Genomic DNA, 144179 nt, shown 5'->3' with positions numbered 1-144179 from the left:
GTTGGGGGGGGATCTTTCCTCTTCTGACCCTTTTCTTGTCCCTGACTTACAAAAGTATTTGAGAAATGAGGACAGGAAAAAATTTCATATGCAATTGTGAAATAATATATAATATAACGCTAAATAAAGGGCCTCTATTGATACTGCCAGTGCAGAGGCACATATTAGCTAGAGGCAGTAACTCAACAGGGATGTGTGATTTCCCACCGTTGACCACCAAAGGGGAAGGGCAAACATTTTGTGAAGCTTCGTTCTGCTGTAGATAAATCCAGCATTAGACACGTGTGCAATAGCCCGCTGTGTCTCACAGACCATCTGCCAACATATCTTATGGACTTTCATGCATCCATGTCAAACTCCTACTTAAGACTGCCCCAGGGCTCATGCACTTCCCAAGACTACCGGCAGCTTGATATGGCTTTGTAGGCTCTGAATCTCTGCTCTGGAAACTGCAGCTTTAGGTACTTCAGAACTGGCTATAAGCTGCATTAAGTCAGGTGCAATGTCAATGAGCTTCATATATTATGTTTGCAGTCAAGGGCAGCGTGGTGGACACAATCCAATGATCTAGGGCTTGTATTGCATGCTCCCAAGCTAACATTCAAATTGAAGTCCTAAACTTGGCCCTTTGTTGTTTTTTTGGTTGGTAGGTTATATTAATTGTAAAGAGGACGTCTTTTCTAGTCCTAAGCAGCAAGTGTAATTACAATCTTTGGTCATCATAAATGCTTAAACTGGCTAGAAAGCAGGATGTCTAAGCTATGGATTTTTTTTTTAATGTTGACTTTGACCCAAAACCAGATCAAATTCAGGAATATTAGCACTTTTCCACAATCTATGGAATTGCAAGAAAGTTTAATTTGAAAACAACAGTCCCAAAGTCTGCCCAGCAGCTCACAGTCCTATGAGATGAAATGAAAAACTGCAGGCACCAAGGGTTTTCAGAGAGCTTAGGAGAATCCCAGCTCAGCCGGACCACCAGAGGTGCGAATGCCTGCAGCTGTGGTCCAGGTGGTACTGAAGATGTTATGATTTTCCTGGTACTTGTTGTGGATTTCCAGGCTGCAAGCCCACAAGGACGCCAGCTCTAGGGCAATGTACCGTGAATCTAACCCAGGTTCTTCCCCGTGTCCTGTGCACTGGGCTGGATAATAAGCTCACTGAAGCTGCTTGTTTTGGACAAAATGTTCCTTATTCAGTGAGTTGGCAACATCAGACTGTTTCCATTCCGAACTCGTGCTGTTAAGCTGGAAAGCTCAGTGCATCTGCACAGGTTGGGAGAGGCCAATGTGACAGACAGCTCTGAAGATGGTGCAGAAGGGAAAAAGCATGAAAATAAAGAGGGATGGGAGTTCAGGGAAAGTGCCAAGTCGAACAAGCAACTGATCTGACAGAATCCATGTAGCGGTTGACTTGCACGTAGTCTGAAGTGACACTGGAAGAAATACTGACATTTTTCTTCTGCTAGCACTGTTCTGGTCTATTCATCACCTTCAGCTTTTGGTCTGAGTGCTCAACACACGTTGTCTCCTTTGCTGCTGAAAGCAGGACTCTGTGCAGCCTTGGAAATGCAGTAGCACTTCTGAGGCAGCATGCTCAAGGGCCTCTGCTTCTAGACTTTCTAGCTGATGATAAATGGGGGTGAACCACACTGGAAGCAGTTTCTAATAAGGAGTTGCTATTAATTAGCAACATATTTTTCATATGAGATACAGTGATCGTAGAGAAGCTTCAGAAAGTCTGAGACTCCTTAGACTTACTCCGGAAACGGATCAGGGCTATAATGGTATCTAGGTTCATAACTGGAGGCAGGTTTTTATTTTTAAACTCATTGCAAGTTCTTTCAAAAGCTTCTGGAGAAGAAATAATCCCATCTATTGGATCATCCAGAGCGGGTGAATAAATGAATGATGAGCTTCACAGCCTTCTTCACAATAGTTCTATGTTTTGAAGCCTTGACTGTAAAGTTCTCCATTGATGGTCTTGACTGGCTAGAGGTTACAAATGCATCCTTAGGAGTTGCTTTTCATTAAATAGCATGCCTTGTAGCAGATAGCCATTTATAGAGCATCAAATGCTGTGGGTTATTACTGTCCCTGAATACCCTTCATTTATGGGACATTTGAGTAATTTTTGCAGTGGCAAGAGCAATGGGTCTAGCATGAACATCAGAAGCAAAGCACACACTGTAAATGTGAAAGTTGACTGCTTCTTTGCCAAAAAACTTTCCCAGAATTTTGTTGACATCACAAAATTTTATACGTGCACACACATATGTTGACGTCTATATAGGAGTGTGTGCATGCGTGTGTGCATATATGCCTCTATTGCTGCAATCCTATGCCTAATAAATCACTATGGCCCTATAAAACCCCAATTACTAATGTGTTTAAAATAAAATATTAATGTATATTTATAACGATGTGTAATATTTTATATAACACTCAAGAACAGATGTCCAGGGAGCAGCAAAATTTTAATTAAGGTTTTTCATTGCTTTTCCTAAGAAGTCAAATCAAAGTCCCACTGAAAGACAGGAGTGAGACATTAAAAAAAACCCCACACAGTGACAAATGTTTACATGTTATTTTATAACTACTCTGTAAAGGACATCTGTGGTTCATCTAGTGTAAAAAAGCCAAGACTATCTGGTATGAGGCTTTTTTCTATGTATGTTTCTGTAATGATCATGCCATGACTAGTGTGAAAAAACCTTCAGTGTCCTGAATTTCTCTTACGGCTTGTCACATGATTTATCAGCACTTTATAAAAAGGTATTTTAGAGCAGAGAAAGCTCCCTCAGACAGCACCAGCAAGCTGTGCGTTGCTGAAGCCACCAGTGCTGGGCTAGCGTCCCAGGCTAACGCCATCTGGAAGGGTAAGGCCACACTCCAGGTAGAGGTGCAACAACTGCCTATAAAGACAGAACCAAACGAGCTTTAAAGTAGCTTGGTGCTGGTAAGAGTGTGGCTGTGACACCATGGAGCGCAGCATGGCTTGGACAGCTGGGCAGTTGCCCAGTGCTATAGGCAGGATTTGCAGTGATGCCGTTTCTAACACTTTAGTGGAAGCAGGGATAGTTGGTTTAAAGCAGACTAGAAAAACATGGACATAACTGCAGAAATTTGTTTGACCTCTGGGTTGACATTTTTAAGTGTATCTCTCAGCAACTATAACTCTGCTGGCTGAGGACCTCACAAGTTTTATTGAATTTAAACCCACCTTTGGAAACAAGAAAGTCTCATACCTGGTTTACAAAGAGGTACCCAAAGCAAAAAAGATTCAGGTAGTTGCCCGCCACCCCAGAGGATGTCCCCCAGCACACTGGGCATAGGCTAGTGCCTTCATCACAGTCTCAGCCTCTTGCCCCCGTGACCTCACCTGTCAGAGCAGAGGTGGGAGACAGTGGACTCCTCTTGCACATGAAAAGGGAGATTTTCCTGAGTTTAAAGGAATTACCGAGCTGCTCTTAGAGGCTGGAATCGTGGTGTTTCCCAGAGATCAAACCTTGCCAGCACATGGTGCAAGAGGACATGCTTGGGGTCCTTTCTGCATATTAGGACAACTCCCCTATCACTCTTGCTTGAAAATATGTGATGGGGAGGTTATCTCCAGACCCTTGGCACCTTGTCCCCCACCCCATACTCAGAGTCTGGGAGCTCTCCTGGTTTCATGTGGCTGGGGAAGCCCTGTGGGACTGACACCCGAGACAGGACACAGCAAAAGATGAACAACCAGACTGTTTTGGCGTGCCTTTTCCTTGTATATGGAAGCAGATCCAGACTGCCTCTGAGCCAGGCTCCCCAAGAGAGTCATCAGCCTGCTCAGAATGGAGTGGTATAGCACAGGAATAATTTGTTTGCTGTCCTCCTAGTGCGATGTCTACTGCATGCTATCAGGAAACCATGCACTAGGTGATGTAAGTGCCTTCCCGTGCCGGATCTGTTTCTTCGCAGCCTGTCTCCTCTTGGGCTGAACAGCGCTGAGGTGGGTCAGACACCACCGAGCTGGGCTGGCTCTGCAACTTCTCAGCCCTGATGGAAATGCATATAGTAGATAACCTGGCAGGCATCCCCAGCTAATCTGCCCCAGTGGAAAAAAGATAATATTTTTCACTCTGCTGCATTCACTTGAAGGCTTTTTTTATGTAAACATTGATTTCGCCTGGCTAATGTAAGTAGCCTAATTAGAGCCTGTTTCTGAATAGGTTTAGAATTGCTGGTCATTCTAGGCTACTCAAAAAGCAGCACTGTGTTAAAATATTCTGCTTGATTCTTTTCATTCAGTACCTCAAAGGAAACTTCACAGAAAAAAATGCTGTGAAATCAGTAGTAAGATGTTCAGTCTTGATTCTAATTACTCTCCATGGTTATATTTAAGCATTATTAGATATGATTAAGTGCACGATCAGTAGACAGACCTGTTTTTATACATTGCACTTAATATTCAGAGAAGGCTGCTGTGATGCGTACCGCACAACGTGAGTAATGTGATGGAAATCAATTAACAGGTGAAGAAACACGTTGGTACATGAAACACTATCTGAAAAGGGCACTCAGTTCTTCCTTGGGATCTTACTCATTAAACAACAAAAGGAAACCCACACAGATGAAGGCTGAACCATTCCTTTGGAAGTTTTTAATTTCTTCCCCAGGGGAAGCTAAAGAATATTTTTAAAGTATATACTATCTACAGTGTTATAATTCCCTCTTTTTTGGCCTAAAACATTTGTTTCTATAGTACATCCGATATGCTAAATGCTGTGCAGATAGGCGCTTACTAATGCGAGGGAAGTTAACCTCACAGAACTTGTCTGGGACAGGGAAGGTTGTTACAGGTAGGAACCCTGTTGGACAAAGAAGTTGAAGACTTCACTCAAGGTCGTGCTGGAAATCTGTAGTGCAGGCAGGAGCAGAGCACCGGTTCCCAAAGCGGAGATCCAGCAAAGCTGGAGCAGAGCACTGGTTCCCAAAGCGGAGATCCAGTGGAAGTTTAAAGTGCAAACCACATAGTTCAGAAGCATGAGCCAGGAAAACACTGACAGATCTGCTAAGATGTCTGAGGCACCATAGGATTATGAAGGTGTGCTGTGGGACATATACTCTTCAAGGCTTTGGCTGCCTCTGGCCTGTCTCCAGGTCCCTGAAAACCAGCAAACTGCCACCTTTAAGCACACCACAGTGCCCTGAGGATATGGTCAGCATCCACTTCCAACACAACCAGTGCTGCAGCTGCGGTTTCCAGGATGGCTGCACCTCAGCAGCTCCCTCGTGGGGCTCAGAGAGGGCATCCATGGTGTGGCCCTTTTCAGTGAGATGAGAAAATACGGGCCCAGAGAATAAAGGAAACAGGACAGTCCTGTCACCGCACTGGAGCCAAGGTCTTGAATGCAGAGATCATCATCTGCATAGTTCTGGGCAAAGCAATCTTTTCCACAAACTATGGTTTTTAAGTGGGACCTAAAATCTTTCTTTTTTTGTTTTCCCTTTTTTAACTTCTGCAGTGTTTACACCTCTTCTATGAAATGGGCTGCTTTATGAAATGGGCATCTTCCAGGCTTGTGCACAACTGGCTTCTTTTCCAAACTCCCCTCCACTACTTTTCCTCTTTCCTAACCTGGCAAGTAAAGTTTCTGAGACAAGAGTGCATCAAACTCATCACACTGCCAAGCGAGCCTTTTTCTTAACTACTAACAAGTTGACCAACACCTCCTGCCATGCTATAGGTGTCGTCCCTTCCAGACCACTTTCTTCTTTTCATAATTTTCTTATTGGTCCTTCTTTTCTTTAGTACATGTTCTGCTCTGAGCGCTGCAGTCATTCCTGGTTGGTGCTGTTTGTGTACTTGGCAATCAGCTCTACAACATGTTTGCAACCAGTCTATCGCTTCCAAGATGCGTGTGATAGACTGGGCACGCGTTGTAGTCAATTCGAACGTGAACTATGGCGTTTTGTCTGGATTTCCCAGACATTTGGCATCTCGGCAGGTTATCTGTGAAAATGATTGTCTTTCAGGCAGAGTTATTAGATCTGACAATGTACCAAAAATGAGTGACATCAGACATCATGAGGACTGTGAGAGACACAGTAACACCACATCCATGGTGACCAGATGTGTCTGCAAGAAATATGTATGGCCTTGCCTGGATATCACCTCAGGCTTTGAAGAAATCATTGGTGCTGACGTGTTTGATGCTTGTAGAGAGAGAGGCTTATAATTTCTCTGGCAGAAACAGGCCACGTTCATTCAGTGGGAAAAAAAGTAGCATTTTCCCATGCCTAGAAATGCGAATGCTTGGGAAAAAGTGCATTTAACTGGACCTGCACACAAGCCAGCATCCATCGACTGTCATCTTGGGGGGAAACACTAGACGATCTATGGCAAAATCCCTGCTTCCCCATTCGGATGCTCTGTGCACTCATTTCTGCGTCTTTTCCTCTGAGCCTTGCTGCTAGTTCCTCTCACCACGCAAGCAATGACTCCAAGACATACGTTCCGTATTTGCATGGCTACAACTTCTCAAGTGCATGACACTTAACAAAGCGAGGGTAAAAAAAAAAAAAATGGACGGCAGATGGTCTAATAGGACAAAGCTGAATTTGAGGATTAACCAGACCATAATAAAAGCCGTCATTACAGGTTGTCATCATTGGAGAGTTATTTATTAGCTCTAAACAAACAGTGTTCCCTTCAGATACCAAATGTCAAATGTTTTAATATGTAGAAACCAAGTCTTCCTCTTCCAGCTGCTCCCATTTCGTCCTGCCAGCTGTACTGTCTCATCTTCTAAGACCTGCCAAAGAGCCTAACATTAACATACCTTATTATGCACATTAATTTGCCAAAAGAGGCCAGATGAGGCCAAATCATTCTGATAATAAGCCCTGCTGTCATTAAATACTATTATGCATGCTACTGTTGATCATAAAACCTTTGTGGAATATTAATGAGGGCATCCTTGGCATTTGCTGCAAGTATTCTGGAGTTAATGAGTTTGGCACTTACTAGATATGTCCACAGTCCAAAGGGATCTGTTACTATATTGGTCACTTCTGTAACTCAGGAAAAAAAAAATGAGGTGGCTGGTATGCAAAAGATTACCAATTCTGGGAAGATTTCTTTCTCCTTTAAAAACCATACAGCTAAAGGAATTATGGTTTGGATCCCTAGCAGTAAAGAAAGGGAGGACGAAGGAGGGAATTGCCTGAGGATGATCCAAATGTTTCATCACTTCTTTGAAAACCTTTTTTAAGGTCAATTTGAAACGAAAATGTCATTGTGAAATGAGAAGCTGAAAATGCCATTGCGAAAATAGAAGCTGAAACATTTTAAAATCTCTGAATGCTTTTTTCCCTCTTTTTTATTAACTGAAACAATGTATGATAGTTTGACCTGAAGTTGTGAATAGCTTTGGTCAACCTAGAACTACATTTTTCTGTAATTTTATTGCTTGGAAAAAAATAGTCACTTGCTCTAAGTGTTCTAACTTTTTGGGGAGAGTACTTGACGTTTATCTCAATGTTTTAAAGTTCCTTTGACCCAAGGTTTCAGCTATTATTGGAATCTTTTGATTTGTTTTCTTAAGTTATTTATACTTTAAAAATCAATTGGTTTTCCTTTTCCTGTCCATTTTCTACAAGTCTTTTGACAGCTTTTGTATAGCATGGTTTCAACATGGCAGTAACACTCAAAAATGGTGGGAAAAAGTGCCATAAGCTCTCTATTGTAACGTGACCATAAATTCAAGCCTTGTATCTGCTACGGGTGGCCCCTTCTCAGATATCTAAAGGTTAAAGCCTCACTTGCTGTGATTAACTAGTCAGAATCTCAGCCAGCTGCACACCCTTTACCAGGGACCAGCAAAAGCAGAGGCAGAAAGTTATTGCGGTCATTTTTTTTACTGTGCCACAAAGAGAGAGTGAAAAAGAACACCCAAAAGGGAAATATTTTCGACTCACAACATCTGGCTGGGATGAGATTACACGTCTGTTGGAAAGACAGTTTCTGCCCCTGGAGGTGCAAAATCTTATTGTTTTAAGGATGTAGTGTTTGCTTTTTCTCCCCACGGTTAAGTCTAAAAAATATGCGGGAAAGAAAGATAGAGGGTCCGTACACCTGGGCCCTTTGTCTCCCAGGCATCAGAGGGTTTTGCTCTGACCCTGCAGTGACCTGGGAGCTGCATTGCAGGTGACAGGCTGCCCTTCCAGGCTGCAAGGACGGCGAGAGCTTTGCAGGGAAGCTTGCCGGGGCACGGCATGCTGCTGCGTGGCGTTCCCGACATGTCCGTGTGCAGCTGGTCCATGGCTCGTCACTTGGGGTAGCTCATGCAATCCGATAGCACTGGGCAGGGACCTTGAAGGAAAGCATGGGCTGGGAGCAAACAATATGACTTGACAGACTGGGGTGAATTTCTGTGCCTCGTCTGGCGTGCAACCACGCAAAGTTCAGCTCAAACACCAAGAAAAGAGACCCTGAGCAACATACCTATTCCTCTTACCTGCACTCTTTTTTTTTTTTTTTTTTGACAGCAGCTGGTTTTGGTGTATTTGGTTCCGATTTCTCGGCTTTCAGTACTTGAGCAGCCCGTACTATGGAAACTAATTTAACATATTTTCCCTGACCCTTTTGTCAAGCTGTCACTTTAAGTAATTTATTTCAGTTCATGCAGAGACTGCCCACGCCAGAAGCTATGCCTGGGGCTGTTTCTGGACTATAATATTGACCTAATGTGCAGGATTGGGCAAGTCACATTATCTCTCTGCATTTCATGATCTCCTATATATTCAAGGGCACTGTGAATGGGAGAAAACTCCCAGGGATATAGGATCGAGCCACAAAGGGCCTTTTAAGAGTCTCAGTGACCATGCAGCTCCCTCCTGCCATGATACTGGAGTACCAAATGGCCCTGCGAAACATCTGCTTGCCATTGCTCTGCTTTGGCAATGCTGAGGATCTTAATCATACTTTACTGCAAGTCTTTCCACATGTGTGCTTATATGCTTAGTATAAGTGTGGTTATTCATATATTTTTGTGGCAGAAAAAGTAAAATCTAGTGGTTTTCTTTTCTCCTTTAAATGTCTCTGCAGTCTGGCCTCCATTCAGAGCTCGGGGCCTGCTTCGACAGAAGGTAGCGCTTTTTAATCAAGTTTTTACTGCATTTATTTCACCATCGCTTGCATCACCTGGGAAAGCTGTGATGCCTCCCCGAAGCATGCGGCTGCAGCAGTTGAAGGCGATGGGAGGGTGGAGGGGTGGAGAGGGAGTTTAATGAGCTGAGCGTGTGGGAGGCCCACGCTGGTGGGAGAAGGAGCTTTCCAAGCACAATACCCACGGGTGACAATGGGAGAGGGACAAGTGACCCGCTCTTCCCCCCTGCGAGACCCTGGCTACTCCAGGGACATGTGGCTGCAGTGTGCGGGAGGGTGGGTACGGCCTGTGGACAGGGCAGGCTGCGGGGCCACACGAGGCAGAGCTGACACTGTACCTAACACCCCCAGCATATCCCTCCTCTGGCAGACCCCCAGATGTGAAGCTTAGCCCAGCTGAGGCTCATCTGCTTTTTAGCTCCTTTGCGGCCCCTTGCTGCCACAGATGGGCTTCTCCAGCACCTAGAGGAGCTTGGCTGCAGGTAGCTCAGGTGGACGTGCAATAGCTGTACAGCAGTATTGGTGCAGCTCTTGTTTTGGAAGGGCTGTGACCTCCCGGCTGCTCTGTGGGGCAAGGAGATGTGGTGAAACCTCTGACTTGCAGGAGGTGCTGCGGGAGCCACGCACGGGGGTGTACCACGCAGTCCCTGCAAGGCTGGGGCTGCCGGTGCGGCTAAGGAGCTATGACTAGGTGAGCAGCCTGGCGTCCTGGTGTTCGCTACCGTTGTCCCCATAGGGAGCAGCTTTCACCCAGAGCCTCCAGGATCATCCTGCTGGTGCCCTCCTGGGCAGCCCAGAAAATCAGACCTGAGCCACTGTGTCTCCCCCCTCATCCCTGGGAAGGATGTGACACTACTTTGCAGGTAGTCGCTGTCTCTTCAAGCTTCGAAGCACATCATTGGTGATGCAGCAGCTCTCTGTGCAGGTGTACCATAAGTACCTGGGTGCATATATTCAGTCGGGCTCTCCCACACCTGGGTAGCTTTGCAGACTATCCAAATGGAGACAAACACATCTGTCAGAGCAGCAGTTTCTTCCCCAGCTGCTGGTGGGCCCGGAAGAGGCTGAGAAAACAGCCAGGGAGAAGGCGGCGGAAGAAGGGAAGCGGGAGGCAGATGCCAGGACTGCAGAGCTAACTCTGAAGGGAACTGTTTTGGAGGAGCTCCTTTATTAGTGCAGTAGTGTCTGGGCTTGGGAAATGGACCCGAAAGGTCAGAAGAGAGAAGTGTTGGGTGTCCAGGGTGACCACAGCAGCTGGAGTGAGAAAGCTGCTTTCCTAGAGCTCACTCCCAAAAGGCAGGGGCAGGGGCAGAGCACCCATAGGAGAGCCCCCATTCCCTTAAAGAAACACTGAAGGTGCTTTAGGAAAATGATGTGGCAGTATATTAAGTGCGCTGTGAAAATCCCCTGAAGATCAATGTTTTGCAAGAGTGAGAACGAGCACCTGAATTTAAGGCTATAAGAGAAAAGAATGAGTCGTGCTATCTCCTATTCTTGTCACGCTGTTGTCCATTCACTAGTTAATATTTTTAAATTTTATTTTAATTGCATTCATCTTTCATAACATCTTGGATTGTGATGTAGGTATTATTACAGCCATACCATGAGATGCTTACTTTATATGCACAAAAAAATGAGCTGTTGTTCATATAATACACAAAATTTGCTGTTTAGGTCTAAAAAATTAATTTCAATCAACAATTTCAGCTGAAAAGGTTGAAAATACAATCTTGTTTCCAATCAGCTATAAAGCTTATAAAAACTTGAAAGTGACTCACCATTTTGGTTGACATTTGGAGTTTTGGTTAAAAAGACAGCATTTTCATGACCATGTTTGGGAAAAAATACATTTTTCAATTATTTTGTTTTTATATGCCAGTGTGACTGGCAGGTCATTTCTTTCTTTCTCAGTAGTTAATAAGACTGAAAGGAGTAATAAAAACTTATAAAAAGTTGCTTTCTGCTTCTGTGTTTCTAATAATGACAATCAATCAATTTACTGAAAACTTTTCAGCTTGCATTCTTTGGATTCCTTGATCTTTGATATATTTTTATGATCCAGGCCTCAAAACAAAGTCATCCAGAGGAAGCTGGAGAATTCCTCTTGACTTATTTCAAAGTTAGCCAGAAAGATCAGATCAGAGCATCCCTCAGAGATGGCAGTGTTGCACATCCACAGACGTCAGTATGGTGTAAAGCAGCATTCTTTTTATTAATCCAGTCCTTCTGCTCAAAGAGAAAATTTGGGTGTGAGCACTTTAGGGACCATTTTGCAGAAGCTGAGCTGATGGCATTAGAATTGTGTGACAAGTTGGAAAAAATAAGGATAAGAATTTTGCTTCAGCTCTTTAGCTAGCCTGCAGTCTAAAAAAATCCCGCCATAAACCAGGCACCTGCATTTTTTCAACAGACAAATGGCTATAGATTATAACATACCTTACCAATACACAGGACGTGCTATTCCTCAGCTGTTGTAAAATCTATGCCCCAGCTTTCAGAAACAGATTTGTGAAAAGCCCATGTTAAAATAAAACCAACAACTTCTTAGGTAATGTTTTCTGTCACCAAAAAGAAATAAACACAGAGCACATGCCTAAAATCAGAGTCAGAAAAAAGAGCCAAAGTATTTTTAGATTGTCTGGGTTCCCAGCCTAAGTAAGGGAATGACTTTAATTAAATTTAGCCAAGCCTCAGCCATTCTTTCTGTGGTTGACTTCAGTTGTACATCTCACATCTTTGAACAGCTCTTCTCAATTGCACACAGGCAGCTTTGTTTATAAGCGTAGGGAAGGATCAAATGGTTTCCATTTGGGGGGGAAGGGAGAGCAAAGGAAGGCATTTTCTTCTTAGTGATCCTTGCCTACAGAGGAAGCTTTATAACTTCACAAGTGAGGCTACAATATGCTCAGCATATGTCAGTCTTCCCTCCCAGTAAGAGAGATGAATCACCTGTTTTCTCTAGAAGTTTAAATCCTCTCTGTTCATTAGGAATAGGGAGCAGCTTTCTTCTTGTAATGCACATCAGTAATAATGCCAGCAAGAATAGTAGCATACGCAGTTGGTCACTGATGGTGGCAGAAGGGATCTTGAGGAAAGGCCTGTTTCTCATGAATAATGCAAGGTACAGTGTTTGCAGTTCCAGTGATTCAAGGCCCAGGGTAGGAAGCCTGGTTCATTCTGCATGGGGTCACACTTCCTCCCCGAGGGCACTAACCATGTGGCTGGCAGCTCACTGCAGACTCTGGGAGAGGAACTGTGTCACCTCAGAGAAACAGTTTGGCTCAAAAGTGCATGAAATTAAGGCCTGGAGAGGAGTAAGACAGGCAACACATCTTCCAGGGAAGTGGGCTTTAAAAAACACCTACAGCAAAATATGTATGTGTGGACCTCAGTCCACCCCTGTTCATGAAGGCATTTCAATACAGTGTAATAGCAACAATTCATGGGCTTAAGTCCTCACGAAAAGCCAAGTTTCTGTCAGAAACTCCCCAGAATAAGTGTGGTTTGCAAACCAGGCTGCAGAGTGAAGGGAAACAGAGCTGTGTAACCTCAAGAAGGACTACGGAGGCTCCACTGTAAATCTGATATTTGCAATTATTTCTGTGATGAAAACACCCATCAGCCTTAGCTGGGACCTATTTGTGCTGGGGACACTGCAAACAAAGGGTAAGAAGATGCTCCTTGCTCCAGAGAATTTGCAAGATGAGTATAAGACAAACCAGTGAAGGGCAGATAGAGCCCAAGGAAACCATGATATCGTGTCAACTAGAAATTATTTGTCTGGTGGATGGTTTGATTCCTTAGGAAATTTGTTAATTCTAACAAACTGCAAATACTTCAGAAGGCTACATACATCACTCTGTGATAGAGTCGGGAATTCCTCTAAGCTCATTTTACTGTTTGCTTTGAACCAACTTCTTTTAAAATTGTCATATAAAGGGGAACATAATTCTTCTCTTGCTTGGCAAGAGCAGAAAGAAGTACCACTTCGAAAAGGCCAAATGGTTTAAACTGTTTTTGCAATCAGCCTTTCTTGGTGTATGAATTGATCAGTCACGTGGGGGCAAATGTCCCGCTTGTGCAGGCAGTCATGCTTGCACTGAGGCGAAGGGGCACACATTACCCAAGGTGGGTCAGGCCCCTCAGAGCACAGGTTTGTCATTCATTTTTGTGTGAACAAGAAATCAAAACTAGCTGAAAAGCACCCTGTGTACTCAATATCTCAGTTTGCTTCTGATCGTGGGGCAGGGCAAGAAATGGGGAGTTGAGTGCAAAAGAGAAATTGTTGCTCTAAACTCAGATTGAACTGAAATAGTTCAACAAATGAAAATTAGTAAAGTATCCTGGGAATTAAAGTATGGAAGGATTTATCTGGGAAGCAAGTAGTTAGAGCAAACTTTAAAGAAAGACCCTTGACACTAGATTTGTGATTTAAAATACCTCTTATTGTCTCTAACCCTCTGGTCCCTGGAAGTATAGAGGGTTTGCTGGGGAAGGAGCATATTTTACCAACCCTGTTCTGTGTATGCCTTCCCTAAACACCTGTGAATAGCCACTCCTGGCAAGGTGAGCTAGCGGAGGGCTTGTACGTATGGATGTACAGCTGCCCTTCTGCCCCATCCCAGAAACATGAGTGTGGTGGGTGTTGGGATAGTTCTCCTGTCACACTACTTTCATGTATTAAAAGTCTATATACTTGCCCTGATAGCTTTTCTCTTGCTCATTTAATGGTCGATTGTTCAATGCCTAAGTGTTAGATTAGACTGAAAACCTTCCTCAACTCTCAAAGTATTTCACTGTGCTTAGGGAAAAAGGAAGACAGACACCATTGGTCAATGAGATCTTTAGAATCGAGCTCCTACTGATGCATTTATAACCATCTGTAGCACATACTGTTCATGTCAGCAACTTCTTATAATATCTACTAATCATTTTAATCCTTTGTAAAATATGCAAGGGAGTATCATGTACATAATGTATGACCTAGATTGTTAAAGTGTTAGGAACTGTGTTTCAATAGCTCTAAGATCTTAGGAAATCCATTTCCTACAAGCAGAAGAAAATAAATCTTTCCCCTGACTAACTCCATCGTCTACCTCTGCCTGTCACTGAAACACTCCCCGGCTGCCTTGTAGGGGGTAAATTTCTTGCAGCACCTTGAATCATGTTTAAGGTTCTTCAGCGGGTATAGAAATGTTCCTTATTGATTTATGCAAAGTAAATATACTAGCTTGTGTCAGAATAATTCAGAGGATTATTCTCATTTTAAAAATATTTCTTTTCAAAGTTGAAAAGTTTAATTGTAGCCCCAAGCACAACAGTTGTGGAAAAGCCTGAGGCTGAAACTGTAGTGCCTTTGGATCTTTGATAGTGTATTTTATACACATGATGTTTTCCTTTCGCCAAGCTGGAGAGTTAAGGTTATGCAAGTCTATTTTGGAATTAAATAAAACATTTTGCTTTTACAGCTTGACAGTTTATGGGCATTTAGGTAAATGCATAGGCAGCACTTCAGATTAATACCTTTATTATCAACCCGAATATTTTACCTTTGAAAAGTAATCTGGCTGAAAGAGTAGGAAGAGTCTCTGGTGAGGTCTCTCTGGTCACTGACTAGAAAGTATTTAAAGAAGTTGTGGAGTTTTTTCAGTGAGGACAGGATAACCTCACCCCTCTGACCTGTATTTATTCCCTCCATAAAACAGACCCTAATGTTCAGGGCTTGAACACTGCTAAGCACATAATGGCTCCTCTGTTTGCCTACAAATTCACCGCTCTCTGCACTTCCAATTTGCGCTTTACAAAGTGCCGCAGCACAGCAACTCATAAAACCCAGTTTTAGTGAAATTTGGGGTGGGAGGGGGGTAAGCCTCAAGCACCATCAAGCTATTGCGCTTGGGCCATGCCCTGGGGTTCGTGGCAGGGAAGGTGCTCCCCAGCAGAGGCGAGGACACCCGACGGGCCCTGGGCACTGGGGCCGGTGGCACGCCAGGCTGGGGTGGGAAGCCTGGGTGTCTGCACAGTTGGTTGCCCCGCTTGCTGTTTTGTGGGCGATCAGACATCATCTGTAGTCAGTGGTTTCTCCACTGGGGTGCCTTTGTGGAGAGGGTATCTATGGGGGGATTTGGTCCTTTGTGCTGCCACCCCTGCCACAGCTGCTGCTGCAGCCCTCCCCTGTTATGGCGGCTGGGATGGCCTGAAGAGGCCTCCACTGCTGCGCTGTAGCACCTGAGCCCGGCTCCCTCCCCACCAGCCTCCCATCACTGCTGGCTCCATCCGAGCCGAACGTGCTGCCTTGAAACCAACATGACTTTTTTGTCCTCATCTGCAGGAAAACCCAGCTTCGCCCCTAGGGCGGGCAATCTTCCACAGGGGCTGTCCGCCCCACGCAGCCCCAGAGCCAAACCAGCTTACCAGCCCCGTGTGGGATGCCCACGGCCCCACTGCCACCCCAGGCAGCTCCGAGCCCACGGTGGGCAAGCAGTGCCCACTGTGTGGGGAGGAGCGGGGAAAGCCCCCCTGGGCATTCCCTCTCCTCCGCCCTCCTCACTGTTGGGGTAACCCCCTGGCACCTGGGGCTGGGGATGGCATGGGCGCCTGACCAGCCTTCTCCTGAGCACCCCATGGGGCGAAAGATGCGGGGCCAGCAAAGCCACTGGGGCCAGTCTGCCATTGCCTGTCACAGCGGAGGTCACCCACCAGCTACATTCAGGGAGTGGGACCAGGCTCACGGGCCTGCCCCTTTCTTTCCCCATGGCACTCAGCCCCACAGTCTTGGGGGCAGGCACAGGGAGCGGCAGCGCAGGGGCAAGGCCATCAAAAGATGGCGCCTTGCTGGGTGGGTTCGTTGTGTGCTGCCTGCCTGCAGATTTTCTACCTCCCTGAGCTGGAGTCAAGGTACCACCAGCCAGAGTGGCTGGAGAGGCAGCTCCATGGCAGCTCCACGGCAGCTCCACAGAGTTGTGCAGCTGCCCGGCCCCCACAGGGTCGTGATGAGCTCATTTCGACCCAGGCAGGGGCACACAACTCGCACAGTCACTTCAAAGGTGCGTGCCCAGTGAGCTGGAGGCATCGTTACACACTGCATCGTGCCCCCGAAAGACCTAATAACAGCAACTGGCAATTACATAGCTTCCTTGGGTCTACGTAATTGGGTTTGAAATGAAAATGTTGGCTTATGCTAGCTGGATTCTTAATCAATTTACTTTTTTGTTTAATGAAGCATTTGCGTCTCCCCTGGCAGGGCTCTGGAGCCTGGTCCAGAACAAGCCCCCGTGTCGGGCTCCCGCTCCCCGGGGAAGCCCCTTCCCGGCCGCCCGCAGGGGCACAGCGGCAGGCAGGCTGCTGCAGCACCACGCCATGCATGGCTGGCGTCGCTGAGCAGGCAGAAAACAGCTGGAGGGTCAAGCAGAATGTGACAATTCTTGGAAATGCTCCGCTGAAGCTGTCGCTGTTTTCCAGGCACTGAACTCATGGGCGAAAGGCCAGGAGCAGATCACTGCCATGCCTGTGCCACAGTCAAAGGTGGCCTGTGTCTGACCTGCAACGAAAGCAAAGCCAGAGCCAATTTTACACTAACCTGCCAGTCAACTGGCCTTTCCATTTCACAGGAAACCCTGAAATTTAAAAATGAGTTTTCATTCCAGATCAATAGTCAACTTCGAGTTTCATAACTGCCAGGGAATTTAGGTTGCTTAAAGATCTTTTTCAAGATTAATTTTAAGTCCATCTATGTAGCACAGTCAACATGGTTTCTATCTTTTTTACCAGGAGGAATCTCAGATGTATTCATTTAATGCTGGGCTGTTTGTTTAAAAAGTCACAGTTTGACTTTTTTAGAATTCTTTGATCACATTTCCTCTTCATGCAAAATTCATGGCATAGTATTTTAAAACTCTGCATTGTACTCAGGTGTGTGATTCTCTGCAAACGAGAGCTCATGCGTTTCAATGTATGGGTAGTATTTTTGTGTATGGAAAATCAATTGAATTCCCTACAGAAAGTTTCCAGATTTAACATCTATACTTACTGTTTGTGGAGATAATACATAGGGAACAGAATGTTCTGTAATGCATTACAGGGATGCGGTCTTAAGTCCTTACTCAGACAGAACTGCCGCTGATTGCAGACTCCGGCTTTAGGCAAGCAAAGAGTATAATACACAGAAACCACATTCTCAAAAATGTGCAAGCAGTGCTACGGGAATTATCAGGATTTACTACATGCATTTGCTCAAGCTGATAAAGGGCTACATTTTCAAACCCGACTTTAAGTGCCAAAATCTTTTGTGTCTACTAATTCACTTTGTATGTACACACCAACATTTTATAGTGCTGTAGTTTCTCCTGCCTGCTATAAATCTCTTTCGAAGGGATCAAGTTATACACACTGAGAATACACAAAGCATATTGAAATCTTGGCCCTGCTAAAAAGAGTGGGAGTCTTGCCTTTGGCTTCTGTAAGTCCAAGATTTTACCCACGAAGCTTTAAGAACAGGAAGATTGCTCTAGGCTGAAAAGTGTTTTTCTTCTCCTTACTGGCATTTACAGTTACACTGCACTTTTTGATTTTTTTTTAAACATGATATTGCATTGCTTCAATAGAAAGAAAAGGCAATGCTCTAAAGTGAAAGAGAACAGAGTGCCCAGTCTACGAATGAACTGTAATTATCCTTTTATTCAATAGAAATTGCACTTAGCCCTGAATCTAATGAGTTGCTGATTCTGAGAAGAAGCAGCTTCTGGGCAAATTTTGTACATTAGTACATGCAGAGAGATACATATACGTACACACAGACACACACACAAAAAAGGTTTTCCAGTACCTATCAACTCATTCACATCTGACTTTTAGAGCAGCAAAACAAAACTAAAGTAAAAGTTATGGTAATTTAGCTTTCCCACAAATTCCTTTCAGTCTGCTCATTGTGTATTTTTGTCCATTTTTCCCTGTTTTCCATGCAGATGACCAGACTTGAAAATTCTTTATGTCAGTCCTCACCTTGGGCAGACCTTGAGATAAGTCCCCAGTCACTAGATTAGACGTCTTTGTCATCTGTGTACAGCTACAAAACATCCAGGAAGATCACTCAACATAACTAATTTCTATGTTATGCTCATCATGAATTCCTGTTACATGTCTAAACAATTGTATTTCCTCTAGGAATACATCTTCAACAGAAATTCAATTGAATTATTACGTAATTACGCTGCCTGTCTGGGTACAAAATTCTCTGGCTCAAGTTAGTCAGACTTGCAGATTGAATTAGCTGGCTTATCTCAGACGAGAGACTAAAACAAGGTCAGATCTAAATTCTGTTGAGCTCAGGAATCCACTGGCTTCACCGTGGTGGTAGAGGCAAGCTCACAAAGTGCTATTTGGTCTCCAGTTCTCTTTTATGGGCCCAGTTTCCCTGATAGGCCAGATGGAAACGCAGCTCCTTCCCCAGTCCCTAGAGAGCTAGCGTAGAGCCACCCAGCTCAATGTGGGACCTTGCGGCTGTGCTCCTGGGGCCTGGCAAGACCCGGCAGAGACTCGTGTGCTCATATTGCGTTGGGGATACATAGCTGCACACTAGAGGAAGGCATGGCTTTATTTTGGGGATTCCTTAAAACAGATGGAGTCTTGGCTGGCTAAGACCCGTGCTGCTTACGCCAGAGCTGAATCTGGCCTTTCCTGTTTCAGCTGTCCACATTCCACTGAATTCCTTGTTCTGTCACTAAAATTCCCTTGCTGCCAATCCAGATAGGTGCACTGCAGTCACAGTCATATTCATTTTGTTGCTAGTCCATCTGTACCTATGGCGCTAGATCATCCCTCATAAATGTGTCTGAAAACATTACCAGGCAGGGACGATCTGGACAGATTTTGGAAAAGGTTTTTATCTACTTCAGACCCTTTGTAAGAGTGTCGGCAGAAAGAGAGTCCTGCTGTGCCAGTGAAGATCAGTCCTTCTTCCTCCCTGTGGGAGAATGCTTTCTGTAACAGATAAGACACACATCACACATCGACAAAGTGGTGTACTTCCTATTTTATTCCCTTTGTCCTCGAATTAACTCTCACGGAGAGGCTGCAACTACTTTAAAGGCTAGCCACTGCGGGACTGTGACTTCCCAAGGCTGTGTGCTCTGAAATTGAAGGAACTATTTATTTGCTTGTGATCAGCCCAGCCTAAATGGGAACTTGATTACTTATTGAGTTCTTAAAATAACCCTCTTTATTTGCATTCCTATTGCCTGCAGAGATCATTAGGGCCCATATGCAGCACTGATTGGTTTTAAGTTTCCATTTTGTTTTTAAGAACAAGAGGTCTCACATGCCTAAAACTCTCTCTTTCCTCTCCCTTCTTTCATTAAACCAACTGACAATTGACATGTTTAACTTTGTCAATTTAAAAAAAAAACCATAAAATTCAGAACAGGTTTATGTGTGGAAAGACTCTCCTTTCCTCAGAGAGCCAGCTGGACCAAAGCCATGTCAAAAACTTTCTTTAAGAAAGACACAACTAGAAAGGGAAGAGGAATTCTGCAATGTCCCCTTCTGCATTAAAAGCAGCTTCAGAGCGCTGCCGGCTCTGCCAGCTTGCTGAGCTGATCTCTGCAAGGTCACAGCTGTAACGGGCTTGAAACGACTTTCATGGGGGCATTTCTATATGTGTATAGGGCTGGATGCAGCTGTTGTGAGGGTGGAGAGCCAGGGACACTCAGGAGTTACGTGGCCTCTACCACATCACGCAGCTGAGAGCATATGTGTGGTAGCAGACGTGGCTAATGGGACGGGACAGTCGGGCCCTCCTATTCAGTAAATCTCCCCCTGCTTGACTTCGTACACACCCTTTCTCCCCTGTGAGCGTGTGTGGCAATGAGCCGCTGAACTGAGGACATGAGCCTGGATTTCATCTCTGCTCCGAACATTGATGTGCAGCTGCAGCCTACCGTGAGGCATTTATGCTGTGCGCAGGTTTGCTCCACAGACCATCAGAGTCAATGGGAGACTTTCCAGCAATGTCTACGAGCTTTTAATCAGCCACAGGGTGAAAAGCAGAACTCGTGGCCAGAGGGTGCTGCAGTGCTGTTGTCTCTGCCGGTGATAGCTAAGTCAGTGCAGAAAAACTTATCTCGTTGCCTTACTCCAGTGGGTAACTCACTGCAGAACAGTGAAAGAGGAGGCCACAGCTTTGTGCAGGACATCTAAACGGTGCATTAGCTAGGTCTAAAGCATGGCCATGTCCGAAGCTTAACGCTGATCTCCAGCCAGCTAAGCAAAGAACAAATCCTTCCTCTGAATGACCTCCTCAGACTGGTATTTGAATCACACTGGAAAAAAAATACCAGTTTAAATTTGCAGGGGAAAATGAAAACAAAAGTGTGATGTAATGTATGTGCTGACTGGACTTATTCCTCCCTGAGTTTCCATCACAGGAATGAGCAGCTCAGTGCAACGCACAGCCTAGCAGGGCCTGGAGAGTCTGTGTGCTGCACGTGCTATAGGAGCTAGCTTGGCAAAAGCAGTAGCATATGGAAACTGATTTTCTTGGCTGCCCCTCCACTCTATTCAGCTCAACACTTGATTATGGTTGTTCTACCTTTAGTTTGTTGTCGTTTCATGATGCTCCCTGTCACAGCCTATTTTGGACCTCGATGTGTAGGCTCTCTATGTAGCATCTGCGCTCCTCCAGCAGAAAGCCCATGCTTAGTCTCCTCTGACTCACTTTCCAAGCCTCATTGCTTGTGAGCAGCAAACGAGGTGGAATCCCAGATTTCTTGGCCGGTTTAAATGGGCGATGTCCTGCTAGGCGGCAGAATCCTAGCAACTTTGGGATGAAGTAACACGAAGCAGGATACACGGTGTGATCTTAGCTGTGGCATGTGGGAACAGCTGATATCACCGTCCGCAGGATGCGATTTAGTCACCCACACTGGGTACAAAGCACGCGGAGAAATACACTGTAAACAACCACCAAGGCTCAAAGATAATGAAAGCATGGAGCTTTAGCACTTGAAGGAGGGTGTGTCCTTGTCCCTCCCAGGGTAAAAAAGGGCAGAGCAGGGAGTCAGCCGGCCAGCTTCCCTCCAAGGTACAGGACTGTGGCAACCAGGGAGACCCAGAAGCGTTGAAGGCTCTGGTGGCAGCTACACAGCCCTTGTTGCCAGATGAAAAGGAGATAGAGTCCTGCGGTGACCAGGAACAGCATGGTGCTGAAAGCTCTGATTTTAGGAAGGCCAGGGTCACCACAGGACTTAAAGGTCCCAGCTGCTTCAAATTGCGTCAGGCTGGAATTTAGCAAACAAATATGACAGAACAAAACATGCACATTTGCAAAGTATTAAGTGGTATCCTCAGCGCAGGGCTTGGCTTTGCTTTTACTCGCCATCACAGCTTTGTTTTATAGGGCTCTGAAGCATGGGTGTGGGTTGCTTTTGAGGGTCCAGCTTGCCTGGTGTTTGAAATGTTAAAAATCTTCCAGCCTGCAAGCAGCAGTCCCGTTCCTCCAGTTCATGACGCATTCCTTTTTTCTTCTTCATCCGTGTATAGCTATAGATCTGGCTGAGCAGAGCGTAAATTTCCACATCAGGACTACACAAAAGCCTGTCATTACACGCCTGTGGAGATGACACAAGAGCATCATTGCTATCCCAATGCAGTGTCAGTGGAAACACACAGGGACAGTGCTGTGGACAGGGAGACTGCTTAAAGGACACAGGAAGATATTTTCAGGGGCATAGAAGGTTGAGATGTTTGAACTCTTGGAGATTCAGGCGCTGTTGCATAAAAAAGAGCATGGGAAGAGCAAGAAACAAAGGCAAAAAATCCAGTTACTATTATTTCTGATCATAGAGGAGCGAGAGGAGCTGGTCTGCTTTGCTTCTACAGACGCATGCTCAGATCCAGAGCAAAGGAAGGGACTTTGAGGCCCCCAAGCGAGAGACAATGCGGCAGGGGCAGCAAAGGAGATTTCCCTTGCAGGGCTTTGGCCAGGCCCTGCTGAAGCTAACACATGGTTGTTTGCCCTGGACTTTCATGGGAGTTTCACTCACTGAACTACAGAAAGCAGTAAAGTCTGGTTCAGCCTCAAATAGTTGGCTTTCAACTCACTGACGTTTTGCGGTGATACCATTTCTTCTCCAGATCAGCTTCCAGGATCGCATTGCTATTGCTGCTGAAAATGTTATTTTCCCCAAAACTAACAGCAGGGGTCAGAATGGATTTCTTAACATCCAAAACAAGAACCTTAGTTCACTCAAGAAAACCCATCCCTTTAAAAATTCCAGTTGTTACCTTTTCAAACAAAACTAGGTATTATGAGTGTGAACCTGTTCCTTCATATGAGCTGGAGACAACATTGAGACAATCTATTGTCTTTGATAGGCAGAAACTAAGTCAAAACTACCCGAAAGCTGTTCTCCCCCCATCTGGGAGAACCCAAACGAGAAATCTGTTTAGATGTCTGAATGGTGCATCCCCAGTGATTTCTTTTTTCCAATGGGAGAACAGTTCCTATTGAGATTGGAAATTCCTTATGTGAAGAGGAAAGTACTTTTCAGGTTTTTTTTTGAAACCCACAGCTTCTCTGTGTTTCCCACTTCAGCTTGTAACCAATTTACAACCGAAAAGGCTGAGAGATAAACCCCAGGTAATTCAAGAAGCAATTAAAAACAACTCAATTCCACGTGCTAAAGGACTTGCAAAAGTGGGTTACTGTAGCTCCACTGAGTAGTGCATGTAGATTTTTATGCCCAGGGGAACATCACTGAGGTAATTGCCTTTCCATTTAGAATAAATATGTTCTATTCTTTGCTGCTTAACTTGGTGTTTTTGAAAGAACCATCTCCATTAAAGTGAGAAAAGAGACACTGCTCTTCAGGCAAAAAAGCCTGAAAGTACTTGTTAAACAGGAATAGAACATCTGCCGCTAACATTAACTGTTTTGCAGCTGAATTTTGGGTTTTTTTTTCCAGTCTAAGCAGAGTTCACCAGCATAATTTTAAGACTCCGTGCACACTCCAGCATCTGCCAGTATTAGACTAAATATCTTATTTTTCATTCACCTAGCTCTGTTAAGCTCCTCTTCACAATTTTTCCACCTAAATCATCATTCACAATCATGACTAACACTAACTCATTTTTGTCGCCTGCATATGTTGCCATTTTACAGTTTGCGGGGAGTTTTTAGTCATTCATAATATTGGTGTGATTTGAACTAAATCTTTCTGAATGTGCATATTTAAGTAACCTCCTTCACTTCCAATTATTGAAAGAACAGATTGAAAGAAATATCTATACGTTACCAGGCATCCCCTCCCAAAATGAAAACATATATACAAAGGGATGATGGGATGCAGGGAGGAAAAAAGGAAGGTGATGACTTGGGTGTCTCTGAAAGGGGAATAGCAGAAAGATGGAAAGAATTCAAAGAGAAGGCAGTAAAAAAACACCAGATGCAGCTTGACTTAGCACTGGGGATACACTAGCTAGAAACTCCTCTGGGGATATTTTTGATCTGAGAGTTGGCTGAAAGGAGCCTGAAAACTGTAAGCGAAGAGGTTGGCTTCTGCTGTAGGATTTCTACTGGGTTCAGCGCAACAGGGTTTTGTCCATCTTTCGTAAACAAGCAGGTTTCTGTCACAGATCCCAAATTCCACCGTCAGTTTCTCCTCCTAATAGAAACAGCCAAAGGGGCCCTGATTGCGGCTGATGGCTCAGATCAGAAAGGCTAACGATACACTGAGCAAATTCTGGTCTGGCTGTGGGAACTTTCATGGGCTCACCAAGGCCAGGGCTGGAAGGGAACTCAGGAGGTCAATCTCACAGCTTAAACGCAGGATCAGTTGTACTTAACCCCTCCTGACAGATGTACTTCAGCTTGTTCTCAAAAACTTTCCCCGCGGGAGCTTCCCCAGTTTCCCAGAGCAAGCTGGTCCAGAGCTTTGTCCAAAGCTCATTAGAAAGCTTTCCTCACAACTAACCTAAATCTTCCCTTGTGGTCATTAATTCTTCCTCTGTGCCCTGAGCATATGAAAGGGGAGTTTACTCTTTCCCCTGTGCAGCTTCCTTTTATGTATTTGAAGATTGCTGGCATCTTTCCCTTCATTTTTCTTTTCTTTAGCCTAAACATTTTCATTTCCTTCAACATTTCCTCACAGGTCTTGTTTCTTAGACCTGGTTCTCATTGCTCTCCTCTGAAACATTCTCCAGCTCACACCCTTCTTGGAGAACTGTCCCTAAAACTAGACAGAACAGACCAACCAACATCTTCACAACTAGACCCAACAGAGTGAAAGGATTATTTTTGCTCATCTTACACATGGCATTCCTGTCCGTACCTCTCACCATTGGGTGCTTTCTTCTCAGCAGTTTGTCATTACTGATCCAAGTTCATCCTGTAATCACTAAACTACCCAACCTTTTTCTGCAAAACCGCTCCGCAGCCGGTTGTTCTGTCCTGTATTTATGCAGATGGTCCCTATGGACACACAGAGCAGCGTGCTTGTCCCTACTGGATCACAATTAATGTTTTCCCATACTGGGTCCCCAGCTGGACAAGATTAATCTGAATTCTGTGCCAGTCCTCGAGACGGCTTACAGTCCTACACAGCTTCATAGTATCTGCATAATTGTTAGGTGTCTTATCTATCTCACCAGCCATTAATGAAATTAGTAAGTAGCATTAGCTCCAGGAGAGTTCCCTGGGGAACCCAGCCCAGTAGTCTCCCAGGTTGATAGTGAATGACTGAGAAATATTATCTCACTATCTTCCCCTTCCTTCCTCCCTCCTTTTTAGAGCTGTGGGCAGATGACAAGGCCACTGGCTGAGCCCTGGCCTGAAGTTAAGCTAACTGAACAGGACGTGGGAAACTGCTGGACAGGACATGAGAAATTGCCAGACCTGAGAGATAACCATGTGAGAAGCTGACAGAAGTTACAGATAGCGCTGTAAGGGGTGGCTGGATTTTGCAGGTGGTTGAGGAGGTGTTAAGTGAGCAATGGCCAGAATTCCCAGATAACTGGAGGGAAGCACTGAGGAATCTTTTGGGGAGTAGGACCTTGCAAGGCCGACAGCACATAGGTTACCATATCCAGGAACACCGTATAAGAATAATAGGTACCAGTATCAGAAATACCAGATCTGGTACAGATGTAGCAAAACTGGGCAAAAAAGAAAAAGTAATTAGGGGTGGGTTGTTCATTTGGAAGAAGTGTGGGGTGGAGAAAGGGAGGAACAAAGCACAGCAAAAAGGAGGATTCATACATGGGAAAAGGGAGAAAAAGATATGTGAAACATGCGATCAGGATTGCATGCCAGGCAGTCCTGAGCTTGATTACAGCTCATGCAGGGCAATGTACCAAATCTGTTGCCCTAATCATACCGCACAAGCCCAACCGGCCTCCGCGGTCGGGAGGATGGGGAGAAGGAGGGCTGCTTTCCCTGGCAAATCTAAGGAACATCCAAAGACGGATCAAGCATCCTGGTATCACTGGGTCCATGTCCATGCCAAGTCTGACAGCATCACCATCTTCTCAACAACTTCCAAACACTCCTGCAGAGCCTTTATTTTTAAACTTGATCAGATATTTGAGCCTGTTTACAGCATGGTTCCACAAATAGCTGTGTCAAAGCAGTAAGGGTGTAGTGTGCTGCTGCTCAGGAGTGGAAATAAGAGGCCAGGAAAGGCACCTATTTAAGGCAGTATTGTCACTAAAGCCTCCATTCCATCAAACCTTGGCCCGAGAATAAAAGAAAATTATTTTACACTATAGCCTTCTCCTAGCCAAGATTCAGACCCTTCTGAGTGAAAAGTTATGTGTTCCTGCCTCTCATTTCCTCTCTTTCCTTTTATTCAGACATTTATTTATCATCCAAAAACAGAAACCTGGGGATTAACTTATTCCTTACAGTGTGTTTTTTATTTCCAGACTTTCCATACGACTAGGAGAGAATATTTGTTAGCTATTAATTTGTCCCCATTCTATTTATATTTGCATTCTTTCTTTCTGTGATAGCTACTTCACTTCACCCTCTGACATTTTATTAGTCCAAAATGGGAAACTCTGGCCCCACTGACGTCAAGAGGAATTTAGCTATTGATTTCACTGAAAATGTAATTTCAAACAGTGACCTGACAGACTGCAAAAAGCTATGCCCAGGCTCGCTGCATGCAGGGGGTTGTCACCCTCATCACACATCACTTTCATTTTTCTTTTATCCATCTCTAGGTCCAGCTCAAAAATACTTGTAAGAATCAGTAACAGACTGGAAAGATGTGAGCCTTGATATTAACTATCTGCTTATATAGTTTCTCTGATGTTGGCTTCAGTTACCCATAACTGGGGGTCATGCTTTGCTGCCAAGTCACTGAGCAACTTCCTCTGTTTAAATAGAATATATAAGCCTTACTCTTTTCCAGAGTTCATGACTCTTTTGTAAAGTGTTTTATGATACAGTTGTTATAGAATCCACCATCACAGTAACAGCTACAGACAAGGCTTCACTGTGGGCCTGGCTTCAAGCCCATTTAATTGAGTAGAAGTTTTTCCATTACTATCAGTGGATACATCCATCAAACTGCACCACACATCCCACTGTAATAACAACGCCGCAGTGTTTTGAGGGACATATCTAGTCACTGTTTTTCTAGGGAAAAATCAGAAAGCATGAAACTAACTCCATGTAGAGGATCTACAAAAGGTTTGTGCACCTTTGAGGCCCTTAAAATACATTTTGAATGCATTTTCAGGGAGTCTTTGCACTGGTACTCAGCACAGGAGCCATGTCTTGTCACGATGCATGAATTCACACAAAAGGCCCAAACTTCTTTTCTTTCCCTTCCATCCATCATTTTCAGAGACTCTGTTCATGTGAGATTTAATATTGACTGTTCAGAAAGGTGGAGCAACACGCGGAGTGTGATACATCCTTTTACCATGGTATTAGGTCAGGTCAGCTCATTAAGTCATGGCCCTGCAGTAGTAAAGTAAAAGCTGGGTAATGGACCCCAAAGGACTCAGGACTGCAGGCACTTCTGCACTTCGGGGTAAGCACAGGGACACCTCCCCAGCACGTCTGTATCCTAAGTGCGACCATGCCACAGCCTTAGCAGTTGCCTTTCTGCAGAGAAAACATTTCACTGTACTTCATGACAAAAGAAATACCGCATTTTTGCATGGCATTGGTTGGCATACGTGCACCGTTTCCTTTGAGATTATGTTGGGTGGCATTGAACTCAGCAAGTGAAGCATCTACTGTGCAAAAGAGCATTTGGGAGATGATGCTGTTGGAGGCAATTAAGGCTAAATCAGCATATTGTACCATATTTAAAATGATGTCACATTAAAATCACAGTACCTTGTGAAGGATGTTGGAATTCAGAGCAGCTTTTTGATGTCATATTTTTAAGTCTCACAGAATATATTTCTTATTAGTGGAAAGCATAACCTTGGTCTCCTGTACTTGAGATGACTTAGCTGTTGCGTGACTGAATGAGCCAAAGTCCATTCATAGTGTTCTTGTGCATGCCGTTTAAGCTGAACACCTACAGGCACTCAGATGAAATTTTTACTGCACTGTAGAGATTGTGTTTTATAGAAACAATGTTAATATGTCCTCATACAAGCAGAGCTTTTTTCCCCATTCCTTTATGTTCAGATTCATCCTTTGTAGCCTGACTCCAAGAAATGACCAATGCCAGATGCTGCAGAACAAGGACTGAACAATTTTAGAACATGCTGGACAAGAGGGAAGCTTTTTCCTAGCATTAGTTTGAAGCACTGGTTGGCCTAACTTCTGAAACATGCGAGGGAAGAAGAGGGGAGAGGCTAGACTTTCATAAATTCCCCATAATGTAGATCTGAAATGGAGATGTTTGGTTCCCATATGAATGCAGAGTTATTTTCTCTCCTATTAAAAATGATCATGAAAAGAATTACTGTAAACCAAAGGTTTTAGGTGATTAAAAGGACAGAAAACTCTCTCTGGTGACTGCTAGGGGAAACGGGACTGTGACTAACGCTGCCGATCAGTGCCCAGTTACCCTGGTCATCTGCTTTCCTAAAGCTCCTCTGAGTGCTCCTCATATACAAGTATCTGGTTTTTCAGTGGTAACTGTTATTGCCTGGGCCAGAGGGAGTTTAGCAAATTAATTCAGTTGCCCTATTTTATTTGCTATATTTCTGTTTTTAAAGCAAAACAGTCTGTATTTCAAAATCCCTTTGTAATGGATAAAAAAGTAAAGAGAGTCCCTCGAAGTCCATATGAACATGCCAATTCGATTACAGTGTAATTAGCCAGAACTGTTACTTGCTGAAATTCTGTCAACAAAAATAACTCGCCCTTCCCCTTCAGATTACTCCAGCACCTCCATCTTCTTGACAAGGATTTTGAAAGAGACACCACCTTCCCCCTGCCCCGACCTTTCAGACTGAAAGCAGGGAATGAAACACAGATGTGTTAACTATTATAAACCAAGAAATGGTGGAAAATAGTGGGAAAAAAGGAGGACAAAGCTGGCCTGACCAACCCATGGTTGTTCTTCCAGGGCGGGATGGGACCCTTGGGCAGGCTGAATCCTGCTTTCCCTGGTGTAACGCTGCAGGCTGCCGCTGCCTTCCCTGATTTACGCCAGCCCAGACAGAACGAAGCCCACTCCTGGCAAGCTTTATCTGCAATTCATTTAGAAAAGAGGCAGGTCCTCTCCTCTGACCTAATTGAAAACAGGTGGCATCCTCCTAATTGTGGGCTCTGACCAGTTCGTATGCATTAACAGAGGAAATTGGAGAGGAACAGGGTTCTGAGCGGTCATTAATTTCTCGCACTCGAAGGTCTGTACATCGGGAACACCGGCTGTTTATCTATATATATCATTTGCATTGTTCTGCTCCTCTGTGTAGAAACTTGACCTCAGGTAAAATACAAGCATCAGGAAATTTTTTCTGCTCTAATTCTAGACAAGTATGTAGAAGGATACTGTTTTTCCAAAAGGCACCTCATAACTGTTGCTTTTTTTTTTTTATTAAATTTAAAAAAATCTTAATGGCAAAAGATGACTGCAGAGTTAATATTGACATAATTTTGTTCCTTTTTCTCAAAAGCCCGTTTTAATGTCCAGTTCTGTTCACCTGCAAGGAACCTCGCAAGAAAGTGGTCAGTCTTGGTTAAAATATTGCAAAGCTGAAGCAGAAAGCGGCTGCTTGGGGGCACCGCTTTCCTCTGGGCGGGGTGGCCAAGAGCACCTGGAGAGCCGGGAAAGCGGCGTGGGAAAAGCCCTGTGGACAAGGCTGGTCTTTGCCGCAGCGGAGTCTTGTGGTCTCGGGGGGAAGCAGAGTGTCTCACAGAGCCTGGAGAGCATCTGGCAAGTTATGGAAATCAGACGCCGGGAGCAGGAAAGGGCCTCACCCCACCAGCCACCACCCCTCGTCTGGGGAAGGTGTCAAGCACCGGCAGCTGCCCCCAAACCCGGGGTGAGCAGGGGGCTTTCAGCATCTTGCCACGTCCCAGCGAGCAAACATTTCAGTGGTGCTTCTGCCTTTGTATCTGTTGATGGCACCAACCTGCCCATGTCTTCTGCCCACCGCCAAGGGCCTCCTCAGGCAGCGGCTGCGCTGGCCCCATGGCAGCTGTCTCAGAAGAAGACACCGTGATGTTTCTATTGGTGGTCCACTTGGAAACGCCTTTAAGGAGGTGAAGGCTATATTGTCCTTGCACTGTGAAAACACTGTCACAACTTCTCTGCTTTTTTCTTGTTCTCCTTTTAAAAAATACTTTGCTGTACTCTCACTCCTTTCCTTCTTCATTTAAATTGGGGACATTTGTACGCACTTGAATACCTATGTAAAATGCTCTTCTTAATTTGTCCTACAGCTCCTTTAAAACCAACTGTCTCTCAATTTAAGCCTGCAAGGGGCCTTAAACGTTGCTTTGTTTGAGCTTGAACTCTAGAGCATTGGATAACTGGCTCCATTCAACCCAAAGCCTTCAGAAATTTCAGGACCGAGACAGTCCTGGTACAGTCAGTCTGGCTACGCTCGGGGGGAGCCGGGCCTCAGCGGCTCCTGTGCACAGCCCCACGTCGCAGCGTCTGGGGTCCATACGGGGTCTGCACGAGTCCCTCCGAGCAGCCTGTGAGCCTCCTTGACGCATTTCCCGGTTTTCCACCGTGGAAGGCACCAGAGCTGGGTGCAGCATATGGAGCTAAGCTGTGTTTGTTTATATACCTATGCAGGAAAAACTGTGATTTGGAACCCAGCTGTGTCTTTATGATTTCCTCACACTATTAATGAGAAAGGCTTCCTTAACAGTGTGCTATTAATTGTTATCAAGGCTAAACGAAAAATAAAGTCACAGCTCGTAGATAGGCATTACACGCACCTGTTAAAGAGATGACAACATGTCCTGTCCTTCAGACTTAAACTCACAGCTGGATGAAGATATGCGGCTTTACTAAATTCTTCCTAGTCATTGCTAGCATGGAAAAGAAAGAAGGCTGAAGAAGGAAAGGTTGGACTGACAGGGAAAGTTTTCTTCAGTAACTGTACCCTGAAATTGCAAATGCTTATTTCAAGAAGTGAATAACCAGTAGAAAAGTTGATTTTTTTCTAAAGTTATTTTTAAATAACTTTGCTTCAGATCTCTTCTGTCTACAGCTTAAAACCTTCAACAAATAGCCAACAGGATGAGGATGAGAAATCCCCTCTTCAGTCAGCAGCTTCAGGACTTTACATCCTACAAAGTCATACGTGCTCTGAATACAGAGTTACATTAAAGTAATACAAAACCAGCAATAAAACTTCTAGATAGTATTTCAAGTCTGTGTTTGTGTTTTCAGTGTTTCCTTACCTATACAAGTCTCAGTCCTGGGAACTCTCAGGCAGTCAAATAACTTTAAGTTATTTGAAGGTCACCATAGGATTTGGAATCTTGATCATATATATCTGGTCATATATTGAATGTGCTTTAAGCAGAAATAGAAATTACTTTTAATTGCAATCAGGCGACTGTACATACCAAAGTTACCGCAATATGCTAAGGAGTATGTTAATGTCCCCCAGCATATGCTGACGCAGTGACACCAAGATGGAGAGAAAGACAGAGAGATTTTGAGTGGGAGGTAAAACACAAAAGATGAAATTCTGAACCTCATTGAAGGCAGCAGGAATTTGAAATCCAGCCTCTTGCCAGTCTCACTCTGCCCCACCACGTAGCAGCCGGACCCTGGGAACTGTAGCCCCTCTGAGGCTTGCTTCTGGCTCTCTGCTGTAAGGGGGGGGGGCTCCCAGCTACACGAAAGCTCTGCTACAGCGATGGAGGATGTCTTACAGCTCCTCTCATGGGCTTTGCTATAGCCTCTCTTCTAGGATTTTATCCACCAAACAGAGCGGTTTTGCAATGCGCATACCGAGGTAGAGTCTTTCAGAAAATCACTGCTTATCAGGTGGCATTTCTGGAAGCCAGCGAAACTGGGGGCCTCCCTTCAAGGTTGGCATGGGCCACCGAAGCGGACGACGCTTGAATTATTACCTGTGCTCTTTCCAGGTCCGCTAATGCATGTGAAAAAGGGAACCTGCCTTCACTGTTATGGTTAACTGCAGAGTTATTGATGGGGATTTTAAAGCTATTTGTCAGGCGGAGGTTTGGGGAACCAAAAGGGGCAAGAGATTTAAAGCAAGTCTGCTGGGTGCTGGCCAGTCATGTAGACCAAGAATTGAAAGTGGGTGGTCTTGGAAAAGAGCCAGTCGAAACAGGGCCAGGAGATGGTGTCATCCTTGACTCCAACACATTCATATTTTGGCTTTCTAGCAAGGGTTATTTCTTCTCTTTATTCTGCAGTTCAGCCCAAACATCTCTCTCATTTTCTAAAATCTGGGGGATGACATGTTCCACCTGCCAGGTGCAACCTGGTTGACCAGAAAAATCACAGCAAATTAGTAGAAAGAATAGACCAAGAGCAGGCCCAAGAAAAAACGTCACACCTGCTAAGTCGTCCAATTAGGAAAAAACTTGGCATTAGACTCTCAGAAAGGTGTGTAAAAGAATCTTGAAAATTACAAAATATAGCAGCTTGATGTCAGTAGGACCTGCCCACACACTGAGCTTTGAAACCTACCTTAAAATGTTTGCGGGACTGGCGTAAAGCGGGTGTGAGGTTTCGGTATCATCCCCTTAGCTGCCACCAAAGTTTTAAGCAGCACAGCATGACATTTTCCTAGTGGTAGGAGGGAGTTTTTTAATTTTAAATTTTTATTTATTCTTCTTGTTTTCAGTAGGGGTTGGGTAAGTGCATATAGGTTTTGTAGCACTTTTGAACCAATGTCAAAATCTGATTCCAGCTGAGTTGAGATGTGCCCTGCATCACCGTGTTGGCACTGCAGGGCCCTTCCCAGGCCATGGAGTCCCAGGTGCGCCTCCCACTACTCAATTTTGTCCTGGGTTACAAACGCATTTTAAAGATTTTAGATTATGGAGCCAAGCTAGGCAACACTGTGGTCCTCATAAGCATGGTCACTTGCTCTGCCTTGCCTGACTTCACTTGGAAATCAGAGTTTCCCATCTCTGGGACTACAATTAACTAACCAAAGGGGCAAGCATTTGGCTCTAACCTCGCAGTTATTCCATGAACGGTTTCATTCTTAACATATGTCACCTTGCAAGCCTCAGTGTTTCGTTTATGTTAGAGCACGATGGGAATTTTGATTTGTTCCCATAATTGATGTCACTTCGGTTTCTTGTTACTTTACTACTGCCATGTGATAAAAATGTCATGGTAGACACATAGGTTAATCGTAGTGGTGATTTGGATTCCATATTAGCCTTTGCAGGAAATTGCACAGTATGTTAAATGTTATCTTTATGTTTTTCAGAGGGGTGCAGCTACAGCTGTACCAGCTACAAATAGGTAGAGCTGTCAAAGGCAGAGGATTTGCAATTAAAGTGTAAATACCATTGAAAGAGAAAAATGTTCTTTTTTTTTTTTAGTTCTTCAACTTCATCATTAAATGACAAGGCTAGATACAGAGCATTTCAGAAGAGCTTACTGGATGCTGCTTAGGGCTAAGAAAATAAAAGTGATTTTTCAGGACATCAGCCAAACAAAGCAAATCAGCTCAAAATCCCTCTGGAGTGAACTAAGTTACGAAAGATTTCAAATTCATTTCTTCTGGGAGGGAAAAAAAAAAAATCAAAACCAAAAGAAGGCATTCTTTTCTGCACAAAATAACCCCTTCAACCTGAGCAAAATGCTGATTTCTGAACTTGTGGAAGAAAAGCAAACAAAAAGGAAAGCTAGGATATTAAAAACTGCAAGAAGAAACTTCCCCCTTTCTCACCATTTCAGGGCTGAAAGAACTCACTGGGATGTGGGTAAATTTAGTTCTTTTCCTTCCTCTGCTTGAGGAGACTCCCATCTCCCAACCTTCAGGCAGTTTTATGAATCTCTTCCCCAAATAAATGTATTTCCAGCCCAGACAGTTCTAAAGCCACTGATGATTCCAGAAAGACCAAGGCCACATCCTTCAATGAATTTACTATTTGCCGATATACATACATGGCTCTGCCCCAGTCTAGCACAGAGTCTTATAAATATCACTCATCCACTGTGTTAAATGTCTATTTTTAAGTCGCTTTCCCGTGCTCTAAACAGTGAAAACAACTAAGTCCAATCAAACTGGTGTCTGTGAAGTTGGATTTAAAATTTATTTCTTTAACCACCGAAGGGTTTCAGTGGGACTGGAGCAGCCTGATGCAGGTAGAGACCTGGCCACCTCAGGAGCTCATCTGAAGGACCTCTGGGAAAGGGAAAAAAAATTTCCCTTTCTCTTTCTTTGCATGAGGTTTTCATTACACTTGTATAGGATGGAGAGCGAGAGGGGAAGGCATTTGGTAGTCGCTCTGCTTTGAACACTAAAATGTCTCCCTGTGGCACTGATTTTCAGACAAAAACATCTTGAAATCACTGCTGATGGGGTGGAGCAGTTGCTGCCCAAGTCGGAGCGCAGCAAGCTGGTGCATCCAGCCGTGCGGGGCTGGGGCCGGGCGGTACCGCAGGCACTGGGGCAAAACCGAACACTCCCTGCAACAGCAGCGGGGGATGACCTACCCAGAGAGGATCGTTCCTCTTGGCTGCGCTGGCTAGCAGTTGACCAAGGTGGTGAATCCTAAATGTTTTACAATTTTTTTTTTAAATCTTTTCCAGCATAACGGTGGCTTTTTTCCATGTCTGACTGTTTTCGTAGTGAAACTTTCACCTCACTCGTACTTGTGCCACTGTGTGTGTGAATGGGAAAGTATCCCCTTTTGATGGCTTTAGAGCCGTGGGATCCTTGTCCAAGAGTCTCTTTTCTTCTGTGACCAAGAGCAACACTGTCAGGTAGGTGCCTCTTCCTCTGACACGCCATGCCCTCGTTCTGTGTGCGGCACTGCACATCAGATGGAAGCGATGAGGGACTGAAGCCAGGCTCTGTCCCTAGGGAGGAGAACAGAGCCGAGCACACATGGAGAAACATGGGTTGGATGGGGGGAATCTTCAATCTCTACCTTCACCTGTCTTGGAGGACCTTTGTCTGCCACCTTGGAAGAGCAAGACGGAGCCATGGCTATGTCTGCAAAGCAAGATATTCAGCCCCTGGTGGCACCCAGCAAATGCCAACCAAAGAAAGCACCTGACATTTATGGGCTCCTAGATGCAAAACACAGACGTAAACAGAATCTCCTTTAGCAGAAGAGAAAGCAAAGGCCAATCTGTGTGAAAAGATAGTTTTAGCTATTGGCAGCCAAATTGGTCTTTAGATGTTGCTGAGGTATTTATAGAGCTTCTGGAAAGGGATTTGAAAATACACTATAATTAAGCATTTGAACTGGAATAATGTTATGATAAATGATCATATGGAGGTCCCAAACACCTTAAATAGTCACTCTGTGCTCCTAAAGCAGAATGTTATTGGCTCTGATCTTGATTTAATGTCCTCAAAAGGGGCTTTAAAAACAAACACAGGACAGAGAAGTCAAGCATCAAGTTTTTATTTCAGAATTCAAAAGCCTAATGAGGTAAGGAAGCTACCAAGAGAACTATAAAAAGAAAGGCAAAAGGTTGAACAGTCAACAAACTTAAATGGGAGGTGTTTGCAGATGTGCATGATATACAACACAGGGCAGCTGCTAAACTTTTTATTTAAATGTTAATCAAATCCTTTCAAAATAGAAGCAAGAAAAAAGGGATAATTCCCTTTCCTGTACTTCATCAGTTTGCAGTGGGAGAGCCCATCAGCTGTAAAGAGGCTGACGGCTGCTGGGTGCTTGCCTTCTGTGCTGGTAATAAGGTTTTGATGAGGAGTGCGCTTTTTGCCAAAATAATTGTATTATTATGGTCCCTAACACAGATGTAGCTGAACTGGCATGAAGGTATCTTTTACCACCAATACATCAGTCCTTGATGATTATTGAGTAGCCGTAAAATACATTTTCATCACTATAACTTCAGTCATACTAAGGAGACCACACCAATGTCCAGCCATCTCAGCCCGTAGCTAAACTGAGAGGGATTTACTATCACAGAGAAACCTTGCAAAAAGCAGCAAGGATCACTCTGTGAAAACACAGGATGAGAACAATTTTATCGAAGTTTCTCCCAACTGCATTTGGGTCAGATGGCAAAATAGCAGAAATTTCTGGCACGTGTCATGCCCTTGAAAATTTCAAAATGCAGAAAGCAAAGGCAACCACACTTTTTCATCACAGATGACATGCCAGTGGTAACCTGGTGCATCTTAAAACAGCCTCAACTTTACAGAGATTCTCACGTACATGGTAGAAGCTACTTCTGCATTACATGGCTTTACAAAACAGCAATGTTAGCAAAAATACACCAGTCAGAAGTATGCTAGAGCTACCACTTGAGCCCTGGCCTTTTAGGAAATCCTTTCTACCATAGACATGTGTTAACTTTCAGAATGACTGGGTGAATTTTGGAAGAGCAAAGAATCCAAAATGCAATGGCAATGGACAGTTAAACATTTTGGCACACCCTCACTTGGCGTGGCTGCTCGTCAATACTGAAGGAACTGTAACAATTTACATCTCCTAAGAGACTTCATAGACATTCCTTCTTTACTGTACAACTATAAATAACACAACGTTTTGACTTAAAGTGTTTTTAGAGGTGGGATAGCTGGCAGGCCTTTTGGAGTCAAATGCAACTGTGATAATGAATGCCACGGTGAAAATCCCAGTGGATTTTCCGTGGACAGCCCTTTCTCTCATCTTGTCTGCTGGCTTTTCTGACAAATTCAGGACACTATTTTTTGAAGTGTCTGTCTAGTTACGGTTTTCATCTCTCCATAATAAATGCTGGAGCTCAGACAGGTTTCCCTGTCCTCCAAAGAGCCACTCAGAAAGAGCAAACAAATTGGGGAATCCAAACAATTCCAATAGCAAGGTACGAGCAATCTGTCTTCCCTCAATACACATGCCAAACAAATACCCTGACATCATCCTCATTCACCACATAAAATCTATAGCAAGTGCAAACACCCTCTTCCTTCCTTTCAGTTCAGCTTTAACCATGCAGAAACTAACCCTAACTCGCCATAGGAGAGATGGTCTGTGTATATTTTCCTCTTCCTGTTCTTCTATAAATAAGCTGAGTTTTGCATCATTGTCTATTAAACCAACACTGTTTTCCTTAACCTCTTTGACAGACAGACTGGACGGGATGTAGCATGTGATCATGGGGTGAGTCTCTGGTGCTGTTATTTACAGTAAGTCCCTAACTCTACAAGCAAAGTTTTGTTGACTTCAGTGAGCTGAATCCTGGCATGAAGTCTTGGGCTGAGCAAATGGAGATATCAAAGTATGGATCCTAAGGAGACCTATACCTTAAGAATATTAACAATCCTGTAAGAGTATTAAATCTGAATTCTCCTGACTTCTGTGTATAGAGTCAATCTTTGGTTTAGCATTACATTCATGGCATTTTTATGCTGTCATTCAGATGCATAAACCAAACATGCCAACACACACATACAAATGTTAAGAGTATTTTAAGTTCCTCTAAGATTTTGTAAGCATAGGGGATAAAGCTAAATGGAACAATTATTCTAGCATAGTATTATATACAGTAACGTCCTGAATAATTCCAGATGTGTGGTGTCTCAAAGAAGTGAAATCAATCAGTCAAAAGCAATTGGTCCAGTGAAATTATGAACGTGTGTGTGGAAATAAAAAGACATGAGGGCCTTTGACCACTTCTGTGACTTTTTAAGAGCTGCTAGAGGTTCTTTGTTTGGGGTGGGTTGTTAGTTAGCATCCTGGCTTTGCTTAAACAGCCAGGAGACTTTCATATGTGAATTAACATGTCTTTTTGCAAGAAGCTGACATGGCATATTTTCATTTCCCCTTAATATGTCTGTGTATATATATGTACACGTATATGTGTATATATATCTCTGTATCAAATAAATATATATATGTCAAAATGAATTTCACTGTAAAATGCCTTCTTGTATGGAGTCGTGACTAGGTTTCAGAGCCTGGCAGGGTCTTAATCCAATCTTCAGCACAGCGATGACAGGATATGCCCTGAGCTGTGGCTCGAAGCAGCTCCACAGTTCTTCCCCCTGGTACGGAGGGACAAAATTAATGATCTGTGTTTCCTAATGGAATCAGTTAAAAGAGATTTATGTCCAGCTGAGGCCCCCACCTCACCTCAGCTCTTTGATGGATGGAAAAGCCATGAGCTCAGATATGGTTTTGATGTAGCTGCTGCTTTGCTGTTTCTTCTCTTTTCTCTCCTCAAGGCAAAGCAGAGTCCAGGTCCTTTGGAGGGCTACTCTTCCCTCCACCCCTGAAAGCTGCTGCATAAGCGGTAATTCACCCCAGCCTGCCGGACTGTATACTGTCTCTGTGCAGCACCGACCCTCAGGGCGCACGAATGCCTGCCTCCCTCCTCTGCGCTCGCACCCCTCTGCACGGACGGGGCCTTCATCCCACTCCTTGATCTCTGCTGGGGGCACCAGCCCAAACGCCAGCGATCGCCCAGCACTGCATCATCCCTTGCTCTTCTGCCTTGGTACTTCATCCAGAGCCTCCCCCCAGGAAGAAGCTTACAGCCCCCTGACACTTGCTTTTTGGAGTTTGAAGTCTCTTTTTTGTGGAGTTGGGCTCACACCCTCAGCCTGAACAGGAGAGTGTCTGAGGAGAGCTCGAGCCCAGATTCAAAATGTATGTCTAGCTCTTGTTTATGTACAGCGAAGGCGAGAGCACGATTGCATGTGGATACAAATGCATTCAGACTCCAGGGAAATTCAGGGTTCAGACTTGCTGCTGGCCCCTCTTTCCTACTGTGAGCTGAAGGGAAAACCACACGCCCCACGGAGCAGCTCTCGGTCTGGGTCTGGATCTCGCAGCTGGCTGTATTTATAACACGCTTAGGAGTAACTAAATCCTATTCTGTGACTAAGATGATCGTGACGATAACAGGAACATGCTCCACTTTTCCTGAGCAGCCAAGTTCATGGCTCTGTGTGTCACGCAGCAGTTGCATGAGAGAAAATACAATTTATGGGCTGTACGTTCGTTGTCTATGAGGGTAAGACTTCATAAATAATTTTAATAATTTAAATCAACAGAATCACGAGTTTTCCTTTCTAGAGTGAGTAGCTACTTCTTCAGATGGCAATAAACACTCTCTGCACAGTAGACTTCAGTAATTAGACAAAGGAGACCCTCAGAGAGTGTCATCGGTGTGGGGAAACTCTTCTTGGGTTTAATCACCAAGTTCTCGGTTTTATGGGTAATCCTAATGTCAGCCATTAAAAATTAGCTGGTGAATGAAAGCTTTAACCAAGACTGGCTATGAGCATGATAAGGAGAATAATATTAATCAGGACTGTGTCCAGCTTCCTGCTGCTCTTGGTGGTTTCCCACCAGGCCTGCTTAATGTCCTTCCCTGCACTGGGTGTGGAGCAACTGGAGGGCAGTGAGTTGGCCACTGGAGTCAGCAGGTTTCCTCTGGCCTTCGGTAGAGCAAGGCACTTGGGAAGTCGCCTGGACTTCTCAACAAAAAATCACAGAGCTGCAAACGGGACCTTGGTATAAAATGTTGAAGTGTTTTTGGTTTGCTCTACTTCTAGGGCTCTCTGAGGACACCACCACCATGATCTCTTGGAAGTCGTGCAATAGTCGTGGGCAAATCTGAACTACCGGCTTGCTGCAGAAAAGCCATGGGAGCACCTCACCAGCGCTCGCCCTCGCCGCCCTCGCACGTGAGAGCTGCCCGGCCAAGCTGGCCAGCCCTGCGCAACGTGCGGTGCGGTTCCAGGCCCGTACGCTGTATCTCGTGCTGCCAAAAAGCACTGGAAAGGGTCCAGCCGCCTCGCAAGCTCTCTTCCCTGCAAATTACCACAGCGCGAGGTTAGCGGCGACGCAGCCAGGTGGACAGTATGTTGCTTCTCGTTTTTTGGAAGACGAGCAGCGGACTTGACTGACTTCCAGCTAGCACTGCAGCACATAAATTATGTTGGTGTGTGGAGTATTTGGCAGGAGGAATCCCCCCTAGCAAGAGTACAAACGCGCTGGCCCGAAGCCCCAGTATTTATCAGAACCAGAGGAGCCGTTCAGGGCAGGCAGGAGCGCCTGCGAGGCCATCCTCGGGGGAGGAAGCTCAACCTCCAGCCCCGGCGGAGGGGCAGCCCTGAGAGGGGCTGGGGTGGGGAGAGGTTAATCCTGCCTGATGGTTTCTAGAATGACTCGTGCAATTTCGGTAGCTTTTAGTCACGGGGGATTACGGCGGACGGGAACAGCACGGGAATGCTGCTTCAGCTGTTTAACAAGGAAGGAGATTTTGCTGCGCTTATAAAACTAATCAGAGTGTGTTTGTCTCTGGTTCCTGTAACATTTGTGGGGGAGCTGGGATCCCGGGTGAGGGAACAGGAACTTTGTGGAATTGCGCTCGTATCTGCAGTGCTTGGGATGTTTTCTGAGCAAGAGTCACGTCTTGCCAGAAGAGAGTAAGGCGATGGGGAAATGGTCGGTGGCAACTGTGTCAGTTGCTGTACCATCATCGGAGAGATAAGTGGATTTTAGATGCACTGAAAGCTTCCTCTGTATTACCCATCCTGCGACACAGTGTCTGGGCCAGTGACAGCGAGATGATAATGAACAGTTTTGCTTATTCACTGTGTTAGATACCCTCACCTGAGGGTAACTTTTCTCTCCTCTTTAGTGACAAAGTTGGAGAAGTGGAAGCATGTTTGTAAGTCAATGAACAGAAGGGAAGGAAAACTGAAAACCTGAAACCCAGCTCTCCCAACGAGATTTTCAAGATCAAACAAACCATGCTAAAATGTGAAATCGTTCTCTTTTGGTCCCTCCGGGGAGTCCAGTGAGCGAGTCAGGACTTGGGGGGCAGGCATGGGCGCAGGTGACCGGCGAGGCAGCCTGAGACAGGCCTTAGGAGCTGCAGTGGGGCTCCCATGGGCAGGGGTATGGATGGGGGTCCCGAGCCAGGCTACTCAGGGCCATCCGGGACTGTGCACCCACAGCCCCGGCTATGGCTGCGTTGGCTTTTGTAGCAAGGAGAGTCAAAGGTGAAGAGACCAGGGAAGGCAGGTTGCAACCATGCAACCTGAGCTTCCAAAGGGAGGTCTGCATCCCTGGGGAGGCTGAGGCACTGGGACTGGACCTGGGAATGGAGATGGACAGCACATCTCATAGCTCAAGCATGTGCTACAGGAGTCCAAAGGCAGAGATTTTTCCGTCCTGTGCTTAGTCTTTGGTGGCATTGGGAATGCCTCCATGAAGGCTTCAGCAGCTGCCTCTTTGCCAGCAGCCCGGGAAGTGGCAGGGGCAGCTCACGGGGCCAGTGGGGTGGCTGTGGTGGCCAGGGAAAGGCAGCCCACTTTTCCTTACGGCATGGTCTGCTCCCATTGACGTGCAGGGACTGACCTCCGTGCGGGCATGCTCTGCAGCTGAGTATTTTAATGTGACTGTCACTATCACCCTGTCTTCGTGACCAGATTATGTTGGTTTTAAGGCATTTTCAAAGCAGTAACCACAGGATATTTTTAACTGACTTGTGCTTGCAAGAAAAATATAGTCACTTTTATTTAAATTCAACCTGAAATTACTCAGCCCACGTTCATAGGGCATGTCAAGTGGGATGTGTAATGCCAACGTGTCCTACCATCGTCATGACATAGCTATATATGGTGGAGCATCCATTTTATATAAAAATCCCTGTGCTGAGCATGAAATGAACGGCTTTTCCACACCTGATGCTTAGAGGAGGAACACCATAAAATCAGCTGCTAAAGAGGCTTCTGTCCATTTTGCTACTATAATGTGCTGTCCAAAATAACACTCTCCCTCTGCATACAGCAGTTTAACACCTCCTTGTCATGAAGGTGACGTCTTGTACGACACAGAGGCCCTTCCGCATGGAGGCTTTGGGAAAGAAACCTTTACCAGCATTGACTATTGATAAACAGGGCTGCCTCCGGCCAGGCCGTGGTCATCTGAGCTGGGGCCATCTAAAAGTTTATCGCGCGTGGTCTGGCTGTCGCTGGAAGTTGTGGCCCCTGTTGCAGGGATAACTGAGAAGGTCGTGTGCCATTGGGTCTGATGGCAACTCGCATCATTGGTGGCCGAGGGGTGGCACACCACCCAGCCCACCGCCCCTGCTCTGAGGGGTTTGGCAGGCAAACAGGGCTGCAAGCAGGGGCAGTAAATCAACTCAGCCTGGCTCACAGGAGCTCAGCCAGACATGCCTCTGCAACTAGACCCCCTCACAGCAATTAGTTCCTTATGCTTGTACAGGGAAACCCGCTCTCCTGGGCCAAATGGGAAGAGCAGAGCCCCCGTAGGCTCAACAGGTAGGCACCTTGCAGACTGAGGGTCGTCCTAGGACCGCCTGGCACTTGGGCCGTGTTCCTACTCAATGCCAACCATGCTGACTCTGCTGAGGTGGTTTATATCAGTCTCGGGTCTGGACCCCAGTCTCTATACAAGCCTCCCAGTGATTTTAACCAGATCATGGCACGTGGCACGTTGCAGGTTTCTCCATTGAGATTTCACATTATCCACTGTTGCCAAATCAGGAAGGCCCCATCCAGTTTAATCATCCCATTGGCACTGAGCTGCTCCACAGACAAAACTGTAAATTAATAGGAACTTGACCTCTAAAAATAGGACAGTGCAGTACCAGAACCCCCCACCTTCATTTATGATTTAAAAAAACCCCAATGAATTATAACAAGCCATTGGAATTGCCGTTCTTCCTCCTCCAAGGGAAAAGTCACCACCATAAATAACAAAAAAAAAACCAACACAGAGCCATATTGCATGCTCCTGTTAAGTGCAGAATGAACAGAAGATATCGTTATGCCTGTATTGTACCTATCAAACTCAGGAAAACATGAGGATCTGAAACAGAAATAATAAACAGATAGGAGAAATCAGCCAGGGGCACATACAGACATGTTGTACCACGGAGGGATTTTTCAGGCTTTGGTGACAGAAGACATTTGGCTTCAGAAACATTTGCCAGGGGCCATCACTTGCTGGGAAAGCTGAGACCATAATGCCTTTCAGTTCTCTTTCAAGACAGCCTGGTGTGCGTGTGGCCATGCAAGGCTAACACAAGCTAATGAAACAAGTGACAGCATTTTATAATCCATGCAATCACTGAAATGATTTCTCTAGTGTATCCTTTGTGGCTGTATTATTGCTATACTACTCTTTTATACTAGGGAGGATCTGGACCTACTGCATTATCATTTACGAAGACAGCACGTTCATCTGATCGTAGGAATTTTTACTGTATGAATGCTGATTTAATAAGTGAATGCTGGTTGATAAAGAAAAAAAACCAAGGAGATGGGAAGGAAGAATGGCTCAGTCTTTCATCTGCTGTGAAGGTTATTGTGGGACAGCGGAGGAGCCACGGGTGCTGAGCCGTGTGACGTGACAGCCTGCAAAGCCTCTGACAAATGGGCTTTGACAAGAGCAATTGACAAAAGCAAGAGCCGGTGCCTGAATTTTAAGGACTCTGCTTTTTTTCCCCTTGCTTTCAGGAAGGCTGTTGTCAGACAGCTGTTTGATGCAAAGCAGACTGATATATTACACGGGCCCTGTGGCGATCTGAGGGAGATGAACAGACGATCTAGCCCACCCTCTGGCCGCCCGTCTTCATCACGTCACAGGCAAGGTGCCTGGCGGCCCCCACCCAGCCTCCCGCCTCGCTTCAGTGCTGGTGGGTCGTCTCCCACCTCTGAGGGGCCCGTGAGGGGAGCGATATGCATTGCATTAACAAACAGGCCCTGCTTGATTTCCCCATGGTACCTGAGGGGAAATTCCCTCTAAGCATCTGTAAAACTAATTTAGACTTTTCCTCCTAACCCCCCCCTAAATGCTCCTTTTTGCAGGGCCTGCAAAAAATAGACACAACTTCTGGGTGCAGAGAAGACAGTTTATCACACTAACCAGAATTAACTCCTTGTTATCCTGTCCTCCTCCATTTGTTTGCTGTAGGCTGCAGTATCCTTGGGAGAGGAACCATCTTCATCGTGGGTATTTGCACAGCACTTAGCATAAATTCCTTGCTGGTCCTTGATGAAGTCTTCCAGGCATTCCAGCTACCCACATCATATATTAAAGCAACAAGTAGCTCTCTCACAGGGCTTTAGCTGGGACAGGCATGCATTGTTTGTTCCTCTAAAATCTTATTCTCTTTGTTTCCTTCCAAATATTTAAACAAACAGTATTTTCATTTCAGGCTCTTTAACTCTTTCCCACACCTTGTGGGATCTTCCCAAAGAAAAGTGCCAGGATTCCCACATCTTGCTGAGCCTGGTTAACAGATACATGCATGTGGAGGACATTCACCCAGAGCTTCATCTGTGCCTCAAGAGCTCTATAAAATCCTACCCCGCCTCTGTTTTCCCAGCAGATATTTATCCCCTGTCTCTGTTTTCACAGCAGACTGAAGCAACGAGCTTGGAAGGCAGTCAACACTTGCGGGCTACGCCAGCTTCGGGGTTGCTTTACACACATGGAGCTGCATAGAGGAAAAACTAGTCCTATCCTTTCATTTTGGTGGTTTTACCTTAAAATAGAATGTATAGATTTGCCTTGAAAAATTAGGAGCATAAAACTTCATAGCCAGCTGGCGACTGATACACACTTCAGTCAAAATACTAGAAATGCAGGATGGGGAGGGACGGGCTGGGCCAAGGTGCCCAGACCCTGAACGGTACGGATAACCAAACCCTACCTGAGAGTTCAGAAAGGCAGGCAGAGAGTTCAACCTTCGTATGGGACTGTGCTCAGCAGCCGTGAAAAAAATGAGCATCGGGAGTAAAAAATCCCAAAGCCATCACTGCAGTGTGCCACAGGGAGAAAACAAGAGGAGTAAGGGAGAAAACCAAGCCCTTAGTAAAGCTGGAGAGACCAAGAAAGCCTGGAGGTGCAGTTGGTGAGAAAGGAAGGGAATTGTGGGCTGCAAAGAGGGCTTGGCTGTGCGGCATCTGGGCTGTGTCTGGAGGGCCTTGTGCAAAGCCTGCCCGTCAATTATCATCAGAGTTAGGGTAAGCTTTTGGGTTTAGAGAGGCTGACAGAAAAAGCCTGGAGGTGCAATGAGAGCTCGGATGGAAAGGGAAGTGTAGGTTGACAGCAGAGATTGACTCAGAGATATTTTTCAACAAGGGCAGAGCCCTTGTCTAGAGTTTGATCGTCAGTTAGGACTACGTTTGAGAGAGGAAGAAATCAAGGACTTGCAGTTGGAATTAGGATGGAAAGAGGTTGGCCATGGGTAGTATGGGTTTCTCAGAGAGCTTGGCTGTGAGATATTTTTCCTTAGGGCAATACCTAGATGACTTTGTCTGAAGGTAAGTCTTCATCTTACCATTAGGTTGGCCATTAACGTTATGGTCGAAACAGGGAAAGGGCCTGGTTGTTCACCTTTCATGTGGATAGAAAAGAGCTGCCCAAGGGAACTGATGGCTGCCAAGAGAGCTTGATTGCAAGATTTTTTATTTGGGCTATCTGGGTGACCTGCCCAAAGGTCAGCCTTCGTGGAGGGTTACGGTTAGAATTAACGTTGAGGGATGCAGGTAGCATGGAAGTACAATAATTGTGTGCAACAGGAAAGGTGTCTGCAAGAGAGGTTGGCTATGAGATACTTTTTGTATGAGACATATCTGGAGCGCCATGTCCAAAGGCTGTCCCTCAAGTAAGGTTAGGTGTAGGGCTAGGGTTAAGGAAGAAAGGCAGCCTGGAGTTGCAGTTGACTTGGGGATGGAAAGGGACTGCTCAGAGGAAGTGTGGTGCCAAGAGAACTTGGCTGTGAGTTATTTTTCAATTTGGGCAATGTCTAGGGCACCTTGTCCAAAAGTTGATCGTCAGTTAGTGTTAGGTTTGGGGTTTGGGTTTGGGCTAAGAAAGGGAGATAGCTGGACTTGCTAATGTCTTGGGGTGGAGAAGGCATCTGCAAAAAGGAACTATGGGCTGCCAAGAGAGCTTGGATGCAAGGTATTTTTTTATTGAGGCAATGCCTGGGCTCCTTGCCCATAAGTCAATTGTCAGTTAGCTTTAGGGTTAAGACTGAGAGAGGGAGAAATCATGGAGCTGCATTTGACATCAGGATGGAAAGGGAAGTGTGGGGTGCTGAGGGAGCTTGGCAGTGAGATATATTTTGTCTGGTTACCCTCTCCAAAGGTCGGCCATCCATTACTGTTTAGGTGAGTTTAGGATTAGGCTTGGGGTTCAGAGTGAGCTGTTGGAGAGTGGCTTGAAGGGGGCTGCCAAAGGGAAGGGTGGGCTGTGGAGAGAGCTTGGCTGTGAAACAGATTTATATGGGATATATCTGCAGGACCTTGTCTAGCAGTCTGCCTTCCACCAGGGCTGCAGCTGAGAGAGAAAGCCTAGTGCTGCTTTTGGAAAGGGGCCACCTGAGGAAAGTTTTGGCTGCAAGTCAAAGGCAAATAGTTCAGGTCCTCCCATTCAGGTGCTCCTTACTTGTCTGCAGCATAGTCCAGACCCCACATTGAGCAACTGGTGAAAACCCGGAGCAATTATGCACTGGTTTGGGTCTGCTGTTTTTCATCCATATGTGGACGAAAGTGTAAGCTTGAGGTTATTTTTTCTGTTTAACCTCCTCCTAGTGTCCCAAATATAAATTTGTTCCCATGTGTTGCACATCCTTATCTGGATTGTAAGGCTGGTTTGAAAATAAGCATTGTTTCTCTCCATCATGATTTGGGAGTGAAGGTGTGGGAATTTTATTATCACAGATTACCAAGTTTTAAACAATTCTCTCTAAGATCAGCTCGTTCCGCCTCCCTCCTACTACACCCCATCCTTGCACCCAGCCCCTTTGCAGGGCTATTTGGCTGCTTCTGCCCCCTCTGACAGCTCACAGGAGAGCTCAGGGGCTGGGCCTGGCCCGTGGGACATGGTCACGGGGTCCCAGCATAGCACTGCTGCTGGGGACAAGCCTCTCTGGAGGCAGTGCTTGGGGAAGCTTGCAAGAAGGTGTTTTTCCCAGCTGCAGCTTGAGAGATGGCCTCTTCCCCATCACACTCCCCGGGCCGCATGGATTGTGGGGTGCACTTGTGTGCAACAAAACTGGAAGCTCAAGAGTCAGGAGAGCTGCTGAGAGAAGTGACTGCTGTATCTCACCAAATTCATTGCTTAAAATACTACCTACTTAAGCCTTGCTGCCAGCATCCTCTCCATGGGGATAAGTCCCTGAAGCTTAGGGGAGAAAGAGAGGATGCGGTTCATCAAGGACACCACGTCTGTTTGCAGCTGCTCTCTGCTCTCTGTTGTCACCTGCAGAGGAGCAGCACAGGGGACATTTCAGAGTTCCCTGAGCAGAGCTAGCTTTACACATCCATCTGGCATCTCCACCTTTTGGACGGAGTTAATCATGTGCAGAGTTTCCAGGCTCCCCTGCAAGCCAGGCTCAAGCATAACATGAAGTCTAAGAGCAGCACTTACACTGTAAGTGCCATGAGGCTGCCAATAGGGTTTTCCTTAGCTGGCTTTACCCTGCTCCACTGCTCCTAATATCCCTGCTTGCCCAGGGTGTGCATTCACCTAAAAAAGTGCCAGTTCACATTTTTTGGTTCTTGGTGTTTGGGGTTTTTTTCCCCATGCAAAGGGGAAACAGTCCCAATCCAGTAAAGCACATACTAACCTTAAATTGCTGTCTATAACACGTTTTGCTGGACTGGGGCTAACGTAGCCTTACATCAATTAGGAGGATGTAGCAGTCCAGTAGGATCTATTGTACACACATGCCCTGAGGTTTTAAATTGTCTTGGTCTTTTACATAATTTGGACAAAACCCACAAAGCTGCTGTATGGCTCCTGCACTTCAGTTGCTTTGGGGCTGTGTCCTCCTGCGCTGAAATACATGAGATATTGAAGAAACTTGCTAAGACTCTGAGAGGTAGGAAAAAGAGGGGGGGAGAAGAGTCATTAAAACACTTAGCACCTACCGCGAATGCAATTTGCGTCTCTGTTGTATTGTAGAAAGACTAGCTAAATTTTCACAGTGACAGAGATAAATGAGATGCGTCCCCGTTTTACATATAAAGAAAAGGAAATACAGATTGTAAATGCCTGGTTTTCATGCCTACGAGGGGCCCAGTACTCCTCTTAGAGATAGCGGGAGCTGCCGGGTTTGTGCCTTTGGAAGCACCATAGGAAACACCTGGTGGGATATATGTCCAGCCCAGACTCCCGAGGGAACGATGACTCAGAGTAAAACCGCTCATGTAGGCATCCCCACTGTGTTCCCACCCTGCTGTCCTCGCTAGGCTACATCAGCTCATCAAGAAATTGCAGGCTGCTCCTCATCATCATGGAAACTCTGTTCTTCAAACGGAAATTAGAAATGCTATTTTCCTGCAAATGCTAGAATTTAGGCTCACTTGTGTTTCCTTCATGATCTCTAACAGGAAACAATGACAGAAAGAATTATGCCTGACTCATGCCTTTACTGATTCATGCCTGAGGAGCCCCAGTATTGGGAAGAGCCGTGCAGATGATCAGGGAGAGCTGTTGTTCGGTGGGTTGAGGAACATTTGCATTTCTCTTCACACAGCCTCTTGGCATTTCACGGGCTGTGGTGCGGGTAAGCATCTAACACAAAGTCGTGGGGGGCAACCTAGAAGCCCTTCACCCTGAAGTCACACAGCTGCTGTCAGTGAGGAGCCCCTTGGATTTTTGCTGGTCAGAGCATCTGGGAGAAATGGGTGCTTAGCACAATTTGTTGTCATAAGTCAGCAAGCAAGGGCCAGCAAGCTAGTACCATCTTACGTGAAGATTTCAGGCCTATCACAACGTTTCTGCTCCCAAGTGCAAGAGGATAGGAAAGTGCCAGGTGCGTCGGACTCCTCGCCCTATGTCCCCAGCAAAAGCAACCCTGTTCTTGGGGCAGCTCAAGGGCTTGGCGGATACCAGACCTGCCACCAGCAGATACCAACTCATGCATCGCAAGGAGACATTGTACCAGACTAGGGTCTCAGGGAGCCTGTGCCCCAGGCTGCTGCTGAAGGAGCCGCAGCCCAAGATCACAACACACCCAGGGCACCGTGGGGCTCATAATGCAGTCCCATCCTATATTGCACACCTGCTATGTCCAGCAGGGCCCCTTCTTGTTCACGCAGCCCCAAAACAGCACAGCTTGGCCCACGTGTTTGCTCTGCCCTTCACAATCCTTGGTAAGCTTCTCTCCGGGGCCAGAAGAGCTTGTAATCTAAACGGGACAAGAAATACAAACAAGACAGGAGGATGTCCCCTCAGGAGAGAGGGATATGGGGGTGATTTATAAAGGGAGGGCACTGATTGCAAAGAAAGGTTTTATGGCAGTCATTGGCCTAATAGAACTAAAATAGGGACAATTTCTTATTCTGAAATCTGTCAGTGCTGCTTTGGGTGACCTTTGGCAAATCAATTCATCTCTGTCTGTGCCTCTGGTAAATGGGAATAATACAGCCTCGCTGTCTGGAGAACCCTTGGTAATTCTCAGATGAAAGATGCTTTATTGGTACCAGTATCATCCTTTGTTGTCATTAGCATGATAACAGATCTATCACCTAGCAACAGAGCAGCAACTCTCCCTGCTCTGGTTGTCCACGTATTTTTCTTCAATTTTGGCTCTCTAGCAGTCTGCTTTTCATTTGGAGACACTTTACAGCTTGTGACTGTTCTTCTTCCCTTAACGTTGCCTGCTACAGACAAGCACAGCTGCTATGTCCCAAGTCCCCCCGCCTCCTTTCATCCCCCCCTTTTACTTCTTCCCAGGCCCTGCCGTACATGCAAGTGGTGAGAGAGTATCACCATCAGCTAACGCAACACACAGCATTTGCTTCTCTTAGCTAAGGCACCCCAGCAGAAGTCCTGAACTTTAAAATATACGTATAAACATTAAGTAAACTTTAAAATATAGTTATTTCTCAGATTAGCACAAATTACAGGGAAAAAATGGTAATCAGGAAACTTTCTAAAATCTTGCAGAAGCAACCATTTTCACAGATATTCCAGGCATCAGTTTTAAGGGCAAAGATGCACGTAAACAACAGCAACCACTGGAGATCTGGAGTCCTGCCAAGTGCTGTGATGCCTTAGATGTGTGATAAGAGCAGTCCTTCCATCCTCAAGTGGATAGACCAACCTAAACCATTAAAACCAAGAAGGGTCATTCGTATTTGTTTGTTTAAGCTAGTTTTTATATCATCACTTAAGGGCAACAGACCTGAACAAAACCTGAGATCAGATCTGTTGGTTCATCACTGTGGCCAGCCATGTTACCTTACCTCCACTGAGTTCAGTGAAGCATCACCGATTTCCTTCAGGTGGGGATTTGAGCTAAAAATACTTCTATTGATTTTGCTACTTTCTCTTTTTTTAAAGTTCCCACCTCTCTGATTTGAGGGAGGATGATCCTGTAGCCTAAAACATGGAGACGCACCAGTTCTGCTTGTACTGCAAGATACTTCAAGGACTGGTATCCCACTACCCTTTGGGGGTGAGAGAACTGGTAGATTTGGCTTCTCTCCTTGGGAATGACTGCTATAAAACAGCACTGTCCCTGGGTCATCTGTCTGACACTTCACAGGAGGATAATGTGCCAGCGGGATGTTTATTGCCCAGTAAACCCCATGCTGTTCCCTGCCGTTGTTGCTGCAAGGCAGAGTGGTTGCTGGCATTCAATGCATATGCAGCTCCTTCCTATGGAAAGGGAGGGACAGGAGGGAGTCTGGGTTTCAGATGTTTCTAGGCGCCAGTGCTGTGGGAGAAACCCACCCTTTCAGCCTCAGAAGATGCCTATCAGGAGGAGCACAGATGTTTGCTCATGGAGCTGATGCATCCATCATCATTAGGTTTCCTTTTAAAGAAAACTTTGCCAGGACCATTGCTTTTTCTGTAGTGTTTGTGCTTTTGAGTGTGGGTTTTTTTTGTGCGTTTCTTTCTTAAGGGTACTGTGGTCTCGTGTGTGAAAAGAAATGATGGTTTTGGTGGCTCAATTGGCTGTGAGGATCCCTTTCCCCAACCTTGACTTCCCCCAGTCTCTGTAGGTCACTGCTCACAGCAGCCCTTCTGAGTCCTGGCAACCTTCTCCCCTTTCTCCGTTCCCAAAGAAGTGAGGAAAAAAAAAACTGGAAGACAAGTAACATGGAATAAACAAAAACTTCTTCCCTCTGCCCTTTCCCGTTGCCCTCTGCTCAAGCACGGCAGCTTTGGAAAGGCTCCTTGCTGGAAGACAGGCTATTTTTGTGCTGCTTATGCAGCAGCGCATTGAGGAATAAAGGAGGAATAAAGCCGCAGGAGACCAGGCTCATTGAATGGGAGCCTGAGTGCACTTGACTCAATATTGCTAAAGAAGCAGATTTTACTAGAAGCTGCAGCTTCTCCGAAGATACATATGGAGGTACTCATCCGCCTCCCTCAGTCAGCAGAGACACGTCGGCTCCTTCCCAGGGCAAACGCAGATCATTCAGTCGTGCTCCTCCATCGGCTGACTCAGAGCAGGAGCCTGCCTCTCCCCATTGACTGGGAAGGAAGCTTCACTGCCTAGTTTAATGAGCTCAATGCAGCACAGGAGTGCCTCAGTGCAGGAGTTATGAATGTCTCCTGCAGCCTGTGCTGGTCAACATCAGCAGATGCATCTGAACTACTGGCCTGATGAGCAACAGAGAAGGCATTAGTCAGATTTGATCTTATCTCCCTTTCCTTGGCTGTCAGAAACATGGCTCTCCCTCACTGGAAAAAACACCTCCCTAAGACGCATTTTACAGCCCCACAGTTACTTGCTCCCTGAGGAATTAGCTTATACAATAAAAGTAGACTAGGGACAAATACAGAGAAGTTGTGCACAAGGATTTTTAGAACCTGAATTAAAAAAAAGAAAATTAAAAGCCCTTGGTGCTTGCCAGGGATTTGAGAAGGATTGAGACAACAAACTTAATAGCCAGTTAGAGTAGCTGGTTGCATTTTAAAAGGGGAGGGAGGGAGGAATCACTGCATGAAAAAAAGCATGGTTGCATGAGCAGAGGGAGTAATTAAGACAAGCCTCCCACAGATCAGTCCCATGGCTGGGGTCTGTGGAGCCCATGAAGGACACAGGCTTTGATTGAAGCTTTCCCACAGCTGCGGTGGTCACAGCAAATATGTCCTGAGCAGGCACTCCGGTTTCTGTTGCGAGCTGAGTGCAGCCTGCAGCCCATCCTTTGTGGGGGTACAAGCTCTACCTTCTCTATCTCCCTGTGTATTTTCATGAAACTTCTAGGAACAACGTGATTTCTGCGACTGCTGCATCCCTGTGAACTGCAGCTGAGCTTGGCCAACAGTGCAGAAATGACCAGGGAGGAGAGACATACACATCGAGGGACAGAAAGCAACTAATAATGTTGCAAGCCTGCCTGCTCCCACTCACCTTGTGTGTGAATCAGGTAACAGACACTCATCTGTGAGTTATATATTCACGTACAATAATATTCATGTATAGTAAAAATCCATGAATACATGACTGTAACCCTCAGCTTATATTACTAATTATTAAAAAATATTGTATAGTCAGTAGCTCTTTAAAACTCTGAAGGCACAGCAGCCGCTCCAATGCATCAATTACTTTTTCTTTCAAAGATGAAAAAAACCGCACACAGCTATATCATGTTTCCAGGTCAGTACCGGGGCCTAAGCAGTGCCGTCACCATGGTGCTGCCTGGGACTCGAGACCGAGAATGACGAGGGTAATTGCCAGCAAGTTTGCCTTTCTTGTCCCTAATCACCTGAGCACGAAATACAAACCACAGTGGTTTTAAGAAACCAACTTTTGAGATTTCATTTAACATGCCTGAAAGGATTCAAGGTAAGGATACTCAGTGTAAAATGCTTGTAAAAGTTGCTTCCAAGGTGTCAGCATCCCTTTAAATAGGCCGAGTCTGATCCTCTGTAATTGCCATATAATCCTATCCTTCTAACATGGGATGCACAGGTAGCTAATCGGTTTTCTAATCTGGCTGCGAGCTAGGGGTTTGGTGTCTTCATTCAAAGAGGATTGCAGGTAACTGAATAAAGATGAGAGAGGACTCTCTGAAGATGACACTGTCCATGCAAGCTGCTCTCTTGGCAACTACAATTTGAGAAGCAGAAAATATCCAGAAAAAAGGCTGAGCTGGAGCAGGAGCAGTTGCCTGATGCGAGATCTCACAGAATGCATCTGCAAAGACAGAAGTAGTGGAGGATATTTGTTTTATGACATCCTTTCTTCCCCGTAATGTTTGACTATCCTTAAATCATTCTCGTAAGAGGTTCGCCCAAGTATTCCACAAGTGGTGGGTCACAGGTGGATGCCACATCCCCGTTTCCTGGAGGGATTGTTCAGCACACGCATTAGCAAATGCCGCGAGGATTTTCATCCTCCGGTGCTGTCAGCCTGCGCCTTCTCATCACGTATGCATTTGGATCAGGTGCAGTAGGCCAGGAAGTGTCGTCTTCCATGAAATCATTCGTTTGGGGGAATCCTCCATCTCCTCCTCAGCCCCTTCCGCAGACCTGGAAAGGCTGACGAGCAGCAGTGGTAACACAGAGCAGGTCCGGTTTTTTACAAGCAAGGAGGCCTTCTGCTTCTGCATCCGATTTCCCCTGCCAAGTCACGATGCCCGGGCTGTGAAGGTACAATTAATCACTATGGAGACTGTTGCAAAGTTACCTATTTGGGCTTAGTGTTTCAGCTGAGCACTAAGCAACAGGTGCTGGGCAGCTTTTCGGCTTCTTTTTTCACGCTGGTGTGCAGTGCCTGAAGTCAAAGAGAGTTTTTTTCCCTCCCAGCTAACAGTAAGTGCGCAGGCCGGGTGCTTAGGTGGCATTTCCCAAAGCGGAAGAGTCCGTATGACGTGGATCCGGTCCCTGTCACTGGTGGAGGCGGTGGGAGTCGGGGCTCGTTCATCAGAGGAAGAGTCGGATGCAGGTTCATTTGGAAGGTCTCCCATTCTCCATGCTACAGAGGGTTTTAGCCGTACGGAAAACCTTGCGCTGTATGTAAAGCCTTGAAATGGACCGTTCAGGGAGCATCTCAAAAGGCAGAGAAATCAGCGGGAGCTGCAGGTACGCAGGGTCCCGAGGGAGGTCTATGGGGATGGGTGCAGGCAGACCTCAAGTTTCCATGTCAGGGCTCCCAGTCGTGTCTGGACCAGAGGCCAGACAGCCATGATGGCCCAGGAACAGAAAACCTGCTGAGTGAAACACTGTGCCTTTCAGCAGCTGCAGCACGCCTGGGTGTGCGGCCCCCGGGGAGCAGCACGTCCTCCCTGTCCCCTGGCACAAAATCTAAAAGGCAAGACCACAACCGAGGAAAAACCTGGGCTGGGGGCAGGGAAGGGAGCATTTTGCTGTCACTTGCAGGCGCAGTAACTGTGTTACATGCTCTAATCGCAGCCCCAGGCCATCTGCCAGCCCAGCTCCTCACTCAGAGGCCGGAGCACGAGCATCTCTCATCGCTCTACTTACCGCTGCGGGCGCGAGCGGTGCGGCGGTCAGACGCCGCTCAGCCAAGCCCTGCACGAACACGTCTTGGGCTGAGACTAGCACATACCTTAGACACGTGAGTCCTTTCCTAATGCCTCGGCACAGGCAAACTGGGGGACCACATTCAGCTGTAGGTAGTTTAAAGCATCCTTCGGGAGAGTAGACCTAAATATGTCATCTTTTCCGTTTGGAAAAGAGAGCACAGCTCTGCGAAAAAAGAAAATTCGGAGCATCCGTGGGATTTGCCAGATTAGAGACAAACTGCACTAAAGCACTGGCAGCTCCTTGCTGAATTCGCACTGACAGTTCTGCCCCATCCCTGCCCCCTCAGCCAGTCAGCATGACATCGGACCTGGAGGAGAAGGGGAACGACAACTGTGGCTAACAACTGCACGGATTTATCCATCAAATGCTCTGCACATTTCAGCAGCCTTGGAGGAGCTGAATCTACAACCTGGCAGGCATGCTGTGAAACAGCAGTGATGAATAACTGCATCCCGAGGCACCCCAGGATAGCAAGGCAAGCATTTTTTAACCAGGTGCTGCTGATGCAAAGCCATCAGCACAGCTCCACGTGAAACTCCCAGTGCAGTCGAAGGTTCACATCTTTACGCAGCCGCCGGGAAAGGACCGATGGGTCACATCCAGATGCATCCATGGATGAAATGCTTAAATGAAATGCTGTGAAAGGGGCCCTCGGGGCATGGTAATATATTGTCCTTGTAAGGCACAAGACAAGCGCTACTCTGGGGCTCTGCTTCGCCACAGTGCCGTTACTATAGACGTACAGCAAAGACAGCTGATGTAGACCCTGAATAATTGTCCCCCTTCCCTTTCCCAGTGGTTTCCTGATAGGACAGACACACTGAAATACCTGTCCACAGTGCCACAGTGCAGTTTTGGCTTTGAGGTGTACTGAATACCTCCCAAAGGAGATGCTGCGGAGCCCACCCTCTCCTACTTGCACCCAGAAGCACCTAAGCCCTCAGATGTCTGTCATCACAAGTCTACGTGTGATTTAAAGCAGCTCTGCAGCTGCTCTGCCTGGGCTAGGCCTGAAACAGTCTCTCGGCAGCCCTGCCTGGTGGGCACCCTCCGTTTCAGCTCCCTGTCCACCCTTCAGATGTTGCACCAGCCCCCGAAACTGCAATGGAGATACCCCAGCCAAACTGAGCGTTGTGGAGCAAGTACTGAAAGGTTTGCTGGTTCAGCAAAGAAACTCAAAACACAGCTGCTGGAAAGGATAAGGCATGCTTTTAAAACCATCAGTTCCAGCTATTTTCCAGGCTCAGGAAGGGGAAAGATTAGAACTGCTTTCAGTTTTGGGAAAAGCACTACATACATTCTCGTTTTACCTAAATCCATGTTCTCGGACTTGAGCCATATGTCACTGGTGCTGTGGTAGCCCCAGAAGACCACAGGGCTTTGCTCTGCTACATATCCCTTCAAAATAAAGAAGTTAGGCAGTCATCAAAACTGGCCTAACAGAGGTCTGAGACAGCAAGAGCCACTGGTGAGGCAGGAGTTGTCTTTAATGCTGCAATCAGCAAACCCCCTGTGGTTTTCTCTATTTCTGTGCAGTTTCTACTCGTTTTAAAAATGTTTATTTTCTGAGGCTGCACTGCTTCATTATGAGGAAAAAATAATTAAACTATAATTATTTAGCCCTATTTCTGCACATGAAATTCTCTTAGCTACAGAGCATCATCCAGGACACATTATTTTGGCAGCTTTATGTTCTTAAACGCTTTCACTGCCCAAGCATTTTCATCTGGGGCTTTGCACCCAGCTGTCTAGCCTAGCTGCAGAAATTTTAATAGCAGATTAAAACCGTTCAGATTCGCTTGCGAGAGATTTGGGCCAGAAGTGTCGGTGACCTCTCACAGTTACCACCGCACGCTGACGGAGCGTGGCCCCGTTCCTGGTAACTGCGATGACACCTTTGCCCAAGCTCGCCGTGTCCTCGTTCTCCCATGCATGAGAAACAGAGATTCTCCTGCCTCTGGGGCCGTGGACGTGAAAGGTTGAGCAGGTTTTAGAAAAGAATAGAATAGAACAGAATAGAATAGATTATTTCAGTTGGAAGGGACCTACAATGATCACCTAGTCCAATTGCCTGACCACTTCAGGGCTGACCAAGTTAAAGCAAGTTATTAAGATTTTACTGTGAAGGCTGAGGCAGACCCATTGCTGAAGCAAGCACGTGCAGATTGATGCGCTTTCACATCTGAAATTTGCCTTCACGTTTAAACGAAGAAACAGGCCTTTGATTTCTGTTTATGAGCCATCAGGAAAGGTCCCACCTGGGAGCGGAGCACTGGAGGGTGCAGTTCTGCAGGACCTTAGACTGGTCGCAGCGGCTGCCCTGGCCAGTTGGGTGACAGGCACTCCCACCCCATCCGTGTGCTCCTGTCCCCTCTCCAACGTGAGAAAGAATGTGGGCTCGGGGGAGCTGAAAACCAGCCCAGCAAATAAGTTAATTATTTTTCAGCTGGGTCACCTCCTGAGGTCACTCTTTGTCAAGTGTCGGAAAACCAGCCCCAGGGTGGGAGAGGGCAGAAACAGGTCAGCAGAGCTGGGGGAGGGTGGTGGGCACGAGAAGAAAGGGGTGGATGGTCCAGCCACAGCCTTGGTTTTGTGAGGTTCCAGCTGCGGGAGAACTGCCCCTCATCTACTCCTTGTCTTCCCTCTGCCTGCCCTCTGGTTTCGTTTGTCTGAGTTAATAATTAGTGTGGGGACTCTTGGAGAAAGCAAAACATGTCTGTCTTGGCTGAGGTGGTTTCTGCCGTGCTGTTGCTGCACATAACCACGAGCATGGGACCTACCCATGAACACCAGTACGTAGCAGAGTACAGGCTGAAGCTAGATTTTCCCTCCACAAACACAAAATAAGCCCAAATGAAGGAGCTCTACCTGGCTCTCTGCTAATAAAACAGGCATCCAGCAGATTTTATCCCAAGGTCATTTGTGCTCAGCTGTAAATGAAATCTTTCCTCCTTCCCCTTCAGGACACCCGTCTCTGAGGGAGGTGTCACTTATTAACTTTTCCTTCGGCATTTCCCAGGCTCTGTTTGCCTCCGGTTGCCCCGAGGTAGCACTGATCGGCTCCACATCCCGGTTAAGCGAGCTGCTCGCACGCCCCGTGCACACCCCACGCCAGCCACCGCTCTCGACATCAGCTGGCAGCAGCAGCACCTTCCCACCGAGGAGATACCCTCCTCTGCGCATCCCAAGTCACGCTGAGCTTGGTGGCCTCATTTGCTGCTGTGTTTTATTCCCATTAAACCTGCAAATCGCACTCATCGAAGCGTATCGCACGTATCACCTCGCTTGTGGGCTCAGGCCAGTAACGGAGAAGGAAACCCTTTACGGGTAAGGCATGAGCCGCATGGAGGGAAGGGGAAGACCCATGGAACCCTCATTAACTGCTCCACAGGAACGATGCGGTTTGGTGTCCTCTCCCAAGGCTGAGCTGCAAGCCCACGGCTGGGGGGGAAATGGTAAACACTGCCCCATGGAAGCTGCCGAAAAGCATGCAGGAAACCTGCTTGCTCCGAGGACTATTTTAGCTGTGGCAAAGAGCAGGGAAGTCCCATCGGAGAGCTGCCCCCCCGGGCTCCTGCCATCAGCCTGCTACCCCCGGCTGGGTCCCCTCCGCCTTCCCCCTTGCCCTCAGCCGGTTCCCAGACCAGGCACCCGAAGGACCCAGCCCAAAGGCCACCTTCTGCAGCGACCGCCTGCTGAGCGGCAGGACGGAGGCTTGTTCTCTTCCCCTCCTCTCCTCTTCAAAGGTGCTTGACAAAACAGCTGTGCACGTTAAAATGTTGGCTGCAACACCCGCTACGCCGTCGTTTTCATAAATAAAAGCTGGTTTTGTAACTTGCAATTTTGCCGTGTGCTTAAATAACTAAATCAGAAGGTTTGCATTGTGCGTGGTTGTTAAGAAGGTAAGCCTTAAACTCATCAGTAAAAAGCCTGAAATTTTTATCAATAGCTCTGGGGTTCAAAGTAAAATCTAATTAATCCATAAACCGTCACAAATTTGTGGCCACTGCAGGGACTGGGGAGTTAAGCACCGATTTAAGACATTTTCTGTTGGGATAGCTAACTCCTCCATTCAAAAGTCATGCTGTGAAAATGGACTTTTTCACCCCTCTAAAATTGTTTTGCACTAATATTTTACTTAATTGCTCTTTGGAAAGTGATAATCAGCAAATGTGAGAGAGGAACTTTTGCTGGGGGAGCCCCGATTAAAATGTTAGGGCAGAAGATCCTCCCAGTTTTACAGACGCCGTCTCTGGGGGCGCAGCTGCTCCGTGTTACCTTCAAGGGTGGCCTCCCATTCCCCCGCTCCCAAACTGCGATGGTGGCCTTTTGCAGGATGAGCTCCAGGGCCTGTGGACGCTGCTTGGAGGACTTCCCACCGATGTCGCTGGGTGCTGATCACAGGCAGCAAGATCACGTCAGAAACTTGTCTCATCCTTCAAAACCTTCGGCAGCTCCGTATCCCACCCACAGCTTTCACGTAGCTATTGTGGAGGGGTGGCTCTGCCACCTGCCCCCCAAAATCCCTTGCTCCTGCAGTGCCAGGGTCTTCAGGGCAGGGTCTTTGGGGAATGGAACTGCTAAAACAACCCAGCCTCCTCTCAAAAATCTGCCCACCACCGTTTTTCAAAGACTTAGGGGCTGGTCCGATGTGGGTGGCTCTCACGGGGATGGACAGCCCACTTCCCGGCACAAGGGCCACCCGCAGGCGCTTTGAAGGCTTTCTGGGGAAGGGTTTGTACGCAGGGAGCTGCTCAAAGACAGAAGCTGCAAGAACTTGTCAACCTGGCAACTGCAAATCTGCAGTCCCTCCCTCCCCGACGCCCCGTCCTCAGAAGTGGCAGAAACATTTTAGCTGAACTAAAACTGTTTTCAAAGCGGAGCCTGGCAACAGGCACCAAAAAACCCCCATGTAGTTTCCGATGGCTGATGCGTTGGCACGGTAGGCCGAGAGATGTCGGTGTCAGGCTGCCCGATAGCCTGGCACGTGGGCGTGAGCTCTGCTGCGCGAGCGCCCGGGTCATTTCTGCCATCGGGTAAATGCCTCACGCGCTGGGTACCGGTGGGTGTCGGGTACCCCCGCAATAACGCTCAGGTCGACGTGGGGTGAAAAAGGTATTTCTGTTGTGGATCCCAGACCAGTCCGCCCATCCGTCAGTCTCCCGAACGATGTCTGAGTCCTCCTGGCTGCTTTCAACCAAAGGAGGTCTCCGAAATCTGAAGTTTTCACAGATTTTATGAGGATCGGTGACCGGGTAGAAGAAACTCAGGTCAGCTCAGTGGGGTGCGCAGGAAACACGGGTCCAAGTCTACACACAGGCAAGTCGGAAACAAATCGTGTGGGGGCAGGAAAAGAAAACATTTTATCTAACAGCCATCCCTATGCTATAAGCACAAGACAACACTTCTGTTTCCTTCTGTGAAACAGAAAGAGGGAAGCTATTTTGAAATAAAGCCTCCGGTGGCTTTTCTTTTCTTTTCTTTGTTTTAGATTGAGCCTCTCTTTTCTGGTTGCAGGAGATACCACGAATTGGGGCATTTTTACATTTATAGGTAGAAGAGTGCTATTCATCCAAACATTAATAAATATGTTTCTTTATGATCTATATCTCAAAAAAGCAGTAGTCCTGTTTCTAGATATTAGCCAAAATTTTAAAACAAGTTTAGCACCTCACCCTTCACCAATAAACCTCTTCTTATTTCTTCTCTGTTGGGCATTTCACTGCCCTGGCATCAGCAGGCAGACAGCAGAAATGCTCAGGTGAACTCCAAATCCTACTCTGGGCTCTACCCTGATGCCCTTTGTTTCTAACAACAGCGAATTGCCTGTACCTCAATAACAGAAAGCATCATATTACCGGCTTCTTTTGATATTAAAGATGGAAAAGACTCAAAATTATTTCACCTGGCTCCCCCCACATGCATCTGCAAGCCATCTTTGTGAAAGACAATTACAGGCAATGCAAACACGTCCCGGGAAACACACGCCAATGTACGTGGCTTAGGAACCGATGCTCAAGCAGCTCCCTTGACGGAAAACCTGCTGCAAATAAGACACTCACTCACTTCTGAGAGAGCAGGTTTCTCTCAATGAGAAGCGATGACATGCAGTTGAACACCCTTCCAGCATTCCCCCACGCTATTCCTGCTTGAGACCGCCTCTGATGCAAACAAGTCACATAACCAGGAGGCAGGGAGCTTGCTGAAAGACCGTAGGAGTCACACCTAGTAATGAATTTGCCACACGGCTGCATTTCTGCACGTGAGTGATTTGTAGCTCTCAGTCCACAGAGCTATGATAACTTTTTAATAGGAAAAACAGGCCCCGGTGCTGTACCCAGCAGTTTTGTTATGCTCCAGGGAAGCGATGTGGAGGGGAAAACAAAAGAGAAAACCGACCACCGAGTATTCAAAAAGCAGGGAAGAGGCAGGCAAACTCCAAACTACTGCACACAGCAACAGCGTCCCTGAAATTTCTGCGTGCTTCTTGATAAGCAAGGCCCTTACCAAGGCACCTTGGGGTGCTTCAAACAGTAAAGTTTAAAGCTTAATTACAAATGAGCAAATAAAGGGGCAGCTTCGTCTTGGGTTGGAGGTTTTTGTCACACCAGCTGTGGAGGGGGTGTAGCCGTGCCACCCTAAAACTCCCTTACCACAAGCAGCAGCCCTAGACCCGGCAACGCGCCGAGAGTTTACCCGTGCTCTGTCATTGACACACAATCTGCCCGGCAGAAGTACTGCAAAGCTATACTGACCACTGAGTCTTTCTCCCCTCTCCTTTCCCTTCTTCCATACATTAACCACAGCCACATTGCTGGCCTGGGCAGATTTGTGCTGGGCTGTCGCCGGGGAGCAGCTGAAAAACCATCTTACTGGTGCACTGGTCTCCTGCAAACCCGACCCAACCATTTTGCAGCTGCACACTAAGGGCTTTTGTTGCAAAGATCAAGTGATGTCAAGTGTGAAAGTATGAAAGTAACTGTTATTTACTTTTAGGATTTGTAAACCTAGATACTCGAGAATTTTAATATTTATCAGCCCATTTACAGGACAAGTACAAAGACCAACACCTTTCGCAACAGATGCCAATTTGTGTTGTCTTGCTGAATAAATTTGACACCTATTTTTTCAGGCAGAAGAGCTGAACAAAATCGCTTTATCACTATGGATCCTGAACTGCCGTCCAGTGACCAGTTAGTTTGCAAAACCCTCTTTAAGTGCTTCTCAGCTGCTCCATTGACTCCATTGGGTTCTGCATGTAAACAGCACCTCAGAGAGGCCCCATAAAGCCACGGTGCTTCCATCTTGCACCCAAAGCTCAGCAGTGCTCTTTTGCCCAATGCAGAACCCAAAGGGTAAGGCGTATTTTCAGCTCTATCAAACAAGTTCATTATGGGCTCGGGGCCAAGCCTATTGCAAACACCAGAAAAAGACCTCAGCTGACTTTGGAGGTCTTGGGATCAGTTCTAGGAAACAGATTTGTACAAAGGTAGGAGGAGGAAGAAACAGTACTCACAAGAATTGTGGGATCAACAACAGAAATGCTCCAACTGAAGCTGCAAGGCTGACCACCAGTTTGCATGGCTGTGCCAAGCTTAGCGAAGGTAGGACTAGTCCCTACAACTTGAAGACATTAACTCCGGAGGTGCAGAAAGCTGATCAGCAAATGCTTTTGTTTATATTGGGGTGACTTCCTATGGCTGTCTAAAAGCTGGGTTCTCATCTGAACTGGCCGACCCTATTCCCTCCCTCGTATCTGGATAACAGCTACTCATTGCTGAAGAGCAATTAATTCCCATCATTCTGGACCGCTGTTTTAAGGTGGGAAGAACTGGAGATACCTAGCAGCCTCCACTTGTGAGAAACAGAGCTTGGATAATGACCAGAGACAAGACGCACAACTTGCAGAGGGCTACTACTAAGCAAGGGAAATCCCACTGAGTCTTTTAGCTCACTCAGGGTTTTTAGGCAAGTCAGCAGCCAGATTCAAAGGGATGGCCTTTGACGGGTGAAGGTAAAGGTGCTGGCAATCTTCTTGTCACCTCACCGTCTTGCCGGTTGTTTTTGTACTTAGATAATCCTTGCTACACAGTGACCTGGCAAACAAAGTCAGCAGTCCATGGCAATCTTGTTCAAAAAGTACATATATTTAATAATGATAACAAATACAATTTTTTCCCCTGGAATTTCCACTACTGTATTTCAGTAAGTCCCTTCTACGGTCACTGCAGTTTGACTGTACATAGCTACTGTCTAAGCTGGATACATGGTTATGTTTTAGCAGTGTCATACTCATATATTCTCTATAAATATAATAAAAGATTTAACATTTCTGTTTTCATTCTGATTCTTACACATATTTACTGGGTTTTCACAAAAAATACATGTCTCTTTCCTGCCTCCCCCAACCTTTTATTGGGTTCCAAATAAACCTGAGTTTGTAATTCAAGTCAGTATCTGCCATCTGTTCAGGTACGCAAGTCCAACGCATGCAAAAGATGGGATTTCAGTGGTCCCTGCTTCCTAGCTTTGCAGCGCAAACGTGTGCTTAGCATGAAGAAAAAGAAAATGCTTTGATGTTTTTAAACAAAAGGAAGAGCTAAAATGGACCCCTGGGATGCACAGGTGCTCTGCACAAACAGAAAATGACATTTTTCAGTCTGAAAATGAGTAAAATTATTTCAGGGCTGTCTTTCTTATCATATTGGGATTTTTATGTATATTATTTTATAGGTAGCTGAACTACCCCAGAGGTGGGTGTCCTCACTACACCGAAGAGTACAAGACGCATATGGACTCCCCCGTACCAAACTGACGGGCAGCTTCAGTGCTGAGGTGAAGGTCCCAGCTGCAGGGATGAGAAGGGCGCTCTGGGCATTCACGCTCTGCTGGTTTTGCCAGCAAGCATTCAAAATACTGAACAGTCCAGTTTGTTCTGTCAGTATTTGGATTAATGTCCAATTTTCTTCTTGCAGGTTTTGGTGTAAGGCCTGCGCTATGCTGAGAATCGGGAACGTGCGCTCAGCTAAGGGCTCTGCTGGGGACCTTCTCCCCTGCCCCTGCTGGCCCTCCTCCCCCAGTCCCTGTGTATCTCTCTCACGAAACTGGAAGGAAAGCTTCTCAAAGAGGGGTAACTCTCAGCATTTGCACAGACACCAAACCAATGGGGCCACAAAATTGTTTGCAAAAATACTGATAAAAATAGGGCTTGGATTCCTTCTGACCGTCTCGAGACAAAATCCCCATCTTCCAACAACAACCCCAAGAAGAAGACGATGCCTCTGCTGCCTGGGTTGTGAAATGACATTAATTGGGTGGGCAGCAGTGGGGCACACGTGGGCCAGGGCTGCCCGCTTGGGAACCAGACCGCAACAGGCTTTGTTGAGACGTTCCAAACACACAAACACATACGCAAGCGCAGTACAGAAAAAAGAAAAGAGTAGTCTTTGGCTAAACCTTCTAATTTATAGGAAATGGTTTGAAGACAAAAACAGAACCAAAAAAATGTTGCCAACCTCTCAGATGTATCATTTACTTAGAAAAACAAGACTGGTATGCAGAACATTGTGCCTTTTAAGAAAGCTAATCTTCACCGCTCATAACAATACCGAATTTTTGGTAACCACTGCATTACCAATCTTGCAGTATAAAACGGCATTGGTACAGGTTCATGTGTCCTTTATTAGTCTTTTTAATTCACTGCAGTCTCTCAGAAAAGCCTTAGGTGTGTCCAATGCTGCCTTGCTGGAACGGGCTAACGCAGTCCTGCATGTAGGTGTGCCGTGGAACTAGGACGGCTGCAAAAATCGGAGGTGACTGGCTTGTTTAAACACAGCATGTTGCAATCTGGATTACTGTTTGAAGCATCCGCTTGCAGACCCATCACACGAAAGGAACGGGCCTCTAGTGCAGTGAATTTCCATGTGATGAAACTTGTTTTTAAATAATCATGTTTCTTCTGAGTGACATCATTAAATCATCACTTTCTTTAGGAAAAAAATGATTCCATTATTAGCTACTTTATGTAATTAAGCGTAAAATCTGCTTCGACTTCCAACACTCCCACTTCTTCTGAATGTTTAGATCCCTCGTGTCTTTATTCAAGCTTCTACCAACTTCATCTTCTTGGCAGTGCTTGTTAGCAAGTTCACTTTGGACATAGTATCCCGAGTTTTTCCACTTGTCTAGCCACGTGAGCAATGCCTGTAGCAGCACCATGTACTCTGTGGCACAGGCAGATGGAGCACGGGCAGTCTTACCACGGATCCTGGACGGGACCGGCGTTCACGGCACCACGCAGATTACCTTGATGAATCAAACCATTAATGCTCGCTGCTCTTCCAATCAACCTTACTGCAATACTAGATGAGATATTCACATAGCTCTTTCAAGACATGTTTTAGTGTACAGTCAGATGCCAAATGCTAGTATTTCTTAACAGCACAAGCAGAGCCCTTTTCTTTCAACTTTAATATCTAGGACAACGCCTTCCTTACAAGCAGACCTCTGATTTTCTATGTTGGACCACTATAGTGTATTACGTAGTGACAGTAACATGCCTGTGGCTTTCCCTTCTTGTTAAAAGTAAAAAAAGTTAGGTCCCAGAGAACAGCAGCGCAAATCCCGGGACGTCAGACTAACACTGGCCGCTGACAGCATCTGCTGCATTGAAGGAAATCTGCGTGGGGCTCATCTGCTGCAGCTGAGGCATCCTCGCTTCCAGCGGCTTGTCGCTCGCCGACTGCATCGTCTGGTTCCTCTTCCGCAGCATCTGTCCGATCCCCATCATGGGGAATCTGCCTCTGCTTTTAACACAGTTAGGGCTGCCCAAGGGGTTGTTGGAAACCAGCTGAGTTGGGGACACTGCTTCTTCCTTTGCCGGATAGGCTTTTTCTTCATACGTGAAAGAGACCTGGGGGGGATGGACGGGGGACGTACTCCCTGGCTGAAAAAGCGGGGACAGTGTCCTTTCACTTGAGCTTTTGTAAGGGAAATTCATTGGCGAGCCCAAAATCCTGTACTGATGAGAGGGGGAAACCTGGTCTATTTGGTCCTCTCTGTCAACCGACTCGAAGGAGTGCACAATGTTCAGGATGAGAGGAGAGTCCTTTGCCCGGCCCCCGATGCGGGCCGGCTCCTGCTGCGGAGACTCCTGCCTCTTGAGGAGCCGAGGGGTTCTGGGGGGCGGCTGCTGGACTTCGAGGTACTCCAGGGAGCTGGAAGTGACGCAGCCCGTCTTGGCTGCCAGGGGTTCGTGGAAAGGGCTTACCCCACCGCTGGAGTCTGCAAAGCAATCAGAAAAGGAACCAGAAGAGCAGATTTCATTTAATAGCACTGCCTTCTCTGCCTTACGGCAGACAGTGTCCAACATCAGCTGTAACAGATTTTAGAAGAGCATGACAAATGCACTAGCTAAAACACATGGTCTTAGGGATATACTCAGAACCCAATTCCCTGACTCTCATTTGATACTTACATTGTTGTTTCATAGGTAATTTATCTGCCACTTTCCCCAAAGGCAGGAAGAGTGCTTAAACCGAGTAAGACAAGGACATGAAATGGAAAACCACAGCTGTCTTCAGCTGTTTGTATTAATTACATCCTCTAAAGCCCTGTCTGAGAAATCTCGCATTTCTCCTTTCTTAGCACAACTTTGCGTGATTCTAAGAGGGTCTGCATATTGTATTCACTGACATACCTAGAGACACAGGGGACAACAGTGAGTTAATCCCTAATGTCTTTCCTTGCATTTTGGAACAAGATCTGTTCTTGGTTTCACACATGTAAATATGGAGTAGCTGCACCGGCCAGATTCAGGCTGTTACAGTTGGAACAGATTTGCTGCATCGACTTCAGTGAGAATCTTCCCCCAGCAAGGACCGAATATAAATGGAACAATTTTTGCAGGATTTGGCCCAATAAAACAAAACAGCTCGTGGAGAAGATCTGCTCAGTTTCTACAGGATGCTGGCACTCGCTTCTGCCAAGCTAGTCGCAAGAAACCACTTTTTGCCGCCTTTATGGAAAGCTGTCCAAGGAGCCTGCTTTGCTAGGCTCCCCCTAATTGAACGAATAGCGGACCGGCAGTTAATCACTGTCCACAAGTTCCCTCGGTCTCAAACCATCATCTAAAAGGGATATAAAATAATTGAGGTCTGCCAGCCCTCAGGTCACAGCCACAAATATCACATGTATTCTTCTGAAAGGGATGGTCTTGGCAGGGGTTGAGACCTGAATGGATGTACAGGATGAAATCACTTGCATTGAGAGTTGTCTGCGAAAAGCAGACCAGGTTTAATCTGACTAGTTTCTTTCTAAAACTGGTCAAAATTATTTGACCACTTCATTTAAGAAGTGTCAAAACATGGTTTCCATAAGCAGAGAAATGCTTTAGCTGAGATCTGAATGATTTTCAGGTTTCAGTTCAAAAAAGCAGGGAGAAACCTAAAGAGGAAAAAAAATGAACTAGGTTTACTTCCCCCTGTGCCTCCCTCCCAAAAGGAACAAGAAGTCTGAACAAAATGAGCATTTAAAAATGTTTTTTACATTTTTCAGAAAAAGTATGTCCCATTTCTGACCAGCTCTCTGGACTACTGCTACCTTGCAGCAGAGGCGCCTGTGCTGCCAGATGAACACCATTTTGACATTTTTTTCAGGTAGAAAGCATCAAATGATAAATTATCAAGTCATGAGAAAGAGCAGGAAACCACCATAAGCCACCACTCTAAATAACCTGCTGACACCACAGTAAACGCTTTACATCGTCGTATTTCCCCCTGCTGCTCTCTAGTGACCTCCCCTCTTTTAGTTCTCTCATTTAACAGCCGGCTACATCACCTTCCTGCTCCTCAATGTCTCCCGTCTACGTGTGCACTACTGACACCCCATTTTCCCCGCTGACTCCCCTTTTCCTCCGCTCCTTTCTTCCGCCTCCTTTTGCGAGCAGCTCTCACCCATCCCTCCCAGGCTGCCTCCTACCCTGCGTGATTAATGCTCTGCTCTCCTCTGGCTGTCTCGTCTTTTCCTTTCCCTGTTAATGCTTTTCTCCCTCCTTCTGCTGCCTGAAATTTGCTGGGGTTGGCAGTCCCACCTGCATTTCCTCTCGGCTGCCTATTTCCCCTTCCTCCACCACCAGCTGCTGCACACCGCTTCTCCCAGGGGTGCCACCGTTACTGGCGCTCTCCTCGGGGTCGGGGATTTCTTCCCATGCTGCCCCTTAGTCCCCTCTTAGCAAAACGCATTCACCGGTAGGAAGAAGCGTCTCTACCGGCTTTGGTTTGTCAGTGATCTGGGGTGGGTGTTGATGCTTTCAAAGTGCCACTGTGAAGTGCAGATGAGTTTGTGTAAGTATGTATAAATAGGGGGAGTTGGCTTTTTTAAAAACACTGTGGGAATTCTGTCAAGTAAGAAGAGAAGTAAAAGTGAGGATTCATGACTGTTGAACATTGTCATGGTTTCCTCAGGACGTTTCGTTCAATGTTTGACTACGTTATCCAGTCCTCTTTCACATACCACCTCCAGAGCAGACAGAGAGTGCAAGCCCAGGACTATTTACCAACAAACACACAACACACAAGACGCTCTCACTAATCCTGCGTGTGCCCACGCGTGCACATGCGCACAGGGACACACCGCTGGCATTTCTCCCACTGACCTTTCTCCGGACCTCCAGCCTTGGTGACTTTCCGGTCCTTCAGCAGAGCCTTGGTGTTCTGGATCTGTGAGATAAGACAGGAAGAAGGCTGTCTATATGAAACTGGACTTTTCTCAGTTTTCTTTGGGAGCTGACGGTGAAGAATCTCCCCTTTCTTTTCTTGTTCTTTGAGTTTTTTGTCCTTTAAGTTGTAAAACAAACAAGAACAATTTGGTTTACTTAAGGGAAGTTTAAATGACCCCCAGACTTCTAAGCACACCACTTACCAAAGCCGAATTAAAAACTATACAAGGAACTTATCCTGGCTACTCGAAATAACTAAATCTTCCATGTCTCATTTTCTTATGATCTGTTTGACATGATTTCATGGCTCCCATCTGCTCTGACACTCATGCAGTGTGAAAGTTGGTTTTGAAAAATTAAAGGAAAAGGAAAGCTTTCTCTTCAGAGGCCATTTGTCCTAGGAGACCTCGCTGGAGCAAGCAGACGCAGGTTCGTGCTCCTTCATACCTGAAATTTGCCTCCCCTTTTAAACACCGAAAAAAGGTCTTTGATTTCTCTTTATTGCACTTCCTCTGCCATTTGAAAAGGTGAACTGCAAAGCTTTAAAGAAGTTTAAACTCTCTGAGTCATTTATCTTCCATCCGAACAAGATCTGGAGGAATACAGCCCTTGCTCTGCAACTGCGGGCTCCGATACTAGCGCACGTTAGGCTGCAATGCTGGGGCTGCACCTGTGAAGGAGTGCAAGCTGCGTATTAAACCCAACCACCCAGACCTCTTAGCGCTTTATAGCATCTCTGCAACTGCACAAGACATGGAGGGGGAGAAAATTACTGACCCAACCCTTCACTGAGCCCTAACTCCTTTTCCTGATGGGGAAGACAGCTGAAGGTGGGACTGCAAATGCATACATCCTAAAAGATAGGTTTGATGTCCAGTGATGACAGAGGAAAAACAGAACCTGGGAGCGGGACTCTGAAGAGGAATCCGACTTTCAAAGCACTGTTTTACAGTGAAAATTCACTGTATCTTTTTCAACATGAATCACCAGATTCTGCAAGCTGCATAACACTCTTTACCTGCCGCTGATTTCAGGGGGAGCCAAAAGTCTTATTTCACTTCCAAAAATCAGGCATCGAATTTGTGGCCCATATTTTGCTATCCCTCAAAGACTTCAAGAATCTCTCACCTTTCTGGAACAAAGCTGTGTGATCTGGTTTTAGATGTCAATCTCAAAGAAGTAGGGCTTTTGTTTTGATTGCTTTGGGTTGTTTCTTTAGAGGGGCATCTATGTGACATTCTTTGTGTGGTTGTAATTCTCATTTAAGCAAAATGTTTAGCTGTGTCTTATTGAAAAGTCACTGTAACTACAAGTCTTTTTTTAAAAATGCAGGAAAGTTCCTTCACCTAGTTATGTGCCAAAGCCTGTATTTTTCTGATAATTATGCACTGCCAAAGGGCTGGGTCTCTTGATGATTTTCTTTTGAAAGTTCGTTGATATGAAGTCTATTGAAACTCTCAAATGCAAAGTAACGTGCATACATGTGAGAGAGGGAAAGACACAGAAGACAACTCAGGTTCTCTTGGAACATTAAAGAGCTCTGGAAACGTATTAAGACACCTAAGAGGAAAATAACTGGGCAGCACCCATTTTGATGATTCCCAGCTCCAACAGAGTCCAGTCCTCCGCACAGACAGTGTCTGGGCACCGCTGGGCTCATTAACCTTTGAATTTTCAGAAGTTACAGAGTCGGAAGGAAGAGCTTCAGTGAATCATGAACTAGGGTTTTTAGTTTTATGACACAAGTGGTTAGGTGACTTGGGAGAGCGAGAACCAGAGACCCTCTCTGAGCTCCTCACCATCTTCACCTCAGTCTCCCTTCACACACGTGTTTTTTTGCCCCCAGCCTTCTCTCCATTTGTCCCTTATCCCCTCCAATTTCTTTCCCTTTAGCTAGCTAAAGCTGGCTAACCCTTCCACAGAAACAAACCAATGCGTCATGGAGCCATCACCACTTTGCTTACATGATCTCTCTTTGTCCACCTGATGTCTTTCCTCTTGCCTTTAGAGGCTGTAAACACCTCCGGCACTGAGCATTTATTCCTCCCTGCCCGGGCTGTGCTTGGAACAATGCATCATCTGATCGGTCCCAGCACTATCTTGGCGAGCACAGTCACTACTGACGACGATGAAATAATAACAACAGTAATAACAACAATAGCAATAAGAATAATAATGCTGTGTGAATAACACCTGGCGACAATAGAGCCAGTGAGAGCCGTACAGTTAATTTTGAACCCACCACACTATTTTTCCTCTCAAGGCTGCCAAGTTCAGCAGAGACTGGGCTCTACTGAGTATCTTTTTTTAAAGATACTTGTGAGGATGAGACCAAGTGGTAACTATATTAAGCCTAAAGAAGCTGATCAAGATTGTTAGCGGCTTTCTGCTATTTTGGATAGGTGAGGAAAGAATTTGCATGTCGGTTGCTGCAGCATGTGTCAGAATGCAGGACGTTTCAAAGCTGCAATATTTTTAGTCTAATGGTGCAACAGCCAAGCCGCAGCTCCTCACCTGCCAAATGCTCCTGACTTTGCCTTCACACTGCTGTAATGCTTTCTAAGCAGCACTAACACAGTCACACTGTACAATTAAAGCCCCCCAAAAAAAGAAAATTCACATATCCTGTCTTAGCAATGAATTACTTTACCCTGGATGAACGTCGCAGCTAGTCTTTTAAGTATTTTTAAAATTTACTAAGATTGTTTCTCTTAGATGATGGTTGTTGAAGGGGAAACGACCAAAATCCTAAACTCCCAAGGTGCCACATACTATTATATTTTAAAAGGAAAGGAAGATTTCCTTCAGGGGAGTTATAAAAGTTCGCTCTTCGCTGTACCGTGCACAGCCATGTAATGGCATGCTGTCGCACAATGCAGGAGTTGTACCGGTATGTTATACTTGAATAGGGTTGGCATTACATCATCCTCTGCTATTTCCTGTCCTGACCTCGACCCGAAAACCTACTCTTAGTCCCAGCAACGGATTTGAAAGGAAGATAAAGGGTATTTGCCTTGGCCATGTCTAAAATAGTGATAGGACAATGACACAAGTTCTTAAAAATTGCAAATTCCCCGAGTCTGAGCCCACTGGCTACCCTACGGGAGGCAAGTATCCCCAGCACTGGTCCCCTGGATGTGCTGCAGGGACGACCGCTCATCACCCAAGGCCTCTCCATCAAAAAGAGCGAGATGGAGAGAGAGAGAGGCTGCTGCCTCCCTCCCTCCTCCCTGTGCTGCCCATCTGCCCTGAGCACTAAAATGAACTCAGCCTGCCGAACAGCCGGGTTACTTAGCACCGACAGCAGCTCTCGGCGTCCTCAGCCCTGGCGCACCGATCCCACCACCCCAGGTTAAGAAACCTAATGGAGAAGAGGGGCTGGGCACGACCGCTGCCCGCGTGCCCTGCTGCCTGCCCCAGCGACAGGCGGTGCTGCTGGCAGGCAGCCCCCCGCCCGAGGCAAAGTCCTTGTTTCACATCGCTGGAGTGAGGTGGAAGAAATTCAGTGGGCTGCTGAAGCAGAAGCTGACCAGCTCTCTCCCTGCTATTCCCATGGCAACGCACAGCTACGCTCTCCCTGCAGTGTCTGCCTAGGGACCAGTGCCTCCCAGTTCCCCTCTGGAAATGGGGGGTGGTAAAGGGACTCTAGCTGCAGCTCATGAACCCGCCTGAGCTTACAAAATCCCTACCCCCGAGTCCCAGTGGCACCCGCTGATCCCAGTGGCACGAGCTAGACATTACCAGGGCTGTGTTCCCATCCACATGAAGGCATTTTAGGAGAGATGTCTGCCATAGCTACAAACGGCGGTAGCATCCCAGGGTCTGTATTCACCCACCTGTGCTGCTGTAACTGTGCTGGTACAGTAAGGGTAACACAATCCCCTTGTGTAAATACAGCTAAAGTGATATAAAACGTGCTTTATACTCGGCTATGGCCATGCAGAAAGAGAATACGCTGTATTATTATCATGGTGTCTGTGCTGTGATTGCATCAAGGTAACTATTTCAAGAAAGAAATGACACCCCCTCATCCTCTAAATAGCTACACTGGGACTAACTCCAAGTGCAGGAGAGGCTTTGGAGGGAGCCTTTATCCCTAAGCATGCCTACAAACCAAACTGGGGTCATACAGTGGCACTACCGTTAGTTTTCAATTATCCTTATGGAAGTCAAACGCCAGTTTTCTTCTAGGGGTGCGGGGATTTCAGGACCACCACCAAACTGGACCACGCATTTCTCTCTTGGCTATGTGCGGGTGCGCAGGCAGGCCTTGCTGCAGACTCTCCTACACAGGGTAGGTACGCAGAAGCTGTATGGCAATGCCTGGATGGCAGGCAGAGCATGCCCGGGGCTCTCCGTCACTGCATAGAGCGTGACACCAGCAGCTGGAAGAAGCTGGCCCGGAGAGCATCAGGATGCACCATGCAACACCTGCAGCGTTCACCTCCAGGTACCTGCCTGTGCTTCCAGGGGAAGGTTGCAATAGCTTGAAGTAAGCTGTGAAAGAGCGCTTTGAAATATTATATTCATTGAGTCTACCCACTGTTGATACATTTTAAGTAGGTGGTTTTTGATTTATGTAAGAAAAAAAGGATAAGTACTTTGCCCTGATATTTCCATCTGGCTTCCGGTTCAGCTTGTCTTGCAAGCAGTCTTTAAAATAAACAAAACCAGCCATGATACAAACCTGCCCCTGCAATTAGATCATCAATCCGGTGCTGAAGAGTAGCTTTTGAAATAGGTACACTCTTCAGGAATACTGCTCTTTGTGTTGGTAGGTAAGACTTGCACAGCTCATATTACTCTTGTAATTTTAGTGCTTGGCAAAGAATCAGCCAGGGAAGAAAAATCCAGCCATGAGAAGACTCCTATTATCTGATACGTATTCTTTTAATACAAACTACCTTCTTGATTTGCAGGCAAAAAGACTGGAGACCGACAGAGCAAAAGGTAACCTGGTTAAATCTTTCCTCTGGCCAAGGGCAGTGCCTCACGATGCAGTGGGCTAGTTCTGCATCACTTCTGCTAAGAAGCTAAAAATACTAACCTGGGCAGAGTTTTGTGCTCATCAGTTTCACCGTTTCTGGTAGTCAAGCCAGGGCTGGCCCAAGACACCAGGAACACCAGGTGACCAGGCAGGGTCACCCTGGCTGTCACTCAGCTATCTGCCCTACATCACCAAGGTCTTGAGACTCAAGGCAACACAGTTATGGTCTTTTTACAACACCAGCAACTTGCACCCGAGAATGAAACTACAGAGCCCCCTGAAGAAGTTTGTGTTATTTTGCTAAACAGAGCATTTAAAACTTTTATTTTCTTCATAAAAGCTGAAAGTCACCTTTATACTTCCACCCTAGGGGGTTGCTATTTGTTCCTTTGAAAAGAAATTGAGGGAATTATTTGTCCTGCACAGGCAAGACCACAGGTCTTTTTTTTCTCCACAGGTCCAGAAACCCATCGCCTTAATCACAATCGCCAGGGATCCTCAAATTCAGTCCGCTTTCAAAGTACCTTAACGAGCTTTAATGAGCTTTACCTCATAGGAGTCTTTATTTGCCTTGTATTTTTCTATCTGGTATAGTTGGTTCTTGTGGCAAATATTGTCCTGGCCTTCAGACTTCTGTGGAGAGAGAAGCACAGAAAAGTACAGTATGTAAGATAATTAGAGAAAACTAACATTCAATTACTGCTTAACGGACCATATCCACACTTGGCATTCAGTGCAGGTGCATCAACTTACAGAGATGGTGAATTTGGCCCATTACATTTTAAATATCATTGATGGCACCACGTAGGAGCCTACAGACCCTCAGCTAGTTAAGACTCCTCACCAGACCCATAGGCAGCTATGTGGAGAGGCCAAGGGAAGAGAGCGTGCAGCTTGCCTTTGTGCGCTGTGCCCATCCTAGCACTCCAGCAAGTACCACACAAAACGTGGCTAGCGAGCTCAGCTCCCCCAGATGTACCAGCAAGGGTGACATGTGGCAGCAGACTCCTGCCCTAAAGAAAGCTGCTGTGCAAACCCGTCAGCAGGGTTTCTGACCCCCAAGCCGTACTCAGGGGCCAGGAAGGTCAGCAGGAAATGAGGAGACTTTATATTCATGTTATTTCTCATGTAAAACTTTCAGCTAAGTTTTCACTTAAAAACTAAATAAAATCTTAATAGCTCTTAAGCTTCCTCTTGATTTCCTGAATCAAATTACATTGTGTTATTGATAGTTCAAGCAGCAGAATTATCTCAACGTACAGACACAGTGTGCCATTCAAGTCACAAGTAAGGCTCTGCATGGCAACAGTTTGCTTTCCATAGGGTAACTGCCTAGCCAGAGGGGATCTCCTATGGAAACATGGACTCCTGAGACGTAAAGCCTATCAGCAATTATCTCTGCAACCTGGGGGATTCTTATCTGAAATAATGTTACTAGTTTGCGAGGAATACTTCCCCTTGATGGTTACTGCTACAGAATTAGAAAAAAAAAAACTCGGGTAAAGCCTTGAGATCAAATGCCAGCAAGCACTTTTTTACCCTCCTCACCCACCTGTCCAAAGAATCGGCATCAAGCAGTACTTACCCTAAGGCTTGCCAAGTAGCGCTCCAGCTTCTTATTAAGTAGAAAGTAGATGGCAAGCGTGTGACTTGCCCTGTTTGAGAGCACAGTGTTGATGACGTCGCTGTTCTTGTAGCCGAGCTTCTCGGTCATATGGAGCAGCACGCTTTGGCTGAGGTCCTCAAGGTGAATCCTGCACAGAGAGAAGCAGAGCGTGCCGTTCGTAGCGTCCTCCCAACGACAGAGCCTTGCAAGCCACCGGGGACTGGCAGAGCATAAAGAAGAGGCCTGAAAGGCTCAGTAACGCGGGTGTGATTCACTCTCTTCTCTTGTGAGCGCGGGTACAAGAAGGACAGACTATTTGCGACTCGCGGGCACTGCGGGAAGCCCTGAGAGCTGAACGAACAGCACTCTTCCCACCAAGTCAGAGGGACCTCGTGTCCTACCCTGACCTGAAACGGCACCCTGATACTCGGGACATCACCGTTTGTTACCCTACATCTGACCAGTGAAGACCGTCAAGATCATCTGGCTGGTTTTGAAGGAAAAGAGGTAAAATCCAGCTCAGGTAGCTACAGTTTGCTTTCTGAAATGACCCTTTTCTTGTAATCAAACACCACAGCGTTCAGCTTCACCCCTTTCCTGTTGCACGATGTTCGTGCACTAAGTAGCTAGAGAATTTCACTCCGGAGAAAAGGGACGTACAGGGAGGGTTATTACAGCAGCTCTCAAACTGGTAAAACGACTGCTATACTCACGTCAGTTAAAAGCACAAGTACAACACATGTTTATATATGTGCTCTCTTGTAAAGTCTGTAACAGACTCAGCCAAGGCGAGAAATGGAGTACAGCAGCCTTGTGGAAATGGCAAAGCATCTTCTCAGTCTAAGTTAAAAACAGATTTTCCAAAGAACTCTGCTCCTATTTAGACCTCTAAATGCGCTGGCCAGCTTCCCAGATGTGCCCATCAACTCCCATCCATCTCCAAAGAAGCGCTGGGTTTCATTTCGTTTCTAAAGCATATTCCTTGCTCCTAATACCAAGCCTAATATCTCGCTAAGGCAAGTTAGAGGAGCTTAGGTTGTGGGCTTATTTTACAACCTGCCTTTGCTCTTCAAAAGGACCTTTCTCCACCTTTCCCACTCCTGCCCTGCTCTCCCCCTGTCCTGTGCACCTGTGATGTGAGGAACGCCCGGACAGCAGTCTGGGTCTGACATAGAGGACTTAGACAAGATGTAAAACACAGTCTGGAAAATCTCAAATAACTCTTTTCCTTTATTTGGCATGCTTATTAACATTCGTTCGGCAGCTAAGGAATGCTTGGGGTTGGGGTTTTTTTAAGTTCAAAAGCAAAACTTATCTTGGCCATTGCACGTTAAAGCATCTGGACAGCAAAAGAAATTCAAGCAATTTTGGGAAATTTTTGCTTGTCTTCAGGGAATTTCTTTAATAAAAGCAAGCTTATAAAAAGCCTGGGAGAATATTCTCCTGAAAATGCAGTTTCTGCCATTCTTCCACCTTATCTCCATGCTCTCCCCTTTCCTACCATGTTCCTGTCTTGGGAACAACGGGTGTTACACCCAAATGGTGGAAGAGCACTGCAAGAAGATAACACAGCTTCTTGCTTGTGTTATAAAAAGTATAATTAAGAGAGGAAGTGATTCCTTGCAAATTCAGTAGTGGATTTTTCAGAACTATTTCAACACATCTTACTCGTATCTGCACACTAACAAAAACTTGGAGAAACTCTGTTGAAGCTGACTCTAGTGGTACTTTCTGAGGCAAACTCAAAAGGAGTCTAGCTATGTCTTTAAATATTACAAACTACATAGAGTATTTTCCCTGTAAGGCTCCAGTATGACAAATTCTAGGTAGGTCAAGCTTGGGGCATAAACTAATTCATCTAAAGAAACACTACCCAAAAAATGAAGCGAAAGAACAAATCTGTATGGCTTTTATCCTTTACAGCTTCAAATAAAACCTGGGTTTGGACAGAAGGAGTATCTACTTTTCTCTTGTTTTCAGACCAAATGATGAGAAAAGCAATGCAATGAGAAAGAAAGAAAGAAAGAAACTGATTTTTTTCAATAGCAAGCACAGCATTCCACATTGATGTTCCTTTTAAAAGTGCTTATAATAGGAAAGGATTATTATCATCATCGTATACACATATACGCATGAGCAAACATATGCCCTCTCTGTAGTTCAGCACTGCATTTTCTTCTGTTCTTCCATTTGATTCGCTTGCCTTTAGGAGGGAGTGATTTATGGGCACTCCATAAATAAAGAGCATTGCACAGCTATTCTATCTAATAGAGGCCAGCCTCTTTTGTAAGTCACCCACCTAACTGCACCAATGAGCAGACTCTAGAAGGGACGCTTCCACCATAACCTGACTAACGCCTGACAACTGCAAGCTAAGAAGTAAAAAATAGAGGCATGAAAATGTACCTACAAATGTGAAAGAATTGTGAAAGCACATTCAAGCCATATTTCTTTCTTTCTGCAGATAAGACGCACACAGCAAAAGAATTAAATTACCCATAGAGCTCTCAGTTACACTTACATTCACTTAACAGATGCCACGTTTAGTAGATTGATTAGACTCATTATGACAGTGATTTCATTAGCTTAATGACTCATTCAGTTTACACTTGTTTTCTCTTTCTTTACCATAAAATGTTCATATGTACCATACTTCAGTACAGTCCAATGCACCATGGAAACTCAAATTTCCTTTTGTTGGACAGCATACTATGCAAATTAACTCAACGGCCCTTAAATTTGGGGCAGTGATGTTGAGATAATGGGTCTGCCTGTTCTCATTCTTATTCCTTGTGAAACGATTGTTCATAGGGGCCATCTTTATATTCTGTCCACGTAGGTCTGGGGATTGCAGGCAGCTGGCCTCACATTTGCCCTCCCGGTTTCAGTGGATGGCTCTAGTGATGCCTCCAGGCATCCAAGCTGCTCAACATCTATCCAACCATATTTTGAGAGCGGGAGACCTGTTATTCTCCTCAGGTCAGAGAAAGGCATGGTCACTGTGATTTTCCACGATGCGTTACTTGAAAGTTAAGACACTACTTCTGCAAGGGAAATAACTGCTGCTAAATTAGGGCACCTCCATTGCCTGTCAATGCAGAGGGAAGAGGGAGGTGACTCAGGTAGGAGCCAGGATCGTGCGGGCTGCGACTCATAAGCCAGCCAACAGCAATGTCGAAGGGAAAGGTCTCCAAAAATTCCTAAAGGCTGTACTGAGATTCAGGGCTCAAAATGATCTCCTGTGCCCAAGTCTCAGCACGATCAAGCGGTAGCAGCACTCGTCACCTGCGTCAGCAGTAAGAGGGGTGCTGCAGGTGCCTCTCAGCCCCACAGGGGTTGGGCCCACGGCTCTGAAACATACCCTGTTCATCTGGCTAGTGGTGGAGCAGAGAGGAAAATGGGTAGGAGGCACTCTTACCAGCAAAGCTGTGACCTGGGCTGAATGCTGAAGGCTGGCTGTATGCATGGCTTGAGCATGCCTATGGGACCAAGTCCTTCAGGGCACCGACACAAAGAGATGGTCTGGCTGGTGAACACCAAATCATTTTTGGGTGGAGGACAGTGGTTCAGATATTCAGACAAAAGTAAGTAGTCACGCCCTTAGGCATACGCGACCTCTGGTATCTGGCAACTGAGTAAACTGTAGGGGGGAAATTAGGATCTTTACTTAGGGACTCTCCTCTTGGCAAATTAGGACAGAAATTTTGGGGCATTATCAAATTTTAAGCACCAAAATTAGGCTTTAAGTTGCTGTCTTTGCCTCAGCATTACTTAGGATCTTGGCCTGCAAACTAGTGACTCCCACAGTGAACCCTCTGCAGGTACTAGATTGTGTATGAGACACAGCTGGAGGGCTTTGATACAGGAAGGAGGTTTTATCTGATCAAATATAGACATGTATTTCTAAGTGAGTTGCCTGAGGCTCCATTTACAGTCACTGGAGAGGAACTCGGATCTCCTGGGCAGAAAGTCATCCTATTGCAGAATCAAAAAGAAGTCAGATGAATCATTCTGTAAAAAGTGCCCTTATTTCTCTCCATTGACTGTAACGAGAGCCCAGGCTGGCTGGCTCATGTGTCGACTCTACACTGCAGATATTTAAAGTCAAGCAAGATTATTTCTAACCAAAGTGGATCACAAGTATCTTTCTTCTTCTTTTTCCCTAGATGGATGTTTGACTGGCCATGAGATTTGTTCTCTGTTTGCATTTAGTCATCCATTCAGCATTGCACAGGTATTCAAGACCAACAACCAACAAAGCAAGATCATTTAACTCTGACCTTTCTCACCACAGTTTGCATATTTACCTAATCCACAGAACCTCACGTATGTATCACGAACAGGCATAGCCTTTACTGGAAAAGTAGCTTGGCTTTTACCAACAAACAAGGAGAAGATCAGAACTGATGAACTACCACTCATATCCATTCCAAGGTCTGGAGCCAATTAATCATATGATCTGCACCCCAGACCACCCTGCAAATAATTCATCATATGCCAGCTTCTAATTTAAGGTATTGGTTTTGACCATTTTAAGCAACACATATTCAACGGCCAATCCTAACAACTTCTAGGACAGAGTCACAAAAGCAATCCCAGAAAATGCAGTGGGATGCTGTCACACAAGGAATGAAACTGCAACGCCACAGTCATTTACATTTTAATGTGTATACACCCTGGCAGGCTTTCTCCACTCTTTCGCACAGTACCTGTTTGGATATGTGACATTAGGTGGTGCTCTCCCAGGGTAATTCTCATTAAGCCATCGATTTGCAAGTGCCTGCTGGATGTTTGGTCTCTTTGCAGGATCTGGCTCTAGTAGAGATCGTAGAAAGTTTATGGCCGCTGTGAAGAAATCAAGAAAAACAACAGCTGTATCATATGCTTTATGACTTACTACGGTAGTTGAGTTACTACAGGTGTGTAGCCTGAGCAAGAGTATACTACAAAGGAACGTTTTCCTTACGGTACGCTCTAATGTCCTTGAGAAAAAGGAAAACCTGATAAGGCATTAGTAAGTAAAATAAACAAAGATTTACAGTCACAATGATTTATAGAGTCATAAAGGAGAGAAGGAAACGCGCCATTTGTTTGAAAGCTTGTTTGAAGTTTCCGAGCAGGTTAACCAAAACTTAATTTTTGTATAAGGACGAAAGGCAGGAGTCAGGTCAGAGTCAAATCACTCAATCTGTGTTTAAAGTAGAAGGAGATGGACTGGGGGTGAGTGGAGGGGAGGGATGCAGAGCTGGGAGGGAAGACATAGAGAACTGGGCTCCCTTTGACATTATAAGGACAAATTCTCTCCTGGCTTCCATCCAAGCTACAATCAGTTGCAGGAAGTTTTAGCCAAATTAAAAGAGTACAGTAAAATTAACGGGCTTCCTTCTATTTTCAGATACTGAACCTTCAACTTCTAGTGACATTCAACTATCCATCAGGAGTTTCTTGCAAAAACCCTCGAAAGTACTTTTCTGATATTTTTAAGTCATGCGCTTCTTATATGGTTAGGAGCAATGAAATCAAGTGATTTGCATAAAGACTCACAAGAAGTGCATTTCTGAGCTGAAAATAAACTCTGTTTTAACTAGGTCTGGAGTTTATTCCTCAAATTATCAAGGCTAGATTCAGTTTATCGGCTACAACATAGTAAAGAGTTAACTATGTCCTCTACAATTCCCTGCACAAAAGATAAAGAAACCTAATTCTGGGAAAACCAAGATCGGAATGATTTTGTAGAGGAGATACAGTCAAGTGAGACGATGCCAAATGAGTCCTGAATGAAGTCAACGGCAAGCAAGAGGCAGAAGTGATGGCTGCAGCACAGTTTTCTCCAGGTCAGATGGACAGGACCTCGGGGGCTTTTTTCCACCTCCGCCCTCAGCAGAGCTGTGGTTCCCCTCCTACGCTCTCCTGAGCGTGTCGTCTCTACTCGTCTCCTTAGCAGCGCAGGTGCCCTGGGCAGTGGCAGCACAGGACCACGGTGGCACGGGATGGTGTCCTTTGGGATGTGTCTTCTGGGTGAGCTGCAGTACAGCCTTGCCAGCACAGCTACTTCAGCTCAGCGCAGGCAAACCAAACCCCTTAAAGGCTTGTGTTACAAAGCAGATCAAACTGGATGTGCTAACGCCTCAATGCTAGAAAACTGCGAAATGATGAGCCAGTCCTCCCATTCGGCTTTACAGGCATTCGGTCTCACCGCCACAGCACGCTCACTTGGCACCACGCCATCCCCTACTCTGAAGCAGAGCAGCTGCAATGTGTCTCCTCCACCAGCAACACAGCGAAACCCTCGTGAATCCCTGTTCCCACACGCAGTTTAAGGAGAATAATACGCCTGCTGGTGAGGCCATGATGTCCTCATCTGAAAAGGGCATAAATGGTAACGTAGGCACAGCACCGCTGCCCTTCACAGGTTCTCCTCTATGAGACTGCTGCCCTCCTCCGTGTGTGCCTGGCTGTCCCCCCGAGCATTTTTATCTCCCCAAGCCCACCTGCATCACCTCCCACCCGCAGTACGGGACAGGGTGGCTGGGCTGACGCACCAGGGCAGGGCGGCGGACGAGGAAGGGAGGGTTTCTCCTCAAACAAATCACGGTTAGACCCAATGGGTGCTGACTCCTAAAAGCTTGGGTAACCTCGGCGTTCAACATCCTGCAAAAATCAAGTATCAGCTGGAGAGGGCCCTGAGAGGCTATCTCTTTCAACGCAGGCCTACCGTCAAGAAGCTTGTATGTGGAAGAGAGCGAGTTATAATTACGTGTTTATCGGTTCAGCTGGGCATCGGCTGGGTTTCTTCCAAGCTCTCTCTTCACAAATCGCTGATTTATGTGAGATACTTTACTTAAATCTTCCCCAACATTTTTGTTATTTTCCTACAACAGCAATATTGCAGAAGCAGCAGGAAAAGCCTACATCCAAGCTCACAAACCTGCTGGAAGCGGATGCTACGGCTGCTCTCCGTGTGCCCCGAGTGCCCCCCCGTCATGCCTCTCGGGCGCGGAACCCCCCATTACGGCAAACAACAAACCTCTTGTTCCTCCATTTCATCTCCTCTCTCTCCAGTACTTCCCCAATCTCTGTGTTAGAAACTACATGCATCCCACGGGTTCAGAGCAAAATAAATAACCCCTCCCCAAACCAACACCCTCCCCCTCCATCACCACCACCCTCGGTCCCCAAATCAGCTAATGTCTCCTTAAAAATCTTACTTTTTTTTCCCCCCTTGGCAAAAGGCAGACTAATTAAATGAAGCTTGTGAAGCACCACAGAGATCAACAGCAGATCGAGACCAGAGAAACTAATATCCCCCCCCCCCACCCCGGGAGACTCCCCGGCCAGCCGGACCCGGGCGACACGGAGGAGATGAGTAACAGCACCTTGGCTGATTTGAGCTGTCAGATGGAACAGGGAGGAGAGAAGCCTTTTCCAGTTAGCCCCGTGGCCACGGGACAGCAAAATTAATTCCCCAGGAAGCAAACACGAAGCTGCCCAATCGATTTTTGGACCCGCTGCATCTGAAGCCATTTTTCCCGCTGCACCAAGTAGGCTGGTGAGCAAAGGGTGCCGTGAACCACCCCGCCAGGGCGTCATTACGTGAGGCCTCGTTTATGACGAGCTCGAGGACGGCACTAATCTGATTAGCTAGTGACCTGCACTCGCTGGAATTTTGCTCCCACGGTGTAATTTTGGGGCAAACTTTGCTCTTTTGACAAATGAGAGACCAGCATCATGAGAAACTACAATTCTCTCTTAACTTCTGTGAGCGTACTGAGCTCAGTGATGACCAGAAACGGAGAGCGCTTCAGTGGGGATTACAAGACCTCAGCCGTCTTCATCTTCCTTGTCATGAACGAAACCAGCTTAGTGTCCAGCTCACACTGTGAGGGTGTGCCTGGTTCAAATGAGGTCTACAGGTGTTGCTTACAAAACCGGCCGGAGAAAATGCAATGAGGTCATTTCACAAGCCACGAGCGAGCTTCACCTAATAAAATCCTTCCTCCAAACTACAAGCACGGATAGACGATGGCTTTTCTTCTCGTCTCCACTTCATTTCTCTGCTCCAGAAGGAAGACCATGAACACACAGAAGCGGTAAATTGAGGATAAAAAAGGAATGCGTGCAAGGTGAATTCCAACTTCCTGAACAACTGAACTCTGCTCACCTAAAATCAATAATCAGATAGCTGTGTTGTTTAAGAAGCTTAATGAAAAATGGATTCCTAAATGGGAAAATCAAACACTAACTCCAAATTTTCCCTGTTGCTACACAGTTGCTTTGGGCACTCACAGTCACCCAACATTTTAACTAAAACAAATAGTGTTTAGTGATAAGACTGGCTACTTTTACGATGGGACTGTGTGTTCAGTAACTGTGAAATTAAATATTGAAAGACAACGTACTGAGCAAGCAAAACAGACTCCCGCAAAAGATCTCTACTCTATATGTGAATTTGCAGAAAAAGAAAACGCAATTAAAGGAAAAGATCTGTAAACCTAGGAAGTTAACAAACACAACAATTCACAGAGCAGAGGAACAGAGTTTCTACTTACTGACCCAAAGCCTAATCGGGGCAAGAATAAATTTCATCTTAAATCACAGTTTGCCATGTCAGTGAACGCACAAAGCCGCTGACTTAGATCAAGAACTGATGCGTACCGTTGTTCACAGGGAGTAAAGGTTAACACGTTTAAATTTATTCCATTAATTTGCCATCATCTCTGAAAGTTCAAGCTGCTATAGTTCTCACAGGATAAACAAAATACCGTTTTCACTTGGAGACCATAGTGTCAGCGAGCTACAAATGCTACAGAGACGCATTTGTGAGAAAATTTGATCTCCATTATAAAATAGTAGGATGAATGGAACAGTAAAATGAAACCTGTCGAAAGTAATGTTATCTTTTTTGCTACCCAAGGTCTGGTCTTCTACAGGCCTTTTTGTGACTTGTCCCAGTGAAGTCAGTGAAATCTCCCACTTAAAGACAATTGAAAGAAAACAATGATTGGGGAAACAGTCCATTGGTTCAAAGACACTACACAGCCATCATATAACTGCTCTTTATTGGTAAAAGCCTCACTCTGGGAGGCAAGTTTGGTAATTTTTTGCCAACCTTGGAAAATGTTTACTATGACATGCAAGTCCCTGAATTCAAGAGTAACTTTGCAATTGATGCAGGACTTGGCATCTAGATCAGTACAGCATGAAGCAGTCAGTATAATCTTTCTTTTAATTTGCTCAGTGGGGCTATAGAGCGTGTGCTAGAACATTAAAATAGCCATTTTGTGCAACTGAATCCTAATGGGAAGTCTCCAGAATGGAAATACCAAACCCTCTAGTTGCATCAAATAGACGGCAAGACTTGCTGCATCCCGGCTCACTTGTAAACCTACCACTTTACAACATGCCAGCAACATGAACTGCTGGCAGGAAAAGTGTACTTCATACAGATGCTGAGTGAACAAGGAACAACATACTCCTCTTGATCCACAGATAACCTGTGTGAGAAAACTCTTAACTACCTACTTCTTCTGTATGCAGGTAAATCTGTACTTGGAGAATTCATCTTGTGACACAACTTCCAAGGGCTTTCTTATCCCCCATGACAATGGTTGCCATCCTTAGTGTACTGAGTGAAAATGTATGCTCTGTTATCCTTTTTCTATTTGCAATCTTTTAATTTTATTGTATGTCCCTGGTAAACAGGCTGCCAGACAAGGAGAACAGAAGCTCTCCATAAACAACAAATTTAGCACACAAAAATAAAACCCAACTACAAAACAGAGTTTGTTCCAAATGCTGACAATGGTCTTGCTATAAGCTGAAGAATGATTCTGTTGCCTAGTGACATGGCTTTGAAGCAGGAATTAATATTTCTAATACTAATACATCAACAATTTTGCATTTTGTGAACACACAAAGGTTATCACAGGCCACTGTCCCAAAATAGCTTTCTGTGTGCTTGTCATTATTCCATAATAAATGTGAGGTCATTCAAGGTAGCTTATCACTCAACCCTCATCACGATAATGCCCAGCAATTTATTATTCCAAAATAATGTGTTCATGCATCCTACGCATACCCTATGCTAAAATCTTCTGAACGTGCAAAACTGACCAACTACTTGACAGAAGCAATTTCACAGATTTTTCACAGATTTGTTCCTCTCATATTCAGCACAACTTGGCGCTTCTCCAGCTTACATACAGAGGTCAAAGCAAAAGGAGTTATACTACAGCAACTCCTGCAGATCTTTTGGAGGCTAGAATGAAAAAAATAGTATTTTTCACAATTAGCGTACCATGTCGGCAGCATGGATCAGTCCAGAATTCAATGCAATGGTTCTGACCGACTGGATCTGAGCAGGTCCAAGCACACCCCCTTGATTACCTGTAGAGAGCTGGGTGGGAAAAGGGTTCATTTCTTTGTCCACCATTTTCTGGTATAAAGCTCTCAAGCTGAATGGCTCCACGGTAAAAGGTAATGTTCCAGTCAACATTGCGTACATGTTCACCCCACTAAAAGACAACAGAGAAAAAGAAACCAAAATCATCAGGAACAAGGAAAAACACAGGCTTAGGTTTAGTGATTGTACTTCATCTTTAATGTCTGACAACTATTAAAAAAGTCCAAAAAAAAGCTCTCTCTTCTGTTGCACACAATGATTTGGGCAAGAATTCCCAGAGGTTTGCTCAGGGAGGGTCACACAATATGTAGGACATAAGCTGGGAGCCACAGAACCGAGCCCAGCTCTTAGGCAACTCCTCGGCTAAATGCCACGCCACAACGAAGTCTCTCCTCAGGCTGCACAAACATGCTGCCTTCGGGGGCCTTGTCCCGGTGCTGCCCCCGCTGTGGAATGACTGCCCGCACCAATGGGGACATCATAGGTCTTGGTTCAGTGCCCAAAGGTTTCCACTGACCTCCACAGCCTCTGGTGCAGCCCAAAGACCAGGTGTGAACAATTACATTTTTCAGAGCAGAAAACTTACTGCTTATTTATGCCCAGCAAAGTCAGCAATGAAAAGTGCATTGGGCACTCCTGTTCTTCTTCCTATTAAAAGGGCTTTAAATTCAATTTGAGTGGAATTCCTCCCTTTTGGGAATTTGTTTCCCAGACTGCTGAATACATGTATGTGAACAGAGAGAAACTAAACCAGTGTGCTATCACGAACCGTGATCACAGACACCATTTGTTCAGCTATGAGGAAGGGTAGGAGTTAACCATATTTTCCTTTTTCTTTTTAATTACAAAAAGAAGCAGGACATTACTACTGGAGAAGTTTAAATGGTTTACAAGAATGACGGTGCTCTGTTTGCCTGTGTTCCTCAGGGCTGGTACTCTCACCCTTGATGTGGACGGATAGCCCACTGCTGGAGTGAGAAATTCAGTAGTCATGCAATGATTAAGTTGTGGGTCTCCTTGGAGGACAGACTGCAAATTAGGCTTCAGCAGAGGAAGTTCTAAAGAGCTTTGAGGTGCAACAGGGGACCCACCGAGAGATGAATTTGAGCCAGGTCCTAGTCTCATATATAAACTACGGCCAATCTTTCTTAGCAGTAGTAGTACTTAATACAGTACATTACATTTTCCAAGCATTCCAAATATTTCAACTTGGGAATTATCATAATTCTGTTAATTCATTGAAATTTATACAAATGTTATTATCCCCACTTGGTGAGGGAAAATCTATCAATTCTAAATGAAAAGCTAAAACTCAACTGATTTCAGCTAATTCTTCTCCAGGATTGACAAGGATAACCGACACCATGTCCATGGCCAACAGGAGGGTAGTGGGAGTTGCACAGCCTACAACAGTACTGCAGACAAATTCACTGACTCCAAAACATCTTTGTGGCTTCCTCTACCTCTGGCATCGGCGACTTCTGTCTGCTCTTTTGCCTGAACTCTAGTAAGCTCACAAAGCTTCACAAGTTTTCTGGCCATTTTTATATCCCCTTTAATGACCGTGCTTTCAAAGTGATGATCTGACTCGATATCACATTTCCTGTCAGATGTGACTGTGGATAGTGCACGAAGACCACGTGAATGCTTGAGGATCCTTTGGGGAAAACAAAAAAACCTCTGGCCCTCTTGTGCCAGAGCCATGTCTTCTACTATGTCTGAACATCACTGATCAACAGCTGTGCTTTACTGCAATCTCTCTATGCTATATGTTCTAGCAATCTATATACAGGTACGTAAAAGATCTATTTCAGAACAGAATATCTGCGCAATTTAGTTCAGAGAGTCACGCTAATTAAACGGATTTTCTTGCTCAGAGTAGCCAAATACATGAACAATGTTTCTCATTTGAGCAATGGGTAACGATGACAGTAATAACAATTATAAACTAGAGAAGTAACTCACATGGACCAAACGTCTATTTTGGGCCCGTATTTTTTCCTTGCCAGAAGTTCAGGGGCTGCATATGCTGGGCTCCCACACTGGGTGCTGAATGGATCAGAATAACCCAAGATGCCTGCACAGTTGCTCAATCCAAAGTCTGTGAAAGACACAGAGATAGAGTTACGAAAGAGACACATACAGTAAAACCGCGCTAGAACACAAGGAAAAAAAAGCACATTTTTTACCACAAGCTAAGCAATGAACTGCCTAAGGAAAAAATCACCCACATTTTATATAATTTGTTTCTCTGAGGTGCTAAATAACCAGAGATTTCCACAAACAATAAAAAAGTTTTAGAACATGCACAATTATCAATTTCATACAGAGCAACTACATTTTACTGGGAACTGGATGGCAACAACCGGAGTTGAGCTTGTTATAGGCACCACGTGATGTGCATGGGGCAGAAAGCCACCTCGGGCTGTCGTGGATTCCATACTGCTGCAGTACGTTACGCAAAGGTCAAGTTTAAGTGGGACTTCTTCAAGATTTTCCTCTAAATCGTGTAAATGAGCCATCAGATGTAAGGCGGGAGGGTTGCTTTCTGGGACTACTGTGGCGATGCACAAACGCACAGCGTTGCAGAGTCAGCATTTCAGCTCTGAAATAACACAGGGAGATCTTGGAGCAAGAAGTGGAATGTGTTGAATTGGCTCCCCCCTCCCCAACTTCTGCCTTGAATTATTGTATTTCTGGCCCCTGGGTGTATCCGACACTCTTTTGCTGGCAATAATAACAAGGGACTGGCAAAGGCTGGCACCACGAGCTGACCAGAGACAAGAGGCAGCCTCTCTGCACCAAAGGAGGCTGCAGTTTCCCAAGTGCTCTCAGCCAACCCAAGCCCAGGCTGGCACCAAGAAGGGTGTTCCTGCAATCTCCCTCGTCTGCTCCCGTGCTGGTATGGCTACAGGGTGAGCTGGGTTTAAGAAAGGATCTTAAAAATCAAACCACTGAGCAAGGAAAGAAAGGCAGACAGAGTCGCACCAGCGGCAGAAGTGGCTGGGGGCAACGTGCAAGCCCACCCTGTCTAGTGGTAGCCCGTGCTTGGCTTGGGAGAAAGCAATTATGAAACCACAGCCTGAGAGATGACATGGGAAGGTAAGGAGAGGTTGCAGAGAGTCTTGAAAGTGAAGTCAAACAACTTGACGTGATAAGGGGAAGAAGCAAGACAAGCTTGCAAGGAGGAGGATGATGCGGGCAAAGCTGACAGGCTGGGGGAATGGCCTTTGTTGCAGGACAACATATCCAGGAGCAGCGGATCTAGGGAGGTCACAATCAAAGATGTTCACATTCATTAATAACTTGTTATTGATGACAGCTGCAACAAAAATACTGCTATTAAGAACACTGAAATCTGTTTTGTTCCTTCCTTTTTCTCATCCAGTCGTCTTAAAAACTCCCAAGATGTTTGTGTGTTTAAAATAAAAACTGTCTTATACATAAACGAGACAAGTCAGGAGAAGCAGACTGCTGAATCCTCTTCCTATAGACTTGTGTCTTGCATCCATGTGTCTCGTAAAACAGCGTATTTCTGGGTGTGCTACCCACCTGTCTGGATGGGCTAAAAGTATCACATCTTACAGGCCAAATATAGCAGGCAACTGTTGAGCCCATGCAATACTCTCTCTCCACAGAGTCATTAATTTGGCGCTCTCTCCCTTACCTGCCTACTTATTATTATAAGGCTTGAAGTAATGGCCTGTCCTTTAGCTTTTACCCCACATTAAATTTGGCTGAAATCAGACAGGAGTTCCTCAAGGTATTAGAAGCGCCCTGACAAGGCGGTCACATAAGCCTTGTTCCCTTACCTAACCAGGTGAAAAAATAATAATGCTTACAAAAAAATGCAATTATAAAGATGACTATGTGAGCCGGAGTGCCCAAATGACTGCACAGTGCTTTCCACTTGACTGACTGCATCTCTGAGAGCGAGACAAGCACAAGAGAGACAAGAATGACCATATTTAACATCCAAAGAGGCTCAAAGGGGTTTTGCTGGAGAGCACTGTCAAAACTGAAGGGAGGATCAAGACAATTTCCCTGCCTCTGATGGAAAACAAATTGTCTCTGGACACTGCTTAATCATCTCTGCTATATATTATCCCTGGAGCTTACACAAATACTTCCGAGGATCCATTTACTTAATTAATGTATTTATTAACTATGGCCCGAGATGAGTTATGTCAACTGTAAAACACTTTTTGAAACTCCTAGAAATAATATCTCCACACAGTATTATTCATGGTCTTTACCCTATTGTGTCATACCACCTCAAAATTACTCGACTGTAATATAATGCTTTACAATCAAAATATATAAGGGCTATATTCTGTGATGGCGGAAATCAGCATCCTTTTATCATTATCAATGGAGGTATACGCTAGTGGGGGTTTTAATTATCTTATTTGCTTAAACTAAAACATCTTATTCACTTTTTTCAGCTCATTCATTTAATCTAGGCTAGCATACTCTTCTTTTTCTTCTAGCGCCTGTTGAAATGCAGAATGCGTGCAAACACATGCATATGGGGACAGGGTTTTTATCTCAAACGAAATGGGAATATTCTTATTAAAACTGTGGCAGCACATCGTGATCGCAGTGTGATTTTTATTAAGGATGCACTGTTGATCTTGATGAGAACGGTATTACCATCAGCATTGAGAATTTCACTGCCATCCCTGCCTATGTCTTGGGCTTCCTTTCAATAAGCCGCGCTAATTACAGAATTCAGATCAAAGGCCACACTTGGTTTTCCAAAGTAAATATTATGACATGGCAACTCCACCACCCCCACTGTTCGTACTATCGAAGTATCGCATTACGCTACTACTCTTTAACGCCTCCAGGAAATCAACATTAAGCTATGGATATATGGCTATCTCTGAAGCTGCGACAGTTGGAATAAGGAAAGAGTTATTAAATAACAGAAGCCTTAGAACCAAGCTCGTGGACATGTTCAACCAGCAGAGCTCCACAGAGCTCAGCAGAGCTACGTATTGGCAGGGTCCTTTTGGTGCCGTAGGTCCTTGAGCAGGACGCCAAGGACTTCGCATGGCCTGTGAGCTGCTTTTCACGGCATCTTTATCAGACACCTACCACCATGGGCCGGTAGATGAAGAGAAGTGAATTATTTCCAGTGTTTCCAATCCTGTTATTCTTAGATTTGAGACTTAACAGACAGCTAAGAATAAGTCCACTTAACAGAGCATGGGGAATTTTTCTAATAATACTATCTAAGAACATATTATAAACCATCTTGTCACGTAGCTAAAAAGAGTAACAAAAGCAAGGTGCCATTAAGCAGCTGGGTGAAGAAAGGGACTCAAGGGATTCAGTTCTCACTGAAATGCTTGAACAAGCAGGGACTTTCAGTGTCACTTCCTGGTACATTTTTAATCTTCATTTCACCTTTTCTTTTTCCTTTATGGTGGGCTTTCTTCATTTCACATTTATTACAAGAGCAACGTTTTTATTAGGTACCAGTGTGTTTGCTGCTGCACAAGACATGAAGACCAAGCTCTCACCCCAAAGCAGTTAATGTGAGCTGGTTTTGTAGCTTAAGGTTTCTTCTCCCAAGCATGAAAAGCAGCACAGAATTCCTCAAAACATGTTCTTCGCTGCTGAAGAACCTTCCTGGGCAGGACTATTGATGACACAACTGATCCATCACATTTCTAGAAAGACAGACTACATAAAATATTGTACTAAGCGCAGAATGAGCTGAGTGAGGAAACAGGCAGGGAGGAGGAAAAGGAGTAAATTATCTGGTCTATAAATTATCTGGTCTATTCCACCAGCCACAGACAGGTGCTGGAAAATTTTCCTTGTCCTGGGAAACCCTGGTGGCAATGTAAGGCTGCGCGGCAGCTCAAGCACTACTTCTGCTACCATCTGGAAAAGAGGTGCTGGTGAGGAGAGGTTGCCCAGGGACCTCAGGTCGGTTTCTGCAGCCCCCGCTCCAGCCTTCCCCGCAAGCACAGCAGACAGAGCAAGAAGAACAGAGATACTGCTCCTTCAGGATGAACAACCAGAGATCACCAACGTCGCTAGCGAGATATGGCATGAGCTGACTGTGATATTAAAACTGTTTTTACTTACAGCAAAATTATTACTAATAAAGCAACCTTTATTTTTCTATAACGTACCCAGTTGGATGGTGGGATTTAATTGCTTTGGTTTAAAATACATAGTGTGTACAATCTGCTTCGCTTAAAACATCAGGCTGTGGACCTGAGGACAATTTATTTCAACGCTAGCGAGGCTACGGAAGATCAAACTGTCTCTTTTCTCTATTCTTCCCACACCACCCACTGCGAGGAGACCTTTCTATGCAACCGAGGCAAATGAAACTGCCGGAACAGCTCTGAAGTCATTTTTTGGCATGTGAGTTTTAATTGTACACGTATCATCTGATTAGGTCTGGGTTTGGATGTCAAGTTCACATACTGTTTTGTAATCAAACACCCAATAATGGGAAAGTTATAGAAATTCTTTAAATCTATCAGATGTTCATACAGCACTGTTGCAAACCATCTGGTCTCACTTATCTCCTAAATCAAGATAATGGGTGGTATCCATCATTACTGATGAATGATTCATGGTAACATATCAGTATCCTCTTGACCCGTAGCTGAGGTAATACAGAGTTCTCTTTTGCTGTTATTTTCCCAGAGTCGGTTGATTCGCTGCAGAGTAATGACTAAAAGTCGTGGTAATATTTCCAAAGACTGAATTCCCTACGTATATTTTGGATATATCAGATTTCATTAACCACCCTCCTCTTGTTTGTTTGGAGATGCGCGTGCTTTGTACGTTACAGTGAGTGTCCATTTGACCTGAATGTTAAGTGTTTTTCAACACTTTTCAGATCATGAAACCTTTTGAAGAAAGAAAGTCAGTCAAGTTTTTAAGTCTGCAACCACAGACACTGCTGTTGGCAAAAGAGTAGGCATGGAGACAAATATAAACAGATGTTTGGGATTTATTTTACGAAGGGAATATTTTCTTTTCGATATCCACATTAACATTAATGGGAATTATGCAAAGGCAGTGAGAGACTATACCCACCAATGATTAATCTAAAATGTCTGCACAACTTGAATGAATCGAGTGCTGCGTACAACTGATACCTGAATACAATCAAGACTCTATCGTTGATCTTTTTTATTTTTTAACAGCCCTCTAAACCAATTTCGTGTTGGGTGCTGTAAGCAAATTTAACGAATATAAACATAGGGCCAAATTTTGCCAGCTGCTAAAAATGTGTGCAACTCCCACTGACTTTAGCGGAAGCACATGCATATGGGGGAAGAATCCAACCCTTAGTAAATATGAAATTATCAAGATAATAAAATAAATTACTTCTGTGGTGTCAATTCTTTAATTCTTTACAAAGTTCCTGATTTGAATATGAAAGCTGTTGGTTTAAAGATGTAGGATTATTCCCATATCCAGTTAAAGCTGAATTATTTGGAACATTTTTGTCACAAGATGCTGTCAGGAACAGCTTGATTGCTATCTATACTCTCTCAGCTCCTCTCTGCAGCAACACTAGCAGTTGTCACATGGAGGATTATGAAGTCTCAAAAACTCTCTTATAAAACTACCGATTTTAATTACTGGAATTGCCAAACCGGTTTCATACCAATAAGCTTGATATTGTTGTCTTCATCTAGCAACAGATTTTCGATCTTCAAGTCTCTGAAAGAAATAAAATATTTTGAGTGAGCCTCCAAAATAATGAAGCAGCTTCCCATCACTCTTATCAGTGTATTTACAAGATTCGTATATAATAACGCGTATAATGAAAGCAGTGCACACAGTTCCACATTCAAAGCAGAAAGCCCCACGCATTATCTCCTCTCCAAAATTACCGGTGCTTTCACACACAGTTTCACACCGATTCTTCAGGCACAAAATTACTTTACAAACATTTGTCAGTACATCCTGTAATTAATCATGTTCTTCAAATTTCTCACGTACTTAAAAGTTTGCAGGAATCTTATACACTGGAAACATTTCAAATATATGTTTTTGGAATTGCAGGTCACTTTCTCGTTACTCTTCACAACCAAAGGCTCCTCACTGGCCACAGCTGAAGAATCAACCTTCTTCTGCAGAGATCTGAAGAGTCAAACGTCTGTCCTCTGCTACTGTCTACACGGGAGACCAGAATCAACCTTCTCTGGGGATGAAGCATCCAAACTCCTTATGGAGGTGGTCAGCATTGGTCCTCCCATACGCTAGAGGTGAAAACTGAGGCTGAGGGATTGAAATGACTTGCCCAATGCCATCCAGAAGGCCAGTAACAAAGCTGAGAGAAGAAGCCACACAGGTTTTCTGAGTGCCACGCCAGTGCTTTCTCCACCGTGCCACCCTGCCCGACCCCACAGAGCCACTGCACAGATCAGGGCCTGGACCAGTTTCAGGAGAGAGAGGATAAAACGAAAGCTGTCTCCTTCTACAAGATGACCGACCCTTCTTCTGATATGTATGTCAGCACATTGTTCACTTCACATGTGCCCTTTCATCACTTAAGAACGTGGCTGTGCTTTCCTAAACCGTGTTCTACCTAAGAAAAATATCCCAGAGATCATCTACACACACAAAAACACCCCAAAACCCCAACTGTACAGACTAAGCATTAAGTATAATATGAAAAAATCATTGAGGTTGCTACACAACTTGTCCATGACTTCTAGCATGGCTGTGTCTTTATCACAAGAATTTTTCCCCCATCCAGACATAAACTATTTCTAACAATCAGGGACATCAATAGCTCAGACAGGCAGTGATGCTTCTCCCAGCACACTTCGGAAAAATCTGGATAATAAAGCCATCAGCCATAATTATGGGAAGTCAGTGAGATCCATGTTATTTTGTCTTTGTAAGGCAAAGGGAGTAATGGAGGATGCCTCTATTACAGATGCGGATGTAAGGCTTAATAAAATAAGACAAGTAAACCAACCAATCAAACCAAATGAAGTACTTCCACAGAAAGGATCTGAAAAAGAAAGAAAGAAAAGTAGCTGTGACCCTCTCCACGCCTTTTTTAAAACGTTCCTCTCCATTTCGTTTTATCCCCATGCTGTGTTTCAGATAAACAGAAGAGTACTTGCAGGTAGGATGCCACTCACTTCATCAATACAACCACAAGGACCTTCTCCAAACAGATGTTTCTACATCCCAGTGAACACTTATTGCAGTTTTTCCTTGCTTCCATGTGAAAAGAAATAGGGGAAATACTATATAAGTCTACCGAAGGAGAATATTTTGCAAATTTCAGGTATTCAGGGGCGATATCCAGGCTTTCCTAGCGCGACCAGCCAAACACTTCCTGAGGAGAGGACTGCCTTCTGCACCAGTCCTCTTCTCGGAGAAGCAACGTAACTCAGTCAATAAAGCACCAGCCTGAGAGACAGGAGGAGAGGATTATGTTCCCTCCTCTGGCAATAACCCAGCCGTGTTAAAAGTGACAGCTAATTTCAAATACCACGGCAGAGATGTAACCACGTTTGGTGGCGCTTTGACCAAGACCCAGCCTACAAAGAGCCCACTCTCCAGCCCTGCTCCCACTCCGAGGGCGAGCACCGGCTCCGGGCAGTGCACCCCATGAGCCCAGCTGGCATCCACGGCATCCCTCTCCTCATCTGCGGAAGACTCCATGTGCCGTGACGGTGCTGCAGACCCACCGCCCTGCGTCCTCCAAAAGGAGCTCCCCTGGCAGGGCAACCGCTGCTGCTGAGAAATGGCTTGATACAAGGAGGATGTGCCCTGCCAGATGGATCCTGATCAACCCACTTCTGCTTCCTTCTACTGCCAGAAAAGGGCTTATTTCTTCCCATCTCGCGTCTTTACTGCTTGCAGGTGGAGGTTTTCACAGACAGTGCGATTAGCCTCTAGAAAGATATCGGGGCCAGGAATTTAACAGGAGAGACTGCCAAAAAAACAGTATGGGAAAGAGGAAAAAACCAGAAAAAAACAAAAACCAAAACTAAACTGAAATCAACAGAAGCACATAGAGCTTGGGGTCATACACTGCAATGCTCAGTACAACGTCTCAAAGCAAGGAGAAAGACCAGTTGGAATATATTAAACATTAGCTAAGAAGAGGTATGACTTTAAAAATACAGGCAAGTGAACGGAAAGATGAAAGCTGTAAGTTGAGGAGAAAAGACACGCAGGCAATTAGAATAATAAATGAGTGACAGGAGGGCTAAAAATAAACACAATAAATGATTTTTAAAAGGACTCAAGGTTAAAAAAAAGAAAAAAAGGTAAATATTACAGGGCATTTTAAAGCTACCAGAGAGAAAAAAAAATAAATTCAAATATAGCCTCAGTATAGAGTGCAATCAGACCTGGTTAATCAAAGATGTTTACCCATATGTCTATTCTCAGCAGGCTTGCCTCTAAGTCCATATGCACCACATTTTTGTCAACCCATGTCAATACTAAAGTCCTTTTTTTTTGGTGTGACACCCGGAGCTAGGACAACAGGTTTTTACTCCTTGATACAATCTAATGAGAAGATTCCACACGAACCAGCCTTAGAAATGTGAAGCAAAAGCCGTACGAAACCAAACCAAAAATCCCCAGATGAAGACATAGTTGGAGAACCGCTGCTACGCAGATGTGGACCCGTGGGCAGGCACCGGGCAGGACCCCTGGGCAGCCCGAGCCCCCGCAGCAGGCTGGCAGCGGGGCACAGAGGTGGCAGGTACCCGCAACCAGGACAGCAGAAGTGCAAATAGAGCCTGTGTGTCTGGACAAGATCCGCGTCTATCAGGACAGAAGGGTTATTCAGTGAATGCTTTATGGGACTTTAACAATGCACCAAATTACCCCCTTTTTAACAAAAAGTGCAGTGGTACAATCCAATTATGTATCTGCTCACCCTACAGAGAGACAGGACCGATTTCCCCAAAGTTCCTAAATGCTTTATTAAGTCAGTTCTGTCCAATTCAAATTTAAATCATTTTGTACAAAGAGAAGCTCATCTGAGTCACTGCTTTGTTTGAATGTTTACATTAATTCATTGTAATGGAAAAAGTAGCACCATTGCACCCAAACGTGTTAGGGAACCCTGAATTTCATGCACTATATTCTAAATGGTTTAACAAATACAAGCAAACATACCACCTTATTTATTCTAGTCAATGGAGACTTTTGCATGTTTTTAACAGCTGCAAACTGCAAGAGACGATGTGAGTTACCAGCTACGACACACACAGCACTTGAAACCCTTGCTGAAGTCAACGGGAAGACCCAAAGCATTGAACATCATGTACACATGCTGGTCCCTATAGACTCAAGGGTCCTCATAATTATGCACGTGGCTTGCACTTCGTGGTGGGTTGCTGGAGCTGGACACAGCTGCTTTGCAGCTGGAAAGGCTGGGCAAGCACTCCCGTATGCAGTCAGCAGCACGAGCCACGTTGCATGGGGTTGAGATGGGGAGAAGAAACGTAGATGCTGGAGACCTTCAGTTTCCCTCCTTGAGGTAAATCTGATCTTGTTCCTTACCGACTTGGCGCCTCAAAAAATGGGATTATAATTTTTTTTCCCCTTAGCAAATTTTTGGCATTCATTGCTGAAAAACTTCAAAATACAGAGCGCACCCTCAGTGATTAAATACCAGGGGAACAAAAACTTTTACCTTTTTCTGAGGGCTTACTTCCATGATGTTGAGAGCATCTAGCTATGGTACACGTTAGTCAAATCTATGAATAATGAAGACACTCAAGAAAGATCAAGCTGCATTACCACAATGTGGAGAATCAGCATATATTTATGCCTTGTCAGCATGCGAAGCTAGCAGCATACAGCCATCGTTTCCCATATTTGAAAATACGCCTGCTTCATGTTTGGGCGTTTGTTCTTCTGTTGATGGGGCTGATTTTTCTCTGGCTTTGCTTAGAGCTTCACAGACCACGTTGGAAAGCCCAACTCCAGCCAGTGACTCCACCAACCAACATGAGCCTGCTTCACTGAGCAAGCTACCCCAGGCTTCAGCTGTCAGCTCAGCGTGGTTTTGAAAGAAGCTTATTCAGTGCCATTGCAGGCATCAGACAGCAAAATGGAAGTTTTTGCATTTCACACTTTATTTCTTGTCTGGGGGAGGAGGGATGAGAAGGAGGGTTTTACCAGCAAGCAGCTGCAAAGCAGCAGTGGTTGGCTGCTGTCTCCTGCATCTTATTTTTAATCATAACAGCATCATGAAAAATCACTCCTTAACTACCAACGCGCAAGCCCACTTTCTAGCCCCATGCAAGAGCCGGCGGTGAGCTGGAAAGGTTGCAGAGATCTGGGTTCATCATCACGTCAGTATACGTTTCAAAGCCTTTGTTATCAAAATATTATTTATTGAGCCTGATTCTTTTATCAGTCACAACGTCACTGAATTCAATACAGTTGCCTCTGTAAAAGCAGAGTTCAGTCCATTGTCTTCACTAAAGCAATGTGTAGTTTGTTTACAGCAGCATACTCCAAGAGAGAATGCCCAGAGGTAATTTTGAAATCTGACATAAAATAGAAAGACAAACCAGCTTTGCACTTCAAAAGGAGTCTTTGTTCTGTAGTGTAGGATCTGTCATAAATATTGCATCAGCAGCCAGACTACTGGCACTTAAAATTAATAGGATGGAAGTTATCAAAGCCAACATGTCAAAGTAGCGGGTACCAAGGCAGGAATCCTGTAGCACCCTGAGCAACTGGATCATATGGCTCTGCCTTACTCTGCTAGGGAAAGAGATCATGGAAAAATATATAAACTCCACTCAAAACCTCAGGGTTTTTTGTGTCTTTCAAACTCTGATCGGCTTTTAATTACAAAATGGCAGTGGAAGGTACGAATATGCTGCCATGAAGACAGAAAAAGGGCGAATACAGAAAGCTATCTTCGCTACCAATACATTATTAAATTCTTTTCTTTGACATCCTGACAGTAATTGCACTGAATGGGATTGAATTTTGTTAAAATTACTTTAAAAGGGTTGTTGAGAATTTCCTGTGGGATGCAGTGGCAAGCACCAAGGCTTTCACTTCATTTTCTCTGTTGTCCTTACACTCCCAAGGGGCTTATTGTTCATCCTGCTTTTTGACAGCATGAAGGCCTATGTAAACACCCTCTGAAAAGAGAAAGCTTCACCAGATACTGCCATTTGGATTTGTTTTCCTCTGTCAGAGGGAAAGATAAATATTCCTACCTGATTCACAGCTGAGCTTGTTGCATGTATATTTTTAGCAACCAACCAGCTCTTATGATAGCAGGAATGAAACACAAGTGATTACATGAAATTATATTTAGAATAGCAGTATTTCTTTTTTCAGCGAGCGACCAAGGAGTTCTGAACCCTGGACACCCCTCACCAAAGATATAGCTCCTGCACTCAGGAACTTGCAGTCTTCATCCATTGTAGCAGATGAAATGTTTATAATTTGAAATACATCTATACAGTCAAACATGAGTATTTTTTAACTTCTCTATATAAAATGAGGTTTCCTGAAGTTTTTTAATTTTAGGCTGTTCGCACATTGGTGCCTCTTAAACGAGGCATTTCCACCGAGTTCGGGGTCCCAGTGCTTTCTGCTATGCCAAGTCTTGACTGTAAGTCATGAAGCTTACCGAGTAATATTCATCAAATAATGTAATCAAATTTCACACAACTTATTTCATCTGGCTTTTTTTCATCCTGAGTTACAGAACAGGGCAACTCATCTATATTATTCCCCGAATAATGCAGACAAAAACGCTGGTGACTTCTGTAATAAAATAGCCAGTGAACACTTCACGTCCTGCCCCATTCAGCGTGAATGATGAAAGCATTTGGAGAGAGACAAACAGCAGACCGCTTTCTGGCCTAGGATGCCGTGTTTTGTTTCACACGCAGTGAATGCAAACACCCACAGATCACCACGTAGAAGAAAGTGCTGTTATTTTTACCTGTTTTAAAAATAACAACAATAACAACAGCAGAACATTGCCATTTCATCCAGGGTGAGAATGAATCAGATTCTGCACTATTTTTTCCCCCTCTTCAGTTGCCGATTGAGTAGTCTGTTTTTAGAGTTGCCACGGTCAAAAGCCTGAGATGCTGAAGGACAACTCCTGGGGTGACTATTATTCCTTCTCCCTCTCTTGCTCGCAGAGAGCCAGGAGAATAAATCTGGATCACGCCATCAGTGTTTTTCTTGCATCTCTATGCTGCTCTACGTACTTTGTTTGCAGAATAAGTCAAGACATTGAATGGTTAAGCTAGAGAAAATACTTGCAGATATACTGCCTGTGATTCTGTCAAATTTTATCAGTTTAAGCAGAATTGGACCTGCTCATTATCTGAATGGAAGACTCCCAAGGACGAGCTCTGTGGCGCGCTGTGATTTCAGAAATTGAGTGGATGGAGTATGCTGCCTTTGGGGTAAGGATTAACCCAACACCACGGGGCTGGACAGAGAGAGCTCAGCTGCCAGATGCAGCAGAGCATATCAGTATTTCCAGGGCTGCTTCCTCCCTCCGCTCACGGAAGTCCCTCACGCTTCAGTCTGTGAGCTGCGCTTATGTTCACAGAGACAGCAGAGAGAAAGGGGGTGAGGGCCAAAACTGCTGTGAGCATGCAGCATCCGTACGGGAACTTGGGCTCACGTTCTCTCTGGACCCCAAAGCCTTGCTTTCTTTCCCACAGTAGCCTGTCGATTGTAGCTTGTACCTAGTGAATGAGCTATTTTGGTACAAAATGTGGGTTTGAATCCACTGAAAAAGAAGGGAATCAAAGCCAAACCTATCAACCCCCCATAAGCCCTTCAGCCACTATGTAGAGGGTAAATTTTTCAGGGAGAGGAACTGCTGCTGAACTCAATACCGCTGTTAAAAGCTAAATGCGTCCATCTTGTTCCTGCCGGGTTTCCCTCTGCCCACCTCAGAAACTCTGACCTTTTTCCTTCCTCTCTCTCTGTACATACCAGATATCAATTGATCCCTTAAAGCAATAAGTAGAGGTCTTTCTTTTCCATGCCCCAAACTGTGGGGTTAATAATTTAAAGAGGTCAGCAGTTTATCTGCTGATAGAGAACCTGCAGAATAGACCTGGTGGCTGCTCAAATATTTATCTTACAGTAGTACCAGAAATTTAGCTTGAGATAAGACCTAGTACACCCGAGGTTGTATGTGCACGTAGCACCTATCCCTAATGGATCAGAGGGAACACGCAGAGAGATTCAAGACAAAAAAAGCAGTTTGCAGAGCGCATGGAGTTCCACCCAACAGTGTTGCACAGCGGTAGGCAGCTCAGCACACAGCTGGGCACAGCTGGAGGAGCTGGCTGAGGGCTGCCTTCAGGCAGTTTGCCAGCTGCCTACACAGCAGCCCCGTGGACGGGTGTGTACCACAGCTCTCCATCAGAGAGTCACACCGTGTCAGTGCAACCAAGGAAATTAAGACCCAGATCCTCAAAACTATTCAGGTGTCAAGCTCCTGCTATATGCCTGCATAACCTAAGAGGATGGGGCCTACACAACTTGCTCAGCGTCATATGGGAAGTATGTGGGAGTCCAGACTTAACACCAATTGGCCCAAATTTAGAAAGCAGAACCTCCTTCTTAGACAATACCCTATAAATACACCTAAGAAAAGAAAAGGAGACATACTGGCTCAGACCAAAGGTCCACCCAGCCCGCCGTCCTCCTGTCTCCATAGCAGCCAAGAACACATAAGTGGAGAAAGGAACAGGGACAGGCAATCACGTGTGATATCTCCACCTGTGCTCTCCTAGCCTCTACCACTTGCTGCTCTGGGACTTCAGGCAGAGGTGGCTACTCCTTATTCAGCAAGCCTCTGCAGACTTCTCTCGAATAAACTCTTCTTGTTTCCCCTTGAGCCCAGGTAAACTTTTAACTCCACAGCATCCTCCTCCTGCAAGGAGATCCACATCCTGCTTACACACCGATTGAACAAAGGTCCTAAAGAAAGAAAGTGATGTATCACAACAGCTCTGGATCTCTCCTGAGAAGACACTGTGAGATGAATGGAACAGTTGCATACTCTGCATTGTACTTGGCAGTATTCAAACTTGTGAGGTCCTGCTGGGGCAATATAGCCAGCGGAAAGAGCAGAGAAGCAGAAGCAAGGGACTTCTGTGGTCCCGTTCAGGCTTCTTCCCAGCTGTGTCACTGTGAGGCTTTGGGCAAATCAGTTCATCTCCCCATACGGCTGTATTTCCACCAGTAAAACAACAGACACAACCACCTCCTCAAAGAAATAGTAAAATGATTCATTAGTTAATGTTGGTACAGCGCAACAGAGGCAAAATAGTGCTACTTGCAGGAAAAGAGCCCTACTTTTGCAAAGCACAGGTTTATCTTATTTAAGGAATGGAGTCAGGGCAGCTCCCGTGTGCTCACCTGAAGTTACACGCTTACTTAAGTGCCTTCTGCAGATACTTTCTAATGTCTACAATACGAGCATCTAAACAACATCCTGCAGATTAGCCAAAAAAGCTGTCAGGAATATGTTTTTATAAGGAACACTCCTTACTACACAAATAAATGCCAAAATACCACTTAGAGGCTCTGAGATAAATTTTAACCAGAGAAGGTTTTTAAGATTACCTGTGAACTACTCCTGCTCGGTGAAGGTGTTCAACTGCTAGGATAAGCTGCCGGATATATTTGCGCGCTTCATGCTCCTCAAGTCTTTTTTTCTCGTAGATCTTGTGCATCAAGTTGCCACCAGGGCACAGCTCCATGACAAGGTAGTAGCTGTTTTCAGTTTCCAGTATATCCAGCAGCTGAGCAATATTCGGGTGGCGGATCATTTGCTGGATCTGCCCTTCCCGTCGCAGATTCTTGGTGACATAGGTGTCTTTTTTGGCTCTTTTCTTGTCAATTACTTTCACTGCCACCTAATGAAAAAACAGAGGAGAGGGGGTTGTTAGCAGTCACACTGATGATTTATTGCTTTAACCTTGTATAAACAACCTCAAAATTAAAAAAAAAAAAAAAAATTAAAGGATGTCAGTCTCAACTGATACACCATGGTTTCAGGCACAACTGCCCAGGTCAGAGAAACAGCTGCTTTTCCAACTCCACCCCCTCCACTGACAATTTTTTTCTTTATCCCCTTGTACGATGACAGATAAAAGTTATTGCAAGGAAATAGGTAACAAGGGGAGGAGACAATCTCATTAACCATACCCAAACACTTAGCACACTTAATGGTGAACAGTTATTTCATTTATTTTCTCAGAAAGTCTTCAGGCTGGTATTTACAAGTTGTAAGCGTCATTTTTGGCTGTTCTTGGCTTTTGACATACGACTTGAGATTATAAGTTTCTCAAACTATAGGCAAATGTTAGTTTTGCGTTATTAAAAAGAAAAAAAAAAAAAAGAAAACCAAAATTATTTTGGTATCACTCTCCTGGCACATTTCTTTTCCCTCTTTTAAAATGTACATGAAAGACAATCTCCTTGTTACTTCTAGAATCGAGCAACTCTGCAAAATCCAAGAAGGCAAAACTTTTTTTTTGTAATGCAAGTTCTCAGTGGCACACCTGCTCAGAGCTGTCCAAGTCAACTGGAGCCCATCACAAAAGTAAATAACAAAACTAAGGAGACTCTGTACCACAATCTACGACACAGCACGTGCCAGCGCCTATCCAAGTGCTTTCCTTCTCGTTGCTGGTGCAGAACGCCACACGAGAACAAAAGGATGGGACTGGCGAGGATATCGCTCCTTTCTATGCTTAAAGAATCTGGTTCCTTTTATTGTTTTAATGGATTCACTAAACAGTCGCAATAAAAGTATCTGCCTTTTTCTGCCTCAAATTTATAGACACTTATTTATTTATTGAGGTTTCTTATTTAGACTGGGTGCTGCAGACTTCCAGGTCATCTGCGCCAGACAAAGACTTAACAGCTTGTGCCAGCTGAGCAACAAAAGGCACCGCGAAATCCTCCTCCCGGCTCCTCCTTTCCTCAGAGCTCTGCAACAAAGGAAGTCCTTCACCCCACGCACCCGGACCCCGCGGCTTGCCCATCATTACCCAAGTGACAGCTGCTTGTTTGTCAGGATGAGGGGGGGAAACACGGTGCTTGGTATTCCTGCGTGACACTGAATTTTACATGATGTGAGAGTTTTGTTTGTGTGGGTACAGGTCCAATAAAATGCACAGAAAATGCCACGATCCCTCTGCCCCCCAGATGGAGGCACAAAGATGCTGCACCCGCATCTTTCCTGTCTGCCTTGATTTGGCCTTGGAGGATCTCCCGCATTACCTTACTCCTACAACGAGGAGGAGTAACAAATGCGGGGGAAACCTCAGAGCTTTATTTACCCTAGCCTTAACACCCAGACAACAGCACAAGCCCAAGAGGCTTCCCTCCATCTCCAGCTCGTACAACATCCTTCCTCATGGCCGACAAACTAACCTCTTGCAGCAAACTCACTTTCAACTACGGCCAATAACATTATTCCAACCCACCCCACTGCGGGCTGGTGGGCTTTGGCAACAGGGAGACAAACTTACTCAAAGCATACCTGGCCGCTGTCCTAGCTTGAGAAAGTGCCAAGCACACATCAAGCACATGACAGCTCCCAGTCTGACTAGCCTTACCTTTATTTTCTTCTGCGAGCAAAGGAAAGGTTAACTTAGCGAACATTTTGTTTTTCCTTTAGAGAACAAAAGCCACAGAAAATATGGTCTGGAAATACAACAACAAAACCAGATCCAGACCCTTTGACACGAACGCCTTGAATGAAAGTCAAGTTTTATCAGCAGAGGAATTGAAGAATAAAACTACAGGAGTTGGGGCTTCATGGTCTGTCTTAAGAGCCAGAAGTCAGGATCGCTGAGCACGTTACTAGCTGGATACACTTCTGCTGCTAAAAGATCATTCTCATGAAATACCCTTGATAAAGAGGTAAGGCTGAGCACCACACACAGGACAGCTGCCTGGGTGAAGCCCAGAGCTGCATCAGGACCATAAACGCCTGGAAGCTACATTCCTGACTAGTCACATTAAAGAAAGATCATTTAGTCGTAAAATAAAACAACAGGCAAATCACAGCTTAACTTCACAATTTTTGAAAGCCTCAGGTGATTCACCAAGGAAACAGTCTTAAATTAGTACGTTCTTCCATCTAATGAGATAGGACCGAGAACACAGAGGCTTGCATGGATTATTTAGACAGCAAACCACAGAAGTTATTCTGGTGAGGACAAACAAATTCAGGGTTTAGAGAAACATGAGATGCCAGTTTGTTTGCTGGCAACACAACACAATCTCTGCAAAAGTTTAAAAAAAAAAAAAAAGCTGGTATCTTCCACAGCTGCAGGATACAAAACATGGAGTATTAACAGTATGGAGCAGCAATCTGTTTTCCATATTGGTAAGTCATCTCCAATTCATTGACCAAAAAAAGCACATTACTAAATGCAGACACGTCTGCTGCCCAGGCTGAGCATGGCTGTGGGGAGCAGGGGCAACCACCTGAACCCAGGAGACAGAGCCAGCTATGTGACTACTTGGTGACCGTTTCACTATCACAAAGAATTAGCTTTCTGTGCCTTATGGACAAATTTTCCCCTTGGTTTTGACAGATACTTGGTCACGCACCCTACTTATCCCAGCAGAGAAGCAAAGCTGCTGCCAGACCCCCCCTCCACGCCGAGCTACCTTTCCCCCTTCAACAGCCCTTGCATCGGGTCCGAGAGATCCACCAGCACAGCTGACAGAGCTGACAAAGGAGGAAACAACGGTTTTGTTTTGGCAACAGCTTTGCATAGGGGAAAGAGAAGAGTAAAACACCAGTTAAGACTCCGGGAGACTTGCACCTCCCACACCAGGCAGGAAACTAGCTTCAGTGCGATACTGCTTGCTCCTGGGACAGATGTGCGTGGGACCATGCCTCCTCGCATAGGTCCGTGCTGCAGCACAGGGCACCCTGGAAACACCACAGAAAGATGCCCCGCTCTCCATCTCTATTCAAAAGCCAGGGTCTTTAAAGAAACCTCTATATATCTAAAAAAAATTTTAGCTGACCCAAACACACAAGCAGCCCATCAACTTTCATACGGATACTCTCCATAATAGCTTTACAGCTTTTGTTGCTGTTCCTCTCCGTTTCTCCCAGGTCGTCTTCCTTACTACTCCTTTCATTTATTCTTCTGTCCTCCTAGTCAATGCCCTTTCCCTTGCACTGCTCTTTTTGCCTTCACTTTCTTGCAGGGTCACTTTGCTTTCCTAAGTGAAATGCACCCCATGGTACAAGGGTTGTGCAAAGGGGCCAGCACTGTCAGGCAGAGCTCTGGTGGGATTTTTTTTGCTTGTTTGGGTTTCTTGGATCTTCCCCTGATTTACAATTTACTCTGAAGCATATCTAGGAAATCTAGGGATCAAACTCTGCACTCAGTTACTCCAGGGTTGATTTAGCTAAATATCCCCGATTTTGAGTTCATCCAGAGTTAGACCAAGGTAAGTGAAGACTGAACGTGCCCCAATGCGTTTAATATACACAGCCTCCTGTACGGTGTATATGTGTGTGCATACACCTGAAAATTTCATTCATGCAGAAGGAAAAAGCATTCAGTAGAGAAAATACTGTAGATGTTAGATAACCATAAAATAAACACATTCGAGCTTTCATAACCTACTCAAGACATGCCAATTACTCAGTTTTGCTCTCCCGAGTTTCAAGTAGGAGCTCTTTGTCTCTGCATCATCTGCATCATGCTTATCTCCTAACTTGAATTCTTGGCCAATATTGGCACAGAAATAAAAAATAAATTATAAAGCAAGTAATTACTCTGAATATGTAGCAACAGTGGCTCTTGACATTCAACACTTTGATTTGGCTAAACCTTTGCTGTGTAAATAAATGAATGGTTTAAGTTATTCTGTGTTATGAGGTACGAAGATGAGTAATAGGCCATATTTTTGGTTCCCGAGTCCTAGAATTATACTGTTGGAATGAATTACTTTCCTGAAGTTTATGGTGTGACACATCATATGAGCAATTGCTGCTTCTCTCGATCGTCGCACTAAAATACTTCAGGTTGGGCTAAAGCGTACTGAAGCGGAGGTGAGGGGGAAATGCAAGCACCGCTCTTCTCCACGGATCGTTGGAGGAGATGGTGACATTGCTTACAGAACCAAGCAGCTAAAACACCATCAGCAAATACAGGCACGTGTCATCACCCAAACAAAGGCACACGTTTGACACGTACGGGCGGAGGATTTTTGCCAGCTAGTGTTTTAGGCGGGTTTGTGAATCTGCGAGAGAGAGGCGGGGGAGGGGGTGGAGCTGACTGGCACCAAACTGCACAAAAACAGTCACAGCAAGGCCCTGAGAAAAAGCAAGAAGAGATAGTTTAAAGGACCAAACGTTGCCTGAAGAAATCTGGGAGCCAGGGCTTCGGTTGCTAGATCACTGCTGCATCCAGGGAAAACACATTTTGCATCCTCTTTGTAAACAGCCATGCCTCGACATAGAAAATTGCAACAGAGCATGGAAGGTGGCTCACACACATCCTAAGCGTGCCCCAGCGTAGCGTCCGTATGTCTGTCCAAGAGGCACATTTCGCATCGGGCAGCTCCCCAGACCTGCGCCCTGACAGCACGCTGAGCCCACGGAGCTGGTGGTGGGTCTGCTGCACCAGGCAGGAGGAACCTCCAGGTGCTCAGTGGGCAGAAGTCAAAGTCATCTTCTCCCCCTCCCCTTCTGCCAGCTATTTATAACCCCAACAGTGACACTTGGAAAAATCACAGGTCAAGAAGTAGTGCTTTTGTTAGTGAGGGAAAGATGTTTGCTTACCCAGTGGACATGAAAAGGTCTATTCAGATCACTGCCTGCCTGCTCTGCAGCAGTGTCATTTTGTCAGAGTGCGGCTCAGTCTTACTGAGACTTTTTTTTTTTCAGACCAACCCTCCATAAATACTCCTCGGTGCTGGAAACCTGCTTTGAAACCTTGTGGTTTTCAACTTCTGTTCTGCTTCAATAAGAAATCCAAGGCATGGTATGTCTGCCGAGTACTGCTGATGGGAAACCAAATGTTGGATACCAGGATGAAGCTGAACATAAGAACACAATAATATTGGGGGGGAGGGCAGATCCAAGCCTGCTGTAGAACCTATTTTCAGCTACATACAAAATTGATGGAAGGCAATTGGGTTTCTGTTTTTTGGTTGGTTGTTCCCTACCTCCCCAAGCTGCAAAAAGAGCTTTATTCAAGCCATGGTTTTACAGTAAAAACATCTACCCCCTCTACCTAGCTTTCCCCAGTGAATCTCAGGCTTCGATCAGTTAAGACACAACATGATTCCACCTGAATAAAAACCAAGTAACAACCATATGACAGCAGTGACTTCAGTCACACGATATGCTAGCACTCGGGGAACCCAGGTCTGAGTTCAGCCTCGGGTTTCTTGCTTGCCAGATCGGATGTCTTTGCACAGGCTGTCTCTTGGCAGAAGGACGCCCCTCAACGGCAGCAAGCCTTCCTGTTTGCCAGAAAATAGGTTTTCTCAATGGCCTGTTTGCCGAGTCAAAGTCAAGAGGTCTTGAACAATACTCAGGTCAGACACTTGCAATAACATCTAGAACAGTTTCATAGTAATGGCCCCAGCCTGGCAAATAATGTTATAACATGTTTAACTTTGCAGAGAACAGAAGATTGCAAGTGACCTTGCAAAATCAGGGTGTGACATTTTGAGCACTTTTTAAGAGTCTTCCCCACTTGCCCAACCACTTGAATTGTTTCCTTCTGCAAATTCTCCGGTAACTTTAAATAAGAGGAAGGCAGTTCCTGCAGACCTCTGCCAAAGGGAGCTCCAGCTGAATTGAGAGGAAACTGGTTTGAATAAGAATCCAGCAAGCACTGTGGGATTTGGCCAGGAGACCAACATAGCACAAGAGAAGCAACTTCAACTATTGGAAGAACTATTCAACTACTGGAGGGACAACCTCCCTGCCTTTTTTCTTCCTTCTTCTTCTTCCTCCCCCCCGCCCTCCTCTTTTTTTGCCAGAGTCTACTTCTGGCAGACCTGCTAGAGATGATGCCAAGCCAGGCAGCAGTGCTGACTCTCAGCACCGTCCTGGGCCGTGGGCCATGGGAGGCCTGGTGCACCCTGACCTGGTGCACAACTTCACCACCCTGAAGTTCAGAGCCGCAGGCTACAGGGTGCAGCTGGGGAGACAGTCAATGGGAAGGCCTGAGACTTGGACTTCTGCACCTAAACCCGCAAACCTTTACTGTCTGGTTTAAGCTTAGCCAGGAGAATGAGATGAAGAGCCAGACCACGTAGATATTTTACAGCCATCGTTAGTGCAAGCCCATCTCCAGCTCCTTTTTGAAGTGCCCAAGAAGGCTCATGCAATGAATTCATTTTCTTTCCTTCCTTCCTTTCAGTGATAGCTGTCTGGCATCACTTGTAGCTTGCTTTGTATTTACCACTGTTCTCACCACAAAAATCTCAGCTTAGTTTTCAAAACCAGCTGGTGATTTTGGGTGGCCAATTCAAATCATATTAAACAGACCTAACTTTGAAGCCTGCACAGTTGTCAGCACAGTCCTGAAGCAATCCCTTCAAGGGTATCTCAGTTTGGGCAACCAACCAGCTTTTCACAACTGAATCCAAAGACTAGAAAATGCCAACTTCATTCACCGGGTAACGTTTCTTCTTTCCTTTAGCTGTTACAGCTTAGCAAATATTACAGTACAGCAAAGGAATTTTTTTTTTTACATAGCAAGTTCCAATATCTTAAGAAATAAAGCATTAAAGAAAAGAATCATCCAAGCAAATGCATACCAGAAATCAATAAACTGTACACCTTCAGAAAGGACCGCACATGTCCCACCTAGGACAGAGAGAAATCACAGCTCTTCCATTAGGACTGTCAGACACGGATGAGTCTAGACACCATCACAGAAACACAGACTTGACATTCACCATGGGACTAAACACAATGAAACTGTAAGAAAGGTAACATGCTTGATGTTAGGCATTTGCCAAATTACCTTGCAGCCCATACCACCCAATTCAGCGAAACTGCCTGAAGAAGGTCCCAGGGTGGCATTTTTAGTGGGACTCCCTTCGGCTATCCTGCTTGGCTTCCCAGTTCCCTAACAAATGTTAGCATCCTATTCACCTTTCAAGAACTGCTTTCAAAGAAAACCGCAGAGCATTTCTGAAAGTATCACAAGAAGGTAACCACTTGCTAACCATTCTGCTTACAGCTTAGCCATTCACTTCAAGGAAGCCAGCAATCGTCCAAACCCACAGCAATGTGTAAAGGCAGACTCTTCCACAACAATGCGGCCTGCCCCGTTTATCAAGGATAGAGAAGGACAACCATTCAGTGATGGCCACCTGATACCTTTTATATTTGCCTTGTATGCTTGCTATGAATGGAATAGGGGGGACAGAAGTTGAGTTAAACATGTGCATGGATGTGCACATATATGCACTGTGAAAAGGCTGCTCGGTAGCTATACAATTAGAGATGCATTGAGGTTATACGTTAAACAGTATCATCTCTTTGCTTCAGACTTGAGTGGCGATGTTCAGTCTTTGATAGGTTTTGTATCTGCTCTTTGTAGGACAGCTGAATATATAGTTTTTCTTTTGTATTTGCTCTGACATTAGTAAAATCAGCAATCAAAAAAGGTAGAGAGGAGTCACTTCTGTTAAAATATTCTCTTCTCTTCTGAGTCTCTGACAGTGTAAGCCAAGAGTTTTGAGCTTAGCAACACATAAAACCAGCTGCTGTAGAGACGAGTACAGGATAAATGTCTCAGTAGGCAGGAGGCCACTCTCTCTGTTGGCAGACTAGACACAGTCAGGAAAGCTTGAAATCAGCCCCCGAAGAAATACAAACTCTTCTAAGTAAGAAAGTAGTTCCGAGTATGCTCACTCATATACTTCAGATTCAAGGTAGCTTGAATGGAAAGAATCAAACTGCCAGGGGATAAAAAGAAAATCTTACCATTACCTACAACCCAAAGACGACAGCATCCAGCAATGCAGAAAAGGATTCAGGAGTACTTTAGATAAGCAAATGAACATAAGCCCTCTTGATGCCACAGCCAACTTAAACATAATCCCTAAAAGCATAAGCTGGATGTATTTGTTAAAGTATGAAAAGGTATTAATTACACCTGTCGAAGGCACTGGGGACTATTATTAGATTACTGTATCCAGTTCTGGTGCCAGTAATTAAAAAATGATGTTAAAATTTTGGAAAGGGTTCTGAAAAGAGTTTCAGGAACAGTCTGAGGTCCAAGAACTGTTTGTCATAGTAACTGACTGAAGCTCAAAATATTTAATTAGAAGAATGTTAAGTACCGGCTTGATGATTTTCTGCAAGTATCTACATGAGGAGAAGATTTCTGATAACAGAAAGCTCTTTAATCTAATAAAATAAAAATGAACTTCCCAAAAGGTAAATTGGGCAAAGTCAGGCTATAAACACAATCCATGTTTTTTTAGGTGCAGTGAAGTAATGATAGAAACATCTTATCTTACAGAGATTAATTTAGATGTTGAATTTTCTCCCCCTCTCTTAAAAGTATGCAATAGCTCAACAAAACATTGATACAGATACTCCTGAAGAGAATACCAGGGCTCACCTTCTATAGGAAGTCAGGCTGTATGATGGCTGTGATCCCTTTGGGCTTCAGCGCCTATACATACGCGAAATGTCTCTGATCCCCGCAGAGAGCGGTGGGGGACAAGGCACGACACAGAAGGATGGGTTGACCTAGGCGAGATGCTCTGGGAGCCGTCAGCAGTCACATCAAGGGATGTAAATTTTGCAAGCTCTCTCTGACATCCTTCCTGGAGCTCCCCAGCGCAGAAGACACGAAGTGTCACGAGGAGTCATGCAAATATTGATGCTGCTGCAGACAGCCCAACTCACCCACGGCTCTGCTGCTGACTGTATTGGCACACTCAAATTAGCGTTTCCACAGGGAGAGAGAGTTTTGATGTGTCGAGGCACTGGTGTTTGTAAGGACATACTACAGGATTGCTCCCGCTATGCTAAGAGCAAGGGCAGACCACGTGAAGGTTTTAAGATTGTCAATATTGCACGGCTGTGTGCACGGACTCCTCAGGGCTTCCTCACGCTCTACCTTAGTGCCCTTCCACATCCCCTGTATTTCTGCAGCTCTTCCTCCCTTTTCCTCTTACTTCAGAAAAGAAGGAAGGAAACAGAGCAGAGATAATTGCTGATTTAACACATGACTAATGCCTTGTCTGATGTGGTCCATTTCCACAGAGCAGCTCAGCTTCACTGGAGGAGAGCCATTCTTGACCACATTCCTCTTCAACGTGCTTTTTTAACTTCACGTCGTATTTATGGGTAACTTCATGCCACGCTTCATGGGCAACTACTGTTAATCCTCTTCTGGACATGCTTCTACACCGCTGTTTCCATAAAGCCAGCTGCCCCCTTCCCTCTCATCTTCTGCTTCGCTCCCTTTTCAAACAACTGAAAGACAGACATATTCTTATCTGCTAGCGTCTCTGCCGCCTGAAATGGCCAGACTTTCAGAGCACAGGGACCAGCAGGAGATGGTTTTGAGGCAAGAATTCTGCCTCTACCCAGCCACTCTATTCAGAAACACCCACGAACTACGTTTTTCCTTGGTGCTGTATGTCCAAAGCAGTAGAATTTGTGTAACGCATGGATGCCACAGGGTCAGAGCACAGCCCGGGGGCCTGGGAAGCAGGAACCTGAGTGGACAGCCCCATCTCAATATCCATGGGAAGGAACGCATGGCTTGTCTTGAGTGGGTCATGGAGAGGATCTGTCTTGCCTCTGGCAGAACAAACCAATTCCAGCGACCTGTCACCGCCCTCCTGGTCAACTAATTAATGGGGTAGCCATAACTGCATCCCCCGAGGGAGAGGAGCACATTTTTACCTCCCTGGCCTCTAAAGATATCTACACAAGTCAAGAGAGATTACACAGAGACTGATGGAAGTGGTGGCGGCAGAAAGCCAGATGCAGAGATACAGGAGGGTGCATTAAAGAGGTTCCAAAAGAAATCCTTACGAGCTTGTCAAAACCAGCCTCCGGGCCGGAGACATCCCCTGCAAGGAGAAAGCGCGTCTCTGAATGCCTGGGACAGCCGGGTTTGCCTTGCCATCAGCACCTAAAATATTCATCAAGTATCACTTTCCAAATATTAGCTGTTTTTCAGAAAAGGGCTTTTTGACCCCCGTTCATAAGGTCAGACTGACATGCTGAAACACCGCCCAGCACTTAACGTGAAAACTCCTTGAGCTCAAGGTATGACCAGCTAACGGGAAGGGCGTTTTTCAGGCCCTGCCACACAGGCGCACGGGGAGCCTGACGTGCCGCCATGCATCAGAGGGAAAACCCGTGCAGACCAGCACGGTCCTTCTTTCGCATCGACGGAAGTTGATGGCTACTCACAACCCCTCACGGAGGAGGCCAGCGTGACAACTGCTGGAAAACAGAGGTCCTCTCCACCCAGGCGTGGCCCTAATAGGCTGTCAGGACAAGAAGCAGCCGCCAGAGCAGAGGCACGGCAAGGCGCAGTTGGTGCCTCGGTCGCAAGCACACCGTACCCCATCCATCTGTTTCCGATAAACCATAACTTGCCTTCCTAATGCTGAAAACAACTTCTGCCACAGTGAGATGGATGAAGATCTCAGGTTACGCGTGGGGAAGCAAAAGCAGAGGAGCGATACCAAATGACATTCCTCCAACACCGATCCCCTACAGGAGAAACCTGGCGGCTCGTGACGCTCCCCATCTTCCTGCTCACGGACTCATAATGTGTTTCGTATTAAACAGTCCCCGTTTCACATTTAAGTGATGAAATGCATAACTGGACTTACGGAAGACTAAGTGTCCCTGATTTAAAGAGCTTTAATACCAATATAGCTTTATGGCTTTAAGGAGGGGAAAAAAAAACACAACAAAAACCCAAGAGCCACTGCTTCTGAGGCCCAGGTAATACCCTCCTTTGTAGTGACTTAAAACACAGTCAATAAAACATTTACAACTGTTGGGAGCGAAGAGAAGGGTGTCTCCAATAAAGTTTTTATATATAAATAATATGTTCTCTCCCCTAGCTCTGTGGACATTATTCACAGAAAATAAATTTATTCTCTGAAAAAAATGTTTCCATGACAATCTTCCACAACAGGCAGAGAGCAAAGGAACTTTATTATATATAACTTATCTTTTTTTAGTTCTCTTTGTTGCAATGATTTTTCTCATAGCACTAGTGGCACTGATCTTGCACTGCAAATGAGAAGAGCCCTGCCGGGCCTAGCGTTACAGGTGTTGCACCTAGAGCTCAGCAGTGCAATAGCAGAGCAAAGCATTGACAGAAGAGGAAACTTTGGTCAGGGCAGCACCAGCTTTCTGGTCGTTTTTTGCAGGCGGTCTTCTTGGGAGGCCACGGTAACTCCTCCCAGACTCTTTCTGTGAGGATGAGGTTTGATCCTGCTCCCTGCAAGCACCGATCCTAAACGCAGAGCAGCACACAGGTTTTGCAGGGATTCACCTTATCAGCCTAGAAATGTGTACCTCCGCCCTAGCGTGGGCCCCAGAGCCGTGCTTGTGATGGTGGCTTCTGTCTTACTCCAGTAAAGCTTACTGGAAAAACCTACCCAGTTCTCTTCATAAGCACGACCTCCATCAGCCCACCAAAACCACTGGCACCACTAAGTTCGTACCCTCGAGGAGATCAGCCAACAGACAACCCATCGGGGAGGCACAGCGGAAGAAGTTTCACAGAGCCACAGAATCAAGAAGTTCTGGTTTTTTGCTCTTCAGCTTACCTGAAAATAGCAGCTAAGCCAATCTGGAGTTGAAATAATGCAAAGTGTGGCTACATGGCAAGCAAAAGAGTACTTGAGATGGTCTGAATCTAGCCAGTACTGGTTTGCTTTGGTTCGGTTGTACCCCATGCTGCTAGGTGAGCACCAACACAGCAATCCACCTAATTCTTCTTCTGGCTGGTATCCACCTAATCATTGGCTTGGGACACTTTGAGATGCTTCTCCATAACCTTGAAGAGTACCATAGTCAGCACATAAACTCTCAGCTCATTTTTATATTGTTGTTCGTACAACACAACAGCTCAGGTTTTAGGCAGACTATTACAATTCAGCTGCCAGAAGGTTGCCACTGGCACCCTCTCACGACTGCTTTCCTTCTGGGGTTATATCCTTGTGAAGAGTAAGTGCTGCTCATTAATAATCTCCATTTTCCCAAGTGCAGGCTAACAAATAACTCACGAGGGCAGAGGGGCAAAGACGCCTAATGTGTAATGTCCGCTGAAAAGCATGAAGCTATGGTAGCATTCTCCACCTCATTGGTGTAAAAGGAGATACGGCAAACTGCAAGATGTAGAAAGCAAGACATATTTTAATTACCAAGACATTAATAGGTAACACATGCCTACAAAAACAGGCATACAGCTTCACATATCATTAAATATGTTAAAAATACAAAACTTGCAAGAACAAATGCAAGGATCCAGATGTGAGCATCGCATAAGAATACACCTGGTGTCAATTCAACCTAAACACTCGGCTTCCCTCAATCCTGCATATGCCACTAAAATTATAACAGTCTATATGAAAAGCAGCACATTGCTGACATGCACTGTTAGTGACGTCCTTAAAACTGCTGAATGTAAACTTGAAAGCGGATTATCTCAAGAGGATAAGCAACTGCCACATGTGCATCAATTCAGCTCATTGCAGAACAAGTTGCAAGCTACAGCTGAAAAATATTAAAGCAACCTTCCTGGAAGACAGACTGCACTAATGAACAGGCTCTCTTGCCTGTTAAAGCCTATTCCCACTTACGCCAAGTATGCAACATAGAAAAGGGATAGAGGCAAGAGTGTGGCTTTATAACAAGTGCCTGATGCAACTGGTTATTCTCCAGATGAACAAACTGTCAGCAGGTGATCATATAGCAAACTGAGCAGGTAGGTGCACATCAGCAGTTTGGCATTTATTCTGCCTTATGCTCGAATTCTTGCACGCTCCATAAGGCTTATCGGGGAACCCTGTGCTGACACAGCGACCAACCTTCTGGTCCTGCTTCCAGCCAAGTCCTCACTGATGCCATTGCAACCATGACACTGCTCTTCAAATCATTTTCTGAAGTATCGTGTGTTAACAAAAGCATATGTTTAGTAGCTTCAATACAAATTATGCATCTGCACACACACACAAACCTCTGTGAAAAGAACAGTGTCAAAGCTGTGAAAGCAAACACTTAGAAGCAAGGAAATGTCAAAATTCAGGCTGCAGAAACACCCTCATTTTATTCCCCTGGTGCATATAATTAAAGAGTGGCATATCATCCAGGTGCAACAGTTGGCAGCTGTTAATAAAAGTGAACAGCATCCTGGGAGAAAGCCACCATGCAGATTTGCAGTAAGCACTTTTCAAAACAAGCTCTTTTTTTTATATAAATAAAATTTAAAAGTATGTACAGAAATAGATAAGAAGAGAACTACTGATTAAATACTTATACAGAGAGAACAAACACATCTAGGAAACTGGTATACAAGTATCACTGGAGGAAGAACATAAAATAACAAATCAAATTTTAAATTAAGATCCTGTGGCTTTACCCTCTGCGCCACTGAAAGCAATGAAGGCATTCCAAGTTCCACAGTTTTACCTACAACCTCACGATATTTGGGGGAGAAAAAAGGAAAGGGTTGAACTGAAAGACCAGTGACCACCTTAGAAACCCAACTTTTCTTTGCAATGCAGTAACTTCCTGACCTATTTGGTTGGCAAGATGGTTTGAAAGTGACCCCACACACACACTCATGGCCCCCAAAACTCAGAAATCAGAGAAAGGTAAAGATCCTAGAACTATATATAAGTACACACCAAATTTCCCAGGTTTTAAGCCAGTATTACTACTTGGACAACCCTGGATCATGAGATACGGACACGGTTGACAACGGCAAGTCCCGGCGCAGAAGCCCTCAATGGGAAGCCCACACCATTGTTGGTTTCCCAGATGCAGAGCAGCGATGTTGCAGGGGGAGGCACAGTTACTAAGGGCATTAACGGGGCAAGATCTCACTTGCCAACACACCCAAAGGCCTTTGGCCACCACGTCTCCATTCCCTGAAGTCTACGGTGGAAGACACAGGAAAACAGTGAATTTACTCACGGCAAGATTAACACCGTGACATGTGAAAGCGTATATGGCATCGTAAGTTCTGCTGTTGTCTACTGGCACCACTTTTGTCCATATTTCTCTGCGTCCACTTGCCTATATTCCCTTCAACGGTTGCTAGAAGATAGAAATTTGCGAAATTAATCGCTCCAGCCGTTGCTTGAGGTAAGAGGTCCTGACGGGCTGAGATGAGGGCTGCCTCCTCCGTCCTACCCAAGAAGGGGATGGAGAGGTCTGCAGTGGGAGGGGGCTTGCAATGGGGAAGGTGGGGTGCGGGGCCAAGGACCGATACCACCGCATACGGACTTCTCTATACTCTCACTTACGTAAACGCTGCTTAAACTGACAGCCTGTGCCTAGTCACGGGGAGCATTTTAGGAGTCGGCTGCCTTGGTTGATGTAGAGCAGTCACATAATCTGCACGACCTGCATCTCACATGGGCTCCCTGGCAGGCAGCCCCAGCCCCAAGTCACTCCTCGTCTACCGAAAAGGCTGGGAGCTGCACCGCTTCCCCCGTGCTCATCGAAAAGCGCTTCAGAAGGTGAAGGCAGGGCACGAAGTTCGCACAGAAACGCGCCTGCTACGCTGGCGTATAATTTTGCATAACGCACGCAGCGCAATGTGCCACTAGCAGGTGACAGCTGCGCAGGCGCCCTTCGGAAACACCTCCCTCCTTCGAGGAGGGCCCGCCGGGGCGAAAGAGGCATTTCCAGCTCTCTGCAGGGAGGCTGCTCTGCCCACCTACCCACCCCAGCACCTTCAGGGTGCCCAAATACACCTCTTCTTCTTTGTTTTTTTTTTTTACCTCTTTAATACAGAAATGCATTCTGAACAAAAACGCTTCTGTGAAAAGGCCACTTTTAATATTAATTGTTTTGCCTTCACAGACGAAACTGGTAAATTGTATTTTTAGCCGCTGCTTCCCAGTGTTGCAGAAAGCCACTTGACTAATTGTAACTAAAAATGTACTTTTTTCGAGCTTAACAATAGCGCTAAAGAAAACGGTAAATTCTTTGGTGGATGAGAAATCAAGTAAGTCAATTTGCCTCACTGACTCTTTTTTGTAATGCTAAAGATTACACCTAAAAGTAGTTATACGTAATCTCGGTTCAAGTTTGTTTGTAAGAACTTTGGCTCAATACATTGTTACTCCACAACGCTATATGGAGTTATTCGGACATTTCATTGGGGTCCACAGCAGGTAACACAATCTATTCACTCTACTAATAGAGCCTCATACCACCCCCACCGCAGTGATGGCAACATAACCTCAGCTGTCTAAAAATGCAAAAAAAATCACTATCTTGCGATACCTGCCTTTGCCCGATTCCCGTCGCCCAGCGATTGACCCTTCTGAGCCCCAAACAGAAGGCTTGAAGCAATCTGAGAGTATATTGTGCACAGGCTCCCAAAGTTAGCTGAATAACAACAATACAGCTAACTCAGCGGGGTTTCAAAGCCACAATTTAAAGCTAAATTGGCTTGCTCTTCATAGGGGAACTATGTTTCCTCAGGATTAGCAATAAAGACTGCCTGAGCTGATCTGACAAATCAGCCTTTTACCCAAAAATGTCAGATTATAGGCTGCGATACTTTTATTCAAAAGCAATGGAAAGAATAATCTGTTCAACATTCTCCTGCGCTCAGCTAAAATACACTTAATTGCATCAGGCACTACCAAACATTTTTCAAGCCCAGAAAATAATAACATGCCTGACATTATGGCAACATAAACCGCAAGAAGTACCGTAACAGATTTGATTTTAAGTCCAATGCTAAAGACGTTCATAGGGAAGGCTTAAAAATCTCACCTTAGCTCACCCTCTTGAGCTTAGGTGCCCGTAGGAGCTGCTGGTTCCCGTCCCACACAGGTCACTCAAAACACATCATCCATGAAACTGCCCTCGAAGCAGCTGGTAAAGTAACTAGCGTTTGGCCCACAGTATATAACATCTCATGCTCTCTTGAAGACCTCTTTAGCTTCTAGCAATTTCAGGGTGAGGTAATGGCAGATTTTTGGCACCCGCTCCGCATTGCTTTGATTCTGTACAATGCATTGTGTCAGCGTGGTGGATCCGAGCCTAGCTGGGGACTCATTAATCCACAGATTTCATTTCTAAACACACAATTTTCTGAAACAATAATGCGCATTAACTCCTCCGGAGTTGCTAAAGTCTGCTGCAAATCAAAAATTGTTTGGGCCCCCTTTACTGAAGTTAGATATTTTGGTGACCATAATGGCCTGGACTCTGCCAAAAAGCTACCAGACATTAGTAGTAAGACCCCTACTTTATACTATTATGGCAATTTTATTGAAATTTAGGCAATGCCCTTGCTCAACAATGGCTTTACAAGACGAAAATCAGATGTCAATTATTATTTTGCTTTCAAAATACACGCAGGCACTAATCCTGGAATAATAGGCTCATAAAACATCAGCTCAGGAAAATGCAGCAATTACACTGATCCAGCAAGCTGTCCACGGGAGACGGCTTTGTTTCTACATTTTGCTTCGCTGAACTCTACTGGCAAGCATATTAAGTATACACTCCTGCAGATTAACTTTTCCTCTGCAAGTGAGTGGACTGGAAGACTATACACGGCCAATTTCTGGCTCACCCTACGGAAGGAGGGACCACATCTCTTCCAGCCTCTGGAGGAGCACGGAGTCACTCTTGGGGGATTTTCCCCTGAGACAAGACAAGTTTAGGGATGGAGGTGGGTCAGAAGGTAACTGTCACATGCAGGTACCGATGTCATGTCTCAGACAGCTCCATTAACTCCAGCCCGACTTTGGCCACCTGATGTCCGGAGGAGGAGGTCTGTGCTGAGCGTCGGTGTCACCTGGGCTCAGATGCTGGCACTGTCATATCTAACTCTCCAGCGCCCGGTCCGCGCCTCACCGAGATTTCTCGGAAGGCACAAATATAGCTTAATCAGTGGATCTGGCCCTTCACGTATCAGGATGCTCTTGTAGAAGTACTTTGCCATGGAGATACACTATTTCTTATGTAAAATGTCCTCCTCCCACAGAACTTCCTCCCAAGACCTGCTGCCACCGGTCCCCACTCTCACGCCGCCTCGCGCTTTCGCTCCTCACCCCATTCCCACCCTTGCCAGCCTCAGCCTCCTCTCCAACACAGCCCTGCACTCTGAAAGAAAGGAGTCCGGGTAAGCAGATGTTTTTCTTCTCTTCCTCATATCACAGGCAGAGCTCAGTCGCCCGTGGTGGGCTCCATGTAGGCAGAGCTGCCGGCAGCTGTGAGGCAGAGCCAGTTTGGGCACGTTTCAGCTGCCTTTGGCTGGAGGCCACGTGAAAGCTCGGCAGAGGAATATGCCCAGAAGAGCTGAATGTCCATCAGCTCTCTACTTGGGATGAAATTCTCACGTGGCATCACGCGTGGGACGGAAAGCATTCACCCCTCTGGTTAGAGGGAGGAACCTCGCTGAGATAGAACCTCACCTGAAGCAAATCTTTAATTACACTTATCTCTTATCGATTAAATCAAATTGCTTATCCATAAATACCCGGAATTATATAGGTGGATTTTCTGGGAAGATGGACTTTTGATTAGTCAATTTGAAACTATGCGACTGATCTTTCACCCACTGAAGTCGACAGCAAGAGCTTCCTTTGATCTGATGGTACAAGATCAGGTCAGACGGAGCTCAGAGATCATCATGCCTGTCCACAAAGAAGGGCATGGTGGCTCAGCAGGAAGGAAGTGTGATTCTCCTAGAGTTTCTGCTTGTCACTTTGTCACGGTGTGTGTTATTCAAGACATTGAGGGGACAAAAAAAAAAAAAAAAAAGAAAGCAGCAGGCCTGGGAGCTGAGACAGAGGGGCGTGTGGTGGGTCTTTTTATTTTTTCCCCTCTTAACAGACTGAGATAAATGTAGCAATCCACAAACGTGGAGGTGGGAAGGACGTGTGTGTGCATGTGCCTTTTATCAACTGGAGGATCATTGGATGTATCTGTTACCAAGGAGAAGCACACACTTGGTAACAGAAGAGAGCAAATTTTTTTTTTTTTGCATTCCTATATGATAATAATCACTAACCTTATCATTTTCCTCATGATGAAATTCAGAGCTCTATATTAAATTTCACTCTGTGACAAATTTACTGGAACGGAAAAAGAAAAGAAAAAAATCCAAGAGTACAGGAATGCAAGCTACCAAGATGCAATCGTAACAGCAGCACATTTACAGTGCTGCTAGAGCTGGAGGAAATTACACTGTACTTAGTCCCACTGGTCCAAGGAGCTTTCAGTAACAGCAAGGCACCCCGCTTTGGGCAGCCCTCTCTTCAGGATCTGATAAAACAGAGCCAGAAGTCAGATAGCTCCAACAACTCTTCATCGGGGGGGCCCTAGCGGGCTTGTCCTTGCTCCGTTTACCGCCCAGCCAAGCCCCTGCTACTCTTTATAACGTTGTGACATATCCTGATTGATGGGTAAAAGCCTCCACTGAAGGGTTCTGGATAATAAACAAAAAGCAGAGACCTTCCACGGACTTTTCGTACCGGTACCCTGGGAAAAAAACCATCCAGGGCGCATCTCACATCTTTTGCCGTGCAGCGATACCAACAACTTCTAATCGCCGAACTGTACCCCCTCCCGCAGACACACGCAGCATCCCCCATCGCTCTGATGAGCAAGAAGTACCTGTACGTACCTACACGCTAAATGTCGCGACTAGACTGCACACAGCGACCTGTCCTGAGCAACACAAGTCTCACCATCAAAAACACATTTCTGACCAAAAAAATAAGCAAACAAACGGGGAGGGGGGGGGAAGACAGGTCAAGGCAACTGAAGTATTTCAAGAGGAAAGCAAAATCACAGCCACGCAAATCTCACTATGCGAAGGGGAAGCGCCGTTTCCACGCCCGCAGCGTGCGGCAGCGCCGCGGGAAGTCGGGAGACGGGCGCCCAGGGGAGCCCCGCGCCGCCCCCGGCTCGGCGCCCCCCGGCTCGGTCTCCTCCGGGGGACCCATCCTCCCGGCCGGCGGAGACGCCGCACGCTCATCTCACACCGCCACCCCCCCCACGAGCCCCCCGTCTCCGGGGTGCCGGCAGCCACCCGAGGGGTGCCCGGCGGCCCCGGTCCGGGCGCGGTACCTTCTCTCCGGTGAGCACATGCAGCCCCTCCCGGACCTTGGCGAAGGACCCCTCTCCCAGCTTCCTGCCGATCAGGTAGTTGCCGACCCGCTTGGTGTGCTGGAAGTCGCGGAGCCGCTCCCGCGGCGCCGCCGCCGCCGCGCTCAGCCAGGCGGCCAGGAAACTGCCCTCCGCGCCCGCCGCCGCCTTCCGCGCCTCCCCGCCGCCGCCGCCGCCGCCGCCGCCGCTGCCCGCCACCGCCGGCGGCTCGCTCAGGAGCCCGTCGCCCGCCGCCGCCGGCATGCCCGGCCCTGCCGCTGCCCCTGCCGCGCCGCCTCTCCCCGGCCCGCGGGGCGGTCACCGGGCGGGCAGGAAAGTTGCTCGGGGGAGAGCGCCGCCGGCCAGGCTGGGGCGGAGGGGCCGGGGGGCGGAGCGGGGCTGGCGGGGGGCCGGGGCTGGGGCGAGCCGGCGGCGCGGTGCCCCGGGCTGCCGCCCCTCATTGGATCCGGCGCCTCCCCTCCTCCCGCCCGCCCGCCCGCCGCGGCTCTGCCCCGCGCCGGCAGCGGCTCCGGGCGTGAGGCTGCTGCGCCGAGCGGGGAGGGGGGGACCGGCGGAGGGAGGGACCGGCGGAGGGAGGGGGAGAGGGCTCGTTCAGTTTGAATTTGCGGTAATTTAATCCGCTCGCACGCGGCGGGAGCAGATGCGATCCCAACCCGACAGCCTGGGTATGTTCAGATCCGGTTGGCCCCGCCGCCCGGGACCCCACACCGGGGGTGGCCGCGCATCCCTCTCTGGAATTAAACCGGGGGTCCCGGCTCCCGGGCAGCGCCGTGACTCTGCCTGCGTGTGGCTCTGTTTTATTGCTGCCCGGGAATATCTTTTGTGCTGCTTTTCCCCACCTTCCTTCCCGACCACGCCTGAATCTTTCTCACCCCCGTGTCGGGGAAACGTGCTACCGCGACGCGATCGTGACCCCGCCGCCCGCCCGCCCGCCCGCTCGCTCGCTCGCTGCTCCCGCTGCTCCCGCTGCTCAGGCGGCGCCGGCGGGCTGCGGTCCCGCTCCCCGCCTCGTTCACCACCCGCTTCTCCATCTTATGCCTCCCGGCCCTCTGCTCTCCTCTGCCGGCGACGTCCTCCTCCTCCTTCTCCTGTTTGGCAGCGCGGGATTCCTGGCTCACAGCCCCCCCCCCCCCCCGCAGTCTGCATCCCCCAAATGCTCTCCGGGACCGGGAGAGAGGAGGCGACCTGGGCACCCATCCGCCGCAGGCTGCGTCCAGGTGATAGTCATTTCCCTACCGATCTTTCCCACCTCGTGGAGAGGGAGAAGAAACGGGTATATTGCTATTTTCACTGCCCAGCCCCCTTCCAGCTAGCTGGAGGCGCACGGAGAGGGAGAGCAGGAATGGGAGCTGAGAAAGAGCCGGCCGAGCTACCCGATCTAATTTGAGTTTCCGAGGGTCAGTGATGCTGTATCCTGCTTTGAGTTTCCGACGGTCAGTGATGCTAGCAACCTTCAGCTCATGCTGTGGACGAGCTAATAAAACAGTTAATTCATTGAAATGCCTTACGGCATGGAGGATTTTTAACTTAAAACCTATCTTTAGCGTGGTATCAGCAAGAAAGTAATCAAGGCCCCCTATTTATCTTCCAGCTTAATCTACGTTTTCAAGTTTTGCCCGCGTAGTTGCGTCAGTTAATACTTTGGAAAAAAGGAATCACGCGCACCCTGGCAGATGCGAGCTATGTCAGCGAAACCTCCCATAAAGATGCAGTTGTACCTGATAAAAACCGGCTTAGAGCTTTGCTGCAATCACACTCCCGCCCCATGTGAAGCTGTTTTTCCCACTAGAGGGCTAGCTAGCACAACTCTCCCCGCGCACACTCTGCCACCTCTTTTTAAGCTCTTCTTTTACTCCTTAAAAAAGTCAGACCAGTTTTACACCATGCTGCTGTCCATTAGCCTTTGCTTCTGTCTCGACCACACTCCTACCACTTCACTGGGAGAATTATACCCCGCTGGTCCCTTCCGCTGGAGTAGTCTAACTGCATCACTAATCGGATTTTGGCTGGCACAGGTGTTGATTAGCCATGTGCTTACACACCACCTTCTCTTGACATCACCGCTTTGGTAAAAATTCCTAATTTAAGCCAGAGCTGAGCAACGTAATGATTTTACCGTGCCAGTCGTGATGGACAATAATTCGTAGTCTCCCCCGTGTCAGTCCAGGCTTCCCAGGCGACTGTTAATCAGATTAAAACATACCCAGCTCTGGCTTTAGGCAAAAGGTGGGCAGCTGCCCAGGGAGGCTGGTGGCGAGGAGCTCCGGGCTGCCTGCACTGGAAGAGGTGTTGCTGCCAGAGGCGCTGAGCCCTGCCACCTCCTGATGACCCCACGGCTGGGACTGGTCAGGGTGCAACTGGGGCAGGAGCCCTTTCCACCCACCTTGTCAGCCCTTTTGGCCCAGCCGTGGCGGGAGTCATGCCGGTCTCCCCCCACACTTAGGAGATGTCCTTATCCGGACCCCAGCTCTTTCCTTGCAGCTCAGGAGGGGTAAGAAGGTGTCTAGTCTGCTGGGAAGAGAAGAAGAGGAGAGGGAGGGAGCGGGTGCCCATGCTGTGTGGAGGTGGTGGCTGATAGCTGTGTGGGATGAAGGCCCTTACTGCAAGGCAGAGTACAAGGAAGGAGAACTGGGGAAGCAGACTCGCATCACAAATTTCTGGAGCTCACCTGGCCACCTTCCACCATCTGATTTCTGCTCCCTGATACTTTTACTGACCCCTCCAAAATGTATTCCCTGTGGCTAAATAGAGTGGTTCCGTTGCAGAGAACCCTGGAACTGGCTCTGCACTCAATGAAATATATGTTTTCAGATGAAATCTCAAACAAAACGGAAATCCAGCACTGTCCCAGTAGGCAGAAACTGGAGAAGGGAAAGCTCCAAAGCCAATAAATAATATTTTGGTTTTAAAATATACACTCATCCCATGCTTTGGATACATTTACAAATGTTACAGTACACAGCCACCTAAAATAAAAGGCATTCTCCGGCCTACCACTATCCCGGGAGCAGTTCGGTCCCCTGTGGGAAGGCGTAGGGACACAGGACCATGACACGCTGCCTGAACTGGTGGCTGCTGTGCTGAAGTCGTGCTCCTTGTAGCTGGGGTGCACTTTGACATGACACGTCCCTAGCAGTAACACTGGTCCTGCCCCTGCTCTCCCCCAGGGTGCAATGCTGTGGCAGCGTGTTTGTGCTGCTCTGCTAAAAACAGGGTTGGTGAGGGGATCCGGGCTTTGTGAAAGTGCCAGGAAGTTTAAGACAACTCCTCTACTGACCTGGCCACCAGCGAAACCTACACAGTGAGGCAGTGCAGGTACTCCTGCACCACACTGTGCCGTGACGACGTCATGCTCGGACAAATTATCCCTGCATAAGACCTTCCTGAATCAACTGGGATTGATAAATCTGTCTCCCAACAAATCTGAATGGTCCAGGAGAGGACTTTTTTGATGTTTCCTAAATCAAAGCTGGAAGTGGGAAGGTGCCAGGAGCATCCCTGTATTTGCAGGGAAGGCGACCCAATCCTTGCACAGGTCAGGACAGGGGCAAGGTGGATTGTTCAGTGGTGAGCCTGGGTCTACGTCACAGACTTCTCTGGACAGCGTGATATATGTGAGGTTTTTAACAATACTGTTGTATGGGGAAAAAAAAGAAAAAAGAAAAAGCTGTATTGCAGACAGTTATATTGGAAGAAGAAAAAGTACATACTGTTTTCCAGTTGTGGAGAGGCTACATTCTATATTATTTAAAGGTATGACTATGCTAAGAGGGTTTGCAACTATATTTGCTATATAGCTGTTCTTGTGAGGGACCAAATACATGTTTCAGACAGACAACGCAAGAATTCCCAAGTGTTTCCTATGGAGGGAACTGGAACAAGGAAATAGGAAACATGGGTGCCCAAGAAAATGCTGGAAGACATGCCTGGATGCAGCTTCTGGCTAATCCTTATATGTAGCAATGGAGCGCAGAGGAAAGGCGTAGCTCTGTTTCAACAGCGACAGCATGCCCTTGGGCAGGAAGAGCTGTAAGGTAAAGAACGCGTTAATTAGCAGCAGGAGACCAGCTCATCGTTTAAATAGCAATATGTGCTACGCAGCAAGAGATGCTTAGCATGCACAGGCCCACATCCTCCACTCCCTGGCTATAGAGCTCATCTCAGCCACCCCACGCCGGCCTCAGCATCTTTAACTATGGACGCCCAAAAAGGGATGCACATCAGCGTCAGTACGTCCCTACTGGTGATGTGCCTTCATCATCTGCTTCCCTGCCGGTGCCACCTTGGGAAGGGGGGAACCTCACACACTGCAAAACAAACTGGACCCTTCCCTTGCCCAAAGGAATATGCTTTCAGACAGACAGACAGACAGACAGACAGAGGTATGTGCCTTTGTTTAGGCTCACAGCTCCCACTCGGCTAACAGAAACACGGTTTTGGCCACCATGATGATTAAACAGATGTTGATGGTATGTTTTTCAGTCAAACACCTGAAAATCAACCTCTTTTAAAAATAAAACTGGCAAGAAATGGCCATTGCAGCAAACATTAGGAGAGCTCTGAAAGAACCCAGTGAATATTTTTTTAATTGACTCAACTTGAGGACTTAATGAGTTGACAGTATCCTTTTAAACAGGCGAGACTGCTGCCTTCTCACGATTTCTATCCTGTCCAGCTGTGCCCATCAGGGTGCAGTCTGGATGGAAGGGGGATCAAAGGCTGCATTCATTTCTGTCCATGCTTTAATTTAAATTTAACTCCAATGTGCTTTATTTTGAGCTGCAGTCTTTCTAGGTAATGGCATTTTCTGATTAACTGTTGAAATTACTAATGAATTAAAGGCAGTAGCCTATCTTCAGGTTGCAAAAGCTGTAATAACAAGCTACTAAAAATAATTTAGTGCTTGATTTAAACCCATGAAAGCGAAGAAATTCAGAGTTACCCTGACAGTATTGTCCTTTGCCATCTTCACATTTTAAAATATTGTAGTAAAATATATTATTGGGTTGCAGACTAGGAGTTTTGCAGCCACGAGGAAGATTGAGGCCCCTAGGCCCAATCGCCAATGTCAAGGTCTACCTGGGCTGAATCCTTCAAGGGGTCAAACACTACAGGCGAGTTCCCAGGCTACAGTACCACGTCCAAGGAGGATGTGGCTGGGGACAGAACTGGAAAACGCTGGTCCAGCAGCAGAACGTGCCACTGCAAAGGAAATGTTTATGAGCCTGAGAGCCCATCAGCAAAATGCTTCGCCTTACCGTGCTGTTGCCTCTTCTGGTGCAGCTGGTGGTGGCAGCTTTCCAAGCACTTCTTGCGGAAGCACGGGGCTGTCGCCTGGGATGCTCAAATTCTCCTTACGCCTCACCTGCGTATGTGATTCACAATAATTGCTCTCGCTCATCCTTCTGAAGGGATCCAAGGTCCTTGAGTGAAGGAACGATGAAATCTCAGCTCTTTTCAAAGGCACGATGGTAAATGAAGAAGCAAGTAAACTCATAAGTATGCTGCACAAGAGCAATGAGTAAATTCTGTTCTGGTCAAATTAAAAGTGGGTAATTCACCATTCACCTGCCACATCACCAGGCCTTTTGAAGTCAATGGTCAACTGTTGACTTCAGTCAGGTTGTAGAAGAAACCCTGACTTAGGACTGATATCTTAGGTTAAAAAGAAGAAAAGTCATCCTGTTATTGCTTATAGTCTCTTTGGTATTTCATTCTGCTTTAAAAAAACTGGGTTTTTTGCGGTTTGGGGTTTTTTTGACTGCTGTCTAGTTTTGTAATATTTGGGTTTCAGATATTACAGGGATATTAATTTAAACCAGTTGGGTTTATTATATTTTTTGAAGTGAGAATGTATTTGTATTTGTTCTTAAAGAATTTATAAGACATGTTTTTTTACAGTGTTTAAATCCCTGTCTGAGTTCAGACTGACAAGAATCTAAGTTTACTGGCACTTCCACAATAACAGATGATGTACCTGATTCGCAAGGGTGCCCTTTCTCCCCTATACTGCAACATGGATAGCAGTGGAGACCCTTTCAATATGACAGTGATGTCTGGCATCAACTGGTAATGTTATGACTTATGTGCCTACATATGGGTACTGCAGATACCATTCAGCTGACAGTGACGGTTGTTATTTCTAAATCCATGTAGTCTTGTAATCACAGAGAATGAATGTACTTCACCTTTCAGTTGTTGCAGGAAGAGGACTTCTACAGTTAAGCTTTCATAAGCTTAAAACTTATATTTGAAAAATATTGAACAAATTTTGCCTTCAAAAATATTCAAAAAATATATATATGCGCGCAAAAGTACCTAAGTAAGCATTGAAACTACTTGATGACTTTTACAGAAATATGTTGGCAATGGGGTTATCTGTCACTGTGTCTCCGAGCACCAAAAGCTCTGCTATTCCTGTGCTCCCACCAAAATCTCCAGTTTGCTCTCTGCCCTGCAGCTTCTGTAATACAGTTCTCTGCAGCCAATACAAAAATCAAGAGCGTGTGATGACTTGGAGGTATCATAAAGCAAATTGAATTTAATATCAAAGTAAATAGTAGGGGGTTGCTGTACTGATGTTGTTACTCTTTTTCACATTTCATTAATTAAGAAGTTCAATTTTTGAATATAAATTAAACTGCTGTGAAACCCTCCTTGCAGTGCATGGTGTCATAAAATTTAGGACCTTGAATTTAAGTTTCATTTACATATGAGAGAACGCAAGGGTACTGTATAGCTATGCCTATGTGAAATACTTTGTATTTTCAAAAGCCTTTAGATATCAGTGATGGATGACACGTAAAGAAGAAGGAAATCAGACTTCTGTGAATCTCTGGAATTAGTGTATCATGCAGAAAAAGGTGTGAGGTATTATGAACGCTGACAGTGGAGTTCTTGGGTCACTCCATGGTGTCACGCTGGCACACTGTTATTGTGCTCTAAGAGTGATCGAAATGCATAATGAGAACGAAGATGAGTGTGTATTTGAAATAAAGCTTTACATTCGAGTATGGACTGATGCTAGTCCAAATGATCCTGTAAATGCCGTGCCAGACAACATTCAAGCAAGCAACCTGCCACAATGGAAATTCAGAACCAAGATGCCCTCAAGCCGTAAGATTGTATATCTCCTTACTCTTCTCCTTTTTCTTGGCAATAAGTCAGAAAATATCCCAGTACCACAGAGTCTAATGTAGGACTGGTGGTCTTCCCATTGTTGCTGCAGGCTGAGCACCGTCAGCCCGTGACTGCGGTGTGCTTGCACCTACAGTAACTAATTGCTGTTTTTTCAGTCGAAGAAAGTCGGCTATTTAAAGGCTTTCTTGCATGAAATGTTCCAAACACCTTGTTTACATCCGTGCTAAAAAGTGAACAAACCAGTGATTTCACTCCTGAACTAAGTTTTATATGTTTTGTTTAAGCCTGAAATAATTTTTTATGGCTGAATGAATTGTTGGAAAGCAGAGTTTTATAGCGGTAAAAGTACACATCACACTATCACAAAACTGTCGCAGATACGTACTCTATACATATGGGCTGTGGGAGGGTGACTACTTAGGGACAGGACCCGAAGTGCTCAGGTCAAGCCGCTCACTGTCTTTGCTAGCGCTGCCTTAGCCCCTGCTGCAGGCTTTTCTTCTGCGGACGAGAACAGCAAGGTGTCTACCCTCACCAGCCAGACGTGCGCGGGGACTAACTTAGTCGTGTTCCTTCCAGCTTCTACCCGACAACCTTCCTTTAAGTTATGTAAAGATTGCTGCACAGAGGTGTACAGCAGGAGCGGAGATGCAGGGCACAGTCGGCGGCACGGTGTCCAACACCCGCTTACGGTTCAGCTCAGGCAGGCTTTAGCTTGAGTTACCCGGATGTTACGTAGAGCAGCTCCGCACATCTCAGCTCTGGCCCGGGCTTCCTCGGTTCTTAATAGATGCAGAGTAACAACTGCTCTCCATACTGTCAATAAACGGGTTCCCACAGGCTCATAATATACTAGGTATGTAGCCTGTTAACTGGGCAACACTTCACCTATGAAAAATGCAACAGGAGCGAAACATCTTCCCGATTGCATAGTGTGGCAAGGAAAAACAACACAGAAGTTCAGCCAACCATCATTCTGACTGTTGTACACAAATCCCATCATAAAACTGCTATAAATACAGATCTTGTTAGTATAGTTAGTGTTAATTAGAGTTTGGGAAACCTTTTACATTTAATCAGATTAAAAACCTTGAAATGAATGCAGTCTTGTACTAAGCTATGAAAATTCATTTTGGTGCTTTCCAACTGAAAACATTAATTTTCCAAGTGTCTTCCTTTGCATAAGGATAGACTTGCTGCATGATTATTGCAAATCTCATTTGCAAATCATAGTTAACTTGCTGCAGTCATGTCCCTCTGGATGCAACTTCCCTAACTATTGAAACCACATCAGAAATGCAGAGCTGTGAGACCCAATTATGAAGTGCACAATTTTTTACAGGTGAACACTTTGGCATGCATTCAGGACCTGGCATAGCCTTGAAACACTTCCAAAGTGATACCAGCTTAATGATAAATGAATTAAATTTTAAATTATGAATCCTGTTTGTGTGATTTTACCTAAATGGGACATGGTATCTGAAATCTCTAACAATTCACAATTAGCATAAAAATCTATTTTTTTGGGGGGGGACTATTCTTAACTCACAAAAAGAAAGGGGTGCACAGCGTTCTGCAAACATGAAAATAAGTATGGGACCAACTCCCAGTTTCTTTATTTGTGAGGTTCATGTTTTAATAGGACAGCTCACACAAGTAAAAAGGCAAAGATCTGGCTTTTGATCCCTGCTTCCAGAGCTGGGCAAACATTGCAAGGCTGAAGCAGGTGTAGAGGATGAGCGGTGGAAGCAGAAACAACGTAAGGAAGGATGTGATGCTGCTGCAGAGGAAGCAGGCAGCCATGCCCAGCATAGGTGAACAGAGGGATGACTTGGAGGAACGCATCCGATTTCAAGAGGAAACAGATGATTATGCAGAGTCAGAGCTTTTCAGTTGGAACATAGTATGATCCCTTTGTGATCTAGGGTACTTTCTGAAAAGCTTTTGTCATCTTCTGATTCCCACCAGACTTTGTATCTATGGCAAAAGCCTCCATGAGTTAATTAGTACCTGTTTCCCACCCTCCATTTAGTCCATAGAGATTTCAATCAACAGGTATTTCAGCTTGATGCCAGGCTTGCAGTTATTTTCCTTTGCATGCTTAAAAGAAGGACTAACTGGACTGAACTCAAAAAAAAAGAGAACAGAAATGTGTTTCTTTATTACCTTGAAATTCTTTTAGTGTTAATAAAGGCTTTCTATCACATGAGATTCTTCTATTTAATGATTCAGTGTTGGTTTAATCCTGAGCATATAATATGTGCCAGTCTGTTGTCATGGAGTTAGTTGTGATATGCTTTCTTTGCAGGATCAAGAACGGATGTCCTGGGAGAGATCACTTTCTCACTCAAGCACGAAGAACCCTCATAGCACAGTTACCAAAATCTGAGGGATTTATTTATTTCAATACATTTATTTATGGTAAAATGCCTGTAAGGTAAAATGATTTTGTTTAATTTTCCTGTAAAAGTCTGGACACATACAGATTGTTTAAAAAACAGATAGATACATACCAGGCTGGCCACTGTTCATCTTGCATAGACTCCCACAGGACAAGTTAACCATGAGCCTCCCTGCCAGACCCTCAGGCAAAAATTTGAGAAAACAGATGGGCCTTACATTGTGCCCTGAAGGTCAATGGACGTCGGCTCTGCTAGGCCACTGGGAGAAGTAAATTCCTGAGCTGAGGATGTTTCACAAAGAAAGCAGAGCTTACACGCTCCAGATGTTCAAATTCAGGGTGTGTCAGCAAAAGCTCTCTGGCTGGTCTCAGCTGTCAAGATAGCACTTAGAGGAGGAGAAGAGGAAATTCCTCAGGCAGTCTCAGTCCATGCTATGCTGTTTCACTGGTCCAAACTGGTGGTCTTGGATTCACAGCATCAGAATTGACGCAGGAACCGATGCCTGGAAACAAACACGGTATGCAGGGACTGTGTATTTCATAAGGAACCTCTCTCTCAATAGTGTAGCTCATACACAATATTCTTGTGTAATTATTTTGTAAATTACGTGAAAGTTTCCTGCAGTATGAATTTTTTTTTTTTTTGTCAACCATACTGTTTTGGTTTTCATTCCAAAAGCTTGGGGATGCACTGTGCAAAGCCTTCCTTCCAAAGCTCGTTTGCATCCCACCCATGTTTCAGTCCACAATCGAATCTCTCAACGTTGCACGGTTCCTTTTCCGCACAGCTACACATCGCCCTCAAATCCCGGCTTCTGGCTTGGGCATCTGAGACTGCCACACCACGGCAGCAAGCAGCAGCTCCTCCAGAAGCCACCCCCAACTCCCCTCGTGGGGAACTTGGCCAAAACCAGCCTACCTGAACGATGCTCCCTGCATACTGAAAGGGATGTTTGCTCCCATTTATTTACTGTTTTTCTCCAGGTTATTTTTTCTTTCCTGCTTATTTCTCAGAAGTATTAGCAACAAGCCCAAATCTCCTATCACAGTGGTTCAGACAAAGAACACAAAACAGTAGGATCTCTGGGACTACTGATGGTATAGACCATTTGCCCATGTCTCCAACTTCCTGCTCAAAAGGAAAAAAAAAAAAAAAAAATGTTGGTGAAATAATCTTTTCCACCAGATTTTGTTGCCCCTTCTCTTACTGGTGTCCTCGGTACAGGGATGGGTTTCTTGCCCCCCCGTTCCCACTTTGGCTGCTGCTGCGGCCACTCAGGCTCTGGTCCCAGTGATGCCAGGGGAGGATTTGCTTCAAACGCTTAGGGAGAGAGAGGATAGGAGTTGTCTAGTGTTAGCAGAAGGAAAGTTGCCCAGACTGTTAAAGTGGCTGGCAGACTACCAAGCTGGGCAGAAAACAGCAGTTTCTTCAAGAGTGGCCTGCCTGGCAGCCGTAACCGCAGCCGGTTCAGCAGGACACGGTGCTCAGCAGCTGGCACTGCGCAACGCTCCCCTGCTGCAACTCTGGGATCTGGATAAAGTGTCTGAGACCTGGCACCACCACCAGATGCGTCTTTTCAACAATGGGCAGCTGGCTCCACCACCAGACAGGGAATGTCCAAACCATCTTCATAATCCTGGGCACCCCTCCTGCACTCCTGAACTCCTGAACCTCAAGTGTACTGAGATAAAACTCCCGAACCTCAAGCGTACTGAGATAACAGTTTTGGAGAGGGTTTTGTTTGGCTCCAGCCTTGTCTCCACATGAAGATCCTGAAGCTGCAGACTAAAACCAGCCTCCCAACAGCACCGGGAGGGGCGGCTTTTGCACTCTTGTCTGATTCCTCGGCCAGCTCACCTGCAGAGCCGGCACTAAGGAGGCCCTCATTCAGTAACGCTAATCTGAGCATCTAAAAATCATTACTCACGCCTCCAAAAATCATGAAGCTGGCTTGAAAATAAGTCTTAGCTCTTTTTGTCTTTCCCTTCTGGTTTCTGGCTTTTTTTAGGTTGGTGTTGTACAGGTCATTTATTCTAGCTAGCCCTAAGCACATGTGTTCTCTCAAACATTTGTTTACATAGGTAATCCATGCTCAAATGAACATTCCTGTTTAATAAAATCAGACTAGTCCTGGTGAAGAAGTTTTACAAATTAGGCCCTAAATATGTATGGAATGACCAAATCCATTCTGGGTGTAGAAAGTGCTATTTACAAATTTTCTGCAGAAAGGTTCCAGTCTACACATCCTCGTAAGTGCTCCAACAGAAAACTGGAAGCCAGTTCCTGCTGCATCCAAATAAAGCTTTTACATTTTTTACTGGTAGACTTTCTAGAGAAATTAAGAAAAAAATTACAGATAAAAAAAACAGTTCTGGGTTTGTGTATTTACATGATTACAGCATCACTCAAAGATGTGGTTGAGTATGTCAGAATATCAGGTTGATTATTAACAAAACCCAGTAGGTTATTCATTTCTGCACCTGTTTCTATAGCAAACACATACTTTCTTTCTTGAATCAGCACTGATTTATCCACCTGGCTGATGAACGCTAAGTATCGTTAAAGATTTGGCAGGGAAGGGGAATTACTCATGAAAACTTTGGCTTTGGTATCACTTTCAGACACTACTACTCCCTGTCTGCTCTTAACTTTAATGGCCAAAAGAGATAATGTGACTGAGGCACTGGGTGGGTATTTCTGCCTATCAAAAATAACATCTTAGTCCATTTAAAACATGGCCCATCAATACATACACAAAGGAAAAACAAGAAGGAGTAAAGAAAAAAGCTGGTAAATGATCAGAGTATTCTGCACTTCTGTAACCCCATCTGGAAAACTGCATCTGGTACTGCTCTCCACAATTCAAGCAGTAGGGTGCTAAACTGAAGAAAATTCAGAAAAGGGCTATGAGAGTGAAGAAAGACCTAAATAATACACTTTACAGTGGATGAACTCGGTCCTTTTAACCCTAGCAAAGGGAAGGGGTGATTGCTCATAGTCCGTATGTCTAAGTATGAACACAGGCTCACAGACAAAGCTATAATGAGATCCAGTGGTTGGAAGTTGAATCTAGACAAATTCAAGCTATAAAATAAGACACATATTTTTAACAGTGAGGGTAATTAACCACCACAGCAACCCAGCGAGGCATTATGGCAAAGTCTCCTTCTTTGGAATTCTTTAAATCAAAATCAGATGTTTTTCTAAAAGACATTGTATTTCAAACAGGAGGAAGCCTGATGCTGTGTGTCAAACAGGAAGGCGGGCTAGAGCATCGCAGTAGCCCATCTGGCATTACGAACCATAAACTAGAATTATTCTTTTGTAATGAACCAGATCCTCCAGGGAGAATCAAGAGAAAGTTTTGCCATCGGAATTGGAAGTTACATTGTTGGAACAGGCAGAGTGGAAAGGTGAAGCAAAGCATCATTTATAGGGAGAGACACTATCTTTTATTCAATCAACTGATACAGTTTGATCAGCTTTCACTAGCTTGTCTGCAGTTTTTTCCAGCTATATCCGTTCATCTAATAAAATATTTTATCTCCTGACAAACCCAGCTTCACTTATCGTGGAAGATGATTGAAGGACTAGTCACAAGCTTGTCATTAGGAAATGCAAAGGGAGAGAGAAGCAGACTTACAATGAAGATGAGAAGAAGCTGCAAAACATGGAAGGGTGAAAGACAAATGGGACAAAGTTGTGTTTATGTGATGAATCCAGGGATATATTTAAATACCTAGTGATTAGGTACGCAGTCAAAAATGCAGAAATTCTTGGTTTACTCATTACAAAGGTGCTGAGCTCCTGAGTGTGTGTGGAATTTGGCACAAAATATTAGAAAAGTGACAGCGGCTCAATTGCTTCATCTACATTTCAATTAGGGATATCTATCTCATTTAGAGAAAATAAGAGATCTAACCTCTGATGACCTTGTGCCCTTCTTCTCTTTACTTACATATATTTTGTATGGCATTGGAAAGGGCCTGGCAAGTCGGCTGCTCACCCTCTCGGTCAAGTAATTGAAATTTCACAAATCCTTAGATGCAGTGACTTCTGTGAAACAAACCATCAGAGCATGGAAAAGTGTTAGCTGAGTGGGCAGCAAAGAGATAAATGATTTACAAAGAGAAGACTATGGATGGCTCCGTACAACATAAGGCACACATCCTATTTTTCCAAGGCAGACCTTTCCCGTACCTGCATTACATTGTGTGAAATTCCTAACCCTTGAGAACAGAGACTATCATGGCTTAAAATTGCTGCTCTGGTACGAGCCATCAGTAACAAGCTTGATTTTGCAGAAATGTTCAATTGCAGGACCCAGGGTGCTTCCAGCTTCTTGCTGGCCCCTGAAGGACCAGAGATGGGGCAGGAAAAGCGAGTGTGATGAGTGTCCAGTCATACTTCCTGATGCCAATAATCCTGCAAGCCCCACACATATACAGCAAAGTGTTTTACTGTGCCAGATAGTCAAAGTGGGTATGAAAAACCAATCAACTGACTGACAGATAGTGAAGATTATGTAGCAAGAAGATTATAATGAAATACCTTGTTATTAATTAAGTGCACTGCAGCATTCTGAATCCCTTACAGTTATCCCTTACAGTAGTCCTTTAGTCTGTCCCCTAAAATGCAATAATATAGGATAAGAAATAAGGCAGATGAAAAAAATAGATCTTTAACCTGAAACAAATAGAATAAGTAGTTTTAAATGGAGGAAAGCCACTTAAATATTTATATTTAAAGCTTAATATTCAAAAATAGTCCATTCTTACAAAAGTTTATTTTTAGAAGTAACCCTAGTGATATAACAGGATGATTTTTATACATAAGCATTACTACTTGAGGGGGTTAAAGCTCTGGACTCTCAATAACCAAGGTATTATCCAATCAATTAGTCAATGACGACATATATGAATATGTCATCCTGTGACCAGATTAAAGCCTAGTTTCCCCAAAACACAAAAATGTGTACAAAAAGCATAATTACATGAGCTTCATTTTCTTAGTATTCTAAATAAAATGCTAACAAACTTCAGGGTCATTCAAAGCATAATACACATATCTCCACAGTTCATGCCAAATGTATCTCATTTCCAGTTGGTTGATTTCCAAATAGTGTAATATCAAAAATACAGAATAGTTCTAAGAATCTTTCCAAAATGTCAGAAAGAATTACTTCTGAAGTATGTCTCAATCACTACATTTGACTAAAATACCTAAATAAATATCTTATTTGGAACTATTCAACATTAATATGTTTCCGACTATACCTGTATGTTTATGAAAAGATGTTTTTCCTAGAATCCCCTATAAACTTACCTATATTTTTATAAAACATCCTGTATTTGTGGATATAGATTAATTACAGGAAAGCAGAATAAAGTAATGAACATACTGGAAAATATCTTCGCACTGTATGGTTTTCATCACACAAAAATTCCCAGGCATGTAAACATTAGGAAAATTAAACACATGCATACACATGTGCAGGAAAAGGATCATACTAATGAAGGCACTGTGGCTGTAGCTAATTTATCACGAGACCTTGCAAATATATTAAATTTAAAAGCCAGAGTTATCAATTTATTCTGGTTTAACTTTAGGATAACATGTTTTACATATTATGCTTTTATTTATATACGCACTCACATGGTATGTCAACAGAAAACAATGCACTGATCCAAATAAATAATTCACTTCAGCTAATACGTTTAGGATGCTCCTTACAGAAACCCCTTAGTCGTACCCCGGAGTACAAATGGCACCTCCAGAAGTACAAAGGATATCAAGAATGGCCTGAAAAAAGATGCACAAGCCAGAGCCCACTTGGCAATGCCAGCCAAAGCGCCTTGCTCAAGGAGAGGTGTGGCAGTGCCAGGGAGGGAAGGTAGCTGGCCCACGGGGCACGCCTGTCACTACAGTGCCAACCGCTGCTTTCCAACAACACTGTTCTGGTTTGGGAAAAAAAAACATAACAGAAAAACAAACAAAAAATCCCTCTGCTATGAAAGAGACTTTTCAAAGGCAGGTACAGCTATCAGGTACTAAATTGCCATTGATAGTCAATAGGAATCAACTGCTTAAGTGCTACTTCTGCCTCTGACAATCCACCCTGAGGACTGTGCTACCACCAAAAGGATGGCCAGAGAGTTTAACCTTTACCCAGAAAAGTTTCCTTACATGCCACAAAAACACACTTAGATTTCACAAGTGTTTGACTTGCCCGCCTACTGTCCCAAAGATTTTTTTTTGACGTGGCCTTCTGCAACTGTTGGTTGCATATAAAGGCACGTCACACAAATCTTTGTCCATGCTCTTATTTTCTGTCCTTGAGCATTTTTATGTTTTCAGCATGGCACTTAGGTCCTGTTTCTGTCAATATTCACTTCTTACACACTACCCAATACCAAACAACATACAGTAACTCACTTCAAGCAATATCAGAGGCAAGAGGTAGGCAAGGAGGAGAATGTTGGTTGCAAATGGTCACATCACCAACTACAGCTGGCACTAATTCCTGCATATTAATATAATCCAAAGAAAGGGTCATGCAAATTGCTGTTGGTAGTTGGTCGCATAGCAACAGCAGAGCAAGTGCAGAAACCCAAATATTGCCAGACTAGAGAGCCACGGCAAGCTCTCAGAAGGCAACAGAGTACAAATATGTAATGAGTCTGCAGAGGAACAAGATAACATAGAGAAACACTGCTCTTTTTAACAGGAAATTAAAAAGGAAAATCCTGAAAAACCCAAATGACTTCTCTGCTTCCATGAGATGTGGGAAGGTTTGGGGCTAAACACCCTGTGCACCCACAACCATGGGTTGAGTCGGGCTGCACCCGGCCAGGGGTCACAAGTGGTGACTCGTGGCCGGTCACGAGCGGTGCTCCCCAGGGCTCAGTTTTGGGGCCAGTCCTGTTCAATATCTTTATCAATGATCTGGACGAGGGGATCGAGTGCTCCCTCAGTAAGTTTGCAGACGACACCAAGCTGGGCGGGAGTGTTGATCTGCTGGAGGGTAGGAAGGCTCTGCAGAGGGACCTGGACAGGCTGGATCGATGGGCCGAGGCCAACTGTATGAGGTTCAACAAGGCCAAGTGCCGGGTCCTGCACTTGGGTCACAACAACCCCAGGCAACGCTACAGGCTTGGGGAAGAGTGGCTGGAAAGCTGCCCGGAGGAAAAGGACCTGGGGGTGCTGGTTGACAGCCGGCTGAACATGAGCCGGCAGTGTGCCCAGGTGGCCAAGGCGGCCAACGGCATCCTGGCCTGTATCAGGAATAGTGTGGCCAGCAGGAGTAGGGAGGTGATCGTGCCCCTGTACTCGGCACTGGTGAGGCCGCACCTGGAATACTGTGTTCAGTTTTGGGCCCCTCACCCCAAGAAGGACATTGAGGTGCTGGAGCGTGTCCAGAGGAGGGCAACAAAGCTGGTGAAGGGTCTGGAGCACAAGTCTTATGAGGAGCGGCTGAGGGAACTGGGGTTGTTTAGTCTGGAGAAGAGGAGGCTGAGGGGAGACCTTATTGCTTTCTAGGAGGTTGTAGTAAGGTGGGTGTCGGTTTCTTCTCCCAAGTAACAAGTGATAGGATGAGACGAAACGGCCTCAAGTTGCACTAAGAGAGGTTTAGATTGGATATTAGGAAAAATATCCAAAAGGATTGTCAAGCATTGGAAGAGCCTGCGCAGGGAAGTGGTTGAGTCATCATCCCTGGAGGTATTTAAAAGTCGTGCAGATGTGGCGCTTAGGGACATGGTTTAGTGGTGGACTTGACAGTGTTAGATTAACGGTTTGACTCAATGATCTTAAAGGTCTTTTCCAACTTAAATGATTCTATGATTCTAGGAGGGCGTTGGAGGGACTCTGCAGCCACTCTCCCACTTCCACACTGCACATTGCACTGTGGGTGATATTAGCAGGTGGATGGCACTGGGACATCTGATAAGGCTTCCTCCCCTGGAGGCCCATCTTGCCTCCCCATACACTGGACATCACATGGCCATCTAGTTCCTGTGAACTTCTGTGGGACGCAGTCTTCTGAGTGCTTTTGTGGCTTTGGGAATGCTTTTGCATTTCTAAGTCTCTGCTGCTTTTTGATGAGAGCTTTGAGACCGCCTTCGAAAGTGAAGTTTGCCATCCCTGTGAACAGCAGGTGCAGCTGAAGGGCACCCTGCAGGCATTACCATGCTTGAGAGCTTAAGTGCTACCGCTCAGGCCTGGGATAGATGCCTGTAGTACCTCCACAAAGTAACCAAGGATCACCCTACATTCACAGTAGGATTTCAAGAGTGCTCTTCAACTATTTTAGAACCTTCAGCAACCAACAAACGACCTTCCTAACTAGAACCTTCTGGTTGTCTCAGCAAAGTACACAGGCTGAATTTCCCCCTCAGCCACGGTGACAGGACATCTAGGTGTGCTATGCAACACACTGGAAGGAATTTACGCTGACACCAAACAGGCTACTGCTTTTCTGCAGAAAAACACAGGGCTTCCATCTGCAGACCTGATTGACGAGCACCCTGTAGGAACGAGCGCTAACTTCACATGCACACAATGGGATTTTTAAAGTGTAAGTTAAAACAACGTACATATGTTTTGTAGGAGGCTATGCAATTAGCTGAAAATTTCACCTGAACAGTATATTGCTATTTTGACAGACTTAATTTCAGTTAATGGGTTCAGAAGCTGTTTTTCTCTACCCAACTCATGAAATATTAAGCAAAGCCAAATACAAACTGGTATGCATTGATGTTTTATGTCCTCTTGTTTTGCAATGGACTGCTTAAAGTCCTTTACTTGCTTCATAAACGCTAATCCACCTGGGACATCAAAGTGAGCAGTGACTTCTCCCGAAAGGCACCATCACCCACATCTTACAGAAGGGGTGCCATGGCCAAGCGGCTGAGCAGCAACACAAGGATGCTGTAGGACGGCTACAAAAAGAAGCCAGGTCTCCCAAATCCCACAGTACCTTACGTCCAGATCTCAGTTATATGCAACTCAGGCTCTTACAACACCGCTCTCTTCGTAGTACTCGAGTTTAATTTTAGAGTAGCACATGAAACAACGTACCCATCATACAACTTGTTTTCTCTCTTTAAGTAGGGGAATATTCACACATGCAGAGTAACGTTTATTTTGGCAGGGTCTGTTTTGCTCATTATTTATATTTGAAATGACTGTATTTCTACTTTGCCAAAAAAAAAAAAAAGCAGTGAGTTTTGCAAATGAAGCATTTAATAGTTGGGCTAACAGTTCATGGCCAAAGAAGCCATGGTATTACACGTGCATTTAGTAGCAGGTACACTCACACTGCCAAAAGCCGCGTGAAGCCTGTGACCCGTGCAGTCGGACAATGCAAAACAGCAGCAGGCGGCTTACATCTCACTGCCAAGCACCTACAGCTATCCAGTCAAAGAACTACTGAAACCTGGTTTCCACACACACGCAAAAAACGAAAGCATGCAGTCTGGATAACAACTGTGCCTCATTCCAGCTAAGACCCTGTTCTGGACCATCGGCGAGCCAGGACTCCAGCACTTACACTGCAGCCTCCCCACAGCCGGTTTGGACACAGCCAGCCAGCCCACCCCAGTGCTCCTTGCAGTCCTTCCTCCTTTCACATAGTCTTTGTCTCCTGCCAGTGGTCAAGTATTTTATGTTGGCATACAATTGACACCAGAGGTATTTTCCAACTGCTTTCCCTTCCCAGACTGTTGATTGCAGTATTCAGACTTCACAAGGCCCAGGAGCCCTTTGGATTGTGTAGGGGCTTAGCACTTGGATGTGGATCTTCAAAGATTGGGCTGGGGTTTGATATGGCTTTATTTAGTCTTGAATCACAAAAACTACCACCAGAGCCAGGGGATATGAACCATCCTCTGCAAGAATCCTTCCACAGGCAATGTAGAAAATAATCTGGTTATTAGTGGCCATGGTGCAGTATTCATGTGTATGTATGTGTATATATATAAAAAACACATACATATAATGATTTTCCTACCAAGAAACATCTCATGAAAACGCAAATGAAATATGTTTTCAAGTTGTTCTTACACTTAGTTTTCTGACTGAAACAGGACTCATGGGCTGGGAAAGTTTAGATGCAACCTGGCACTCTCTTACTACAATGTTTTTAGAGACAGCAAAGCAACAGGTCTGGAAGAAAATCCCAAAAATAAAACAGTGATGATAAAAAATGGTAGTGGGAAGAAGGCCGTGGGCAACAGCAGGTGAAAGGGACAGAAGGTCATGAAGGGTTGGTGACTATGGCTATTGGTGTGATGAATTGATGTCATCAAACCCCTGGCAGACCCTGATAAAAGGCTTATTCAAAGAGCAGGGCTATAGGGAAGCCAGATCCCAACACTGTGAGAGCACCACAGGCATGAGTCCAGGGATTTTAGGCAGCACTAGCCCATGCACAGCAGGCCAGACAAACCACTCCAGTTTCTGCTCTGATTTAGATGGGCCCCATGATTTGCACAAAAATATGCTGACAGCCTCAGGAAACTGCCTGGATGAATTGCAGCCACTTTATACCCTCCTCCTGCAATCTCCTACATGCAAAGTCAGTGCACCATCCCTTCGAACTTGGCTACACAGAAGAGCTGTATTGTTTTAACAAGACTAGTTTAGAGTAATATCCTTGATCTTTGACAAAGTTATACTGGGATAAAAAGGTTCATGTTGGGATAGCTTATCACAAATGGGCATGGGAAGTTAGTTATGCTGGAGTACAGTACAACTCAGTCTCCATGAAGCATATAATACCATAATTTGGGGAGGAAGGGCAAGTAGAAGTACAAAAACACATAGGTGATAAAGCTATTGCAGTGGAAAATCATCTTTAGACCAGGCCTTAATGTGGAATAGAAAAAAAATGGAATAGAAAAAAAGTGCTTTCTATTCCTTAATGGAATAGAAAAAAAGTGCTAGAAACTGCTTTTAGATCATTCTCCTTAAAACAAAACAAAAAACCCAACAAAAACAACACACAGTATTTTTGTTTTATGGTTGCCTTCGGAATTCAGGGGCATATCAGATCCTTATTTCCTTATTCAGTAATAAAGAGTTTCTATGCGGAATAACAAGTTCCTGGACTTTGTTCTTGTATCTGTGCCCCTCATGTGCTACGAGATCAAAGTGATCTTTTATCCTGTGGGTTATCATTTGCTCAAGATATTTACTGCCATTCCACAAACACAATTTCAGCAAAGATAAATTGTATTAGCCTCATTTAGCCCTTCTTAGTGCGTACATAAGTGCCATCTTCTGGCCACAACAGGGACTGTAAGAGAAGTGGTAAAAAAAACACCAACCCAAACGGTTTTAAATCTAAGGAGTGAAGAATTACTTGCTCTAGAGATAGTGGTGGACAAAGAACTAGTGCCTACAGCTTTAATGTGAAGAAATTTCATCTGGAAAGTGAAAGCTTATTCCTAAAGTTCAGAGCCGTCACATTTGCAAACATCCTTCTAATGTTGGTAGAGTGGGGAAAGACAGACACAAAGCTCTGCTTTTAGGTGCATCTTAATCAGATAATGTCATTCACCTCAGTTGGAAGCAGCTGCAGCTAATGGCCCAGAAAGTCCTTCTTATCATGTGTTCCCAAGATCAACATGCTGAAACCTGAAAAGCTAAATAGATGCCACAAACGAAGATTGTGCCACCGGTACTTCTCAATAGTACCAAGGAGAAGTGTTCAAATCCCTCTTAGGGCACTTCAGCAGAATTTCAGAGAACCTGACATTTGTCACCCCTGTACTGTGTTGTTGGGCTGCACCAGCAGCACAGAACCCTACTGAAAATATGCACCTGAATCAAGTGAATCTCAGCAATCTGTCCATGCATCTCCCATGAAGACTGAGACACCTACCTATTGCCACATTTTATAAACTTAGGCCTAAGAATTGTTGTCTCTTGCATAAGATTTCTTTCTCCTCCTTCAAGTATAATCTGACTAGAAATTTTTACCAGTATATTGCAAACCCAAAAATGCTTAAGAGTTAGTTACATATTCCTTCTTAGTCTTAAATACTTCATGGTTACATTCCATAGTAAATCAATCTGCTAGTATCCAGAATTTTACTGCATCCCAAGACACTTAGCTGCCTTAAAATCCCATCTTCTGAAGTAGTGACTACAAGATGTTCATGTAGTCATCATGATGTTAAAAAAAAACCCAAACCAAAACCACAAACTTAACTTTCTCATCAGCATGAGGAAGAAACACCGAAAAAAGCCAACTTCCAAAAGCTAGAAAGCAAATAATTAGAAAACACATCTACTGTTCTTGGTGATTTTTAAATCTCACTCATTACGGGGGGAGGAAAAAAGGACTGAACGTGTTTTTTGAATGCCTGACGTAGACAATATAAAATAAGGCATTTTAACACAGGTTCAACAGAATGGGTTACTGTAAACACAGATTATACAGTATATTGCAAACAGATTATACACAAATAAAAATCACTTTAAAAATCCAGAACCCCTTTTGCCCTAGATAATATGGGGAGGGAAAAAGAGAGGCTAAAAGGAACAGCAGGGAGCTATTTATTGTTTCTGTGCAAAATGTTTGGCATGAACTCTTTTGAGACCTAAAGTGAGCTTTATGGGTTTTGTGATAAAGCCCCCAGTGCTTCTGACCTACTGATGCCAGTAGGAGGCTAAGTACAGAGTAAAGGAACTGAGTACAAAGTACAGAGTAAGGGAACCAAGGCCTGCAATAATGTATCACTGAACCTGTGGAAGATTTCTCTCAGTGAAATTCAGAAGCACAGAACTTAAATTAAGGACATCAAGGTTTGACCCTATTTAGAACTGATCTGGCAAAATAGATATCATGCAAAATAGTGCTCAAAGAGGTGAATGTTCCCAGGTTTTACTCACAAGAAACACAGTAAGCTGAAAGCTGGTTTCATAAAGACAGTGTTTTCTGCTTCTGTTGACTGTGTAATCTGATTTTTCTTCTCCTAAATAAACAAGCAAACACAGAAAACAAGAAAAATAATTCTTATCCAGTTGGACACAAACAGTTTTTTGCTTCTCCTCGTCTCACTTATGGAGAGTGTGGGAAAAACCCTTTGAAGTCAAATTTCATTTAATTGAAAATTAAATACTATGTTTTAAAATACTTAACAAGAAAGGGGACAAAGAATTACAACCACAAAGTTACCAGAAAGAGGCAGAGATTTTACAAGTGGTGAACAGTTTCTAAAATTTTTATTGCTATTGGCTTACACACATGCCCAGAAATTAATTCAAACTCAGAATGGTGGCTGCCTTAGAATTGCAGGTTTTTTTCAAACAAATGATTCACTAAAAATGTAATTTGTGTTTCCTAATTAAAAA

General features: G+C 45.4%; 1 protein-coding gene across 1 annotated transcript; it reads right to left on the bottom strand.

Moving 5' to 3' along the window:
- Positions 1–63656: 63656 nt before the first annotated feature.
- Positions 63657–121521, bottom strand: HUNK (hormonally up-regulated Neu-associated kinase). Its single transcript, XM_075174238.1, has 10 exons — positions 121240–121521; positions 101529–101821; positions 92569–92624; positions 86886–87021; positions 84905–85032; positions 79228–79363; positions 74498–74666; positions 73462–73545; positions 67863–68043; positions 63657–65491 (listed from the first exon to the last, which is right to left on the bottom strand). The coding sequence occupies exons 1-10, from the start codon at positions 121519–121521 to the stop codon at positions 64845–64847; spliced, it is 2112 nt and encodes a 703-aa protein (XP_075030339.1). The 3' UTR covers positions 63657–64844.
- Positions 121522–144179: the final 22658 nt, after the last annotated feature.

This window comes from Calonectris borealis, chromosome 1 (assembly GCF_964195595.1).
Source record: "Calonectris borealis chromosome 1, bCalBor7.hap1.2, whole genome shotgun sequence".
NCBI lineage: Eukaryota > Metazoa > Chordata > Aves > Procellariiformes > Procellariidae > Calonectris > Calonectris borealis.
The sequence above is the reverse complement of the archived record's forward strand: the minus strand, read 5'-3'. Positions and strand labels throughout refer to the sequence as shown.

Excerpts from the sequence above, each read along its gene's own strand:
- HUNK (XM_075174238.1), bottom strand. The coding sequence starts at position 121,521 with ATGCCGGCGGCGGCGGGCGACGGGCTCCTGAGCGAGCCGCCGGCGGTG. Across the intron at positions 92,625-101,528 it reads CGAGCAGGAGTAGTTCACAG|AGACTTGAAGATCGAAAATC; the intron begins GTAATCTTAAAA and ends TATTTCTTTCAG. Across the intron at positions 65,492-67,862 it reads GGCTGGAGGTCCGGAGAAAG|ACTCCAGCGGTGGGGTAAGC; the intron begins GTCAGTGGGAGA and ends ATTGCTTTGCAG.